Below are 144179 nucleotides of genomic sequence, written 5' to 3'. Positions count from 1 at the left end.
TGTAGCCAATTATAGGCAACCATACGGCCTTCAACAATGAGAAATACCCATACCGTATTGTCGGCTTTAAAAGGCCCCGCCATGAAAAATATGAAACATTTCAATTGAAAACTTAACTGCCTAATTTATAACAAAACAATTTAACAAAAAAAATATGACAGACATGGACCAATTAAAATGAATATGGCGGGGTTAAACATGTTTATGAGCTCTCAAGAAAGGCGAAGGATACCAAAGGGACATTCAAACTCATAAGTTGTTAAAAAAAACTGACAACGCCATGGCTAAAGAAGAAAAAGACAAACAGACAAACAACCGTACACAAAATACTACATAGAAAAACCAAAGACTGAGCAACACGAACCCCACCAAAAACTGGGGGTGATCTCGTGTGCTCCGGAAAGGTAAGCAGATCCTGCTCCACATGTGGCACCCGTCGTGTTAATCGTGTAAGTACAAACCCGGTGATATGTCTAATTCGGTAGATCACATTCGGGGGAACCCTCCCCCTAACCTGGGACAGTGGTGTAACAGAATAACATAAGAACAAACTATAAAAATCAGTTGAAAAAGGCTAAACTCATCAGATCGATACAAAGAAAAACATGAAACAGAAACACAGAACGGACGTGGCAGGGTATTTATCCATCCCTCACCCTAACAACAAAAAAGACACCAAGTACAGATCTGAGAGTACTCGAAGTTACTAACAGCAAGTTCAAAGCCAATAACAACTAGTAAAATAAATCATGTATCTAAGACTAAAATATCAATCAGTACACATCCAACATATAATGGATTTAGTGTAAAGACGTCATTAACAGTCAGAGAAAGACACGACCTAGTGCAATGCCAAAATATAGGTATCGACAGATTGTAGTACCGTGAAAGTACATATGTGTTATATTTAGTATGGTTTTAATTTACTCATAATAAAATCAATATTTATACCAATAAAACCAATATTCACAGGTACAGCCAAACTTGCAAACCAAATCTTTGTATCTATGGAAGAATTTAGTAAAGGTTTAAAGTAATCTGTGGTAACGAACTCCCTTACTTAATAATTTACTAGTAATACATAGATTACGCTCATTGAAATCCAAAACGTTACTACAGACAACGGCATAGCGAACGAATTAGGATATACAAACACTGTAAGACGGTGCCAAAGGAACACCTCCGTCCAAAAAATGAAAATTAGCAATAGAGAAGGAAAAATCATCCCTTTTGTCATAAATTTTGATGTAGAGTTTCTAGTGTAGCACTGAAATATCTAAATCTAGGAAAGAACAGTTATTGCTGTTAATATTTGATTTATTTAAAGTAAGTTCCTTTGGGTAAATCAGCAGCATATTTAGAGAATTCTCGATTATTTAACGAAAAAATATCATCAAGATAACGGTAAGCGTTATTGAATTTATCAATTAAATGGAATTTAGAAGGTTCTTTACTGAGTTGGCTATAAACTGTGATTCATAATAGTTAAGGAACAAGTCTGCTATTAAAGATTCACAAAATTGATGCCCATAGGAATACCTACAACCTGTCGATAAACTTTATTGCCAAAAAGTACATCAATATTGTCAAGGAGAAAATTTAGAGCTTTAATCATTTTATCACACCTCCATTAAGTATATATATCACCCCCAGTTTTTGGTGGGGTTCGTGTTGCTTAGTCTTTAGTTTTCTATGTTGTGTCATCTGTACTATCATTTGTCTGTTTGTCTTTTTATTTTTGGCCATGGCGTTGTCAGTTTGTTTTCGATCTATGAGTTTGACTGTCCCTCTGTTATCTTTCGTCCCTCTTTTACCTTCTTCATTTGAGAAAAAAACTTTATATGAGTTGCAGCAAATAAATTTGCAATCAGATTTATCCAACGACCATTTAATTAGATAGGAAAACTTTTGTTTGATAGGATTGTGTGGAAGTGTAGTATAAAGTATAAAAATCAAAACTGTCAACCAAATCAAACATCCAAAGAATTTAGCACTCCAAAAATGGTTAATTCCACTATTTTCATACGTTCTAATACAAAAATTAAAGATAAGTTCTTTGATAGTAGGTAGGGAACTCGTTGAAAGTACTTTGTTTGGAATGTTGGTTTCCCTTTTTCTTGACTGGTGGTAAACAACCGTACACAAAATACTACATAGAAAAACCAAAGACTGAGCAACACGAACCCCACCAAAAACTGGGGGTGATCTCATGTGCTCCGGAATGGTAAGCAGATCCTGCTCCACATGTGGCACCCGTCGTGTTAATCGTGTAAGTACAAACCCGGTGATATGTCTAATTCGGTAGATCACATTCGGGGGAACCCTCCCCCTAACCTGGGACAGTGGTGTAACAGAACAACATAAGAACAAACTATAAAAATCAGTTGAAAAAGGCTAAACTCATCAGATCGATACAAAGAAAAACATGAAACAGAAACACAGAACGGACGTGGCAGGGTATTTATCCATCCCTCATCCCTAACAACAAAAAAGACACCCAAGTACAGATCTGAGAGTACTCGAAGTTACTGACAGCAAGTTCAAAGCCAATAACAACTAGTAACATAAATCATGTATCTAAGACTAAAATATCAATCAGTACACATCCAACATATAATGGATTTAGTGTAAAGACGTCATTAACAGTCAGAGAAAGACACGACCTAGTGCAATGCCAAAATATAGGTATCGACAGATTGTAGTACCGTGAAAGTACATATGTGTTATATTTAGTATGGTTTTAATTTACTCATAATAAAATCAATATTTATACCAATAAAACCAATATTCACAGGTACAGCCAAACTTGCAAACCAAATCTTTGTATCTATGGAAGAATTTAGTAAAGGTTTTAAGTAATCTGTGGTAACGAACTCCCTTACTTAATAATTTACTAGTAATACATAGATTACGCTCATTGAAATCCAAAACGTTACTACAGACAACGGCATAGCGAACGAATTAGGATATACAAACACTGTAAGACGGTGCCAAAGGAACACCTCCGTCCAAAAAATGAAAATTAGCAATAGAGAAGGAAAAATCATCCCTTTTGTCATAAATTTTGATGTAGAGTTTCTAGTGTAGCACTGAAATATCTAAATCTAGGAAAGAACAGTTATTGCTGTTAATATTTGATTTATTTAAAGTAAGTTCCTTTGGGTAAATCAGCAGCATATTTAGAGAATTCTCGATTATTTAACGAAAAAATATCATCAAGATAACGGTAAGCGTTATTGAATTTATCAATTAAATGGAATTTAGAAGGTTCTTTACTGAGTTGGCTATAAACTGTGATTCATAATAGTTAAGGAACAAGTCTGCTATTAAAGATTCACAAAATTGATGCCCATAGGAATACCTACAACCTGTCGATAAACTTTATTGCCAAAAAGTACATCAATATTGTCAAGGAGAAAATTTAGAGCTTTAATCATTTTATCACACCTCCATTAAGTATATATATCACCCCCAGTTTTTGGTGGGGTTCGTGTTGCTTAGTCTTTAGTTTTCTATGTTGTGTCATCTGTACTATCATTTGTCTGTTTGTCTTTTTATTTTTGGCCATGGCGTTGTCAGTTTGTTTTCGATCTATGTGTTTGACTGTCCCTCTGGTATCTTTCGTCCCTCTTTTACCTTCTTCATTTGAGAAAAAAACTTTATATGAGTTGCAGCAAATAAATTTGCAATCAGATTTATCCAACGACCATTTAATTAGATAGGAAAACTTTTGTTTGATAGGATTGTGTGGAAGTGTAGTATAAAGTATAAAAATCAAAACTGTCAACCAAATCAAACATCCAAAGAATTTAGCACTCCAAAAATGGTTAATTCCACTATTTTCATACGTTCTAATACAAAAATTAAAGATAAGTTCTTTGATAGTAGGTAGGGAACTCGTTGAAAGTACTTTGTTTGGAATGTTGGTTTCCCTTTTTCTTGACTGGTGGTAATGTTTTCTACTTTATCTTTACTTAAAAATTCAATTTTATTTGACACCCCTTAATTCTCAATCTTTAAAATTAAGAAAATGTATAGAAAGAAAGTCTAGGATTCGTAATTATGACGCATAATATATACTATTACAACCTTTTCCGCTTTCAATAGTATTAAAAAATTTGACTGTTCTACCCCTTACAAAAGTATTCCTCGTTCCAAACTAAAAGACAAAATGAAAGAATTGGTCCTGTGTTGTTTCATAAAAAGGTCAACGTAAATACAAATATATTGCCTTAGGGATGGATAAATTGACTTTCTAAAAAATCACTGTGAATTAAACAAAAAATTCTCCGACACTGATATTATCAAGATTTTTTATTTCTTGATTGACAACATATTTGTTACGTTTGAAGGACGTGTTTTTCAACAAACTATCGCCTTTCTCATGGAAACTAGCTGTGCTCCTCTTTTTGCCGACTTGTTCCTTTATTCATATGAGGCTGTGTTATAAAGGAGGAAGAATGAAAACCTTTAACTTCACTTTCCGCTATATAGATGATGTACTATCAGCATCTATCCAACCCAACTTGAAATAAAGCTAGGTCTTCCTCATATCGAGACTTATATCTAGAAATTGACAATTAGGGTCGGGTGAGAACAAAACTTTTCGCGCCTGCATATATATCTCCCAGTTGATACGATATTCCAGAGCTTGTATTCCCTAATTTGCCTTGATAGAGGGCTGCGGACGCATGCCATTTATAAAGTGATGTTTTCATATTTGTTGCTGCTAACAAAAGAGAGGCGAAAGATACCAAAGTGACAAACTCATAAGTACAAAAATAAACTGACAACGCCATGGCAAATAAATAAAAGACCAAAAGACATACAACAGTACACAAAACTAAACAAAGACTGAGCAACAAGAACACCACCAAAAACCAGGGGTCATCTCAGGTGCTCCAGAAATTCACCTACCGAATCAGACTTATCACCGGGTTTTTACTTACATAGGCAACACGACAAGTGGAACTATTTCTGCTTACCCTTCCGGAGCACATGGGATCACTCCCGATGTTTTGTGGAGTGTTGCTGGGTTATTGGTTTTCTATTTTGTGTTTTGTATATTGCTGTTTGTCTTTTGATAGTTTTCTTTTTTTTTTTGCTATGACAGTGTCAGTTAATGAATATGAATATTACAATCCACTTATAAGTCACAAGGATCTGAATTATCTGCATCTAATGTTGTGTATAGTATTGAATTTACTTTTAGGTTGCTATTCTGTGTCGGTGAAACACGACAAAGACTTAACCTAAGAATAAATTATCATCAGTTTAATGTAAATGCGAACGACGCTCTCGTCCCATATGGAATTTACTGAACTCGTATTTATCGTATTAGCACACCGTGTAACGAATTTATCTTACCGACTATCTGATATTGGGAATATCAATATGAGTGAAAGTCTCGAAGACATGTTTTTATCTAAAACCTGGAAAATTATAAATGTTTTTGTAATTTGTTTATTTTGACATTAAGACAGAATACATCAAGCTTGATTAGACGTGTGCAGTTTCATGTATGGTCTTTAAGATATTTCCTACAAAGTCTATTCTATTACATCAACTTCAAGATAACAATAATAAAAATAGATATGACTTCAATTATTGTACAAAGTTATGTCATATTTAAATCACCTAGGACAGATTTTAGTTGCAACCCTTTTATATATATACATATATTCTTGTTGTGTTGGGGATAAATAATTAACCGTATGTTGTTCTATTCTTATACAATAATTTTTAAATGGTCAGTACTACCTTTTACAGAGGGTTTTTTTTCCTGAACTTTTACAACTGTAAATATAAAAATCAACATTATAAGATGAACTGTATTATATATTATATTGTATTGTATTTCAACAATTTGTTTGACATTCCTATTTGAACGAACTGTGTGTCTCTCCTTGTCGACCTCTTCTTATTTTCATATTAGTCGGAGTTCCTTCAAACACTTAAAGACCAAAGAAGCCAGATCATTTAATTTCACATTCAGATATATTGATGATGTTCCATTAACAATCTAAACTTTTCTGATTGGGTTCCATTAATATATCCTCCAGAACTAGAAATTAAAGAAACAATAGACACCGTTTCATCTGCCTGATTTTTAGAATTATGACTCGAATTTGACATAAGCGCCCATAGCAGTACCATAATCTATGATAAACGAGACGATTTTAATTTTGAAGTTATAAATTTCCCCCACCTTAGCAGCAATATACCGACTTCACCTGCATACATTTCCCAACTCATTCGGTATTTAAGAGCTTGCAGCTGCTACTCAAACTTTATAAAACGTCACCAGTGTCTGAGTAGAAAGTTAATGAACAAGGGTTATGTCCAAGAACGCCTCGTCCTTTTTTTAAAGTTCATCGGGAGATACCAAGACTTTGTTGATAAATATTCCGTATCAACTTCACAAATAATACATGATGAATTATGTATAAATTCTAGGCACTGACGTTGTTTATCATCTTAATGATGTGTCATAGTGTTCTTTTTATTTGTCTTTGTATATTTTTAACCTTTACTTTCTGTCCATTTTGTTTGGTAACATCCTTTTTGCGTGGCTCGGTATTTATACATCCCGCCATTGTGTAATTGTGCTATGGTCATTTTTTTAATTATTTAATTCTTGTTTTTCATATTTCTTATGTGCTTTGTCTGTAGAGTCTCTACATGCCGTTTTGTTTTTCGTTGTTTACAAAGTTGTTTGTTTTTATAGTCATTAAAATTAAAACACAATGTTGACTGCTGGGTCCCAATTTCTTACATTTTTACCTATTATGTATGTTTGTTTTTCTCACACATTGTTGTCAATATAATGGAATTTTATGCGACTGTCATACAAGTGAGAGGTTTAGCTAGCTATAAAACCAGGTTTTATTCACCATTTTCTACATAAGGAAGTGCCTGTACCAAGTCGGGAATATGACAGTTGTTTTCAATTCGTTTGATGTGTTTGAGCTTTTGAGTTTGCCAGTTGTTAAGGGACTTTCCGTTTTGAATTTTCCTTGGATTTCGGTTTTTTTTGTTATTTTATATTTTATATAGGTCAAAAATTTCCCTGATACCAAAAAATAACATCCCTTGCATCTATCTGTTTCTGGGTAAATCCACAGTTTGATAATAAATTTTGAAGTACAATCCAAATATTTCTACTATATACACATTCCCAAAAGATATGCAACAAGCTGCCTTTGGTTTCAGTGCAAAAAGTATACATTTCTGTTTCTGTTAAACCACATTTATAACGAAATGAATTTGTATTATTCTGTGTAAATCCACTGACCATTTGTATTGTGATATTGAAGGATTGTCTTTAATGTTTTCGACAATCGATAAAAATATTTACATTTCTTTTTTTTTTAATCATTTTTGAGATTTCTACAATATCATTTTCAATAATATCTAATCTACCGTATTCTGAAATAATTTATTTCCAGCTACCTGGGATTGCTCTAACAAGACAATACATATTCAACAAAATTGGTATATTCTAACTCAAAAAGTGGTGTTCTTCCAGACAGGAACACAATTATACACTACTGTTGCTGGTAAATCATTGCTCAATAGATTCTTTATCTGGTTTTTTTTTTCATTTATATAAATACTTCACTATTGATTTTTAAATCTAATTTTTTTTTCATGTATTCGTGTTCAATGATCTCTTATGGCTTCATTACCAGTTTTTTGTTGTTATTTTTTGTGTTCATGATGTTTTGCGTGTTATTTAGTGTACGCACATTGAACTTCAGTAAAGTATTGAACTTGTAAAATTGATCGCAATAAGCGTTATCGTGTAAGTTAATGCCACTTTGTAAAGTGTTTTCACAGAAATTACATTTAACTGACAATGCTGACGGGTAACTTGATTTGCATGTACATGATAAATCAAAAGATTGTTTCCCTAACCTTTGTTTCTATTGATTCTCACTTTTGAATTTTTGTCATCTTAAAAAAAAGTTTAGTTTTTTTTTAAATCTTCACTAAATACATAGGGTTCCTCAGACAAAAAACAAAGTACTCTAGACCTGATTCCTCTCCCTTTTTACATCTTATAAGCTGCCCCTCTATATAAATTTTAAAAAATAGAAACTTAAAAAAGTACATTTCATTTCACATAAGAAAAGATTACAAAAGGGTCAGTGTTTTCTTACAATAGAGCTAGTATCTTCCCCCTAGGAACTTTATTATGAAATGTAAATAATTGAACGGTCATTTATTGTAGAACAAATGCTAGCGCTAGGTGTAGTATTTGAGTTTTAAAGAAACCTGTATCTATTGCCAGTTACTTTATCTAAACATTAATAATTAGTTCATGTATATCAGCAGAATATGTGAGTAAAGTGACCGGGGGTTTGGTGGTGGTGGTGGTTATTCAGTCTACACGTACGAATGAAAAATGAATGAAAATAAAAATGAAATAAATTTTGTAAGCTTAATAGATACTACACGACTTTACAACGAAAAAATAGAACAATCTGTTTATGTTCAGATATAGGTCAAGTTAACTTCATTTGACCAGGAGTAATTATATTTTTATTATAGGTCTGATAGATCTTCCTACAGTTACATCAACCTACAAACATGTAAGCCTTTATATATGTACAAGTTCACCTCGACATGCCAACATGTACGTGAAAAATCGGACAGATTACGAGGACAACAGAAACAACAGTGGCGATAGCGGATGTCATCCAAAGAAAACAGACACAACCAAACTGTACTACTGTTATTATTCATAGGAGACTGTACACCCATTGTAACTATCCTCCTAACAATGCTTCTACAACGGAGTGATATGATACCTTTTATTCTAGTTTAAAATCTTTCGACGTATTACATAAGCTTGAGTTCCTACTGGACTGTTCTGTTATTTGGTCTGTGTTATTTTAAACTGTGTGTCATTGTAATAAAAGATAAATGATAAATGGCAGGTGTGATCATATCTTTGCCTTGCCTTAACATCCCGTACAATCACCTATTGTTGGCCTTTTTTATGTCATTTGGCCTCTTGTGGAGAATTGTCTCTTTGGCAATCTTACCACATCTTCTTATTTTAATATAATCGTTTTAAAAATTAGTATTTTAGTTACCAGTATTTACGTCTGAATTCGTGTTGTTTATGGAACCACTTATTCATTTTGTCGCTGCAGTTTCATTGTCAAGTATCGTATTGTAATCAGCAAAGACGTGTGGTTCATATAACATCGAATTTGAACCGTAACACCATAGTCTCTTTGTTTACAGCAGATAAATTGCAACTAATTGCCTTTTCGTGGATTATGTTTGAGTGTAAAAAGGGTGATCAGAGCAAGGACTTATGATTTAAGCTTGATGCTTTAAAATTGTTTTACCCATATTATTGAATCGATTTCTTCAAATTTCGCTATTTGTTTACCCTTGAATTTATATTTTACTTAATTTGTACTTTATCGAGAAAGTGTATACAATATATTGTATGCAGGGGAGGGGCAACATTCTGCACACGGCATGTAGATATCACCTGGACATTCGAAATTTGTTGAATAAAATTATAAACAAAAGCAGTAATGTACAGTTGTAATTATTATACAATATACATACATGTATCTTCTTAGCATGTATACATAAAAAACGAATTTGGTAATTGTCGTTATTTGCCGGGAATATACACATGTATCCCCGTATTAAACTGCTTATACCCGGGTGACTATTTCGTACGGCATGGACATTAACTGTATACTCGTGTATTGAATTCGTTTAATTGATTTTCAGCTTTTAATCTGGACAAAGTTTTATTAACTTCAAAATCATTAACATTGGAATTTCTTCATTCATCAGTTAAAAATCCCGAGAATACACAATAGAGAATGCAAGCTGACCGATACACAAATAATACAAAATTAAAAGATAGAAAGCTATTTTACATTGTTTTTTTGGAGAAAATTTTGCATTTCGTCTTGCATATAATTAAAATACACAAAACAATGGTCTGTGTGTCTAAGTTTAACGTATTTACTCACGGATCTGGAAAATATATTTGATAATTTTATTTGAAAATCATCGTTTTTTATCGACTTTCTATGCAGCAACGGATCGAAACCTTTTATGTTTTAGGCTGTATGAACAATATTTTTTTAACTGTTATAAATTTCAAAGTTTTTTTACTTGCAAACTAAGGAAATAAGTGATCGAATAAAAAAATCTTTAATAATGTAATTTACCAAAAAGAAGTACAAATACATAAAATATTTTATGTAAAAGTAATTTTAGATCATCAATAAATCTTTCTATGTGAAAACTTGGTATATTCTATATGAATCCAAGAGAGTAAATTTGATAGTAAACTATGAACAATTGATCCTCCACAATATCTAAACTTGCTAAACGAAAACAGAAATCGTACCACGTGATCTGTATGAGAAGCCTGTCATATTGGTTTTATTGTTATTGTATAAATGATGAAGAAGATACTAAGTGGACATTTAAAACTCATAAGTCGAGGGAGGGAAACATGTCAAAAAAGAGAAAGATGACGAAAAGACAAACTAAGCCAAATGAACACAAAACACTATATAGAAAAGACAAACAAAATCACAAAACACTATATATAAAAGACAAACAAAATCACAAAACACTATATAGAAAAGACAAACAAAATCACAAAACACGATATAGAAAAGACAAACAAAATCACAAAACACTATATAGAAAAGACAAACAAAATCACAAAACACTACTAGTATATAGAAAAGACAAACAAAATCACAAAACACTATATAGAAAAACAAAGCACTAAGCTAAATGAACACAAAACACTATATAGAAAAACAAAGGACTAAGCCAAATGAACACAAAACACTATATAGAAAAACAAAGGACTAAGCCAAATGAACACAAAACACTATGTAGAAAAACAAAGGACTAAACCAAATGAACCCCACCAAAAACTAGGGGTGATCTGCTTTGGAAGGCTATGCCCATCCTGCTCCATTCGTAGCACTTTTAGTGCTACTCATTGTCAGTACAAATTCGGGGATGTAACATTCGAGAAAAAGCAGGACTCATCATGTTTTGTTCTTAACCCTCCCTCATTGTAATTTTTGTATGTATCTTTCGCCTCTCTTATTAATGATACCTCAAGAGTTGTCAAATAACGAAACCGTGGCTGCAATGATTTTCTATACACTCTATCTGACCCTATTTTGTTGTTAATGTAAGTAATGTTTGATATACATATTTTTTGTTATTTTGGAGGATTTGGTGCTGATTTATTCTGTTAAATATATTCACAATTACTAAAGACTCTTTCAAAAGGCAATTTAGAGCTTGCATATTAATAAACCTCTGTTTATTGTTAAAACTTCATGTTGATCTCTAGATGTCGTTGAAATTTTTTTGTCTTTCGGTTGCTACAGCATCCCCTATTATTCATATAAAACGTTCATTGTTTTAAAAACAACACTTTAATTAAATACATTCAATAAAATAAAACGACATGAAATATGACTAAGTATCAGGATGTACAATAAGCGGAAATTAAAAACAATTTGGAACACAATCAAAACAGTAAATAGTAACCCCAAGTTTGAAAATAAAGTCGTTTAACTTTTTCTTTCTAAATATGTAAATGTGCGCAAACAAATCGTTTTTTTTTTTTGTCGTTTGCATGAATACCTTTGAAAACCTTATAACTGTTCAAACAGATCATCTGTCATATGAATTGCCCTTGCATTAACACTGAGACTTCTTATCAACCGTAGAGGCTTAGAAAAAACATCTTCCTTTCTCGTCTTTGAATCAATCTCTTTTGACTCCCTCTGAGCTACTGGTGGTTTATGTGTCCCTTCCTCGTGTTTTAAACGGAACTGGAGAGAAAGGAACAATTCGGTCGATATGATTCCATTGTTTTCACATAAGATGCCATATAACTGGATCAATCTTCGTCAATAGACAAAACTGATGTAAGGTTGAGATAGTATTAACCATTGAATAAAAACATTAAACCTAAATGATATATAAATATATGTAATAGAAAAAAATGTGGTCCATGCTCCAAACGCCTGATTCTAATAAACAGAATACAAATGGATAACATTAAGAAATTATTAAATAAGATCAAACAAAAATAACATTATTTTGATGCGGAATGAATAAAATAATAAAACACCAGCTCTATCCAGCTTTTATCTGAATATATGAAACATATATAACTAACATTTAATCACTAACACAAGACAAGCAACAGATTTAAATCCAAAAAGAAAGAAATATTAAACAACTAAGTTAAACCTTTTAACAACTACAACACAGGTATTAAGTTGAAAAATTAAAACACAATGATGCATAATAAAACAAAAACATAATGAACATAAATAATGAAAATTTCAAGGTAGAGATAAATGTGGATATACTATGGAGTTTGATTATTGCCATGTTTGCAGAAAATTTTATAGCAGTCAATGCAAAAACATAAAAAAAATACCTTCATGCTAATCGGCAACCCTCTAAGCCATTCCAAACTGTATAAGACACTCATAATGTGAAAATGTTCATGCTCCTGGAATGATTTGAAAAATAAACATGTAATCAAATACTGTTTACTTACAAATTTGCGCACAATTAGATATGTTTATGTTTATTATTTTCAAACCAAAATCATCCTTTGGAATATAATTTATTGTCTAGAGATATATATTTCTCCTTCTTTTTAATATGTGTTTTATATATAAAGAATACCTAAAGTAATTGTTGTGTGTATTTTTGTTGCATTAATTTTACGCAGTACATATAATGTCATTTAAACCAAAAGTGTACTTGTAGTTTATACATCGATTTATATAGTCAGTTGTATTTCCGCTGATATATAATTGATTAAAACTTAACATTAAGAAGCATCCTTCTTTCAAGTGAAGTCAGTGGATAGATTGCTAAAGACCAAATTATCTGAAGTATGTATCTTAATGTTTTAAAATGTTAAATAAGATCGTATTGCAAGCTTCAGCTCATAAAGCGTCTTATCTATATCAATTTTAACACTTATCATAGATACCAGGATTAAAATTTGTACTCCAGACGCGCGTTTCGTCTACAAAATACTCATCAGTGACGCTTAAAGTTAAAAAGGCCAAATAAAATAGGGAGTTGTAGAGCATTGAGATATTAAGATATCTGAATTTTTCAACAAACACACTTATTTTTTCCCTTGAGAGATATTCGACTTTAAAAAAAAGAAAGAGGCGGAAGCCATCAGATGAAGAATCAACCTCATAAGTTGAAGACAGACCAACAAAATTACGGCAAAAAAAAAAAGACTGAGCATTGAGAACCGCATCCGATACCTGTGGTGATCTCATGTGCTCCGGAAGGATAGGCAGATTCTGCCCCACGTGTGGCAACCGTCGTGTTGAAACAAAAACTGATTTGCATTTTATACACAAAGAGTAAAATATTTAATAAAGACATTTTACTTTTTACAGATCAGATAGGACAAATCAAGATGGGGAACATGTGTATTCTGTTCTTGATGATTGCATCTGCTTGCGCAGGTATGTTTTGTACATTTCCCCTAATATTAGGAGCTTTATATTGATGCACCTTATTTGATATATGTATATTGTACAATAATTTTCACAGAAAAAAAATCATTTGACAGAATCATAACATTTCACTTTTTATTATATATTGATGATGTCCTTTATCTCAAAAATTTCCCTTTGAAATTACTTATATGCCATTAAAAATGTAAAAGGATATATATAAGTCAAGAATTTAGTGGTTCATTAATAGTTATATCTAGAGTCTATCAAAAAAGAAAAGATTTAGGTAATTCTGTTTTATGTTTTCAATTCTTGTGTTGTAATTTATACACGTCATAAAATTTCACTTTTATATTTTAAGCAAGTAACTAATTCATAAATTAATCAAACAACATAATAATTTGAATGCAATAAACGTGTTTACAAAATAGTTAAAACCTCAGTGAATATCAATTTAGCGATATAATCATGTGGATGAAAAACTCACCACCGATACCAGGCTTATAATTTGATGAAATGTAATTTTACAGTTAGTTGTATATTGCTGCATTTATAACCATCTATACTCATTTTAAGTGAGCTGGCCAAGTGGAAGTTACTCGCTTCCAAAATCGCAATCAGGATGCCCGCTCGGATGGGCAGAAGGATGTAGATATCAGGATAATGAAGACACACATAATGTGAACGATGTCAGATACAACCATCACTTCAATGGTAAGATCAATGTATTAGTTGTTTTGTGGTCTTATAAACTTCTAATCTGTGAAACGATAATAGGTACTGTTCAAGGCATATTCAATAAAATTGAGAATGGAAATGGGGAATGTGTCAAAGAGACAACAACCCGACCATAGAGCAGACAACAGCCGAAGGCCACCAATGGGTCTGCAATGCAGCGAGAAGCTCCCGAACCCGGAGGCGTCCTTCAGCTGGCCCCTAAACAAATATGTATTCTAGTATATATCAATGCATACTTCAATGATATAGCAATCTAACATACAACAACACATACAATAACACATTAAAAAGATCGAAGTATATTTTTTTTTAGAATTGGCATTTGAATGATTTATCGACAATGTGTTTATTTGTACTATTTTAACTGTTCAAACTAACCATATCTTTAGACAAAATGTCCTACAGTCTTTTAAAAAAGCTATCTTTGCTAGTTGTTTATGACAGTATAAGTGCTCTTCGTTTTGTATTTGTGAGCTGGCAAAGTCACATTGAATTCTGCGCATCTGAGTTATTTTGAATCATACAAAAAAGTAAAATAACAAAAATACCAAACTCCAAGGAAAATTCAAATCGGAAAGTCCCTTATCAAATGGAAAAATCAAAATCTCATACACATCAACGAATGGAAAACAACTGTCGTATTCCTGACTTGGTACAGGCATTTCCTTATGTAGAAAATGGTGGATTAAACCTGGTTTTATAGCTAGCTAAACCTCTCAATTGTATGACAGTCGTATAAAATTCCATTATATTGACAACAATAGGTGAACAAAACAAACAGAGATAAAAGGTAACAATTTCAAAAATAGGGGTACAGCAGTCATGGCATATAGACAAGGTACAAAGCAAAAATGAAAGACAAGAATACAAATTTACTTTGTCTATATGAAAAAATGACCACAGACAAACGTCTACAAGAATGCATGAAAAATGGAAGTCTCGGAAAACATAAAAGCATGATATGACTCGAAAGACAGTTGTGAACATACACGTGACACTGCCTAGTTAACTTTAAAATAATGTTATAGATATGCATATACAACTTACTGTTATATACTACCAGGTATTTTTGGCAGAAACACGAAACTGTGTTATTGTACAAAAACAACACACAGTGGATCAGGATCCTGGCCACGTGGAAATTATTGTATTGCCAGAAAAAGTGATGCCTGTCCTTCAGGTAAGTCTGTAGTTTTTATTGGTTTTCGGAAGTGATATTTCATTGATTATTTATGTCCCAGCTAAGTACAGTATTAAAGCGGTAGAAAAATCTTAGTATTTGGAACAATTCAAAGTTAAGTAACCAGTTGATTTATGAATATGACCATATCAGTGAATCAGAAGAGCCAGTGGCGTCGACTCAGGGGTAAAAAACTGTTAATGTGTTGTCTCGTTTCCTTTTTCGATTATATCAGCTCTACAATGTTTCTTTTATGTTTTTGTTTCAAATATTTTGGACATCACTAAAGAGACCATTATTTTCGAAATGCTCATTCAGTTCAGTAAAGTTGGTAAATTTCGATACTATTACCATAAAAGTTATATTCCTGCAGATGTCCTAGAGCTTGAAATGGTATTAAATATTTCTTATTTAATTTTTGATTTGATAACTCGTTATACCAAAAATAAACAGGAATTATCCAATAAAAACCTATAGAAACAGAACATTCGTATCAAAATATAATTGAACAGACAATTCAAAGTTCACACGTGAATTTATCTTTCAGCTTTCTCAGATTCTTTAATATTACCAAATATAATGATTTTGATAAAATCTCTTTGAATAGGATTTAGCACTGGCAGTATATACTGGGATGACGAAGACCACGCCAATGCAAATTCAAAAAATGGTGTTCTTCCAGATGGAACCTTTGATAGGAACACAAGAATATACTTCTGTTGCAGGTACAACATTATTTAAAACATTTTTTTGTAGAAATTTATCTTTATCTTATTTTTTTGACTTTGTGTTAATACTTTATTATTTTTGTTATTTATAAAAGAAATAAGAAGATATGGTATGATTGCCATTGAGATAATTATCCGACAGAGTTCAAATGACGTGCACATCTCAAGTTGTCTTCTTTACCTTTCTTCTTACTTACATTTTAAGGTTTTAACGTATACATCCCTTATTACAAATTGATATCGATATGAAGACATTTTATATGCAGGAGAACATAAAACGATGTTTAATATAAAGTTTAACCGGAAATCTAATTTATCGCTAAATGACAGTAATGTGCATCATCTATAGTGCAGCATCACGACCAAAATTTTGGAAATCTAATATGATTTCACATTATTGTATCTTTGTTAAATAGATCTGATGGCTCTGTCTACAGTAGAATAAGATTACCAACAAGTGAGCCCTTCTATTTGTACCAGTACACATCATCAATATGCCAGCGTGTACGTGGAATGAGTGTCCGTAAAGAATTTGTGAAGACAGATGACGAGGATAGCCATAACAACAGTGCCGATAGTGGGAGACATCCAAAGAAAACTGACACAACCAGAGTACACTTCTGTTATTATTCTTAGTGATTTTACTCATCCAAAGAAAACTGACACAACCAGAGTACACTTCTGTTATTATTTTTAGTGATTTTACTCATCTAAAGAAAACTGACACAACCAGAGTACACTTCTGTTATTATTCTTAGTGATTTTACTCATCTAAAGAAAACTGACACAACCAGAGTACACTTCTGTTATTATTCTTAGTGATTTTACTCATCTAAAGAAAACTGACACAACCAGAGTACACTACGGTTATCATTCTTAGTGATTTTACTCATCTAAAGAAAACTGACACAACCAGAGTACACTTCTGTTATTATTCTTAGTGATTTTACTCATCTAAAGAAAACTGACACAACCAGAGTACACTTCTGTTATTATTCTTAGTGATTTTACTCATCTAAAGAAAACTGACACAACCAGAGTACACTACGGTTATTATTCTTAGTGATTTTACTCATCTAAAGAAAACTGACACAACCAGAGTACACTTCTGTTATTATTCTTAGTGATTTTACTCATTTAAAGAAAACTGACACAACCAGAGTACACTTCTGTTATTATTCTTAGTGATTTTACTAATCTAAAGAAAACTGACACAACCAGAGTACACTACGGTTATTATTCTTAGTGATTTTACTCATCTAAAGAAAACTGACACAACCAGAGTACACTTCTGTTATTATTCTTAGTGATTTTACTCATCTAAAGAAAACTGACACAACCAGAGTACACTTCTGTTATTATTCTTAGTGATTTTACTCATCTAAAGAAAACTGACACAACCAGAGTACACTTCTGTTATTATTCTTAGTGATTTTACTCATCTAAAGAAAACTGACACAACCAGAGTACACTACGGTTATTATTCTTTCCTTTTCCACATTTCCTTTTAGTAGTTTTAAATCTTTACTCTCTTAACCACTTGTTTCTTACAGACTGATCTCTTGTTAGACTTTGTACTTCTATGCAATAAAAGAATCAATATCATGTATGATAATGTTCATTGTTAAAATAGTATTCAAAAACGCATTAAGCACTACTATGCTTATTTGAAAAGCTTTGTCCTCCTACAGAATCAATTGGTTTAAAAAAAAATTCTACTGGCAGTTGAAAATTTGTCAGTATGAAGCTATAAAGTTTTATAGATGATTTAACTATTCAATTTCAATGATTGGCCTTCTCTTTTTCTCAAAAATGTTGGAAGGTTGAACATGTAGTTTTCAGGAATATCTGTTCTGAAAACTTTTACTTTTACATTAAATTTCGGTTAAAATGACATTTATTGGTAATTTACTCTAAACATTGTTTCTATGATTATCAAACAACTGTGTTCTAAACAACAAACATAAATTTATTAGTTAGATGAGTGAACATTTTGTAAAAAATGCTGAAACATGATATGAAAGTCTTTATTGTGCGTTATACAATAATATATTTGGTATCAGTACTTCAGAAATTGACATTGAAAAAACAACCTAAGCCAAAAGATTAAAGCAAATACATTTCAAAGAAAGGCTTTGTCATGCAGTGTATGTATGTAGCGTCCCTGTGATAGTTTACGCTTCGGGTAATGTCTAAACCAATATGGTTTAATCACTTTCGTCAAATTCAATAAACATCCACATTCAAATAAAGGATTTAACAGAAATGTGCCGTTTATAAGAAACCATTTGAGTATTGTTATTGTTAAAATAACTTTTAATCTCCTTTTTGAAATAGTCATAGAGATATTTTATGAGATCCAAGTAACGAACGATAAGTGTGACTGTCAATGTTTTCCATAAAAACGGACTTTTCGTTAGACATGTGAAAAATTTGAAATGCATATCACATAAAAACGGTCATTGTTTTCAGAAACAACACTTTTATTGAATACGTGTAACAAAAAAAAAACGACAAAATATATTCGTTTATGAGGATTTCAGGATGTAAACATGGCGGAAATGTAAAACAATGAAAGTACGACAGATTTTACATTAGTTGATTTAGTGGTAAACATCAGGATAATAAAACAAATATAATCATTTTTTCACCAAAATGCATATCTCTACATTTTTGCAACTTTTTTCTCTTTTGCATAAATACCTTCAATACCATGAACCCTTTCATTATTTATGAACTAAGGTTCTGAATCTTTTTGGCCAAGCTGATCTTAGCTAAATTGTTCCCTTTGATATAAGCTTCTCGCGCATTCAATTAGTTATACAACCTTTGCTTTTAAAGTTTTTGGCAAGAGCGTTCCTGACTGCTAGTCCCCGATAGTGTCACCAGCTTAGTAGTCACTGTTTCGATACTTAAATAATAAGATAAGATACGATAAGAAAACTTTACTTTGATTCGGCATAAGTTAAAAGACATAACACAAGCTCTAAGGAGCTTTTGACCGAATATAAAAACATATACATGACATAAAAACAGTCTAATTTGACATATAAAACAACCTTTAATACAAAGTTAAATCTCACATACATAAAAATTAAGCAACAAATTTAAAATGAAATAAAACATGCTAGACCAGAGCAACCAAAAGCAACATAAATAATAAACATCTCAAGAATTATCTGCAAGCAGAACAGCGACATTCCAAACCGCTCAAGGACTGAACAAGACTTTTAAAATGTGAAAAACTATTGTCAGTCCTGAAATGGTTTGGAAGGCTGTTCCATAAAGTAGCGGCAGCAAATTTGAAAGATTTTTTACCGTAACGGGTTGACTTTACCTGTGGAACATCCAGAATATTTACATACCTGAAAGAATACTTAGATTTTTTGACACTCACCAAATTTTGTAAGCACACAGGAGCTATATTGTTTATAATCTTAAAAGGGCACCTTAGCTTTAAGTAAGAGGTCCTCGTAGGAGCTGGTAAAATCCTCATATACAAAACGGAGTGCTCTTTGCTGCACCTTTTCTATTTTTTTGGAATTTGTCTCAGTGCAAAAATGCCATGCCAAAGGACAAAAATTAAAATTACTCAGAATAAATGTATGAAAAATAGTAAGTTTACTAAGTCTATCCAAAACTGAGCCCAAAAGTTTTAAAACATTTAATTGCTATGATGCCCTCCTACAGATTGAGCTGATATGAACATCAAAATTTAACTGATAGTCAATTTCAATGCCTAATAATTTTACTGTTTTTTTTCACATGTAAGGTTCGAGTTTTGAATATGTATAGATGGGTTTTGTTCAAAGGTCTTCTTGCAAACAGCCAACACTTGAAACTTGTCGGGATGTGCTTGCATTTTATTCACCCGGAACCACTCAATAAGTATTTTTGATTCAGATTCCAAAGTTGAAATTAATAAATCAAAATCTGGAGTACAGAAAGACAAAGTATTGTCATCTGCATAGTTATATAAACTACCATTTTTAACAAAAAGAAAAATATCATTTATGAATATGTAAACCAACAATGGCCCTAATATAGAACCTTGTGGTACGCCTTTATGGATATCAGCCCAACCACTAAGAACATTGTTGACTTTAATTTGTTGTTTACGATTAGATAAATAGGACTTTAAAAGAGCAACTGCATGGGGGGATACACCATATGCTGATAATTTATCTAGCAAGATATTGTGAGGAAGGCAGTCAAAAGCCTTAAAAAGATCCATTAATACCGCTGCAATGTACTGTTTTCATCAAGAGCTTCACGCCAATCTTCTAACACTCTGAGAAGTGTAGTCTGACATCCATGTCCACGTCTAAATGCACACAAAAAAGGATTAAATATTTTATCAAAGTATTCAGTTAGTTGAATTTCATATATTTTTTCAAAGATTTTAGAAAATATGGGTAAGACACTAACTGGTCTATAGTCTGTTTTTAATAATGGGTCACTCTTTTTATGAAGGGGGGTCACTTGGGCTTCTTTAAGTTTATCAGGGAAACAGTTATTTTCAATTGACAAATTTACAAGAGTTGTCAGCTGTGGTGCAATATAAGATTTACAATTTTTTACTATTTTTGATGGAATTACATCAGCTCCTGTAGCCTTCTTGATGTTTATTTTATTCAAGATTTTATTGACATTTTCGTTAGATACTTTCTTAAATTCAAAGTCGGAAACATGCTTCCTGTTACTCAAAATTTCTTTTATACTTGGGTGATTTGAGGGGTCATATACCACATCTGCTCCAATTTTGTCTGCTGCTGTGGAAAAAAATTATTAAAAACATTTGAAACTTCATTTTGACTATTTACAATTTTGTCATTTTCACACAATAAGATTTTTTGTTCTCCACAGTTTCCCTTTTTGAGTAAAATGGTTTGACTGTTTTCCAAAACTCGCATGATTTTGACCCACCAGAGCAACGTTCTAAAAAGTGTACTTTTATTGATTTTCCCTTTGTCTTAGTTACCAAATTTCTTTGTTTTCTAAATTTCTCCCAATTTTTGTCACTCCGGTTTTTAGTTTATTGTGAATAAAGCATTCGTTTTCTATATATGGCCCCTCTCAGTTCTTTATTCATACATGGCAGTGGTTAAATGCATATTTACCTTTCTTAAAATCACTGTTGATAAAATAAGAAATAATTGAGAAACTAAAATTCCAACTCACTCCGACAGAAATGACCTTAAATAGATTTCGCTATTCTTTTTATGGTTTGGTCGTAAGGTCCACACATATTCAAGAAGTTTTGGCCTCCAGTTTTTTGGGGTTTGGGAGTTTCTGATGAAGGTCAATCCGGGAAAGCGCTTCGCGCCGAATTTGTAAAGTGTTATTTTCCTTTTCAGTGAGATTCGGATTTTCATTTCACTTACTGAATACGCACTCTGAACAACTTACACTTTCTGGATACTGTAGATATTCAAGAGACAACACCTTATTTATTATCCTCGCCAATGAGTTAACCTAACTTGGATCCCGTTATTTATTGTGCTCGCCAATGAGTTAACCTAACTTGGATCACGTTATTTATTGTCCTCGCCAATGAGTTAACCTAACTTGGATCCCGTTATTTATTGTCCTCGCCAATGAGTTAACCTAACTTGGATCCCGTTATTTATTGTCCTCGCCAATGAGTTAGCCTCACTTGGATCCCGTTATTTATTGTCCTCGCCAATGAGTTAACCTAACTTGGATCCCGTTATTTATTGTCCTCGCCAATGAGTTAGCCTCACTTGGATCCCGTTATTTATTGTCCTCGCCAATGAGTTAACCTAACTTGGATCCCGTTATTTATTGTCCTCGCCACCTCGCCAATGAGTTAGCCTCACTTGGATCCCGTTATTTATTGTCCTCGCCAATGAGTTAACCTAACTTGGATCCCGTTATTTATTGTCATCGCCAATGAGTTAACCTAACAACACCTTATTTATTGTCCTCGCCAATGAGTTAACCTAACTTGGATCCCGTTATTTATTGTCCTCGCCAATGAGTTAACCTAACAACACCTTATTTATTGTCCTCGTCAATGAGTTAACCTAACTTGGATCCCGTTATTTATTGTCCTCGCCCATGAGTTAACCTAACAACACCTTATTTATTGTCCTCGCCAATGAGTTAACCTAACTTGGATTCCGTTATTTATTGTCCTCGCCAATGAGTTAACCTAACAACACCTTATTTATTGTCCTCGCCAATGAGTTAACCTAACTTGGATCCCGTTATTTATTGTCCTCGCCAATGAGTTAACCTAACAACACCTTATTTATTGTCCTCGCCAATGAGTTAACCTAACTTGGATCCCGTTATTTATTGTCCTCGCCAATGAGTTAACCTAACTTGAATCCCGTTATTTATTGTCCTCGTCAATGAGTTAACCTAACTTGAATCCCGTTATTTATTGTCCTCGCCAATGAGTTTACCTAACTTGGATCCCGTTATTGGTTGTCGGCGTATTTATCCCTATCCTTGTTATAACATGATAAAGATATCATGCCAAATAAATAAACGAACAGAAAACAATAGTAACAGTACAAAAACACTACAAAAAAAATCTGAAATTGAATTGGAAAGCTGTTTAAAAAATTCAGAATATGATCTATTAGGAAACACTATTTGGCCAGTTAGAACAATACCACTAAGGCATAATTGGAACCCAGAGCCAAAACAGCAAAAATCAAAATTCACCAATACTTAGATGAGTCAACATACCTAGGAACAAAAGGCCGCCCAAGTGTCTTTTTAATATGATAATCTTTACTACTATATTCGAATAAAAGTAGAGGAACGGTACATATGAACTACTCCAAATGTAAGATTTTATAGTATACATAAGCCGGCAAGATCACATTCAACAAAGAAAATAAGTAATTCAATTGAAAGTTCTGTAACACAAAAAAAAGGTAGTATTTTCTCCAACCGATTGTGATTTTGCTACACAAAATACAAATTGGATCCAAAATGGATATATCATTGGGCTGGGAAAAGACAACTACGTAGCATATTTGATCTATTCATCCATAACTATTAAATGTCCCCATAAGGCTTTTTCATAATAATATTGTGCTTAAATGGGCACATTTACCACTTTTTAAAAACACAATAGCCGAATAAACTGCCGTAAGTAATATTTGCATAAGTAAATTATCGATTTGCGCGTGTTCTTCAAAGGCACCAGATCAAAGTAACCTAAAATCGGCTAACCGGAAACTGACCGTGTGTTTCACTGACAAACCAAGTGAAATAAACAAATCCAGATTGACGAAATGTATTTAATTTATACTGACGGCTTTCTTTCTTTTTTCAAATTGATTTTACTTAATTTTAGCCTGTTATATTTGGAATAGATTTGTAAAAGTCAGTCTAAATAGCTATACAAACTTATATTTATCAAGCGTAACTTGCCATTTATTTGTGTGAATGCATGTAGGTAGGAGGCAAGCTCGTTTCGTAAATTTCCCGCCAGAAATTAAAATCAAAACACAATTATAAGAAAATTAACACTTTTAACGTGTAGAAAAAGTGTAGAAAACGTTTATTTCTGAACTACCATATTAAAAAATTTCTACGATGGAATATAAACATGTTGATCCTACAATAAGTGTTTTGTTTGTGATACAGAAACAGTTGTCAAAATTTAGTTAAAAGCTTTTACAAAAAATATCTATTTTACAAGCAAATTGCTAGTACTTTTAATAATTACTTTTACCTCTCCGTTCTCTGCTGATATATATTGTCTTATTGTCATCGAGCAAATTGAATACTAAACGTTATAGTACTTAGAAATTAGCAGAAATAATGTCATAGACAAAATATATCATATGCAATGAAAACGTGATTCCAAATATTGGCTGTTCTTTTTTTTTTCATTTTTTTTTTTTTTTGGAAATGGACGACGATGTTAGGGAACATGTGGGTATCACTGAATGATTGATGATTGAATTTTGATGTTTTAATGCCACTTTCAGAACTACTGGCTATATTGTGGCGGTCAGTTTTAATTGCCAGAAGAAGCCGGAGTGCCCAGAGAGAACAACAAACTTTCGGCAGAAAAACTGGCAAGCACAGTCAATTAATTAGATTGGAATTGAACGCACCTGCCACGTGCGAGGCTCGAACTCACAAACTCGGTTTTTGCAGGCTAGTTGAACTACTTAGACAACTCGGCATGCATGCGTGTGATAAGTACATATAAATATTTACAAATTAAGTGCCAAAATGAATACTAAACCTAGCTGAAGATGTGGTAAAAAACAGTTTTCATTACAACTAGAATTTATCTGAATATTCTGAGTGGGGGGAGAGGGGCTTATACATTTGTAGGTAAGTAACAAAAGTTTACTTATGTAATGGTATATGGGAAGAATGAACATTTGTGGCAGTCTTTAGATGCTAGTAGATGTTTATGTATATGGGTGGATTTGACGGTTTCTAGTGTTTGTTGATGATTAGATGTAACGATGAAGGCACTGCGAAAATATGGTGTAAAATTTTGCGTTAATGTAATGTAAAAAGTACTAAGCATGTCCGTAACGCTACTTGTATTATGGTATATATATAGCGATTACAAATATATAGCTGTCCGTAACGCTACTTGTATTATGGTATATATATAGCGATTACAAATATATAGCTGTCCGTAACGCTACTTGTATTATGGTATATCTATAGCGATTACAAATATATAGCTGTCCGTAACGCTACTTGTATTATGGTATATCTATAGCGATTACAAATATATAGCTGTCCGTAACGCTACTTGTATTATGGTTTCTCTAATTCTTCGTCAATTTATCCCTTTCTGCACCCATTGTATAAAAAAAATTTAATCAACGTGTGGTTCGTTTGATCTCAGTTCTTCATTGGTTAAAATCCGATTATGACGTCGAATTTTCTTGCTTTCCTCTGAATTTCCTATTGTGACGGCATGAAAAAAGGCGACCATGCCTCATGACGTCACATAGAAAGAACACATCTTTTTGCAAATCATTCGAAAAGAAGGAATAAATTTGCCTGCGTATTGTTTGAAAATCATTAGAGAAACAGATTCCACCACCAAATCTCGTGTAATACGATATTTATCCACTCTCGACAGTTAAATTTTAAATATTTAAAACGCTCGGCCAGCCTCGCGTTTTAAATTTAAAAATTTAACTGTCTCGAGTGGATAAATATCGTATCACACTCGATGCAGTGGTAGAATCTATATTTCTCTAATTCTTCGTCAATTTATCCCTTTCTGCACCCATTGTATAAAAAAAATTTAATCAACGTGTGGTTCGTTTGATCTCAGTTCTTCATTGGTTAAAATCCGATTATGACGTCGAATTTTCTTGCTTTCCTCTGAATTTCCTATTGTGACGGCATGAAAAAAGGCGACCATGCCTCATGACGTCACATAGAAAGAACACATCTTTTTGCAAATCATTCGAAAAGAAGGAATAAATTTGCCTGCGTATTGTTTGAAAATCATTAGAGAAACAGATTCCACCACCAAATCTCGTGTAATACGATATTTATCCACTCTCGACAGTTAAATTTTAAATATTTAAAACGCTCGGCCAGCCTCGCGTTTTAAATTTAAAAATTTAACTGTCTCGAGTGGATAAATATCGTATCACACTCGATGCAGTGGTAGAATCTATATATATATATAGCGATTACAAATATATAGCTGTCCGTAACGCTACTTGTATTATGGTATATATATAGCGATTACAAATATATAGCTGTCCGTCGTTCAGACCGTGGCCATCTCAAGTGTATGGCAATTTTTGTCAATATGAAGGTTCAAGCGTACTTTAGTTTTGGACGGAGAAGCGATATGTATTAATGTTTATTATAGATATTTTAATGGGGTTTTTTAAGGAAACAAAGGCCTTTGAGGTGGTATTGTTTATGTGTTGAGTCCATTTAAAGTCGGATTGGAGAGTGAAGTCAAGGAATGTTGTTGAGGCAACATACTCTAAGGTATTGTTGTGAAGACTTTTGTTTGATTGGAGTATTTTTGTTTGTGGCAGTGAAAATTGTACATTTGTCAGAAATGAAAACCATCAGCCAGTCTTCTTCCCACTTCGATGCAGCATCAAGATCTTTCCTATGGCTTTTGTATAGGATTCTGTCTGCGAACAGTCTGAGTTTACTGGATTTCACATATCTGAGTTGGTCGTTTGTATATATACCAGAAAAGAACAGGACCCAGAACTGTTGCATATGGGACACTAGAAGTGACTGGGGCAGCATCTGATGACTCTCCATCCAGGACTGCTGTTTGTATGTTGTTTGATAAAAGGGCGGAGATCCAGTTTAGTGTTTCATTTTTTATTCTGTAGTAATTAACTTTGCAGAAGAGTCTCTGGTGTGGGAGTTTAACAAAATAGTGTAGGACTTTAAGACCTTTAACAAAAGATTTGGCAAAGCCCATCATGATCAGGTCTGTTTGAGTGTTTTTGTCTGAAGCATGATCTTGTACAGAAGACAGTGTTTGAACAGTATCTAGCGTGTCTGAAGCTGTGCTTGAGATCATACAAGATACGAGATACAAGATATTTTATAGTGCCAATCACGGCGCCCATTACTGAGCAGAATAACCATCGAAATTTCAAAACACAGTATACAATACAATATAATATAATATTTGAACTAAACAAAATAACAAAATAATTGGTTATTAATGATTAGTATGATTGTTATAAAATAAGGTTTAATACAAATTGAATGTAGAAAAAAATCTAATAATGTAATGATAAAATTGACAAAATTTTGCAAGTAACACACTGCAACCTAGACCAAATTAGTCATGAAACCATGTGTTCTGAATACTATTATTATTATTATTATTATTATTATTGAATATCATTAAGCAGTTCTTGTTCTGTTTTTTTTTTTATTATTAATATCATTATTATTATTTTTTTTTTTTTTATAAACATTATCAATCAGTTCTTGTTTTGTTTTAAATAGTTCTGTAAGCAGCTGCTGAAGGATCTCAATGACATACCTATCCTCATTCATCAGTAACCAGATGAATTTGTTTTCATCATTCATAGTATTAAAATTTTTATATTTGGATTTTATTTTATTTAAGTAATGGTAACGTTTCCCATCATAAGATGGACATTTTAAAAGGAAGTGTAATTCATCCTCAGCAGCATTGTTACGTAACTTACAAATACGTTTGTTTGCCTCTACTCCATAGTATCTACCTGTTTCAATTTCCAATGAATGGTCACTTATCCGAAATGTAGACAATGACTGTTTTTGTTCCCTATTTCCAATCATCAGATAAGGTTCAAATTCAAAATTAAATTAAAATTTTCTATTAGGTTGTCAATTTTTTATTACAGTTTGATTTTTTCTTTCATCATTAAATAAGTTAAGTTTCCATATTTTTAAGAATTTAGAGATAAGGTTTTGTTTAACTTTCCTGACAATATGATAAATTGTTTTTTCTAGATGGTTCATTACGTTTTTGTAATGATATGTTCCATTAAATTATAACTGTTGTGGGAAAAATTTGGTTGATCATATAGGGAATCACTGAAGCATGACTGGAGCCCCCCCCCCCTCCCTTTTAGGTCAGTCAGTGGGCCCCCTTACAAAAAGTTCTGGATCCGCCACTGTTATGTAAAGGTTTATTTATTCCATATGTAGTAATTCTGAATTTTTTCTTTATATACGGAGATATATTACCATAGTTTTCGACTCGGTTATGAAAACTTATTTTCGATGTGACTACATCCATATGTCAATATGACTGAAGAGGATCATATATTATCATGTAGTGACAATATTACTAAAGGAGGGACGAAAGATCATACCAGAGGGACAGTCAAACTCATAGATCGAAAACAAACTGACAACGCCATGGCCAAAAATAAAAAGACAAACAGACAAATAATAGAACAGATGACACAACATAGAAAACTAAAGACTAAGCAACACGAACCCCACCAAAAACTGGGGGTGTTCTCAGGTACTCCGGAAGGGTAAGCAGATCCTGAAATAGAGGACTGCTAAACAATTGTGCTTCTCCCTGCATTATGAAAGAACATTGATTATAAACTCAGAGACATCAAGGGTGTACATAATTTCTTAGGCCCAGATTTTAGATTTGTTTGATTTTTATGAGGGTGGTAAAGGGTTATTTTCGTGCAACGTGTTTTGCCATTTTTATTTCACGTGCAGCCGTGAAAAAGGTTCGTTATTCACCGTGTTTCGTGAAATCGGTAACAAGATCAACGTGCAAGAAATTTGTAATTGTTCGTTCATCGTGAAATGGTGAAATCTATTTGGAGCAAAATAGTCTTGCAAGGAAAACATCATTACATAGGAAGCTGGTATAGACCACCTGATGCCCCTTTGGACCAAATACAACTACTAAAGGACCAATTGGATAAAATCAAGAAATTAGGAAAAGCAAACAAACAACCATGCATTCACGTCTTGGGTGATTTTAATTACCGTAACATAAACTGGCAGACAAAGCTAAATAAAGATACCAACACATGTCTAAACGGTAGTGACGGCCAAGCGTTAATAGATATTCTAAATGAGGCTAGTGCTGAACAACTCATCCTGTTTCCAACCAGGGAAAGTAATACACTAGACCTTATAATTACAACATTACCAGGGCAGTTCACAGATATCCACTCACCTGATCGGTTACGCGACCACGACATTGTCATGGGTACTCTGCGATGCACAATTCCAAGAAGAACGAGACCAGAAAGGACCTTCTTCCAATATTCAAAGGGAAACTACAATCAAATGAGAGATGACTGAAGGGACTTCACCAGAGACAGATACTTCAATGGCCATCAAAACAACAGGAATGTAGAAGAAAACTGGAACATGATAAAAGAATTTATACTAGGAACCACCAAAATAAATGTACCAACTAAAACATCAAAAGGAAAACAGTCAATACCATGGATAAATAATAATATCAAGGCCATGATCAAACGAAAAAACAGAACACACGCTAACTATAAAAGAAACAACAGCATGAGAATAAAACGAAAATGGCAAGAATTAAGGACGCACAATTAACAATGAAATTGAAACAGCCCACAACAACTACGTCAACAACTTAATAGGCGATATAAAACAAGATTCTAAACCATTTTGGAAATATATAAACAACCAGAAGGCAGACAAACAGGGAATAACACCACTTAAGACTCATGATAATAAGACCGCCGATTCAGACCAACAGAAAGCAGAGGCATTGAATACGCAGTTTACAAGCGTTTATACCGAGACAGTATATGAATCTATTCCATACCAAACTCTTCATGTAGACAAAATGAGAAACATCATAGTAACAACCAAAGGAGTGGAGAAGATACTAAAAAATGTAAATGCATCAAAAGCGATGGGCCCTGATGGTATACATCCCAGAGTACTTAAAGAATTGGCACCTAACATATCAGAGGTAATGGCTCACTTTTTCCAACAATCCATCAACAGAGGAACCATCCCAGATGAACGGAAAAGTGCTAACATATGCCCATTATTCAAGAAGAACGACAGAACCATCCCAAGTAATTCAGACCAGTATCCCTAACATGTATCACTTGCAAACTACTAGAACATGTCATTTGCTCGAACCTAATGCAGCACTTTGAAGATCACAACATCCTAAATAGCCGACAACATGCATTTAGAAGAAGACACAGCTGTGAAACCCAACTTATTAACGTAATACATGACTGGGCAACTGCCATTGACAACAGGAAACAAACGGATATATTTATTTTGGATTTTGAAAAAGCATTTGACACCGTATCGCACGAACTATTAAAAAGTAAACTTCACAAATATGGCGTGCCGAAAAACACCTTGAATTGGATTAACGCATTTCTATCTACAAGATCTCAGTGTGTGATAGTGAATGGGACTAAGTCCAAAACATCGACAGTCCTATCAGGTGTACCTCAAGGAACGGTTCTTGGTCCCATCCTATTTCTGGTCCATATCAATGACATAGCAGAAAATGTAACATCAGAAATAAGGCTGTTCGCAGACGACTGTGTATGCTACAGAGGAATTAATAATGAAGATGACTGTGCAGAACTACAGAAAGATATAGATACCCTTGGTAACTGGGCGACTAATTGGGGTATGAGATTTCAACCAATTAAATGCAACATGATGACATTGAGTCGCAAGAAGAAAATTACATCATTTAAATACACTCTCAAAAATACGGAACTCCAATTTTTAACATCTATTATATATCTAGGAGTAAACATCACAAATGATCTACACTGGGGAAAGCACATAGAGGAGATATGCAATAAATCTTATAGGACATTAGGCTTACTAAAAAGAAACCTATCAGCATGTCCACTTGAAGTTAAACTCCAGGCATATAAAGGACTGATACGACCTGTCCTAGAATATGCAAGCACTGCCTGGGACCCACATCAACTATATCTCCAAGACCAACTGGAAAATGTACAGAAAAGAGCGGCTAGGTTTATAACATCAAACTACAACTACGAACCAGGAAGTATGACAGCAATTTTAGACCAACTGCAATTACCATCACTAAAAGACCGCCGTACACAAAACAGACTGATTCTTTTCTGCAAAAGTATACACGGTCAAGCAAACTTACCTTCTGACCAACTGAAAAAACCATCAAGGACAACCAAGAACATGCACAGCCAACATTTCCTTAGACTTCAAACAAAAACAGACACATTAAAATACAGTTTCATTCCAAATACCATTAAAGACTGGAACCAACTACCACCGGATATCTTCATCATAATTCAGACAGCAGAAGAACCAGCTAAAACCTTTAATGAAATTGTAAGGGGGCCCCACTTAAGTAAATTACTTGACGCACGCGCGGTGTATTAATATCCTTGGATGTATCACCGTATTCCTATCAAGATCAAGATCAAATGGCAATTTTATTTCGCGTTCTTCCGCGCGCGTGCAGATACCCCCCTTTACGCCCTCTTTTAAGTACATATTTAGCTATAAACGTATTTACACTTTTGGTATTTAGCTATATTTTGCCTTCGAATGACCTTAGATCTACTCCGAATCACCTTTTGACGTCAGACAACAATCATTTTTTAATTGTGACGTCAAATGTTTTGAATTATGATGTCAAAGTTTACGGGAACCTGTGTGATTTTACGTAATGGCGGACAAATTTGCATACAAGTGTAAATACGTCTATTGATAAGATTACCCCGAACTGTGACTATGCATTGTCCTCGTGAACATTTACCTACTTTTGGGTGCACCAATATAGTGTTGGATACTACTAACTAAGGAAGGCGCTTTTTAAAAGTCAATACATAATGGCTTGTCATTTCTTTCGGAGTTTCCTAAATATATGACATATATCAGATCTGATACTTGAAAAGAATGTGCGTTTTCCGGAATAAATCCGTTTTTTGTTAATATTACAATACCTACAGTATTTCCGGTAAGTAAAAACCAAATAAGAAAGTTTTTTCTGTTTTTATGGCCTTTAAAAGACTTGAGAGTATCTAATGCTTTCCACATTTATTAGTATCGTTCCCATGGTTCTTGTCTTCTAGTCTCAAATTTTTAAATTGGTTGCTTATTCTCAATTTGTATAAAATCTACGTGTTAGAGTCTTTGATTGATACATACATCAAGGATTTGTATAATATTACTATACAAATCCTTGATCTAAAGTCGGATTGCATATATACATAATAACAAGGAACATGAGCTCCTAAAAGCTCTTTAACCGACTGATATTAAATAACAAAACATACATGTAATTACATCAGATACATAATACAACACAAACATACAGACAGCACATACATGTATACACCTTATCGCTATTTGTCCGCCATTACTGGCCATCACACAGGTTCCCGTAAAATTTTGACGTCACAATACAAAATATCTGACGCCACAATAGAAAAGTGATTGTTGTATGACAACAAAAGTTCAAGCGGGACGGATTCTCGGGTCAGCCGGGAATAGCGATAAGGTGTATTAATACATAGATAGCACATGCAAAATAAAAGTTAAGCAAGATATGTATGAAAACAAATGTCAAATATCAGCACATAAGAGCACACATTATCTGGATCCAAGTAGCACATGCAAAATTAAACACTATAATTATAAAGCACAAGCAAAAGACTACAAGCAGCTGCACCACGGTAATACATAAGCAAAACAAAGAAATAATAAAAACAAAAAAATGCAAAAAATAAAAATAAAAAACAAACAGCAGACATCAAAGTTAAGTCATGGGGCAGCAAGGAGTTTAATTATTAACAAGAACTGCAGTGATCATGTATGATGTATGTTTCATCTGTTCATATTGAAATGAATAAAGTTATTTAACGTAGGTGTTAAGTCTTCCTCTGTCATCTCAGACTTATCTTAATATTTTCCATGCTTCCAATAAGTGTTCATGTAGACATATTTTCAAATACACCTTATCTTCAATCTTTGTCTTGATGACAGTGTAATCTCTCATGTAAATTATCTTCTCTTGTAAAATGATAATCACAAATGTAGTTTCTTATTGTACTTAAATATTGAAGATGGGGCTTTAAAAAAAATTAAATTAAAGAAAAAATTTACTAAAAATAAAAAAAAATAATTTATAAGTATTTGTAAATAATAAAAAAATATGAAAAAGATTGCCCATTAAATTATCCACTAAAATGGTTCGTTTCCTCTAAGTACTCAGCTAATACTTGAATATTTTCTGCATTTGGTAGATCGATTGTTAGTAAATTGTCTAAATTTGTTGGAATTTGACCGGTTATGAAGTAAATTTGATGAAATATTTTGTCTCTGGCATCTGATAATAGATCACACTCAAAGAGGTAGTGTTGTACATCTTCTTTTTGTTTGAAGGTTTCACAAATTTCAGAGGTGATGTTTATTATAAACGTATGCATTTAGTTTGGAATAACCTGTTCTTAATCTGTTGATTAAGTTGAACATTTTTTTATGGGAAGCCTTTTTTTACTTTATTTTTAACTTCAGGGTGAAATCTAAAATAATGACGTCCTGAATTGCTGTTTTCCCACCTACGTTGCCATTTTTTTGAATTTATATGAACTAAGATCAAGGTTGGGCAGAAAATATTGATAAATCTAATGATCTGATATCTACAAATTTGCAGAAGATAGTATGCTTAACAATAAAGCAGCTTCCTGCCAATATATAAAGCAAATTGAAAAATGAATACCAATATGAATATGAAAGTTTTATTTTGATTCAGTTAACATATATAATAATACAAACATAAAAATTATGCTCTTAAGAGCTTTTTACCAAACATAAATAACATATACATAAAACAGAAAGCATGCAGATTAAGGATTTAAACAGCATATATTAAAATGTGTGGATACAGCACAGGCAAATAGTGGCCTCCTGTCTGTTTGAGATGAGCTGGCGAGTTAATTACACTCAATTGCAGAGGCTGTCTCTTAACCGTGAATAATAAGAAGAAAAAATACATATAAAGCACTACTAAAATATTTAAGCATGACTAAACATGGTAAAACTGAAGCACAACTAAGCCAAAGTTATTTTAAAGCACAGCTTTGAATTAAGCTGGATTCGTTACTTCAAAGCACAAACGAAGATTTAAAAGTATACTGCAAAATAAATCATAAAGATTAAATGAACAGTGCTTATAACTGATATAATAAATAAATAAAAAAATAATAACATTAAAAGCTGATCTACATTCTGATCCATCCTTGGTAGGATTGTATAAGGCACTTGAATTGTGAAAAAAAACTATTTTCAGTCCTGAAATGGTTGTAGGCTGTTCCATAGAGAAGCATTTGAAAATCTCATTTTTCTTACGAAACTGTGTGAATTTTACTTGGGGAATATCAACATGATCAAGGATATTATTATATCTGAAAGAATCTCTAGAACTTTTTACATTTAATGGATCATGTAAACAGAAAGGTGCTAATTTAACTGTATTTAAAAGTTTCAAATGCTATTGATATCTGTCTTTTAATATGCACAGAAGGCATCTTAGTCTTTTTCAAGCAACTGCTATACTGTTGCTACATAGAAATGGAAAGTTCACAATTGGGAAGCTGAAATCATCTCTTTTGTCATACAATTTTGTTCTCAACTGACCCTCATTGTCAATTTCTATATGTAAATCAAAATATGAGGCAAATACAAATATAGATCTTTATTTTTTGTATCCTTTATGTCAATTTCAATGGGATAGATGTGTTCAACATAGTCACCAAACTTTGAATTATTTCGGGAGAGGAAATCATCTCTGATGGGGAACTTGAAGATAAGGATAATGCTAGCTTTTTTTCATTCTTCCTAAGATTAGGTCCTGTATGAAGTCTGTCTCATGTGAATAAAGTAACAAGTAGGAGCACAGTTGGTTCCCATGGGAATATGGATTATTTGTTGAAAAACACTCCCTCCAATCACAAGAAATATGTTGTCAATCAAGAAATCAAGCATCTTGATATTGTCAGTTCAGATTTTTTTTCAGGGAAACATTTATATTTTTATCGTGTGTATATATACCATTGTTTATATATTTGATGGATGTAAAATAAAAATGTTATATTTTGTAGATGTCTTGACAAATGGATGAAGAATTTGCGGACAGAATTACAAACCTTTGTTATCAAAGATATAAACAACTACCCAAAAAAGGGAAGGGACAACCTGGAAAGGAATGGACAGTTTTAGCAGGAATAGTTATAACCACAAAGAGTACATTCTTTCATTTTAATTTAAGATAGATATTTTATCCCAATTTCTGTTAAATTCAAGTTGACCACCCTAAGTATCTTCACCAATGTATCTATTTCATGTGTACATATATGTTATATACATGTTAATGTGTCTTGCCAGCATATTTCATGTGTACATATATGTTATATACCTGTCAATGTGTCTTGCCAGCATATTTCATGTTTACATATATGTTATATACCTGTCAATGTGTCTTGCCGTAATATTTCATGTGTACATATATGTTATATACCTGTCAATGTGTCTTGCCAACACAACTCCTTCCAAATGGCTTGAAGAACATTGATGAAGCTTTAAACAACTGTAAAACACTACCTGGTGCATACAAGACGAAGTACATGAATATAACTAAGGTTATACATGTTAAATGGGAGATAATCGATTTACTTACTTCAATATTGCAATATGTAATAATAGTAAGTCTCTTGTAAATGCAACTCCTGCTAAACAACTAGATGGAAACTGATCAAACTTTACATGAGGATATGGTTAAAACAATTTAATATAGGTCCCATCTGTTAAAGGAAGATAAGCAAATTTAACTACTTCATTATTGTAAAATTGGTTATAATCTAACTTAAGACATGTAAGACAGGGGTATCTTTTTTGTGAGTTCACTCACAGTTTTAGTTTAATTGCTGCAGATCAGCTTCTAAGCAAAAATGTATGTCATTCTAACATTAATAAATGGCCTTAGATTTTATATGACATTCTTGGTCATGTTTATAATGAGAAGTAAAGGTATACATAAATCAGACAGAAACCCATGACACAGAAAAACAGAACATTTAGAGTGCAAAATATAGTTTTCAAAAATAGACTGTCAAAAGTTTGCCTTCAACAACAAATATCCAACAAGTCAAAGACATTAAGAAATAACAAAAGGCAACCAATGATTTACTGACTTTAAACAGTTACACAACATTTGGTGACGTGTTACTTCTTTCTCTAGATCTCTTATCCAACAGATGACTTATTACAGACTCTCATTTCTTCTTCTTTTATCCTGACCTCTATTAAAAGCAATGCAGGCATATATACATAAAAACATGTATTTATCTTGTTTTTGGATCTATTTCATATTTTGTACATGTACATTTTCATTGTCTTTAACAGGTGATTTTTCTGATCCAGAAGTCATTGCAGTAGGAACTGGAACTAAATGTTTGGGGAAGTCTCAACTTAGTCATTCTGGTAAGGTAAACACTGAATCCTATTGTAAGACGTTTAAGAAATGTTTGTTCAGAGAACTAATATGGAAGGAGAAACAGTATCCTATCATTTTAAGTTAGTAATAAAAATATTGTTAAATTATAAACAGATAAGAAATATGTTGTCATAGCTTCAATGTTCCTCTTCACTGAGCCAATGGTAAAATGTTATTTAAATTTTACAGAAAAATGGTACACACCTTTTACATGTCATTTATGCATCTATAAAATAAACAGTCATACTAAGACTTAAGGATGGACAAGTATTTAAGCAGATTGATAAAATTTTAAGTTTCTTAAAAACTAGTCAATTGGAATTTGAAAATAATGTTTGTATTTATTGATTGGGTGATATTGTAAAAGTGTTTATATTTATTGATCAGGTGATATTGTAAAAGTGTTTATATTTATTGATCGAGTGACATTGTAATAGTGTTTATATTTATTGATCAGGTGATATTGTAAAAGTGTTTATATTTATTGATCGGGTGATATTGTAAAAGTGTTTATATTTATTGATCGGGTGATATTGTAAAAGTGTTTATATTTATTGATCAGGTGACATTGTGAATGACAGTCATGGAGAGGTTTTGGCTAGAAGAGGTTTTATATTGTAAGTATTTGCATGTACAATAAGAAGGATAATAAAGGTATAGACAATGACAAAAAGACGAATTCAGTTAGAATGAACAAATGTGAAGAATTGGCTTCAAATTATAATTGAATCATTTATTAAGAATTGAATGCTTCTTTTTGTAACTTCATTGGGGTGTAAAAGCGTTGACCGAAGTACATTTTGTATTTTATAAAAATGTACGAACGGTCAACACTTTTACAACCCTATGAAGTTACTAAAAGAAGCATTCAATACTTATAATTACATTTTTTAGCTATTATCATGAAAATACGATTACTATCAAGTTTTTTCTTTTATTTACCCGTGCACTTTATTGTAGAAGCACATGTCATCATGAATGTTACAATTCATTTTGAAATGAAGTTGATTAAGGAATAACGCGAGATTGCAGTTAGCCAATCAGAATAACGTATTATAATGAAACATACATCTATATGTAATTATTGACATATAAAACTACTTTAAACCAAACCAACATCAGAAAATCGTTCTCAGATTTTTAAAAGATTCCATGATATAAAACAGTGCATTCACTTCGTTACATCTATGTACTGTAAATTTGTGATATTTATTTGGTAAATTGTGATAAGAGAGGTGTCATAAAAATAAAAACATGCATTTCACAATTTAATAGCATAATTTGTTTACAGTATTTCCTGAAATTTTAATAATTTAAAATCTCACATTTTTGTCTCGCCTGCAATGACAGTCGCGGAAAGCGAGACATAGGGATTGCTTTTCCGGTGACGACAATGACGGTGACGGGCGACAGCGTCAACAATTGTTAAGTTTTCTGCTTAAGTTAGCTTTATAGGAACTACTTGTAATAGATCATTGATATTTAATATAAAGTTGCATTACTATCAGTTCATATCAGTTTGATGACTATTTTGAGGCCCTGCCCCCTAGGACATGGTCCAGTGACTGAATTAATAAGCAATTTTCAATGTTAAGTTTTCTGCTTAAGTTAGTTTGATAAGATCTACTTGTGATAGATCAATGATATTTTGTATGAAGTCGCTTTACTATCAATACATATCAGTTTGACAACTATTTTGAGGCTCTGTCCCCTAGGACATGGTCCAGTGACTGAATTAATTATTTTCAATGTTAAGTATTCTGCTTTAGTTAGTTTGATATGATCTACTTGTGATAGATCAATGATATTTTGTATGAAGTTGCATCATATCAGTTCATATCAGTTTGACTACTATTTTAAGGCCCTGCCCCTTTGTCATGGTCCATTGACTTTGAATTAATTAGCAATTTTCAATGTTAAGTTTTTCTGCTTAAGTTAAATTGATAGGAACTACTTACAATAAACAACGATATTTTTATAAAGTTGCTTTACTGTCTACATCTCAGTTTGTTGACCATTTTCAGGCCCTGCCCACTAGATCATGGTCCAGTGACTGAATTAATGAGCAATGTTGCTGTTCATTTGATTGTCTTTTTCTGAATTTTATGCCAATAGGCAAGACATATCTCTGTGTCAACAGTTTATTTTCCAATGTTCAACAATTTCAATGATAAATGCAAAAAGTTCTGATTTGCATGATGCCTCTTTTTGGTTTTTGTAGCTAATTGACCTTCATTTAAAACAGTTTGATTTTTTATTCAGATATTTATACCAACAGCTAATGATGGTGTATAAAGGGGAGACAAGTCATATTTTCACTTCACCTGATACTCAGACATTGAGATGTCATTTAAAGGAGAATGTACAGTTTCATTTCTTCTGTAGTCACACACCTTGTAAGTAATATCAGGTCTCTATCAAAATCTCACGTATCATTAAAGAAAAGTTTTACAATTTTCTGTTTTGGTAATTAATGAAAATGTTAGGATAGACCATTGATATGTGATGGAATATTGCAATAGTTTCAAGAATCTCAATTGCAGATAGGACAAAAGCATTAAAATAGGTTCAGCTCCTTAGTCATGGTTCAATGACATTTGAAATTTAACATTGTTCATATGTTAAACATTTCTGATTGGATGTGCTTGTGAAGAATAACTTATGAAAGACCTTTCATACTAACAAGGCTGCTATTATTAGCATTTGAATGTCTCATTCTTAAGTAATTCCTTTTCTTTACCATGCAATGTAGACTAAGACATATTTTATGTTTTTGTGCCCTGATTAGAGCAGCTTAATCATTTGAAGCTAAATAAACAAGTTCTTAAAACAAGTTGTTGTATTCTTATTTGCCAAGCTCTCACAAATATAAATTATTAAATAAATAAAACAATTTTGCCTACAAGTGTAGCAGCCTTTAATAGATTTATTTCAACAAGATATATTCTTTAAACTTATGTCAATTCACAAAATTCTGGAATGCACTACCATTCCAGGCATATAAATGGTTTACTTTTATAAATATTTACTTGGATGGAGAGTTGTCTCATTGGCACTCATACCACATCTTCTTATATCTATATAAAGTATATACACAATCAAATCTATCTACTAAAGAGGACAAATTCTTATTATCATATATCAGCTCATTTCAATGAGTGGTGTTGTAGGATACATTGAGAAATATGTAAAACATATAGTTCTTTTGATTTGTCAGATGAATTTACAAAAATATATTTTAAGGAGGTCAGCTGAATTAAATTTTATATCAAATAAAAACATAGGGAGACTTGATACAGCATAAGAGGAAGCATGTCTTTTACTAATCATCATCTTAGAAAGAAAAGGAAAGTTCATCAAGGCTGTATGCAAATCTAGCATGAAAATTTGAGTAAATTATTCTTCTTTTTACTACATATTCTCATTCATTTCATGTTTGAACAACATGTTGATGAATCAAATTATATTGTGTAATATTTGATTAATCTTTAGGTGGCGATGCCTCTATCTTCCCCATAAGAAATGAAGAGAAGGAATTAAATAAAAGGCCCGATTCTCTAGACAATAAAGACATGTTTGGTCAAGATTCTAAAAGTAGTAAGATATGCTGCAAAGACAGACATTGTCCAAGGAAGATACATATAAGGCAACAGGATTTAAGTGAACAGAAAGGTCATAACCTTAGATCAGATGATGAAACAAAGAATTTTATTGGATTAGAGTCATCTAAGACATGCACTTTTAGATCTCAGAACCAATTTTTACAAGATGAATGTAAAAATAGAGTAAAATCTTCACCTATAACTGAGATTAATTTAATTGATGAAAAATGTTTTAAAAGAATACATGACGAGGAGGAACATTTAGCATGTAAACGACGAAAACTGCCAGATAAAACAACACCAAATGATGAAGATGTTAATCAAACAAATAGAATCAATGCAAACTGTGATTGTGCAGGGAACAAGGACATCAGAGAAGGGGATCAGTATAATGATATTAATAGAACAGGAGCTAAATGTGTTGGTACAGGGGAGCAGGACATGAGAGGAGATGGAGACCAGTATCACACATTAGGAGTGTTCCGTATCAAACCAGGCCGTGGTGAGCGTACATTATCCATGTCCTGTAGTGATAAGTTATCTAGATGGAATGTTGTTGGTTGTCAAGGGGCACTACTCAGTCATTTTATACAGACTCCAATATATTTCTCCAGTTTTACAATTGGTAGGTAAGTTCTTTCAGGATTGTGATTGTGGTGAATTATGACAACCTAAAAATGCTAGCTTTGTTCAAAATTTTAATGTGGAAAATGTTTGTAGAAAGACAATATCATGTATGATCGTACTGCAAAAAATGTAAATGTAAAGAAAAATATTATTACCAATTGACCATATAATGTGTATATATATACATAGGTGGATATCAATTACTGAATTTCGTGATTTTAATAAACCTCAAATAAAGTAATCTTATGACAAATTTTCATTTCATTATTTATATCTATTTATTGAATTTCTTTCTTGTAAATTATACTTATCAGCCCAGTATTGATTTAATTGTGTTATATATTTTATAGATGTTTATATAATAAGTCAGCTTTATACAGAGCAATGGTAACCAGATCAGATGAAGTGACTGGTTTACCAGATGGTTATAGAGTTAACTCCCCTGAGCTGCTGCAATCACAACTACAATTTGAAGATTCTAAAGATTTGGTACCTAATGGCAACCCATCTTCAGCAGGTATTAATTTAAGAACAGGTCTTTAAACTAAAGGTGAAAGTACTTATAAATTTTTGTGCTGAAACTGTTATAAGGAATAAAGTTAAATAATGTCAGTTTTTAGTCCATCATAAAAGATATTACAGCAATAAAGCTTTCTTCAGAGCCAGTCCTATTTTTTTTTACATAGAAGATAATCCCTCTTCTTCACAGTATTTTATATGGTGGCATGACTGTGCTACCATACTTTAATTGGACCTTATACAATAGTGTGACAGGTTTGGAGGTTCTTAAAGCCATTGGATGGATTTAATTGAAACTGCATTTTATGAAGATAACTTAGGAGCTATTCAGGAAAACTAGCCAATGGGTGGTAGTTAAACTTCCCACTAAGATAAAACTTCTTTTGACAAATATGTAGATGGAAAACAAATGTAAGGGGAGGTAACTGTCCTCACATTGTAAATGTGGTGATCCAGTGTTATTATTTTGTTAGATGTTCACAGTACCTCTTATTCTCCTTTGCTTACAAAGATATATTTCATATGATGACAACAGCTTGGATGATGTACTTTGATCCTCAGTATGGGATTCTTATTGTCGGGAACACTTTTTTTATTAGGGCCCCACGGAATGCCCTATAGTGATCAGTCCATCCATCAATCCGTCTGTAAAAAATTGTGTCCGCTCTATATATATAGAGAAATGTTATAATTTCATACTTTATACTTGACATGTATATTAACCAACACCAGAGGGTGTGTCATAGTGTTTGTACAACTTCCTAGGTCAAAGGGCAAGGTAAAAAACTTTGGTTTCAGTTGACAACCCCATGTCTTATGGTAAAGATCGTGTACGCTCTATATCTTGAGAACCCTTATGATTTCAAAGTTTAAACTTGACATGTATATTATCCAACACCAGAGGGTGTGTCATAATGTATGTACAACTTCCTAGGTCAAAGGTCAAGGTCAAAAACTTTGGTTTCATTTGACAACCCCATGTCCTATGGTAAAGATCGTGTCCACTCTATATCTTGAGAACCGTTATGATTTCAAAGTTTATACTTGACATGTATATTAACCAACACCAGAGGGTGTGTCATAATGTATGTACAACTTCCTAGGTCAAAGGTCAAGGTCAAAAATTTTGGTTTCAGTTGACAACCCCATATCCTATGGTAAAGATCGTGTCCGCTCTATATCTTGAGAACCATTATGATTTCAAAGTTTATACTTGACATGTATATTAACCAACAACAGAGGGTGTTTCATAATGTATGTACAACTTCCTAGGTCAAAGGTCAAGGTCAAAAACTTTGGTTTCAGTTGACAACCTCATGTCCTATGGTAAAGATAAAAAAAAATTTACCCCACGTTATTCACAGCGTGGACAACAGAGATGGCTCCCATCTCAATGATGTCTAGTTAACATGGAACTAAACAAAGATAGACATACATGTATTGTATTTGCTTTATTTAGATTTAATTCATTTTTATTGATTTCAAATCTTTTAACCCTATTTTTCAAAGCCTTTTTTATGCTGAATGTAATATTAAAATATTATCTGAACCACAGTCCAGTCTATACTTTAATGTTATCGTGACAGCCTCCAGCTATGGTGGCACGTTGAGATCACTTCTGTCTTTGTCTGTGTCAACCTCTATGTCACACCTTGTTAATCTACAACTCCTGGAAAGTGGCTTGTCAAACTTTCATAGATTCATCTACAGGACATAAGTTTAAAGTTATGCACATGTTTTTCTTATTTTTTATCTGTATGATTTTTGGTTTCCATACCAAACCCTGTTAACAGCAAGGCAGAATTCAACCAAACCCTGTTAACAGCAAGGCAGAATTCAACCAAACCCTGTTAACAGCAAGGCAGAATTCAACCAAACCCTGTTAACAGCAAGGCAGAATTCAACCAAACCCTGTTAACAGCAAGGCAGAATTCAACCAAACCCTGTTAACAGCAAGGCAGAATTCAACCAAACCGATTTTTCTACGACATTAAGTTGTGCATTTGCTATTTTGATTCTTTATCTGTTTGACTTTTGGGGTTTCATGTACAATAACAAGGACTTTTTTCTACTTAAAAGATTTGGAGAAGGCAGTTAATCCCACTCTGCCTCGGAAGATTCTCTGATAATATTTTGTTCTATATTACAGCTGTTGTATGGCATGAACCAGACATAACTGACTGTTTAGTGAATGGTAAAAGACAAGGATTTACAAAGAAAAACTGGAGTAGTCCTAAATCTAGGTAACTTTTTATATCAATATGAATAAATGAGGATGTCGAAAATACACATCATTCATATTATGACATAGAAACCAAAAGCATTCAAGGATCAATATAAGGTCTTCAACAATAGACAAGTGTATATTATATGTCAGGTTTTAAATCACTCCAATATAAAATAAGAAGTATGATTGCCAATGTAGTTAATAAATGTAACAGAGGCTATAAAAAATCTTCTACTATCAATACTTAATTCTGTAAAAGACAATAAAATAAAGAATTCAAGATGTAACAAAATACAGACACTCATGAGGTTCCTACCTTGAAACAGGCATCAATACATATAGCAGGACTGAACTGATTCTTTTTAAATCTAAAAATTATTTGACAAATTATATTGATTTCAGAAGTTCATATCATGCTTTTGTGTAGACAAAATTAATCTTTTGTAATTTATATAATTTCAGGTCTATAATCAGTAGCTTTGCATTGTTTGAACGATTTTGGGAACTGGTAGATTTAATACCTGACGAGAAGAGACCACAATCCTTAAGGTAATTGTAAACAATACATCATTGGTTGTTTGGAAGAAAGAGAACATACCAAGTAAGCAATGAATAACCATTAGTCAAATAAAAAAAAAATTTAAAAAATGTGGTAAAAAAAAACCACTAAAGAGACAAACTACTATTACAAAACACTGCACAGAATAACTAATTATTGAGCAACATGAACCCCACTAAAAACCAATGGGGGGGATGGAACTCTGGGACTCTTAAAGGGTCAGCAGTTCCTGCTCCACTATTGGTACCTGTTATATTACTCATAGGAAGTAAACATTTGGTGACAAGCTGAATTTGGTAATGAAACAATCAAGAAAATGAGAATGGAATTTTAGCTAGGACAAGCCGTACATATCCATGGTCATTCACTGTATATGCAACAAATATTCAAGAAGTCAACTATATAAATGGTGTCCATAAAACTTTCTGAGGGAGGACTTCAACTTTACTTTTGTTCAATAGGTCCTGTAAGCAGCAACCCTCTATCAAGTAATTAATGGTACAAAATACAAGCCTTGGAATATTGTCTTAACATACTCCACATATATTTGACTTGTCAAAACATATATCTACCTCCAAGGTGTTTCAAGTTTAGCTGTATTTCATTGAATAGCAAGAAATTACTAACCATACTATCGATATTCATTTACACATCATATTGTAAAATTTTGGCAACATTTTGGTAGTACCCATCTCATTAGGCCCTCTGGCCTTAGTCTATCTTATAAGGTCCTCTAGCCTCAGTCTATCTTGTTAGGTCATCTATCCTCAGTCTATCTTATTAGGTCCTCTAGCTTAAATCTATCTTATTGGTCCTCTAGCCCAAGTCTATCTTTAGCATTATTTGAATTAGTGCAAAATGGGTTACATTATATTATCTTTATTGTAGGTCTGTGATAGAAAATAAAAGCACTTATTTGGAATGTAAAATGGCATCAGTTACCTATCAGTCTGCATGGAGTATACTGCTGAAGACCTATGGGACGTGGGAACACAAGGACAAACAATTACTCATGTTTAATATTGTAAATGATTAAATCTATTTATATGAATAGTGTTTGAATATTTGGGTTTTGATGGGAAGGACAATAAAATCAAGGTTGTTGTGTTAATCAGTCCCTTTAGTTTTTCTCATTTTAATTGTTTTACGTTTGTCATTTCAGGGTCTTTTATAGCTTGTTAATCAGTCCCTTTAGTTTTTCTCATTTTAATTGTTTTACGTTTGTCATTTCAGGGCCTTTTATAGCTTGCTAAGCTGTAATGGTTTTGCTCATTGTTGAAGGCTGTACTGTGACCTATAGTTGCTTACATCTATGTTATTTGGTCTCTGACGAATAGTTACATCATTGGCAATCATACCACATCTTATTTTATAGAAGTTATTTATGTTGTTAACCCCTGTCAAACAAACACATACATCTTATAGAGTACAGAATGCCAGTTCTTATTGTTGGGATACTCAAGTACCCAGTCGCTTTATTCGCATTTAAAAAAAAATCAATAATTAACAGTACTTGACTTGACCAATGTTTGAGCCATTGTCTGACAACAGTAGTATGTTTTCCTGACCAGCCTATATGTGGAGCAGGATATGCTTACCCTTCCGGAGCACCTGAGATCACCCCCAGTTTTTGGTGGGGTTCGTGTTGCTTAACTTTAGTTTTCTCATGTTGTGTCATCTGTACTATTATTTGTCTGTTTGTCTTTTTATTTTGGCCATGGCGTTGTCAGTTTGTTTTCGATCTGTGAGTTTGAATGTCCCTCTGGTGTTTTCCGTCCCTACTCTATAAAAGCTTTGTCAGGTGGGAATTTTATAAGTTGTCTATTTAAATGGGTTTTATTGATTATTTTTTTATTTGGTGTTAATTGCAGATTTTGAAAGTTTCTGTCTGTTTAATTTAGTCACAACTTTAATAGACTGTGATTATTTCTAGCTTGACATACTGTATGTTTCCCTCTATATGTCGCTAGGTGATGTATGTCTCATTGATGTGTACCCTATATCTCCTTTCATATAGTTCTTCATATTTATTAAATAGCATTGATCAATAAAATAGTTCACTGTTTCTAAAGAACAGTCTGAGTTAAATTAGGATTAGTGACAACTTGTCAAAGTGAGATTACATGTAATCTAGTTTATACTGGTTTATCTGTATTTTTGTGGTTGTATATAAAAATCAAAAACACAAATTCTATAGAAAAGTTTATTCTATTTTCCATATTGTTATAAAAAAATGAAGTAATTCACAAAAATATGGCAGGATTTTTAGCAAATAGAGCCACACTGTTACACTCCGTCAGAAATGATATGTTAAATGTACAAATGTCATGGATTGTGGCTTGACTAGGTTTTAATGACAAAGTGGAGACAACTCTATAAATGCCATGTAAACAGATTGTATCTGGATTTACCTCCTTAAAAACGAATGATGATTTATACATCAAACTGAAAGACTATGAAATATATGCTTATTATTCAAATTATAATACATTGTATCTCATTTATAATTAACTTATTGTGTAGTATAAATTTGTTAATTAATCACCTCTATATCCTCAAAGATTATTATTTCAAAAGTTTAATTCAATTTAGATAACCTGCATATTCCAATCTTATACACATTTGAACACATTCTACGTAAAACCCTGTTGACCATGGATTGTCAGAGTTATTTTCCTTCTAACAAAGAGTTACCTCCCTGCTAAAAATGAGTTATCTCCCATGAGTAATACTGAAAGCATGTTTCTATGTAAAACAAACAAAAATAAATTAAAAGTTCTCAAAAATGTACATGTAAAAAACAAAACAGTGCAGAATGGAAATGAGACAAATAAAAAACAACTAACAAGTAAAAAATTAAAACATTTAGTTTTAAACACCAACTCCACAATATATTGCAAAATCACCATAAACAAATTAATTCCCAATCCCATGGTGGTGATGCATTTTCTGGCAAGATATAAACTTTTAATTGAATTCTAAAATTATTTTTTTATCTCCAAACTTTATTTTAACCAAAAACTATATTTTGGCCCAACTTTTTTCAAATTCATTCTTTAAATAAAGAAATCTGCTTCATCCACAGTATATCTCATTTCTTTATATGTATAAATTATTAGTTACATCTATAACTAATTTTTCAAGGATTAATATTCATATTTTGTATTCATATTTTTATTATATTTTGTTCTTTTAAATAAGCGAAAAAATGTCATCTGCTAATATTTTTCTTCTAAATCATCAATTAATTTTGATAAATTAAAATAAAATTAATTCTGTAACATTTTTAGAACCTTTTTTTTCAAAATGATATTAACATTATAAAAACAGAATTCCTAAATCTCATCTCACTAAAAATAATTTGTTTAAAATACTAAACAACAAACAAACATTTAACTATCACAGATTTCTATTAGGAAGACATATGTTTGTGGTTTGATCAAATGGTCTAATCAGACAAATCTTCTTCTTCATTTAAACTTTCAGAAGTGACCTCACCATACTACCAGTTGGTTATCATAAGGGCTATTGATTGAATGGCCTATTCCAACAGACTATTTCATTGAAACCATCAGTTTAGACCACACAAGAACATTAAGCTTATACATTTGGCCGTTTACCACACCTAACTCTTAGTAGATATAACCAAATTTGTATTAAAAGAGTACATACAAACAGAACACATAAAATATAACATTAAAAATTCTTAACATTTTTTACAGCAACTGTACATTCTATAATTAAAGCACTAAATATTTTTTTTTTGTATAAGTTAATAATCATTATGTTCAATTTATAAGTTACAACATCAACACACATTTTTAGAATAATTTGACTTTGTTATATATGTCAGTTTCTGTTTTTAAGTGCCAGCCTTAAAGAAACTTGAAACATATGATCTTCTTTTATCAATTTGATTAGAAGTTTGTCAATTGAAAGTAAGAACTAGTAGATAACGTTCTATGTTCTTGCCATAGACATATTGGTGAACTCAGGAAAATCCTGTTTGGATTTATCATGGGCACCAATGAAACATTTTGGTTTTTTTTTCAATTTCTCTTTTTCTCTTCTTTTCATTTCCTCTTAAATTTCTCATATTTTAATATATACCCAGCTCAAAATATCTTTTGCTTATATTTTGTAGGGAATAAAAGGTATAAATTTAATCCTTACAATATTAATATCACATGTTCCCCTAAATAAAGAGTACTCCAAACTTTAATATCTAAAACTACCATAGAGCAACAAAATTGCATTTCATAACTTAAATTTTTCAGCAGTTGCAAAAGACTAATCTCATGAATATGTAAATGAGCGGACATTATATGTCATGGGATTATGGACTATGAATGATTATATGGGGACATTGAAATTGTTATCTGAAAGACTGATGTAGTCATTTGTGTACATATTGCATCAGGTTGCCATGACAGCAATGAGACAGAGCTAGCTTCATTCTCTTCCTCCACCACGATCTGGATCTCTGTTCCTTAGACAGCATCTGAATACGAAGCCACAGTTTCCCACTCTTCAGCTGTTAATCCTCCCTTCAGTGTCCTTCTCACTGGAAATGGAAGAAAACAGATACATTTTTGTTGAGTAAAGTTTTAAGTTTCTAGTTAATATTTTTTTTCAAATATATATACATAAATGTACAAAAACACGATAAATAGACGATACTGGTCTAAACACAAATCTACTTTCCTATCAATCAACAAATCATTTAAAACGTCTACACAAATCTATATCTGTTAGTATTGAACACATTAAACGTTACATTTTCTAGATGAAAAAATTAATTTCCTAAATGGATCAATTTATACAAGAATATATATTTTGTGTCATATTTGAAATTGTTCAATCTTTTCATACAGTGCAACCTATCTATCAAATTGGTTAAAATGCCTAAGCTGTTAATTGCATAACATGTTATCTCTACTTTTTTAATGTAAAATTCAATGCTTTTTCTATACTCTACTTCACAAACTCCCATCGTTTCACTTTTAAATGTTATTGCCAACCACACCCTATTGTTTTCAAAAAAGAATTCCCTCCTTAATTTAAATGCATAATAAAATTCTTAATATTTCCATGCAATACAGAATTACAACTTCATAAGAATAAATAACTGATTTAAGATAATTACATGCTAACTTCATGCCTTTTAACCTTGTTTTGGTTTGAAACCATTTTGACAAGTATTTCATTCAGACATGAAACTATATAATATGTATTGCAATTTATTTCATGAGTAAAGTTCAGAAAATCACCTTAAACTCTATTGGTAGATTTATTTAGAGAACAACATTGATTTAACTGGGACGAGTGACAAACATTTATTACAGAGGATAGGCGAGCTTCCTGCACATATACATTATCAAAGGACAAACATTTATTACAGAGGATAGGTGAGCTTCTTGCACATATACATTATCAAAAGACAGACATTAAGCCCACTTATTGCAATATACATTACAACGGAACTGACGAGACATTTTACACAAACAGACATTAACCACTTGTGCATGTTACAATAAGCATCACAGATGCATAATTAAGCTCCGTTGTCACAATTTTAAACAGTTAAATGGATAAAGCACTTTGATCCAATCTCATCTGACTCATTAAATGTGATGGCCGTTAACTCAATAATTAACTGTGAAAGCTACTAGCTTTTAATTAGACATTTAGATGCAAGAGTAAGATCTGATGAATCTGTATCACAAAGAATGGACACGGTTTAACGGAACAAATTTCTTCAGTTACAAAGATTTTTTACATACTCTGCATACAAGCTGTCTGATTTACTTGCAACTGCATTTAATCCAACAATTTTTTCTTTTAACTTTCTTTTATTGTGTGAAAAAAAGATATCCTGTCAAACTGTCATAAGCAAAATGGACATGTTTGTTAACTTGTGATGGTGCAACACACCAAATGTCAGGGATCATCTCAAAACTTCTTTTTTCTTTTCTAAGCAAAATTTATTTTATACAACTAATTAATAAGAGAATCGATGATTCCTATAATTTTTTCTTGCGTTATTAAAGAGAAATTGTTGAGGACAAAGTGAATTTTCTTGTCCAAATTCTAATATTCATAAGGGTCAAATTTAAATGAAGGGATATATTTACGATTTTATCTTCATAATGAAGTTAATTGTTTTTCTATTCATCTGCGTTCTATACAAATCACTGTTTTTATACCATATTGACATAGTCAGTGAAGACAATTATATAGAGAATATATTTAATGTAATAGGCATAATATTATTATCAAGTGGTTCATTTTTCACCATGTATAAATTTCAAGATTTTTATCCAATTTATATTTTTCTTGTTCATTATTCTAATATTCCTTAAAGGTCAAATCTAAAAGATACTTTTGGAAAGAAATTTATAACCATTCACACATATATTACAAGATAACTTTTGACTAGATTTTGACAAAAGAAGTTTAGAGATGACTGCGAAGTATAGCAGAAATTTGTGTGACTGTGTCTAAGAGAAATTATCTGTCCATATTGCTTATGACTTTGAAAATATGTTGGATTAAACGCTTATTCCTTTTTCATTTTTCTTAAAATATCTAGCTACAAGTTAAAGCCAGTGTATGTAAATATAGAACTCCCTTCTACTAATACAAGTGATGTCTACAAAAACAACAAAATGTTTTTCCCGTAGTTTAATTTTCACACAAGAACTAGTAAAGTTTTAGTTTCCCGTATTTTAATTTTCACAAGGTTTTAATGCTTTTATTGATTAGTATACTGATAAAAATTACATCACAAAAAAAAAATCAAAAAGAGAAATCATGCTTAACAAAAGAATTAAATTTCAATGAACGAAAAATGAAATTAAAATGGAATTATTAATGGGAGAATTATTGGTAAAGATGTGTACAACAACCAACACATGTGTCTTGGGCATTAGTGATCTGTGTTCACAATCAACATACACTGAGGGAGAAATAAAAAGTGGCAAAAAAACATTCAAATAAAAATTGTCTAACAAACAATGAGCAATTTCTGGTTACCTAATAATGATCAGTGTCACTATCCCGAACTGAAACATAATTAAATAGTGCCTTTAAAGCAAGGTCAATAGTGCTGAAATAACTAAATATTACCCTGACCACAGGTCAATATCAAATAAATATATAACCGGACCACAAGTCAATAGTAAGATCAATGTGTAGAAACTAAATGATTTCAAACCTCAAGATAGTATAAGGCGTATATCTAGCTAAATGATATAGTTGCGTGTGACAGAAAGTGAAAACTTGTTAACCAATGAATGAAAGCAAATTAATTTGAAACCTCACTTAAAACATTTATTCTGAAATAAAAGTAATTTTTTAATTTGAAAAAATCTGATATTGCACAACATTTATCATGATCATGTATTAAAGTTTGTTTTTTCGTGTAAGTAACAGTGCAAACTTCTGAACTATTACAATGGACATGGTCTATGAGTTCATGACATCAAATCCCTACACGCACAAAACCCAAAGCAAAGATACTATGCTTTTATTGCTGTTCGTTTGTTACAGTGAGTTCTTCATAAAGTGAAAGCTCACACAGCAGTTCAACTTTTCTTACAGCTTTATTCTAGGTAATAATTTTGATATTAGAAAATATGATGCTATTTATCAGACACTGATCTCCTCGATGAATAATTGTTATGCACACAGAAACAGCAATCATACATCAATGTCATGAAGACAAACTTCTTAAAAAGCTTGGTAGCATATTTTAAAGTGTGTCCGGTACTGGTCAGCCTAAATACCTTTTGCTCCTGTACATACATAAGATACCAGGTAGATGATGTATAATATCAGGATTTTTCTGGAATGGATCAGATGTGTTTACATGTGTTTAAAGACACCAAAATACTCTTTTATATTAAGAATTAAAATTAAATTTACTTTTTGTTCCTTAAATTCAGAGAAAATTTAAATCAAATAACATCTATCTTAAAAAACAATGTCTCTATGATCATGCAATACTACCACATGTAATTTCCCATGCATACAATTTATACAATTTTACATTTTAATGTCTTTTATAAAAACTTGACAAATACATCTTTCCAACACATACCAGTAACTTCTCAATTCTGTTAATAATAAACATAAAAGAAATCTTATAAACAAGATTTACTATAATATCTCCAGTCTTCTTTTTGTATCAGATACCATACTACTCCAAGGAAACATTCTTTTTTGGTCAGTATTCTTGAAGATATAGCTTGCTGTTTTTAATTTTAAATAGTGTTCAACAAATATTTAAAACTTATTTTTTTTCATCTTCTTATACTTCAAAAATAAAAAGTTAATTCAAACTGACTATAGACAGTGTCCAATATGGAAAGAACCCAACAAATTTCCAAAGTTAGTGATTTAATGGGACAAACAAGATATTCTCTGGTAAGTCTCAAGACAAGAGCTTATTTATAGGAAAAGTTATTTGCATATTCAAAAGTTCATAGGTCAAACGAGGTATTCTGGGAGATTTTAGTAAACTAAATCAGGACATGCTACATAAACAGCCAAATAATTTTGAAAGCATTATTCAAAATTCTTCAAATAAAGTTGGCCAAAAAAAATCAAATTCATTGAAAAATCAAATATTTCTGCTCCCTCAATACTAACATGTAGTAACAAATTTATTTTCCAGAACTTCTATGGAATTCAATATTTTTTGGGAGTTACAGGAAATAAGTTTTGAGAGAGCAAAAATAAATAAAAAATTCTAATGCAATAGAATTGGCTCGTATCCACGGTGGACAATCTGATTTATTGGCTACAATTTATGCAGAGTTGCAGTTGACATTTCCAGGAATTTTTAAATGTTTCATTTGAACATTTCACAAGTATTGCATTAGAATAGAGGTAACAGCACTGTGTTGGAAGCATTGCCGATGTCAATTGGGATAAGATGGCCATAAATATCTGTCTTAATGGCTCAACTATGCAATGCCTGTAAAACTTCATTGACAACTGTCAAATCTGCAATTGACGACGGTATTAATTCCTACAGAGTACTGTTATTTCTTGAAATTTCACACCAAACTTGGGACCTACCAACAACTACCACAGGAATGATGTTCTACGTTCGGCTGCAAAAGTAATGTTGTGTTACTGTATTATTGTATTATTTTAATATGGAACCATTGGTTTAGGGCATTAAAACAATTATCTTTTATTGGTCAAACACCATTTACTTTACTTGACTAAATAGGACCATTGTGTAGGATGAAGAAACATGTTTTCATACTCTGTTTTATTTTAGTAACCAGATTAAATCATGACAAACAATAAAACAATATGTATCCCATATTTACATTTTCAACAACAAAATCCCAAAGTTTGATAATTTTAGTACTTATAATTATTTTTTTATTTTGTACCTTGGTTTCATTACTGGGAATACCTGTTTCTTACATAGTATTAAGTGATCGAATGTACAACACCAGTAATATACATGTTCTTATAATATAGGGTATTCCCAACTTGCAAACAATATCAGCATAATCTCCTAATAACCACCCTCCAAAAATACTGGCTTATCTATACTTCAACACAGGAAGATTCTGCAAATCAGTCATATAGATTCTTTTGATGACCTATGTCTACTTCCGTAAGCCCTTTATTACAATTGTCAATGTAGAAGTGTTTAAGTGAGAACCATTCTATGATTATCTAAGGATGTATAGTTCCTGTTGATTTATAAATAAGCCAATTATAAAAATACGATGTTTTGTAGTATTATTGCTTATTAACATATAACCATATACATACAGGATTTTCTGTGATTTTTGGCACGTTTCCTCTCCCTCGGAGCACTTCTGGTTGGTGCTGCCGTTGCGGTACGAACACATGCCTCTAATAAATCATCATCACCCGTATCATACATTTCAGAATCTGTTGTTACACAGCTACGAGAACTTTTATTACTCATTGAGTCCACTGAAAAAAAGGTTTGATCTTTTTTACAAACTGCTAATAAAATCTTATTATATCTATTGACTGATGAATGTTTAGAAACCAGTGGCAAATATTACAACGAAAACAGGATGATACATGACTATGTGATATGAATATGAACCCTGCTTAATAATAAACCAAAACCTGAGCAAGATTTTTAACATGCTATGTCACAAAGTAATACCACTGGAAGAAAGTCCCCTCACCAGGGCTAATTATTCCAACTACCAGGTGACCAGTCTTTCCTGTTACGACAGTGCATATTCACAACAAATAATTATCTATAAAGGCAGACATCGATTTGCAAAGGTAAATATTAACAGACATTTTGCTTTTCTTTTGGTTTTATTTCCTCTTCATCAAAACCTTATTCAAAGGGACCATATACTTACATGGTCGTCTACTTCTGTGTTTCTGACCAGGGAAGCCTCTATCATCACAACTAACATAACCATTAGATAATATTTTCTGTAGTTCATCATCTTTGTGTGTTTCCTTTGGATTTGTCATAGAGAATCTATCAGTCTGGGAAAAAGATGAATACATAGTTTAACCAAAGGAATTAACTTAGAAGGTTATGCAGTTAAACTAGATCTTGCAAAGGTTATTATCATTTGAAGTATAAGAATACAGGGTAAATATCAGTTTATTAAGGACTGAGAGTCAGTTGCTTATAGTTTGTTGCTGTAATCAGTAGCCATAATTTCTTTGTGAATTTAATCATTTTTAATTTCTTATTTCTCTAGACTTTACAATTTTCTAGTCATTAATTTTTGGAGTCATTTCTTAATTCCTTATCTTAAGGTTATTTTATAAAACCATATGATATCAATCAGTATCAAGTATGATTACTTTAATTTGTTTAGTTGTAAAAACAAAAAGACCATTGAACAAATTTCAAAACAAATGATATTTGAAACTATCAACTGAAACTTCAAAATGTTTTCATTACATCAGAAATGACTAAAGAGTGATTCCTCTTCTGTATAAACTGTGAAAAATAAAATTTGTGAGTTATTCTTTTTACATATAATCATATATTTTATTATAAACGTACATCTACAATCATTTTTCCTCTTGTTTTCTTTCGCTCTCTCTGATTGGCTCGTTTCTGTAACTGCTGTATAACTTTCTCCCTTGTTGTACGATACTCCAGAGAAAATTCACTGACAATCTTACAGAAAGCATTAACTTTGAGATCTTTGGCTGTATGTGTAGGTAATCCCATGTACAATAATAACTTTGTGTACCTAAATAGAAATAATTAGTGTGTGTAGGTAATCCCATGTACAATAATAACTTAGTGTACCTAAATATAAACCATTAGTGTGTGTAGGTAATCCCATGTGCAATAATAACTTGGTGTACCTAAATATAAATAATTAGTGTGTGTAGGTAATCCCATGTACAATAATAACTTAGTGTACCTAAATATAAATCATTAGTGTGTGTAGGTAATCCCATGTACAATAATAACTTAGTGTACCTAAATATAAACCATTAGTGTGTGTAGGTAATCCCATGTACAATAATAACTTAGTGTACCTAAATATAAACCATTAGTGTGTGTAGGTAATCCCATGTACAATAATAACTTAGTGTACCTAAATATAAATCATTAGTGTGTGTAGGTCATCTCATTTATAATAATAATTTAGTGTACTTAAACATAAATCAAGTGTGAGTAGCTAATCACAATGTACAAAAAAAATTCTTATTAATATAAATCATCAGTCTTGCTCAAACTGTACGGTGTATTGTAGAATAATAATTGTAATACAGTGTGACATGCATAAATAAATGATGAACATCTTCATAAAAATATTTTGTCCCCTTTGGTTTTAAATCATCGATCTTATTTGTAACCTTTGTCCTTATTTCCAAGCCTCTCTCTTAGGACTCTGCAATGGGAATCTTTTCTCAATTATGTATACCACCCCTTAAAAGCACAGTGTTTCCAAGAACACACAGATAAAAGGATATTTTCTTTGACATTGGTAGTATTATATTCTTAGAGAAGCTTAGAGACAATGGGAATGTTTTATTCTAATTTAAAATTCATCATTCTGCAAATGTGTCTTTGTTTTTCCACTCATCTGAACATAAAATAATGAAAACCAACCTTCTACATGTTCTTACTTTAGATCACTTACCTGTGACAAACTCTTCTATGTACAATTTTTAATATCATAATTCTTTCTGCAGCATCTGCTAAAAATTCTGATAATCTGTAAAGAAAAACACAGACATCAACAAAATTTTTTTTAGATATGCTTAGCATTCATTTTTAACACACCTCTTGTTTTCAAATTATTTGAAAAATAAATTTAAAGCGACCTTTTTTTTGATTGAATTAATCCTGCAAGTTGTTTCATTAAAATTCATTAGAGTACAAATAGTTGAATGAACATTTTAATTTAACTTGCAATAAATTTTTACCTTAATTTTTATTTGGTGTAAAAAGCTGTTGTTTTTTTAATGAAAACAGCTCATCGTCAACTAAGGTTTTTTTCTACAAATAATTCTGACCAAAACACTTGGAAATTATAGAAATTTGTTTCAACAATTTCTCATAAAATGTATGCTATTCCTTTGGTGATCAGTAAAAGACACAAAACAATTTACCATAACCAAACACAGTAAAACGTCTGCCACATCAAACAAATAATCAACTGTATAATGAATTGGGTTTTTTTCTTTTTCTTCATGTCATCATGATTTAAAATTGCATTTAAGTATGTTGTTAGCTTTTTCAGATAGACTGAAATCCAAACACACTATATTTTTTTTAATAAGATGAAATATGATTCTTTATTCCAGTCAATTCTGATTGATGAAGATGATGACAGTTCGAAATGTTTCATACAACAATGGCCAGTTGATTAACAATTTCTTTCATTTTCATTTTTTGAATATATTAAAGGGTGTACATAATCTTTGTAGCAAACTGCTATTTAATCAATGTATAATATATTCTTTTGCAAGAAGCCTGGGATTGTGATTTCATTTCAATTACTTAAATTTTTCTCTTTTTCTCAAGAGCCACAGCAATTTTTATATGGGAAAGATGTGTAAAATGTGCATGTAAACATGAATGGAAATTCTATATGTGCCAATGTAACATAATTCAACACAGAACTTGATTTATACAAACCTTGGAGTACTAAACCTAAACAGAAATCATTATCTTGTGTAACACCACACATAATTTTACGCTTTTCATTTTGGTCAATATATTTTATACTTTGTCTTATTTTATGTGTCAATTCTGCTTTTTAATTGATTCTGCTCATATTTATGCTATTTTGTCATACAAGTTCATATTTTTAACTAAAATTAGACTGTATATCTAATATACAATTTACTTACATGAAATGATGTTTTTGTTTGTTTCTTTAAAATAAACACGAAAAAGAACTTAAGGATGTTCCCTCCTCTTGTTTTAGAAATTTTGCCAGATATTCGGAATCCTCAGGTTTTTTCCATGTAGTGCCATATAACATTTTGCCCGCTAACCCCCTCTTTTCTTTCCATAATTTGATTACATATAGTTTAAAATGCCATCTTTGAAAATCTTATAAAATCCTTATTTTTTATAGTTTTTGAAATAAAAAATGTGCCACTGTAAAATGTATGAAAAATCTGGAGAGAATTATTTCACGCCAAATTTTCAATGGCATATATCTCAAAAACAAGCACATTTTTTTCTGCTTTTTTAGTTCCTTTATTTATAAACTATCAATCTATAACAGTCTTTTTAAAAGCTTGTTATTTTGAAACAGAGTAGCAAACATCCTTAAAGACCAGAAAATGTAATTGTAGTCTGATAACTCATATCAACTAATTGGTTTGTTAACCTATATCTAATGTTTTTGAATCAGTCTGCCACACGAATCTTAATTTTCATAAACCAATCTGAGATATTGACAAAAAAAAAACAAGTTTTAATTTTATTGTATAGACAGATTATTATTAACTCACTTGGACTTTATACTAGAACTTGAGCTTCCATCATGTTTAGCAATTGCACGTAAATGATCCCATGAGGCTTTACAATCTAATTCTAATCTGTTCAGTTTATTGGCAAGTTCATCCCAATCAACCTGAAATAAGAATACATATTTTACTATACAAGTACATTTTTGTCCTTTATGTAGAATATATACTTTCAGAAAAACCTTCATTTTTCAGTTTTGTTTCAGAAATAATACATAGTGATTCTCTTTGATTTTTTAAGTTATATGTTAAACCTTTTAAATTGCAAAGATCAGAAAAAACTCCTGGTAAAAATTCATAGACTAACAAGAAAATATGTGTCCATAGCACACCATGCCCAATTCATATGTTTTTGGATTTCCATCATTGTCCATGTTGAGTGAACCACGAAATTTTGGCGGAAACCCTTCGTTAGCATACACATCAAAGGATTACCTAACTATGAACATATGTACATGTTCCGAGATTCAAAATATGACTTCAAACTATCTTAAACCAAATTTTAAACTGATACAAGACGGACAGACAGATTGGAAAAAATGATGACCTTCTATTGTTGTTAGTTGGGTATAAAAATTGATACATTGAATCTGGAACTTCCCCCTCTTAACATCTAGATAATGTTCCAATAACTGAATATGAATAAAACAAGTATTCTGAAATTTTAAAATAAAACAATGAAGTGACACTTACCCGTGAACATCTAGCTAATGTTCCTATATCTGAATATAAATCTGTCGTGTCTGGGAATTGTTCGTTGATGATGCTACACAAATGATGAAGTAATGAATGTTTATGTACAGTGTCTTTAACTTCAGGTATTTTGGTTAAATAATCGATACTGAAGCCTCGCGCCTGAAAAAAAAAAACAAGTTGAATCAAATCTGGGAAATCTGCTTGATGAAAAGTAATTCATACAATATTGTTGGATTAAGAATGAATTTATTGAAGAATATAATAGCAAACTTACAAAAGTAACATCATAAGAAAGCAGATTGATTGTTCTTTGGTTTCTAAAGACTGAAGAATGTCCTGTTAGGAATTTGTTCTAGCCATTTGCCTTGAATCCATTTAAAATATTTACCGCTAGAGATTAAGCAACTTATAATTAATCTACCTGCCAATATCACGTCAATTAGATTTTTATGGTTCTGAATATTCAATTTCCAACTTATATAAATAGTAAAAGCCATATCTTTCTTTCAGTTGCATTTAAATTTCCCATTATTATTCCTAGTCAACAAACTTTGCAATATCAACCTAATTTATTTATCATAAATTTTGTTCTCGTCCTGAATATGCATGTAATATTTGCCACTGGACATTAGGCATACAACAATCAAACAATACTTACTGAGGCTCCATTTAAAAAGTTTCCAATGGTTAATACAACTGATAAAATACATTTAAATGTTTTATTGTTCCGTAATTCATCTATTCCTTTCTTCAGGTCAGACAATGGTTCAGCTACTTCCTGTAATCAAATATTATAATCTGTGTTTAACTAAATACATTGTAGGACTATACTTTATACTGTAGATTGTTTTGTTTTTGTGAATATCAATATGTATTGACGAATGATAATTGTAATTTGTGGATACTTGCATTGATTGCCTGGTACATACAAGCTTTAAGGAAAGTTGAATTTTGTTGAAAATTTGTTATTTGTTCTTCAATCATATCCATAAGATACACAAAAGTTACCACTCCACAAAGAAAATGAATCCACAATTACGTCAATAATACAAATGATTTCTTTCAGTTTTTAGTGTCTTGCATTTCTTTTTTAATACAAATTCTTTTTCACCAATTTCTATTTCCTTTAGTATTTCCTGAATGAGTCAATATGCTCAATTCAATGCAGCAGGTAGGGGTAATAATAACATTTCATAAATGTCTTTGTCCATATAGTTATACCTTGAATACCATTGTTTGATATATACCTTGAGAAATATATCTTATCCGTTGCTTTTTAGAAACTGTGAAATTACATGTACATTATTTCATACAGTACCTGACAAGAAAAAATTCTCAATATGATTGATTCTAGTTTCAAAATATAACTTGAATAGATAAGTTGTCACTGAAGAACTTCCAATCAAGATCATAGTCTGGTTCCTTTCATGTAATTACTAATGTTATTTTCTTTATTTCATTATTGTTTGATCCACACCCTCCCCATATCATTCCCTTTGCAACCACAGAGGCTGTTGTCACTAAATTTCACTTAAACTCTCAAAATGAAAGACTTACTGATTCAATAACTTCATAATCTAACTTAAATAACCAGAGAGACAGTCGAGCCTGTAGTTCACTAATAGATGACAATGTGAGGAGAAACTGTTCGGCTGTTCCAAGTGGGATATCTGGATTAGCCATCTGAGCTTCTAAAATCTTCCCCTTTTCTTCTTCAGTTGGAATCATAGATGTTAAGATTTTCTGTAAAAGTTAATTTATAATTATTTTATTTGTATATTTTTAAGTTAATTTAAAGTTTTATGTTCAATCAAATCAAATCTATCAATCAATCATTGTTCTATCAAATTCAATGTTTATCATTCAATCAGATTAAATATAATTTGCCTATACATCTATAAACAGAGCGAGTTTATTTAAATGTGGTTAAGTTTTTAAATAAAAGTAAGACTTAAAGTCACTACTTGGTAAGAGATTTATTCATGTCATATTTACTGACATCTTCATTTATTAAAGTTATAAAAACTTTAAATTCATATCAAATGTATATGTCTTTTTCACCCAGAAAGATAAACACAAATGTCATTTTTTTTTTAGTTTGTGTAAGTGAAGTTGATAAAAAAATTTAGAGAAAAATGGTACAGTATAGATATTCAATTATTTTCATTATACATGATGTTTGCAAGACAGAGATGCTGCTACTTATTCTAATGAAATACCACTGAAATACTGTCATGGTTTTCTGAAGAATGGACTGAAACAAACAATACCAATCTAGTTGGGTAAACAGTTACACAAGTAAATGTATATATATGCTCTAGTCATTTTCATGGCAGAACAATAACTTGCCTCAATACCCTCTTTGTTCATAATGGAGTTATCCATCTTTAAAATTCCAGCTTTGATGGTCCTTGGTGGAGGTAGAACTGTTAAACCAATGTTGATGGCATTTGATCTTTTGGGGTCAAGGACATTGATTTCTTTCTTACCAGCAGCTTCAGCTTTCTGGAAACAACAGTTAAATTGACAATGAAATACACTTACAATTAATCTGGGAAAAACAAAACCTTGATGAATAAACAATATGAACATACAGTACATGGCCATAAGTATTACTCACTTAGAATTTTTTTGGTTATCATGGTAGGATTTTAGCCAACAAGGTGTCGAAAGATGCAGAAATGTCTGAAGATTTTAGGATTTAATATTCGGTCATAATTTTGTCAGTTGTTTTTATTTTCTTCAGATGTGAACATGAATATTTTTTTACCAATTCCATTTGGTTGAAATATATAGCAAATATTCTGACAAAAAATTATACTTGTGTGTGTGTATCATGGTAATAAAAATAAAACCAATGTTTATAAACCTGTAACACGTCTGCTTCTATTGCTACCAAGTTGATTAAAATCCCACCAGAAATGATCCCACAATATTTAAAAAAAAATTGTAAGCAACAAATAATTATGCTCATGCACTTTAAATTCATTCCATATTATCACCTTGTTTTACGTTTGTGTTTGTATGTCTGTTTTTTTGGAGGAGTGATTTGTTGGTGATTGGTGTAGTCTATTCCAATGACAAATATTGTAATAATTTCTCTTATCCTTTTATTTATCATTCATTTAAATTGTGATTTAAACTTTTTAAAGTATTTTTTAAAGTTTGTATCTGATAAGCTCAAATTCCAAGCAAGTATCTATGAATAAATTTTTTTTTTTATATTTTGATTATCAATTTTGAATTTAATTCAAATTTGACCAAAGTTCACACTAGGTTTACACTATTAAAGTTACAGTCATTTAACAGTTTTTGAGTATGATTTTCAAACTCAGAATAAAAAATCCACCAATCAAAATATTGAATTAGGTGTTTTGAGTAAAAATTTTGTACCCTTTGAATACTGTGTAAAGTTTTAGGGCAGAAAGTCCTGGTTTAATAATGTTGAGGACTGAAGATGATGTCAAAAGAATAAATGTGTATAGCATATTTTTTTTTGGACTGGAAACTTTTCTTTGTAGTTGTACGGTCTAGATGAATATTTGCTTTCTGTATATCAAGGGATATGATTTATATGTCAATTGAATATCTATGCCAATGGTTCTTTATCATCTGTTTTTAACTCCAATGTCATAATGTACTTAATGTCTAATGATTGTAAGCAAACAAGCAAAACAAAACATTTCTTGAGTAAGTAAGGGGATCGGGAAGTAGAATTAAGGGAAAAAATCATGCAAGAGTGGACTAACATGCTTTTATAGTACACACTCAACTATTCTAACCATTAGATCACGCTATATTTGAAACAGTGTCCTTGTGAGGAAGTGAATTTGAAAAAAAAAAAAAAAAAACAGAAATGGGCCATCTAGTGTAATGGGCTGGGACAAACTTTCTAATTAGATATACCAACTGTTAGTTCACTTTTTATATTTTGAATTCATCATTGTAAAATCTTCAACAACAGATGATAATGGCAGATTAATAAATGAGCTTCTTCTATGTTTTGTGGTTGATAAAGAAAATGTGAGTATCTATCATTGTGATATGCATCCTGTCACATTTTTCAAACTGCTCCTAATTGCACTTCAATCATATTAAACTAGTTCAGTTTAGGAAATTTTTCTTTAGGTACTGTATCTAAATAAGAGTTTTCTGTTGAAATTAAACTAGAAAGATAGCAGAAAATCAAAGAACTTTTTATAGTGGAGATTTTTAGACATAACTACAGAAAATTGTCCCATGTATCCTGTGATAGTATATAGCTGCTGCTGGTTCCTACATTCTGAGATTATTGCTTTACAGAATTTCAATAAATTTATGAAATATCTGTAGGTTTCAAACAAAATTTTCTCCAGGATTTGGAGATAAATAATTAGCATGCAACTAAACTCTTGGAAAAAGATGCCTTTCAAAGGATAAAAATGAGAAACAAAATAAAGTTCCTTTAACTGTTTCTCAGGACAAGAATTCTAATTTGGTGTGAAGGAAAACAACAAATTCAGAGAAAGAACATAAATAAATTTATAACTCTATCTGATATACTTTATTTAATAGATTAATTATGATGGTGGTGTGTTTTTCTACGGGAATGATATGGGTAAAAAATAAAAATGAAAGGGCAAACTGGCATAAATAGAAAGCTATCCCATCATCCTTACCACATCCTGTTGTTGTTAAATTATATACATGCAATAGCCAATCACAGAATTTTATGCAAATTAGGCACCATGACCAAATAGAGACAGCAACACACAGTATGAAATAGAAAAATGGTGAAATTATTAACATGATAATGATGATACAATGATTTCCTGAAATAAAGTTTGAGAATTAGTTGACGATCATGCATTCTTATTTCTACCACTTTAATACTAAAAACATCAATTTATTAGACATTATTTTTTATCATAACAACATTTCCAACAACAACAAGAGAACAGAAATTCCTTATATTATGTCATGTATATTATAAGTTTACAGCGAAAAGAAAATACTTTTATTTTCTTTTTTATTGTTGTTAATACAAATAATGTATTTTACAACTCAAGATTGCCTTTATAAACTATTCCGTCTTTTCCTCCAACAAAGATTTACATTGTAGTAAGTACTTGTGTTTTGATCAATAAAAGATCAGCTTTTCTTTAGAATTCCTCTTTTAAGTTACAATGTAATCATATGAATGATGAAAGACACAGCATATTTATACATTTTTCCTCAGTTGCAAAAGTAAAAACATTTTTTTTTTCAAAATTTTATGACAATCAAAGAAAGTAGCAAGAACAATGCACTTCTAAGAAAACTTAAAATATTTTCTTCAAATGTCTGGACAGTCTACCATAATTGCAGATGAACTAAAGCAACACTGACCTTTTGTTTAATTTCACTCATTCGAGTCTCAAACAAGTGTTCCAGTTTATCAGGGTCTACTTTAACATCAATGAGGTCTTTCCATACAGTTTCTCCCTTAGTTACAGGGTGTGGCTGTTCTGGTTTGACCTCTTTCCAATGAAGTTTTAATGTCTTCTTTTTCTTTTTTAATGTTGACCCAGGTGCAGGTGGCAAATTTAATGTATTTTGTGGTGTTCCACCAAACATTGGTGGTGGTGGGGGAATTCCTCCTGGTAGTGATGGGGGTGGAGGAATTCCCATTCCTGGGGGAGGAGGAGCTGGAGGGGGACCACCTATACCAAAGGGTGGTGGAGGAGGAGGTATTCCACCAATGCCAGGAGGCCCTCCAGCGAATGGCACTGGAGCAAAAACGTCTATATCTTCATCGTCACATAAATCGGTAAAATCCAAGTCTTTTATTTTTAATGGCCGGTGTAATCTTTTCTTAAGTTTGTCCCATTGTAAATCACTTTCTGTTAGAACAATTTCCGGAGAAGTTGGTTTAGGTTTAGGAGGTTCATTAGGTTTTACAACAAGTCCCTCTTTCGCTTTAGATATAAGTCCACTAAGGTCACCTTTCGGTGCTTGCTTTTCTCTACCATTTTGAATTTCCGGTTTTTGTTGAAATCTATCAATATTTGACTGAATTCTATTGTCATCATAATTTTCTTGAGGTTTCATCATAGGAATTCCACCATTGTTTTGTGATAAAGCATCTTTAAGATGTGACACACTCTCACCACGATTTTTAAGGACGTCCACATCAGGATGTTGTTGTGATTGTAATTTTTCTGTTAATTCTCGTTCCTTCGCTTTGTCTTCTTCCTCTTTTGTTTTTTGCATGTACTGTAACCATCGACTATTACTACTATTAGGACTAAGTTCGTTATTATTTTGTTCCAAAGTGTTCTGAGATTCATTATATTTATTATTACGCATTTCAATGTCATTTTGTTGTTTTATTGAGTATCCATGAGACTTCTGTCTTCCATCGTCTGCAATTAAAAGGTTTAAAAACTCATCTGATTACAAGTAAGAATTGAAGCTGTTTATATATTAACAACAACATGGCTTTTTTCATTTGGTAAAATGCTTTCATATGAAGATTTCATAACAACATAATACATTCCTTATATCAATCTGTAAAATATGTTACAAATTTTACATTATTCAACATTTTCTAATATCAGTTTCCATGGAAACAATAATTTAAACAAAACCAAAGTATAATATTGATCAAATAATAAGTTTTATAAATATTATCCTTCTACTAAAGTATAAAGTTTTTAACTTATGGTTGTGAATAAAACCAGCAGAATATTAAACTGTAAAACACTATATCTTCAACTACGCATTAAGCTAGAAAAAGTTTTAAGCCACACTAAAGTATAAACAATTCTGGTAACTAGTTTTCTATAACACGTTTACTCTAATCATATGTTGTTATGCTCGCTCTGCTAGTGCGCTAAATGAAAATTTTTACGGTTTTCTCTATATTTTTTTTGTACTGTCATGACTGCTTTAATTACAAGTTTTGTATTGAGCGAGGTAGTATTTTTCTTCCACTGTCATATTTTTCATGTATGTAATAAATCGTGTAGAATTTATTTACTAATTTACATTATATTTTGAATTTTAATCCAAATATACCTTCCTATAAATCATACGACTTTAATTAAAAAGTGCAGGATTAGTAACAGTGGAAACATTAGTCAGAACCTTACCACCCAGTCTCTCATTTTCACCCAGAGGTGGTGAATAGTTAGTTGTTGCAGTCTCCCGCGGTATATCCACCGCAGGAGGCATATTATTATCACTACTACATGTGTCTGTTGATGAATTGCTGGCAACAGATGACCTATCTCCATTTCTATTGACAACTCGCTGACGAATATTTTCGTGCTCCTGATCTTTAAGAAATGAGCGCTGTCTTTCTCTGCGATCTCTGCGTGTTCTAGTCATATCTGTGGGATCAGACCATGCCTTGTTAGTGTTTCACACAATAAAAGTGACAAAAAAAGCCAAACACATCCAAGAATATCTAACAACTCTGCAACTTATAATTCTAATAGCAAATTTTTTCCAAACTTTTAGACACCTAATTTTTCTGTCCGTGCAGTTGTTGTGATTCATTTCTTTAAGACAAAGTATATATAATTGGAAGATATTTCTGATTTTTATGAAATTTGTATGCATTTAAAACTAGTTCAAATGCATCTTAATACAAAAGAAATGATATAGGTAGCTATTAAACTTCCAGAGATAAACAGTTAACAATATAAGATACAGGTCTATGATGTATAGAATATATATGTTGAAAGTTGTTTATGTCAAATCTGAAGCCTATGGGAAATTAACTGGTTGATGAATTTTAGAATCACAAAAAGTTGAAACAAAATCTCCACTAATTTCTTTTCATATTTTATGAGATTTCATATTTATTGTTATTCTTATCATAAGTTGCATTGCTGTCTTGCTTTTTAAGGTAACAAAATCATGAAATTCATATTTAAAAAAAATAATGATATCAAGAAAAAATGTAGAGAAAACTGAAAATGCAAAAACTATCTTGCAAATATAATCTGTGCAACTTGTATGGATTAGATGCATTGAATTTATTCCCTTTTTTCAAAAAATTTATGAAATTCATTCTAAAAAAAGTCAATTTAGTATAATAAAAAAAAATTGAGTATTAAAATGCTGATCTAATTCCTACAAGATACACAAAGTAAAACCATAGCAAAAAGCCACAAAATGTTAACAGACTTGAAAATCTGGTAAAACATGATCTAAAATGTAAAAATAGGATCAGTCACAAAATTGTGATTCAAAAGTGTAAGGAAAAGTAATGTGATCAAGGAGGATGTGTGTCTACTTAGGAGGAGACAACTCCTTACCACTGGAATCAAAGAGAGACGATTTGTCATCCTCATCCTTAGCACTCTCTTCAACCGAAAACATGTCATCTTCCTTATTTTCATCAACCGAAAATAAATCGTCTCTACTTTCTGCTATAGAAACTAAATCATTGTCTCTACTCTCTAATAGCGAAACTAAATCATCAGCCTTACTTTCTGCCAATGAAAGAAGATCATCGTCCCCTTTCATGCTTTCATCAATCAAACCTAAATCTGTCTTTTCTCCATCAGAACCTAAACATATCATATGATTCTTGTATACTCTACAACTTGATATCTAAGACATTCTCACTTAATTCTGTAGACCTTATGAATTAATGTTTGACCAAACCATAGTGTTTCACCAATATTTTCTCATTAAATACTGTAAACCAATTAACTTTTGTGAGAGTTCTGTTTTTTTTACTTTCCTGGGTATAAATCGTCACTATTAGGCAAACCATATGGATAAACCAAAAAGTTAGAAAATCGTGAAAATAAATCTTTGCAAAGTTAGCTAAAGAGGGCTGAATGCCAAAAAAGTATCCATGTAAACAAGTTGTTTTACAGTACTCATAATTTGAAAATAAAACGGATTGAAAACATCAAGATAATAATTGTCATTAACAATATACATGCTTAAAATACAATAGGTATTTATAATGGTCACTGAATTTGTCCCAATTTCCATCCCATAAGTGCTCAGTAGTGAAGTGACCACTATAAATAAGCTATTACTTTCAAACGATGTTAGCACCAAATTTCATCCAGAAGATTTGTCAGGTTTGAATATATGAAGAAATTTCTGATGTTATCTAGATTATCGTAAAGTAAGATTAGCCCATTGTGTAGCTACTAAATCTCCTGAAATTGGTGCACAACAAATCATAAATAAACTCAAAGAAGATACAAACCAATTCATAACACTCATATATAGAAACATTCTCTTTTCATATCTTACTTTTGCAAACTCAAAATAAAAGCAATAGGTTATTATATTTATACAGCCACAATGCTGAAATTGACAAATTTCTTGTTAATTTGCTTAAATTTTAATTACCATTTATAAATTAAGCAGTTAAAAATAAGCCATTTATTTACTCCAATTAAAAGCAATGCAATCATTTCAACAGCCACAGAAACATATACCTATGCCTCAAGTTTGCAAATTATGGTCCATCCAAGAACAGTATATACATGTTGTAGTTCATAATTCTGATGAAAGTGTATTGACTCTGATTTTCTAATTTTGAATGAGAAACAATGATTGTTTTCATGTTTAAATCCATTTTGTTCTTGAATGAATGATGTCAATAAGTTCATGGCCAACAAGTGTATAAATTCAATTTTGCTAATAATCTGAATACTAATGAATGCCTGAACTTACTGTTTTGTGACTTAGGACTAAGTTCTGCTGTACCATTAACTTGGATATTTTTAGGCATTTCTGCCACTTTGTCTGGCGGCTCAACATCTTGAATCATCTCATCTAACCTTGTCCGTCTTTTTCTGTTAGGGTCAGGCATTTGATCCTGGATGTTTTCTGGTGGCAATGAGGCATTCCTAATGGGAGAATTAAATAATTATTTAGCAATACTCAAATAAGGCATTAAGTTGTCTATTAAGAATTGATTCAACTGTTGACAGCAGATTACAGTAGAGGTCATTGATGAAAACCAAATGTACCAGTACAATATAATCTCCTTTTCTAAAGATTGTTTAACAATCTTCAATTTCAATACAGACTTACTTGATCTGGTTATCTCCATTGTCAAACAGTTATAAATTTATCTCCCTTGTCAGACAACTCATAAACTCATACTGCCTATGTTGTCTTTTCAGAAGCATGTTTAGTCAAGAATCGGACATAAACATTTGTGTTTACATTGGGTGCATAGATTTCAAAGAGATTCTGACAAATGATTATGACTACAACAACCCATGGAACAGGAAAATTGATATTCACAAAATAAAATACCACACATATATATGTCCTTAATAAAAACTGACTTTACTGGGGAGTTAAAACAAAATAAACAGGACCTAGTCACAGTTCACTTAAAATCTTGTAGCCTAATTTGTTCAATTTTTATTCCTGTTGATTTGCTATGTACATTTGAATAATTGGTTATTTCTGCATTACATTGATATTATTAAGAGGACCCAAAGTTCAGGTTGCTTTATTTTATGAAAGTTCAGCTGTAGTAGATAATGATCTTATAATAAATTAATAACTTACTGTATGGATTGATTTCTCAGTTCAGCATAGCGTTCTGCTGCTGGTTTCTTCTCATCTTGTAATGTCAACAATGAAGGAACACTTCTATTTTTTCCCTGTAATTTCTTTTGTTGAATTCCTGTAGAATAACGTCTGCTCTTCCTAACACCATCTGCATCACTCTTAGTCCTTGGAGTACGTCTAAAATATATATACTTTGTTAAAACAATATTGTTAAAAAAAAACAATAATTTTTTTACTGTTATCTGTACGAGTTAACTTCAATATTAAGAATTAAAACTGACAAAGAGAGATAATTATCATTCAGTAATATATAAATACCCTGCCTTGTACTAGATTGATACACTGAGTCAAGATTTTTACCATACTAGCTCACAGGGTGATGCCTTACTCTGAACCAACCAGTATTTGCTATCACTCTAAAATGCCAAATGCTTGGTGGAGACGCAGTAAGTACCAATTTTAAAGTATCTGGTTTGACCAAACCTCCCAACAAGGGGAAGATCAAGCTAACATGAGCCTACAGAAACAGCTCAATTGGTGACATGCATAGACTTTGTTTGACTAATTGATGTGAAAATGTGTAGAACTTTATATATATGATTTCAATATAGAAATAGAAGCAGAAATTCTTTATTTGACCAATCATAAAGCCTTGCAGGTTTCAAATTTCAAACAATGATTAGTTATTTTTTAATGACAATACAATATATGTAAATCAGTTTTATTGAACAGTTTTTTTTTCACCTGAGATGTTCTCCCTGTACCTCCTCCTCCTCTTCTACTTGATCTTCATGTTTAAGTGCTGATTCGTATAACTGAAACTGACCAATCAAATCTAAGTCTGCTCCGTTCCTCATAATATGTCGTTGTGTAACACGCTCCATTTCTAACTCTTCTAAAGCATCTGTTACATCATAAAATGTGTCCTGATCTGGGATTGCACTCAAAACCTTTAATTGTAAAATCAAAAACATTATTTGATAATTTCATGATTTCATGAGAAACACAAGATAATATATTCAGATATTCATGGTTTTTTTTCAATCAAGTATTATCAGACACTACTTTATGTTTCGTTAGAACTACAAAATTCTGAATCATATTAACAAATGGGTAGTGAGTAGGATGAGTTATGGTAAAATCTTTAGTCAACATGCTATGTGGTATGGGTTTTGCTCATTGTTGAAGGCCGTACAGTGACCTATAGTTGCTAACTACAACAATGATATGATTTGATCATTTTACATAAAGATATTTGAGGTCATATGAAGTTAACTGTGGCAAAATAGTATTGTTTGACAAAACACAGAAAAATCAATCATCACTCATCAATAAAAGGATTAAAATTAGGAATAAAGTCAAATTCTGAATGATGCCTTTTGCAAACTTTTTCTTCCTTGTTCTTTTTAATTAATTCAGAGAAAAGCAAGGTGCTTGATGTTGGATTGAATGATTGATTGTTGGTGTTTAACCCCACTTTCAGCATTGTTGGCTTTATAGTGGCAGTCAGCTTTTATTGTTGGTAGAAGCTTGAATGCCGAGAGAGAACCATGACCTTTGGCAGAAAAACTGACAATCCTAGTCAATTAAGATTGGAATAGAATGCACCTGCCACGTGCGAGGTTCAAACTCACAACCTCAGGGTTGACAGGCTAGTGATACAGCAGATGAACTACTTATAGCACTCGGCCACCCATGTCCCAACTTGATGATGGAATCTGTATTTTATGAATATTCAAGTTGGTAAACAAACAATAATTTCTACACCGTCTCCTCACCTTGTTTACTAATGTCATGGAGTATATAAGGAGTTCTGTGTCACCTCCATCTTTCTCATCTAAAATACTCATAATATTTGTCCAAGGACTCAAACCTGTAAAATAATACAAGCATGTAATACATGAGAAGCAAACTATTTTGATACATCTAATTGTACAAGATAAAAGTTGTTAGTGACAATGGTAGAAACTAATTGTTTTAGCAAATCTTCAAGTCTTTAAATTGTTGAAGGCTGTACGGTGACCTATAGTTGTAAAACTTCTATGTCATTTGGTCTCTGGTGGAGAGTTGTCTCTTTGGCAATTATACCACAACTTCTTATTTTCAAATTTAAGTATATTTATTATGTTTATAAAATCTCAATGTCTTTAAGTATTTTAGAAAATCTTTATATCTATAAGTATTTTAGCAAATTTTGAAGTTTTTCAGTATATTAGCTAATCTGCATTCCTGTATGGTTTATGAATTAAATGTTAAAATCTGGCATACAAAAACTTGATAACTTGATGGGACTTAAAAGACTGTGTCTGGAAATATAATTGTCTTTCCTTTTACTACTAATGTGGGCATTGACAGGATTAACCTAGAGTCAATATCTTACTTCTTTTCTTTCACAGGAGGTGGTGTTTTACAGGTATGGATCAATGATTTCAGGGTCACCTAGATGGTGGGGGTGTTTCACAAAATATAAACCAATACCAGGCAGTACTTTATTCAAATTTGTGCTCAAATTCATGTCTGTTGTAATTTTAATAATATTATTGCATTAATCAAGCAATAGGGTGTCTGTTGTAAGGGTGGGGCAGCATATGCTGTGCTCATCCCCTCTCTGATCCCTCGACTTATATCAGACTATATGTATAAATATGTGTATGTTCTTTTATAAGAAAAAGTTAAAACATATATTTGTCCTCATCTTCTTGCAGGTTTTCAGTGTTCAGTTAATCTTTATTTCAATCAGATACTACGAAAACTGAACACAAACAAGCAAATTACAACCACCTTATTACCTACAAATAAACAGACCTAGTTTTGCTATTATCTTTAGGATCAAATAGATTTGAGATTTGATATAATTAAACAGGTCTACTAGGGTGATTATTTAAATCTGATTGTAAAAATGATAAACTTTATCCATGTGTATGGTTATTATATATGTCACATTCTAGCAGTATGTCCCCCATCTTCAGTTATCAATCAACAAAATGTCAACCAACTTAAAATTAGGCCAAGAAAAACAAAAATGTGTGCTTCTCATTCAAATATTTCTGTTTTTATAAGATATTACTGTATTTATCCACCACATTGACAAAGGAAAACACAGGTGGTCAGGAATTTAGAAATTAATAAGTTTGTATCATTTTCAAATTTAATTTTATCTACTGAATGAAAATTTGGGAAGCAAAAGTTATAATGAAAAGCAGATGTGGGCTACACCCAATGAGACAACCCCCCAAAATTTAACATACTTTCATTTTTTAGACAATTTAGAACATGTTAAAGATATTTTATAGGCAATTGTTCATTGTTTAAGACTGTACTTCTACACTATCATGTCTTTTAATTCCTTGTGTTGTTGGGCTACTGTCATATTGACGTGTATCCCAACATCTCCTTTAACTCCTTTTATTCATGTATATTGTAAGTGCTAATGTAAAGATAAGATGCTAGCACTTTTTAAGGTGTGACAGAGAGAAATTCACATGAACTGTATTTCTGTCCCAACTTTATTTTCTGAGGTAACAGGCCGAAGATTATTCTAATTCACTACTTTTTTTCTCTCAGCACAAATTTGAATGATATAACAGTAAATGACGTCAGCCAAGCTTGACTTGCCTGCAGCCATTGCTTTTATCTGTATTTTTTATTGACCATTTGATATACTAGGTTAAACTTCTGTCACAAAATTTACACCTATATTCACGGCTACTTTAAGATCCGAGTTTTGTTTGTTATTTTTGCCTCCAGTGAAGGAAATGACAATACAAACTATTAGTTTTCACAGAGATACAATCATGAAAACATTTGGATTTTAAAAAATAATTGTACTTGAAGTTTAACAATAATACTATTAGTCCCGTCTGTTGTTAAATTACATGACATTTTAGAAGTGTAATTATCTTCTTTTAAACCCGAGAGAATACAATGTACAATAGCTGTAACTATAATTATCAAGGTTTTAAACTTGTACATCCTGGACAAAATGAGTATGTGTCAATGTGCTATCCAGAATAAATCTGTCAGCAGAATTGTTTCCTTTCAATAAATTGTCTACTGTTTATTTAAAGTACAGCATTGTAATGATGGAATGGTAATATGACCAGTCAATGTTCAAAATTACTCTTTGATGTCAAGGTTTACATTAACATGATTAAGAGGTCAATATTATTGAAAAATGTTTCACTGCTAATTTCAACTGTGTAAACACATTAGAATTGTTGCATTTCTGCTTAAACAGATGCAAGTGTATATTTCATGTGTAGTCCAGTTTAAAATGTAAGGTGTACGTGCATGTATTTTCTTATTTTTTAATCAATCAAGTCATTTTATGTTGAATCATTCAGATGGTTCTGGGGTGGGTTGTTTTTGTCATCTTACTGACATGTATCTCATTCTATTAATAACTATCATAAAAGTTATAGAAATTGTTATATCAATAACATTTTATACCTAAAATTTTACTATTTTTGTATATTTATTATTGAAGTAAAGTTAAAATGTACTTTTGCAAATCTAGCCTCTAAAGTGATGACCAGTTGACAACACTAATTCTCCTTGTTACACAAATTTGCAAACACCAGAAATCAGAGGTACTCTATCTACATCATGCATTTCCTTGTTGTGAAAGTGATTTCCCTTGTAAAGTCACAAATATGTCATGTATACTATTTACCTCTACGTTTATCTACAGAATTAATGGCTTGGAGAAGTAACATCGTGTTCGTCTCTGTGTACTCAACAAATACCAGTAATAACTTCAGTGATGTCTTCACTACCAAACGAAACTGAAATATAAACAAAAACGTCATATCATCATTGAACTCCTCAAATACAAATACTAGTAATAATTTATGTGATGTCTTCACATCCAAATATATATTACACAGAAATAGAAATAGCTACATTAAGAGAAACATATGTTATAAAATTCATTTGGTATACATGTGTACAAGAATATGGCTTCTTGGCCTTCACATGTCCAGCAGTAGGACACATGCTTAGAATAATTATTTTTGTGCATCTGAGCCTTGTTTCTTAATGTGGTCAAACAAGCCCCCTGGTTAAGTAAGAGAATGTGCCCTGACCATGAACGTATACAATTTTTTTTAACACCTGACCTGTTCTGACCATAAAATCTACATTAATCCTAACCAAATGATATAAATAGCTGTGAGAAAATTTATACAGATGTTTATCCTGAATAGGGTCCACATAGAAATCTAATTTTATTTTTATTTATACAAATATCTTCACTTTATATTTAACTGAACAGAATAGCTATTAGTAGCTTTTAAAGTATATATAGATATGAAATGCATAAAAAGGCTTAGCATGATTTGGGTACATAAATATTTCATAACGTGAAAACCCAAAAAAGACATACACATATGAATATCATTTATAATTAAAGTTTGGTCAGTACAAACGCTCATTAAATCCAGATGTGGTATCTATGTGCTCTGGAAGGGTGTGCACTTCCTTTCCCACAGGAGCATCAATTGTTTGTAATATTAAAGGTCAACATTTTCACATAACTGAATGCCAACAACTGATTTCCTGTCATTCAAATAATATTACACTCATTTATAGAAATATGATTTACTTGAGCTTATTTAGCTAAAGGGTGAATTTAAGTTCTTCCTGTGTTTATCACAAAGGGAATTTTATATTATAAACAAAGCCACAACAGGGTCACAGTCAGTCACAGGAACTTTCCCTGTTGTTTGAGGGCTCATCAAAGTTAGGATAAATGTGAGCCCTTCTGGTCAGTTTCCTGTTTTATGTCTGAGGTTCAGTCTGGCAAGTAAACAAAGAGTTTTCTTAAAACAAATGATATAGTTGTCAAATGTTTCTACGTTTTGTGAATTTCTTTCTATTGTGCTATCAGGTGTAACAGAATTCAACCAGGAAATATCTGAACAGTGATTGAAATTATGATTGGTCTATCATATCAATCCATATTATCTAGAGATGGACTCCTAATAGTGAGCAAAGGTACACACATGTACATTGTACCCTTCAAAAATAGGACCTCAGATAACAGAACACAAGTTGGGAGAATAGAAAATTGATTAGACAACAAACATTCTGATATTTAATAGAACAGAAAATACAGTTATCTATAAAAGTAATAAATCTTTTACTTTAATGTTTTAACACTGCCGAATAAAGATTAACAAAATTTCTCTAATTCTTCGTCAATTTATCCCTTTCTGCACCCATTGTATAAAAAAAATTTAATCAACGTGTGGTTCGTTTGATCTCAGTTCTTCATTGGTTAAAATCCGATTATGACGTAGAATTTTCTTGCTTTCCTCTGAATTTCCTATTGTGACGGCATGAAAAAAGGCGACCATGCCTGATGACGTCACATAGAAAGAACACATCTTTTTGCAGATCATTCAAAAAGAAGGAAGAAGTTTGCCTGCATATTGTTTGAAAATCATTAGAGAAACAGATTCCACCACCAAATCTCGTGTAATACGATATTTATCCACTCTCGACAGTTAAATTTTAAATATTTAAAACACTCGGCAAGCCTCGCGTTTTAAATTTGAAAATTTAACTGTCTCGAGTGGATAAATATCGTATCACACTCGATGCAGTGGTAGAATCTATATAGAACAGTGATATTTCCGTGATCTTGACTAAGGACAGCAGTTATTTGTGGCTGTCAAACATAATACAACTTGTCATAGAACACATAATATTGATGTGAACCACATTAATTTGTCATCTAACATATGTTTGGGGGGTTATCAACCTTTAAGCTTTGTCACTAATTAATAAACCACAATGTCTTTACCCTGGTTTAAATCTTATAAAGATTCAACAATAATCTTGCACTGACTTTTCAGAAAACCTCATTTATTTCATACTTAGATACCTCAAAAACCGTCTTAAGATTTGATAAATATTTTCTCTACCTTTAATTCAATTTTTTTTCTTCAGTATGTTAGTTTGAGTGGGATAGTATGTGGTTATTCATAATGGGTGTTGTATCCATGTCATAACACAATTAATTGATTTACATGATATTCATTTATAAAATTGTTAGAATTTATTATAAAAGTCAAGTGTTAAGGGTGGGAAAAAAATCCCAATAAATTCTTTAATATAAATATGGAACAAAATCATTCAATTACATTTAACATTTTTCCAACAACAATCTGGGACACAAATCTGTCACCATGATTATAAAATAATTTTCGATATTTGGAAAACATTTTTCAATTTCAAATTCATTGAATTTTCTGTTTGATAATCCTATTGAAAGTTGTGATTATCAAACTGTCGTCAATTTTCTGAGTTGGTGATCACTTATACCTGAAGTGTTGCGTCACAAATACTTTTAACGTTACAAGTAGAGATTACGATGTAATATCAATTAGGATAACAAGTCGACCCTATGTAAATACATTTTTTCTAAATCCCCTTAAGTGAAAACGTTTTTTCAAGTAAATGTCACTCCCATGTATTTCTTTGTAGTTACACATAGTAAACATAAATAAAGAGAAGTGAAAGTACACAACAACCTCCGTGTGTATCACTGGACAGAAAATAATGAAATGTTAAAACATATACAATTTTATTTGAAAACAGTTTTGATAAAATTGAATTTGTGTCTTGTCTCTTTAAGAAATATATAAGACCAAAGATTTGTTCTTTTAACTGAACATTTTTCTAGAAGGAAGTCATCTTACATCAAAAAACATGGAGACCTAAATGAGAAAACATGAGATTCCTTTGACAACCCTTTTGTCATCCCTTATTACATAAGACCTTATAAATACAGTTATTTGATGGTTTCTTCTGAGGATCATTACCAAGGTTTGAAACCTGATGAAATTCATGACTCTACAGTCCATAAAATAGATGTCCCCTACTGAAACCATAACAGTTGATGTCTATGGTAGGTCTCGCTTTGATTAGGATACCTACCATTGAGGATAATAGTGAATACAGCCATTGGACGGTCTCATTCTGATTAGGATACCTACCTTTGAGGATAATAGTGAATACAGCCATTGGATGGTCTCATTATGGTTGATAACTCCATTCATACCATCTACATACAGCATTACTTGACCCAAGGCTGAAAAATAACGATAATAGAAGTATGGGTATGAATTTATTCAAAGTGAACCAAATATTCCATTGAATAATTTGCAGTTATTGCTTTTGGAATTAAACAGAAAAGTTTGTAGGAGTTTAGAGCTTCATGTATCAGTGAATACATCAACAGTATGGGTCATTAGAATATGTTTCAACAAAAAACATTCACTTTAAAGAATTAGATGACTCAAAATGCCATGATTTAAGGGTAAATAGTTTTACACATGCATTTTTTATAACAAAAGTTTTATATTTTTTTAACTTTACAGATAATAAAAAAAACTCTACTGATTTTAAACACTACAAGAGGAAAAATTAGAAGTTTATTCCAAAACATCATCATGACTATACTAGGGTCAATTGGTGGAAACTACAAAATCAGGGTTTAAAAAATGTGTATGCTATTCTGCTTTCTTCTGATTCACAACATGAGTTAAATGTCTTTTAATTTGTGGAGTTTATATATAGTAAAGGCTGTACTTATTGGGTTTATTGTTGAGAAATGTAAACATCTGTCTGGAGTTTGACAATACTATTTTCCTCAACTAGATATATTTCTTTTCCCAAGGACAGTGAGGGGTCAATGATTGCATGTATTTAAAATTTACTTTAAGATTTAGTATCTTCACAAAATTGAAAATAAAGCAGACAAAAGAAGTCTTATTTACTTTTTAAACACACCTTTGATTACTGAAGCCTAAATGCAGTAATGAAAGCTTAAAATGCATATTACCTGATTATTGATAATATTTAAATGGCTTTATAATTCTGTTAGTCACGATTACCAATAAGAAAATTAAATTGGTAGCAAAGTTTTATTCCATGTAAAGGTATCTATAATTGAATTATAATTACAAGAAGATTGACTAATCTCTGAGTTGATATTATACCACAAGAAACCAGGTGTACATTAATATTATTTTCACAATATTATTGTTTTTCTTTTTAGAATAATTTTCATAGATGTAGGTTAATACTTCTTAATTTTGTATAGTAAAATCATTCAGGTCAGGGGATTTATATGAAAAGGACTAATCTATTTCTTTTGACCATTTCATATGAATATAAGGTGATATGAGGAAAATATCAGTGAGACAGCACCCAAACAACACAGAAAAAATTCAGCAACCAACATTATCAAAAGCTCATCTAACTTAAGCATAAAGACATATGGGAAATAGCTTCTTCAGGGATAACAACTCAGAACAGATATATCTATTACGTAATATGTCCCACGCTAAGAGGATGAGATTACTTCAGTGCAAACTAATATACAGTAACTTTAATAGCTTACTAATGTAACAGCTATCCAAGAAGATATTGGTAAAAATAAAGCACTGAATAAGATGTTTATCACAAAGCAGAGATTGAGAGTTGGGTTGGAATTTGACTATACACCTGTAGTTGACAATTTTTTGCAGGGTCTTGCAATCACAAATGGACTATAGACAACATGTACGAGACTATATGACTCAATGCATTGACAATAGGAATACCACTATCAGCTATAGTAAAATTTACTTATATGCCACCATTAAAATCACCATGGCTTGCCAGTTTACAAAACAGTGGAAACTTAACTACTACCCCTTTAAGCTTCCAATGCCAGTAATTGGCTTACGTTATGATGGCATGACACTTAACCCCTAACGAGAGGAATTGTGCTTGATTTTCATATGAAGGAGACATGTTATTTTTTATCAGTATAATCTGGAGCTGGCATGTCAGTAACTGCTAGTAGTCCTTTGTTATTTTATGTTGATTATTGTCATTTTGCTCAGTTTCTTCTGGTACCTATTAAAACATCAGACTCGAACTTCTTTAAAACTGAGTTTTATTGTGCGTATTGCTGTGTGTTTGTTTATTCAATATTGGCTAGAGGTATAGGGGATGGTTGAGATCTCAAAAAACATGTTTAACCCTGTCACCTTTATGCGCCTGTCCCAAGTCAGGAACCTCTAGCCTTTGTTAGTATTGTGTGTTTTATAATTTTAGTTCATTTATATGTTTCGGAGTTATCATTTAGGGGCCAGCTGAAGCCCACCTCCTGGTGTGGGATTTTCTTGCTGCATTGAAGACCCATTGGTGGCCTTCGGCTGTTGTCTGCTCTATGGTCGGGTTGTTGTCTCTTTGACACATTCCTCGTTTCCATTCTAAATTCTATTATGCTAATTAACCTGCTGTCTTTCTGATAAATACACTTGTAACAGTTGAAACATTATTTCATTACATTATATTCTTTTTTTAAATGTGCAGTGAAGTACTTTATGTAATGCACATATATAGCCATTTATTACATAATGTACATCATTGCACACGAAGGAAAATTAAAATAAAATGACAACAAAGGGACACTGTTTAACACATTTGCATTAAAATGTTATTTATCAAATAGACAAACAACAAACACCTAGAATAAATCCTTATATAAGAATTTTTCCTCTGAAATAGTGTCAAGATACCTTTATCATGTATTATTTTGACTTCTGATTAAACAAATTGAAATAGTGATTGAATTACATTTGACAGGACAAAACTGCAGTTGTTTACATCTGTTATTGCACTTCAAGAGCCGTTAACTTACTCTACCCACAAGTTGTGCTTAACCCTGCATTTCATTGCAGAAAAAAAAATTCCGAGTCATTAACATTTATCTTGGATGTTTAAAAGCACCATTCTTTTTTTATTTGCTGTTTCTATAAAATATTTTGGAAACTTCAGGTGACATGGTTACTAATGCTTGTTAACAGGGAAAAAAGGGGTGAAAATGTGATTGGTTTACTTCCGGTGATGGTTTATTTTTATTTGAAACAAAGATAAATTCTGCACAATTTTTTGAAAAGTGCCAATTTAACAAAGACTAATAGGGGAAAATCAATGGTGGTACTACTCCTTAACTTGAGTTGTTGGTTGTCGTTTACCCATACCAGTAAAACAGTCTTACAACAATAACAATGTTCTCATTCCCACCCCCTCCCATTCATACTACATTAAGTTCTATTTAACCTCCCACTTAGTACTCTATTAAGGTACATTATATTTAATTGAAGTGTAATAAAAGGCCATAATGTAGTGACCAGCCTACCATTACAACTTACACTTAACGTTCTGACTAGGTGACGTCAAGAAACTCAAGATCTCACCTAAAGACAAGACGATCATCACTTAACCACAAGAATATTTGTTTTTATTGTGCATATATTCTTTACCCAGAGCTAATTGTGGTTAGCATGACTAAGCATTTTGGTTTTATTTTATTTGCTATTATATATTTATAAAATGGTGTTATTAAGTGTGTTGATTCTTAGACTATTCCTTACTGTATATTACGGACATAAAGTTCTTCACATGGAATGACCAGTGAGACTTAAATGTCTAGGACTAGGTTTTTAACTTCTCAACTATCAATTAGCTATATTCATCTTTGTAAAATAAAATAAAGTTGTATCAGACATTTTTAACAAAGAACTAGCCAATTAAAATAAAACTGATTAGGAAGAGTGTTATAAGAGTTCTAATTCTACAAACAGGAATTTGTATGAATTATTTATAGGAAAAAAAACATAGTAAGCAAAAGATGACAGGTCTTTCTTAAGTTGTATGTGTTATACATAGTTTCTAAAGAGGTCAATGGATTGTCAACAATGATCCTTTTAAGCCCACTACAAAATTGAAGTGGATGAGGAAATGAATTATGTTACTAATCTTAAAACAAACAAATCCTTAGGAGGTCAATTAAAATTTTATAAACAGTGACTCAAACCATCATTCCCTCATTAAAAGTATGGCAACCTTTCAGTCTCCAAGAGGATAACAGACAATGAGATCAGTCATATCTGTCTTTTGAAGTTACCAACCTTAAGACACAATATTTAGATATACATTTGTATTTATTTTTATACTTAAAATCCTTTAAACAAAAGTCTGCATTCAAATCTTAAAAATGATCATCAGCCAACATCTTCAAATAAACAAAACAAAAATCATGAGAAATGACCAGGCCTTGCAGTAATAAGAATTTCAATCATAATTACTGTACTACCTCAGAAACCAACTAATCAAAATACTCGATTTAATGTTTGGAGTACAAATTTAGTAATCTGAGTACTGATTTAAGTTTTATGACCAAGGGCCCTGGTGCCATTGTATTCGAGTATATTTTGGAAAAGAATGAATGCTGTTGCACTTTTTCATAATGATGCTGTTTAATTTCAAAATTAAATGCAAGCTTTTATTGTGAATCTTCCACAAATTGCCATAATACAGGATAAATTAATGCAGATTCTTTACATTTTGAAGGGGAAAACTAATTGTATGAGTTATGGTCCCTGAACAAGATGGGCTTTACATAGTTCAAAAGTAATTTTGATTTTTCTGAAGATTTTCACTAGAACATATGATATAATAGTGGTTTGTGTTGAAGACAAAATATGGTTTGTCTTTAAGCAGTTTTGATTCAAATTCCAAGACTATTTCAAGTAATTTTTTATAAGCATGTATATCATTTTTTTTTTTTTGGGGGTGGGTGGGGAACAGCTACCTCATATGTTGGATCAGCTAAGAAGGAGAAAAAAACAATCAAATGACGATCATAAAATGAGAACAGTTAAGTCCTTCTAATAATTAGTCCATGAATATCAGGAACATATATTAGGAAACTTGGCATAACAAAAGAGCTGCATTGGATCGAAATCTACCTTATGCAAGTGGTGATAGTTACATATACATGCATTTCATTATGATTGATTAGGTAATAAAATTCTGACGTTTAAGGTAACTTGTTGGTCTGAATTTAAAGATTCTTACATAATATCCAAATTTAGAAACGGTTCAAGAACTTCACCCGCAAAATTGTAAAAAGTGAACCTACACTTCAATTTATCTTAAGCAAAATAAACCCCAACAAAAAACCATGGTATAACTGAATTTTTACAGCATTTTAAGTATATAACAACAATTTAATTATACATTTTATAGGTTTAAATTGACTTTGTTATTTTTAACTTCATGATTTAGAAAAAAATATTTATGACACCAAAGAAAGTGTTGACATAACAGGCTTAAACTATTTATCAGGTGCTATGTAAAGCACACTTCAACACATAATCCAAATACCACTGATGATCAGGTGTAAAAATAAACACTCGCCATAAATTTCTCTGTTATACGATTTATTGTTTGAACATTACCATAAAGTTTTGTCCATATAGGTATTGTTATAAGTTTTATATCCGTCCATATTTTTACAATATAAAGCTGTATATAAGTACGAAATTAAATATGTATAAACACTTAGTAGGAAAACATCACTAAATCAATATTACGGTTTCTCTTTATTATTCAGGGGGTCAATGTCTTCTCATAGATTTGATTTACCAATAATTATTAATGGGACATTAAATATTACAGTGTTGGTCCTTATTCTTGGTTTTATTTTCAGTGACTACTTTTACTTTCTGGCTATAAAACGATCTATATAGAAATGAATTGTCTTTTTACTACTTTTTTACAAACAAACAAAGACTGTTTTATTAAGTGTGTAGATTACAAGAATTGTGATTATTGTATTCTTGTTTTCTTTAAATGATCCCTTATTCAACAGAGGCTTCAGAAATACTCAGACTGATACTCATAATCCTTGAAAATCATCTTCACAGATGTACTTCTTTATAAATTTCTATGTGTATAATATATTGACAATGCATTTGAAAACATTTGTCTCAGAATCAGCAAGCTTTACACCCTTAACAAAAACAGTCCAATAAATATCTCATCATATATTAAACTTCTTAATTCTTTGAAGTATATGAATTATATGCATGAAAATGAAATATTAGTTACTAAGTAAACATTTTTAAAAATTCCTACTTAAGATGAAATATTTATAATATGAATCAATACCTGTGTAGTCAGGTAACAGTTAGATACTATTGACATTCTTGATCAATTTGCAGGAAATAAAAACTGATACTATCGGGATAAATATATGACTATTTATTTGTGATTTCTAATTTATCAACATTTTTGTTTATTTAAAATGGGCAGAGTACAACTTAACTAAATTTAATTTATAAGATGTCATGAAGATCCCACCTGTTACTTTTGCAAAATCATTTTCAAATGCAGGAACTTGTTTATTTAAAATGGGTAGAGTGCAAAACTTAACTAAATTTAATTTATAAGAGTTCAAGACGACCCCCACCTCCCATCGTTTTGCAATATCATTTTCAAATGCAGAAATAGTCCCTATCATATTTAAATTAACCAGGATGTTCTCAACAAATAATTAATTGATGTAAAATTGTACCCTAAAGGTATCCAATAAAGTACATAAATTGATATTCCATTACCACAAAATATGTCCATTATACACAAACAATGGAAAGAATACACCATTCACAAAAAAAATGCAAAACAAAAGTAATTATATACAACACAGATGTATAAAGAAAAGAATGCTTTTGTGTAGGTTTGCATTTTTAAAAAATATGCAGTTTTAGTTATATTTATTTTGTTTCAGTCTAACCAAATGAAAATATATGGATTACACATATATAAATAATATGAATCCAGACAAATTAGAAATTTTGTAATCTGTTTAAGTAATGAAAATAAATGCCATTTCAGCTGTTACCAATACATGTATGAATGTGATTTAAATTAGAAAGATTTTGGAATCTGCTAAACTAAAGGTAACAAAAATATCACAAATACTTGCATTTATAATGATAACATTATCAAGCTTGATTTAAGAACCTGTTAAAGGAAAGCTGACACTGTTCCTGACTTTTAATTAACACTCAAGGAAGCAAAATAAAATTCTACCTCTTAAAAACAGTCAACTGATTTTCCTTGTTGCCTTCAATGTTTCTAGGCTTTGCCAATTGGGCCTAATAAGCAGGCAATATATATCCATGGGCAAATCATAACATATAAAACTTACCACGAAGTATATAGTTCTGATAATTCTGGTCAGCCTCAGATCCAACTTTGATAAGACAATCCAATCCATCATTGTTAACAAACTCATGAACCAAATCTTTATCATCCTGAACAAGATATAATGAAGAATTTCTAAAGTTAGTCAAATTGTCATTTCTATTATACGGTATGATCAGTACCATGTTTTAAGGAAAACTAAATTTCAGCAATTTAATCTGTGCATTGTTTAGACATGCATTAAATGTGTAGGATAAATTCATCAAGGTTTTTGACCAACAGAGTTATTTTGAAAAGGAAGTGCATTTATGAATGACTTAGAGAAGGAATTTCTAAAACTGTTACAAACATGTACTTGTGAATGAATATTTCAAACTGAATCATATACTTTTTTTTCAATTTGATGTGGTTTAACTAAAAACCTCATTCTGAGGAGTTATAACTATAAAAAGATTTTTCAAACATGTCTGTGGTTTGCTTGAAGTGTCCTACATGCAGAAGTCGAGTCCCCATTCAATATCACAAGAACAGCCATTGTTTGAAGAGGCATGATCACAGCATCTGTACATATCAACCTGAAGACTTTGAGTCTCCTTGCTCTGAATTCATCCATTCACCTCAGGTGGTCTTCAAGTCCTTAAGGTAGATTACTATTTTGTTTCATGTCATATAATAAATGCTAAACACTAGTCTAAAGTCTGGGACTTCGTGTCAACCACTGGAATGCATGTAATAATGTCTTCATAAGATATATGTTAATTATACCTGAAATATCTGCTTGAGTGAAAATAAAGCTCTTCTAAGTTCTCTTCCATGTGAATTCAGAAGTTTTTCTGAAATAAAGAGAAAAATTGAAAAATAAACTGTTTCAAAAAAAATTTTTAAACTTTAAAATTCATATAAAGTGAATGGAGCAGGATAAGATCATATACACTAGATGTCTTTCCATCTATATTATGGCAGTCAGTTTTTATTTGTGAATGAACTTAAACTGTAAAGCTGGAGTGGTGGGATAGAACCTGACAGACCTTAAGCAGAATAACTGACAACCGTAGTCAATTTAAACCAGAGTAGCATCTTATTTTCATCTTACTTTAGACAGCAGAAGTAAACATGTTTACTGTTGTCCAGTAATTTCACTGAATATACCTAGACAGTCTCAAGAACAGGTTAAAGGTCAATACAGATAATCAAATGACAGATTATCTTCACAGGACTCTTTACCCCCTAGCTTGACTTGGTCTTTGTCTTCAGATAGAACATCTTTCTGAACATCCTTATCTTATTGTTTTGAGTCAATGACATCAATACACCTATTACACAGTTGAATAGATGTGACAATCATTTTATTTCCTACTGACCATTTTTATAAGAATATTCATCTTACAACTAGTATAGCATTGGACAAGGGTATTTACTTATCATAAAATATTTAACATTCTTAAGGAGACAATTTAACAACAATTATCAGTGACCTGGGTAAAATTATCAATACTAGCTATAGATTTAAAACTTCAAAACCAAAATGAACAATAAAAGGAAATGTAAACTTCAGCTTGATTAAGGTTGAAATGTCGTTAAGATTGCCCTCAAGTGTGGTATGTGTCAACACTTTACTGCAATAATCACTGTAGTCTAAAGATGTTAGTAAATAAATTGTAATACTTATCTACATATATATATTTGATTTAAGGACCAAGGACCTAGGTATTGGATAATTAGGTACACTGTTAGGCCAATTATCTGCTGTATTGAACCAAACCCATAATGTTTCACTCTTACTTGACACTTCTATTGTAGTCCAAAAATGTTGTTAGCAAACAATTTTGTTGAAATGATATTGACTTTTTACAGAAAATGTCATGATAAAGCAAAATATTTTCCTTTTCTAAACTTAGAAATGTTTTCAAAATAAAAAGCTGACACATTCCATAAAATGATTATGACCTGAGAGAATAACTTGAACAAAACAAAGTCTCTCCCCATTTCATTTTTTTTTTTCTTTTTGGTTCTCAGATATATACAAAGGGTACAACAACAGTCATATTATAATATATAATCTTATTAAATGTGCATTTCAACATCAATTTCTGTACTGTACACTTGTAAAGTGCAAGAAAGCACATGTAGCTCAAAAATCAATAAAGGTAAATTTACAGATAAAATTATTCAAATTCTCATAAAAGTATGGATCAAGGAAAAAGTTGTTAGATGTTTTGATAAATATGATGTAATATATGTTATAATTCTGACATGGGATTTGACAAATTATGTTGTAAAACAGTCTGGTCTGTTTAACAATTAAAAGTTATGGTTGACTTGTAAAACAGCTCTTTACTAAAGTAACCATGAAATTCAAAGTTCTGTTGCAATTGTTCAAATCTAATTAGTACACTTAGTAGTATTTCTTAAAGAGAATAATCTAATACAGAATCATACTACATGATCTTGTCCTGTATACCAGAATTTTTTTATTATTTTTTGGGGGGGGGGGGGGAGAGAGAGGTGGGGGACAAAATTAGTTTCACTTGCAGAATTGTGAATAATGACCAAATCAGGTATTTAATTTTAATGTTGCCATTGGGATATCTTTTAAAATTGTAAATTTTTGAATAAATTAGATAAATAAATAAATATACATTCATACATGTATTCAAATCATGTTACAGATCTTTATTTAAATGTAAATTTCATATGCAGTCGTCTAGTTTTCAAAAGCTGACAACATAAAATTTCTATTCCTTTTGATACTAATACAGTACTGTCAAGACTATTATGAGTCATCCACTCCATAAAATACAACAACACGAAAAATCAACAAAAAGTATGTATATAAAGAAATTAAATATATATCTATTCAATATATTTAATACTACACCTTTGTTGACAAAGAAATCTAGTATACATGATTTATCATTTTTTATTGACTTTCAAATATTTATTACACCTTAAATGCAGTAACTATTTAACTAGTAGACACAATAAGAAATTCCAATTATCTAAATAAGGTATGATTGGGTTAATATTTATACTTAGATTAGGGTTTAAAGACCACCATAAGACAGTTATACACTCAGATACCTTTTATGATCAGTGACAATGAAAGCGGAATACCACAGGGGGTTATGTCATAATCAAATAAGCTTTAAAAACACAGTTAGATAACATTAAAAAGGATTATATCATTTGTTTACTTGTTGACAAACATTGGAATGAGGATTTAATGGAGAAAGAATTCAATAAATTACTTCATAGATATCAGATACATCATTAAATAACAAGTTGACAATATTATAAGTAGAAATACAGCAATATTCACCAAGGATGATGTTATGAAAAATCATGTATATACTATCTACACAGTTTTCAATATTAAATGGCATTCTTAAAAAAAAGTAGTAGTTTTGTTCATGAGATCCGGTCCCCCTAAAGTCAGTTTATCTATTTTACATCCCGCACTAGTAAGTCAAAAAAGTTTGGGATGCTTGACTTTGAATAGGACTTCACTTTAAACCAGTAGGATTTTTTTTACACTACATGTAATATTTTGTCATCAGATGTATGTTTAAATATCAAATAGACCCTCTAGCAAAAACTATCATATTCCTCTTTTTATATACGTGTATATCAATAAAAGTTAACTTAAAAAATATTACGCTGATTTCAGCATTTTGTTTATATCAATATTTGCACATTGAACATGTTGATCATTATTACAAACTGAAATTAGTTTTATATATGAGTCATTCTGAATCATTTTGGAAACATTTTATAATATACTATATGTACATGTAGCAGATTGTCTTCACAGGGAAAATGGAGTTAAAGAAAAAGTATGTGTATAATCAATCAAATTTCTTTTACAAGGTCATCAAGTCCTCAGTATATACTAATGGATATGATTATTTACCTATAACTGCATGTACTCTTACTGTCAGCTGTGTTCTTAAAATCAAAGCATTCTTCCTTCTAAAAATAGAAATTAAACATAGATTTAGGTACATGTGCTAGAATATTGCTACGGCATAGCCAAGTGCTTATGAAGTTGTGATGAGGGCCTGACTTATAAAATTTCAAGTTTGACAGTACATGTATCAAATATAAGTCAAATAGGTCATTTATAATACATAAGATTCCTGATATTCAATTACCATGATTACAGTGTGACTAAAAAAAATATCAAACTAAGGCTTACACAGAAAGTCTGAAGAAAAATCATTTGCTGATTAAATTCTAATACTGCAGACAAAATTTTGAATGAAATTATCTTTTTAATCTTATCATGTCATATTTTCAAACAAGTTTCAAAAAGATAATATATGTAAGATTTTTTTTTTCAAATTGTACATGTACAAATGTATAAATTGAGTTTTTATTAAAATAAAGACAATGAGCTATAGATGTAAATCTAAATTAACTTCTAACCAATATTGTATACATTAAACGGTAATTGCAATATTGGCTAGAATATAAAACGGAAGGATACAGGAAATACAGGTTGTATTTAGTAACATGTCTGATAACATGAGATAAACTTTACATGAATTTGTTGATAAAACCACATGCTGCTTAAGATTTGTACCAGCCTTTTAACATTCTTCAACAAAACATGCATTTCTGATCAAAGTTTGGATTCACTCAAAAACAAACCAGAGGCTTATAGTGGTCGATGTACAATTTCATCTCTTATCTGATTAATAATATTACTAAAAGCTATGATGTCGCCTAACATTTGTCTTCTGATAACTTTTAAGAGCTAAAGATAGCTTACTGCTTTTTGATGCAAATATCATAAATCTGTCAGTGTGGGACATTTCATATTAACTATCAATATTTTTGGATAAAAACACACATGTATATCATACATGTCATACAGCTTGAATGTGGAACAAACAGCAACTAATCTTAACAATAAAAAATAACCTAAATGAACTAAAGTATTAATTGGACACCAGTGACTGCAAGAAACTAAAACATCACTACCAATACTACCAACTCGTTGGACAGTTAACACACATAAATTTACAATTGATGTAAATAAAATATTGGCTAGAATATATGTACAGGAACAAAATGTGGATGGGTTAAGCTACTTTTATCTGCATGAAAGTTTTTCTATCTCATTCCCTTCATTTATGACCATGATAATAGAATTCCAATTTCAACTGCATTATCTTGGAAAAGCTTGTTATGTTATACATGTTATATCCTGCAAGACATTCAGCACCTTAAATGCAAAATGAGTTTAGGACAAAATGGGTGTCTTGGTTTTACTATAGACTAGTTTTAATCAGGTTAGAAATTGTCAAAATGTTTGTTAGTTGATTGAAGCATTAAATCACACTCTGTATGAAACTAAATGAAATCTATACCTAAATTAAAAAAAGTTATTAAAAATTTCTATAATTTATATGTACTAATCATTGTGCAAACTTCACTCGGTTCCCATTCTTTTGATTGCTACAAACACCATTTGTAAATCCTTCAACTGATTCAAACCTCAGAAAAATTTCACACCATTCAAAATTGTAACAAATTTTAAGTTGCTGCCTTTTTAAGGAGAAACAAAAAATCTCCAAGGCAACAAAAACATAACATACCTTTCTTCACTTTGTTTTTTGCTACAATAAAATTATATTACAGTATACATTGTAGACTGGTACTGAGAATAACTTCAGGGGAAATAATCTATATCTTAACTGAGCTTACTACATGTACCAGAATTACACAAATTTATGTTTTTGTAAAAAAGGAACACAAATTGAAATAATTCTGATATCCTTAAAACCAATTGTTCTAGAGAGAGATGGACAGTTAAAAAGGAGTTCAAAAATGAATATTCAACTTTAAAGGTTAACCTACATAAACATGAACATGTATTTTTATCTAGGGAAAAAACAACACAACCATAAACCCTGAAACAATGTGTCAGTGTCTTGCTTAAACATGCAGCAAACTCTACTGTGAATAACGTTGTATTTTGCCACAAATAAATAACAGTGGAATATGAATAAAACATATCACTGTATTGAAACACACGTAAATGCCATGTTACAGCATTGTAAGTTATTTCTTTAGTTTCTTTCAGCAATTTTGAATGAAAGTTAAGCACAAAATGTATACTAGACAAAGACAAGTACTAACATTATAGTATACAAACTAGATATGTACATTTATACAACAAAATAATGTCAGCTTTAAATTTATTTCTTAATTAATCTAAAATTTCTAACATTGCATGACGACGACAAACACTTATTGTTAATCTCATGACATCAATGACAGACATTTTGGGCAAATTGATGAAATTTAAAAACTTACTGGTCTTGAAATCCTTCTAACTCTTCTCCTTGTTCATCTAAATTAGTTTCAAGATCTAAATAAGTTCCGTAATCTCCCTGAGTTCCATTGTGATAGCGGTAAATTTGTAATGCACAGTCTTCAAGCTGCAAAAAAAACAAGCTCATATAGTTTCAAGAAAAAAACAAAATAAAGTATTATGTACACCACCAAGTGGTACAGTTTACCAGAAACTTTAATGCCATCCTATTCATTAAAAGTAACAATTTTCAAGAATCATCAAAAGACTTTTCTATATATATATAAACCAATTTTAATTTTAGGAATATTAATACAAAGGACCTTCCATTTGTCAATGTACATGAATACATGATGTATGTAATTTATGTATGAAAAAAAATTTGAATAATTGTCACATGCATCACGTGCATATACAGTTACATGTAACATGTGTAATGGCATGTTCCTTCATTGTTGCAATGGAACAAAACCAAGGAAAATATAAATGTTATTAAAGGTGTACAATTTGTTTTTCCTTGAAATTTGTCTAGACTGGCAGGTTCTCTCTAAACTTTGCTGTAAGACCAAATGCAAAAGACTCATTGGAAAAAAACTTTATTTTTTATCGTTGCTAATTGTTGATTGACATTTCACAAAATGTATATATATTAAAACTAAATACCCAACACCCATGAAAGATTGCTGTTTCATATCTTATTTAGACAAATAAAAGAATAAATTAACTAATCAATAAACATGAAAAATGTCAATGAAAATATTCGCCCACCCTTCCTTCATTAAATATCCTGATTATGTGCATACAATCCAAGTCTTCACTGCATTAAATGTAAAAAAAAACTGTGTCTGCACCATTGATTACTTGAACTGTTCTTAAAACTTTCAAATAAATCTTCAATAAATTGTTCAGTAAAGACATCTACATGTACTTTGCACATTGTACATACTGTGGCAAGATAATGATTTTAAGTTTTTTCATCTTAGCTACGGAACTGCTGTTTACTGGTACAGTCTGTATACAAGATACATAGTGAAGATGAGAACAGTTGGCCTCTTGACATGGACACACATAAAATGGCCAAAATTGGCAAAAATTTAAAAAACAATATAATACATAAATGCATTTACATTTTTTGTGTTCATAAAAAGACATCAAGAGTTGATGATTATGATGCATGATTTTTTTAACATCCAGTGGCAAGTTAAATGTATATGCTATATGAATATACATCCTGTTAGACTGACACACTGGAACCGATTTTTAAGGTGCTAGCTCTCAAGGTATTCAACTGTCACTGCATTCATTTTGCATAAAGTTTATATAATTACTTCTTATATACATAATTGTACATATATAAATAAAGATATTAGAAATATAAAATCCCCATTATGAGCATGATGAAGTATAAAATACACATTAAACAATTTTTATAAGAGGGTCCTAAATTAGGACAAAAGGGAAATAAAATGACAATTTCAACAGGAAATTTTTTTTTTTTTAAAGCTTACACATTGCCTTTTTACCAATTTGCACAAAACTAATTTAAAAATAATAGTAATTAACGAGCTTCAAGCATAAAAACATGTGAAATAAAAATTGCAATCAAGTTGTATGATCCTTTACCACCCCTGATAAGATTCACATGAAAATCCAGCAACATACATGTATATAAATTTGTATGAGCATTTTTATCTTTAATTGTTGTACAAGCTTCCTTGACTAAGTTGATTTAAAAGGCTGCCACTATGTATGCATGTACATAAATCCCTTCGTTATTCAGAGCACCCCTCGGCTTGAGAGCTGCGACAGAATAGTGGAATCCATGTACATGCCCTATCAGGATTAATGGAGATGTATCACTAACATATTTATAACAATACATTGTGTAGTTACAAGGACAATCCCCATCCCAACACAAAGGGAGTGCTAGACACTGGAAGTCTGTTATTATGGTGGAGGAAGCCAAAGTACTGAGAGAGAACCACTAGGTTGTTTGGAGGGAACAGACAAACCGAAGAGATATCAGCAGATTGATCTCCAGGTCAAGGTCAGGGGCTACTTTGACCAACGGAGGCCACCAAATTACCCATTCTAGTTCATAAACTCCGGTCTGGGATCCAGAGATGTGTGTGGGAGGGTGAAAATCACCCTTCTGATGTATTGAATTATTCTGTGTTTTCATATTTCAAGTGAAGAAAATGTTGTTTGCATTATAATTATTTAGTACTTTTATTATCATTGTAATCCTTATAATAAAGCCAACTTATGGTTGTTGTTTTTTTTGTCAATATATACCCCAACTTAAGTTCTAGAGCTCAACAAAATGTTAAATTAAGAATAAGATGTGGTATGACAATTTCCTAATTAGTAATTCCGAATAATTTCACTTATTTGACCTTCAAATCAGCTGTTAGCAGAAACATTGAATGTTGTTGCCGAGTTTGAAATAAATTGATGCGTGTTGCACTTCGGTATCATATGTAAACATTTTTTACCTGAAATCAAGTTCACATAAAAGCTTTACACTTACTTTGTGAGGAGCTCCTAGCAATTTATGAACCCCTCCAATCTGATTTTGTAAAGGAACAGTCCTGTGAAATATGAATGAAGGCGGTCGAGTCGGTTCTGGAAAGTTAGTACTTGAAAATGGATCTGTATCATCCAAATATTGCACTCGACACTCGAAGGTCGCCATGTTTGATCTTATTGATTCCTCATGTTTGACCTCTGAACTCGATTGGTACTGTATTCCTGCGCCGAAACGCATTTTTTTTTAATTCCAAATGTTGAAACAACAGATTTTTTTAAAACAAGCTTATATGCGGTCTGTTTCACAAGAGATATTTCCAATTAATGACCAGTTATCAAATGTTGTATCATATGTCGGTGTGTTTTCATGGATTGTTTTGATGATTCATTTTTTCACCTGTGCGGAAGAACAGGTGTTTAGCAGACGACATTTACCTGGACCACATTACCTGTGATTTTTTTATAACATGTTAATGTGTTACAGTGTGTGTTATTAACTAATTAACACATTGCATGTTAAGCTAATGACGGTTATTAACCCACTTTTCCGAGTACATCTATAGAAATTCAACTTATTTAAAATAGGCTATTATATTTTCAACGTAGGGTACTAGAAAAAAAAGTGCTGAGACCACTAATGATGTTCTTTACCCTATTGTTTTCTTCTCTCTTTCACAAAATTGGTCGTAGATCAAACAAGGGTATAATTAGAAGATACCTATTATGATCTATTATTGCTTTTATTTATTCGGGTGGATCAGCAATACGATTTTGTGATTTTTAAAGCTATGATTACTCTGAATAGACTTAACCTGAGGTAATATGATTTTGTTTCAGATATTTTAGAATCTGTTTCTATTACAATATTTTCAACACTTACCACTTAATGTCTGTATGGTAAAAGTACAGATAAACAAGTTTCCAACAGATCTTAATCTGTTTTTAAATGTGAAATGTGAAAGCCAAGGATTTGTATAGTTAGACTTTTACTATACAAATCCTTGTGAAAGCTAAACTTGCAAATAAAAAATATGAGCATAAAAAGGCGTTACGAAAATTTTGGGATGGGTAAACAATCGTGTTATTAAATGATCTGAAAAAATCCTAGGATGTTTTCAAATAACTATTTGTCAATAAATCGAACATAATTTTAAAGTAAAAAATATCAATAAGAACGCTAGAATTACCTCCCTTACAATACTAAACTAGATGATCGTTTCTCCAAAATATATGATATTGCAAAAAAGATTTGTATGAAATACCAAAAGTATGAAAATTCAATGAAAACCATGCATTTTATTCAGAGATGTTTTTTTTTCTCTCCCCTCCCCTCCCCTTATCTCACATCCTCCCTTCCATCTTCTTTCTCAGCCACACACATTTGTGAGCAAGTAGAAATATACTAAGATGTATGGAAATCTCAAAATATCATTTACAAATAAGACAGAAATTTAATTTTTATAATAATACGTTCCATATTGAGAATGGGGAAACCCTTACAGCTATGAAAAGTGTGCTAAGAAAAATCGAATTAAAGATTTGCTGAAACCACCAAAATCATTTGCCAGAATAGGACAAGCAAAACTCCATTAGTTACGGTGGCTGCATATTTGGAAGTTCTATACAAAACCACTTACTATAGTTCGAGAGATTTTTGTATGGAGATACTAAACATTATCATTTGTAATGACAAAATTCATGTTTTTCGATTGACAGCTTTAACTTTACTTCGGTAATAAATAAGAGACGTAAAATGCCGTTAAGTAATTTAAAAATACTAGTATATTTTTATAAACAATAAATAAGATTTAAAAGGAGATACGTGCCGTGGTTTTCGATTTTCTAACGGGAGATGAGGGTGGACGAACGGACAGACGTATAGCAGCCACTCAAAGGGTGTAAATTAAAACCTCATTTTTTTGTAGTTACCTTTTTAACATCGACTCCACTGTTCTCCAACATCTCATTGGCGTTTGGGAAACCTTTAAAGTTGACATCGCTGAAACCTTCTGTTACCCCTGGTACACGTATGACTTTTGAAGTTGGTTTCTCACACAGTCGTAAGATATCTGTTATTGTAACTGATCCCTTATTCTTCTTTAACGTATCCCACATCTGCTGTCCAGTCTCGGAAATTGTTCTTCTCATCCTGGCATCTGGACCCCTGTTTGGTGGAGCATTAGTGATGGCAGCCTTCTTGGGGGTGATTGGTGAATCAATATCAATCAACTTCTCTTCTGCATTAAAATCACAAATTTCGCATAAGTTATAATTTGTGGCTGAAAAACTTACTTCCGCAAACCATTCTAAGCATTCACTTTCTGAATAGGACATATCGCTCTAAACTAAACATTCTCAAGAAGTTTTTGATTTATTTAGTTTAATATACATTTAGCGATTGAATCCAATTTAAAGTTAATAAAAAATGCACATTTTGCCATTTAAACTTAGAACGAAAAATGCGTTTTATCTCGCATTTCTGAAATTCGAGTATCGTCATATCTAGTCAAAGTTCGCAACGAAACATTTTGAATTTTATCTGTCAGCGAAAGATGAAAATCATATAATTTTGCATATCCTTGTAATAAATTATTGAAAAGAATCAACACAAAATTATGCTTATCCTTGACAAAATTCCACACATAAAAAGAAGAAAAAAGTGTAGGTATAACCTTGGCTAGCATAGAATACTGCAATAAAATGACGGGTTCACTTATTTCTTTTCTTGTTTCTGGTTATAACTTGTCAAGATTTATCATACACGTATATATAGCACTGCACTGAGAAAGCCCTTACTAATCATAATAAATATATCATTCTACTTACTTAAAATACAATTATACTCATAACATACATTTCTTTTTTCCAGTGCTTGGTTTTGTTTTGTGTGTTTTTGTCTTACTATTACATTGTTTAAAAATGCGCATATCTCACACAACTTATCCGACTACATTGAAAGAAAGATACAGGATTGGCACTTGCAGTTTATTAAGAAAGTATTTTTAAATTTATTTCAGTCAATTCGAAAAAGCATCTTTTACCACAAATGCGAATTTTAACAACGAAGAACCAGGCTACATGTATGTCTGTATATTTTTTTACTCTACACAAAAATTTCGCAACTAGCTGCTCGATATAAAGGATATATATATAAAATATGCCACCTATATTTTATTTTAACCCCTTTTAATTCATGCAAATGAAGAAGGGATCAATATTCTCTTTATTGTGAAACTTTATACCTATGAAAGTCTAAGGAATCTAATTCTTTGGAGCCTTTATGCATCGTAACCGCGCAAGAGCTAGACCTTGTGGTTTGTAAACGTCCTGTATCTTTCTCCCATGATGCTTTCACACGATAGAATGAAATTATCATTAATACTTTTTATCAAATAAAACAATACATAAACTCAAAAGCACTTAAAACAAGCTGAAATTAACGAGAAACTTCCACTTAAAAGATAGTTAGCGGAAAGATCTGGATGATGGTCATTGTGCTGTTTAATCATCCGCTAATCGCGTCGCGTTTCCTAAGAATTGGAGATCACAAATCTCTGTTTCAAGAAGGACAGAGTGGAAACATTCTATTTCAAATGTCGGTTCATGAAGGATAAACTGATCAATTCTATGTATAAATGATAAATTATAATTTAAAAAAAACACAAAAACAAAAAGATATTATTTGTGTAAAAAGATCAGTTTATCCTTTGAAGTATAGACGTTACAAGACTGGGGCTAATAGAAAGGAAGTGCGTTAGTGAGGAGATACTGCGTTATCAATAATTCAAGATAACTTGGTCCAGGTGAGCCTCTATTTGAAAATTCCCATATCATAGTATACATTAACCCGAATAATTCAGTCCCTCCCCGTGATCGACTCTCCCACTCGCGTTAATGTAGCCATCGCAGAGCAGTGGAATATAACGACTGGATTATTCGGGTTAAGTATACATTAGATTTCCCTATATTTACATTAATAAAACTGCAACGGATCAAAATTTAAAAAAACAATATATATATTGTTCATATAAATGTGTCTACAAATAAACCATCTTAGCTAGTTTTCTAAAGCTTTTGATTTTAGTCCTTTTGGGTAACTTGGTGTTTGTTTGTGTCTTAGCTAGATAATTTCTGTGCGTTACAGCGCTTTTCGAATTGTAAAGACATTTACCTCCCTTTGAAGATAAGCTGCAGAGGAACAACTGGACCAAATTATTATCTAGTCTTTGAATTAAAGAGTGTGCCTACAAAGTTGATTAAGTGGAAATTCCCCACCATTGCAGACAAAAATAGTCTGCCTTTCATGATGCCCAACAAAAAGCGATTGTACATTGAAAAGACGGACCCAAACTCTGATTCACATGAGATGTACTAGAACAATAACAATGGGAAACTTTGTGAAACTTCAACTGAAACACAAACCCAGAATTTCTTGTCAGCACATGCATATTTCAATCTTTCAATTCTACATCTTGTCACTGTCGATGCGAAATAGAGACTGGGTCCGTCTTGTTCGTCATATAAAAAATGCACACATTGTAGCGTTTTATAGCAACCAACAATAATGAATTTAACAATTTCGATTTCAAGAAAATACCTTTACTACTCATGCATAACCATTGCAGTGCTAGCACGCAGAATTGTTCAAAGATTTTATATCAAGCTTCTGCTGTTGGCAGCAATTTTGAAAGACATTGCACACTTAACGGATTTTTGCTTTGTGTGGTAAATATTTTGATGGAAACTCAAACCAAACCCAAGTTATTTGCAACTGAAAAGTACACTTATAATTTAGCTAGAATAAAAGAAAAATAATGCTGTTCTTAAAAAAAAAACAATTTGGAGGAATTACGCAAAAGGTAAGAAGACCACGTGAAGAAGACTTCAAAATCTATGATATATCCGTCAGACTAATGTCTTGTAAACATCTGATGATATAATTTGAGGTTAAATTATTTTTGAAATTTTCGAAATGAAGGAGTTTTAAGCACTTTACGAAATTTGAACATCGCTACTGCCGTCTTAATGTATAGCACTTGTTCTATGATAAATAGAAGGTGAAATGCTGATTTCTTATTGGACGAGAAGTTGTGAGTATATGTTTATTTATAGTGTGTATTCAAAATGACAAAAACAACCGAAGAAGCATTACCATTATCGTTAATAATTTGCAGTTATCACTTAAATGATTAAAGTTAAGAGGAAAAAAAACGTGCATAACACAACCACGGACCCACAAAAGCGGAATAGATACACCTTTTACGCTCACAACACACTATACTAGTATCGTAATTATAAAATAGAGTATACAGAAATTTAGAAAAGATGGACAAATAAAAGTCAGAAAATGAAAACTAAAAACTATGTTCATGCCGGGAAATCAAAGTGTTGCACAATATCTAAAGTGAAGCCGTCCTCAAGATATGAATTCCGACGGGAAGTTAACAATATTATAGAAATCAAATTAGATTTAGAATAATATTTTTGAAAGCATATTTTGGTGACGCCATCACTTCCTGAGTAATATTTACCTAGGACTTTAGGAGATGGCTTTAAGGGGGTTGGGATTTTAGGTACAGGTGTATCCATCAGATTTTGTGACCTCCTATTCAAAACTTCATCAATATTCTTACTATCCATATAATATCCATCAGCAGACGATGGCCTTGGTCCACGATTTCCGATACGACGGGATAAATCGGAAGGTGCTCCATGAACTTCATCTAACACGTGATCTATGTCTTGCTTTTGGTTTATGTAACCACTTTTGTCTTTTCTGGGAGACAGTTTCCCGCCATTCACAATGTCCGGGAGTGCCTGATTTTCGTTGGAATATGCAGACGATGGTGATTTTTTAACAGTGCCGTCATCGGTTACGACTGAATTTATAGAACGAAGGGATCCTTCATTACTTAAGTGTGCGAGACTTTCGTTTGATACTGCAAGACTATGAGGTCTATCTCTAGCAGAAAATCGTTTGCCCCTATCATCTAATACGTCTTCGCGAGAGTTATGGCGACTATTCGATCTACTTGACATATTTGACCTACGATCATCTATCATACCTTCTCTAGAACTAGGCCTTGAGTGTTTCCTGTCGTCCAGCATGTCTTCTCGGGAATTTTGTCTGCTTCGAACACGTCTGCCTTGATTCCTGTTCGGCGAACCTTCTCTATTAAAACCGAAATTTGAGCTATCACTGGTATGACCCGGACGTCTGTCGTCAATCATATCTTCTCTGGACCCTTCCCTTCTCATCCTCCTTGCTCTGTTTGGAGAATCGTCTCTAGAAAATGCATCGGAAGAACTTCCTGATTTTCGATTACCCTTTATTAGTACGCCATCTTGATGACGATACCGTACACCGTCCGGATCGCCTTTTTCGAAATAATTAGATTCAGATTTGTTGAGCGCAGATTTACGGAAATCTTTGTTCGGAAGTCTTGGATCTTTATCATCATCAAAAACATTATCGATTGAGTGTTCTCGACTAAGATTTCGTCTTTGACGTGACCTTAATCTATTTGGCGACGTATCGCGTGAATAAGATGGTGAATTCTCTCTTGTTGATCGCACGGAATCTGCACGAGAATCAGTTCGGTAATAACCTCCAGATTGACGCTGCTCACGGCCGGTACGCCCTCTATCCGGTGAAACATCTCTGCTTGTTTTCTGAGGCGGAGGCGGAGGATAATCGTGTGCAGAAAAGTACTCTTCAGAATGGTCGCTTGGAGCCTTTCCGTCTAACCGTCTTCCTTTCAATGGTTTAGCTGTTAGACGGTCACCATAATAAGAATCGGGTTCTGGAAGCTGTTGTTTCCACTCGTGAACTTTAGCAATACTGTCTCTCAATGATATTGTTTCTGGTGTAAGAGGTGCTTCAGATTCGGGCGCATCAAGCATTTCCCTACTTCGTAAGCGTCTTGGAGGTAATGGCGGAGGTTGTTCGTCATGAACTCCAACTACATCCAATATTTCTCTGCTGTTCGTGCGCCTGCGCCTACTTTGGTTATCATCCAAAATGCTTTCTCTGGATGAAGATCTATTGTAATCTGGTCTCGACTCGCGATCAGATATCTGTGAGTTTCTGCTTGATCGTTTTTCTGTTGCAGACATTGGTGTACTTGTGCGCGGATTTGGTCTACCTCGTTTTTCTTCTGCTTCATCACCATAAACAGATTGTCTCCAAGACTTTTCTCCAGGAACGTCATGCAAGGATTCATTTTTGTCTCTGTGAGAGAATCGTTTTGTATTTGGTTCAGATGAGGTATAACTAGGAGAGGCAGGAACGGAAGGATCGTTAAATTTATCACGAGTTTTATAAAAAGAATCATTCGGACCATTTGCCCCACCTGATTCTTCCTCCATAGCCATGGCTGCAAGAGCTGCTTTATCTCTGATTTCATCGCTTTCGCTGACCTGGCGTCGACCTCGTCTCCTTGGTGCTACGTCGTTTGTTTGTACCGCTGCATCGGCCATTTCTTTGAATTCTTTGTAAATATTTTCTCGTCTTATTTCTCTTGTTGTATTTCGTATTCTTTTTGTTCTAGCAATAGCTTTTCTATCTCTTATTTTATTTTTTTTCTGTTCTCTCCTAGGAGTTTCGCCTTCATGCATAGGAGAGGTACCTCGGGATATCTTAAATCGGCCTTTCGAGCCGTCTTTTTCAGCCTCGGGTGCGCTATCGTCAGTATCAGTTTCGTCCGAAGTTATTTTCTCCCTTCGTTTCGAGGGAGGAGGCTTTATATATTCATTTACAGAATCTCTTCTTCTATGAGATTCATCTGGTTCCCGCCTTGGGGAATAATCGACAGATTGTTGCCGGTCGTATCGACGCGATACTGACGGTGAGCTTTCGTATGTAGAATATGGTGATGCACTGGTGTAGTCTCCGTAACGTGATGATCTACTGCTTATCGGAGAACTCTCCCTACTTGGAGGCCCTCCGTAGCTGCGACCTGAACGGGAAGATCCTCTGTCGTAAGATGCTAAAGAACGATTGCTTCCACCGTAGTCTGATAAATAACCGGATCGATTAGCATAAGGGTCTGAACTCGTAGTTCTTGTTGAATATTTGTCCCAACCTGGGCCGTCTCTTGATTGGGATGTTCCTCTTACACTATGTAAAGGTGTATACATTTCTTTGTTCCCTCGGCTTTCGCCTCCGGCAAATTTTTGAATTCGGTCCCTCACACCAATGCTTCCGACGCTATATCCTGAGTATCTGTTAGTTGGAGTATAGGCTTTGTCTCTTTGACCTTGACTGTATGATTTATCTCTGGAACTTGGTGTATATGATTTAGGAGGGGATCCGTATGAGGGTGTTAGATAACTATTAGTTTTTCCTGTTCCGCCGTATTTTGAAGCATAACTCGTTCCTACGTTATCGTAAAGCTGAAAATTAAAAAAAAAAGTTTATGATTTTTTCCGCTATATCTTTGTACATGGAATATAAATCGAACTAATGGTGTGCTTTCAGATGTGTTTAAACGTTTTTGGTTTAATTTTAATAGCTTAAATTAGGCCGTTGGTTTTCTCTAATATATTTTGCATATTTTGTTGTACTGGACCATTTCCGATTTTCTCCAATCTCCAGGTTTAGCTAACCAAAGAAATATGTCGGTTGTTAACTTTTTTCTGAGTCTTTGACGGTTGCTGTATCATTAACGCATACCGAGCATCTCTTTTATTTATATTGCAAGGACCTTAATTTTTATCTTAATTTCATGCAATAAATTGGATTGAGAAAAAAAAAATATTAGGGCAATAAATTAAACAATATTAGGATAATATGAAAAAAAAGAGACGTGGGCCGTAAATATGCAGTTCCCCGGAACCGAGGAAGCAGTTTCGGTGGACCCATAACTGCTCTCATTGATCATTTTGACATTGATCTCTATTAAAGGTTTCGATTTTTTTCTAGTTTGAATTGTATTATATATACTGTTCTATATATTGTTGGACATCGTATGGATAACTCTTCCTTTGTTTTGTGTTGTTGTGTTGCTATCTAACTGACGTCTTCGTTTATTCATTTAATTATTTCATAATGATTATACTATATAGCTATATTTCAAAACTGAAAGATTACGTGTTTGTCTAAAAAAACTTATGAACATAATGAACGTCGGCTAGTATTTTTATTTATATGCAGAAACGTTTCAAATAATTGAGGTAATGAAGCAATAATTGTACATTATATCCATTACGTTCATCAATGTTATCTCATCCAATTACAAATGTTGGTTCTTTTATTGCCATAGCAACCACTTATACCAGTTATATATCAAGTTAATTGAACCAAAACTTAACAAAACTATCAAGGATGAATTGTTCCCGTGTACATTAAAATAAAAATGCAAGGAGGGTTAACAGAAAAAACACTTTTAAATGTTTAAAACAATGATTAATTCAATTTGTTATAATTGATTTCCCTTTAAGGTACCTCCCAATCTTATGTCTCAGACATCATCTGTTCAATCAGCTGTTATCTGTAAAGGGTTAATACCAGAGCATCACCCGAGATAGAACAGCCCTATGGATTCCACCCAATATAAATCAATCACCATCAACACTGATTATATTGGCATGTAAATATTAATCTTTCGAAGGGCAAATGATAAATGGATGATGTCCAAAATATGCAATGATATTCTTTCACTTCACATAGGAAAAGGCAACATGGAGCGAAACAACTATTTAAAGCAGGAATTTTCGAACTGGATGAAACTTGTAACGAATTAGACGAATATAAATTATATATAAAGTTATCATGGATCATAGTCATCATGAAAACCAAACAATATTGAAAAGTCCTCGAAAACGTAAGGCATAAATCCAGAACAAAGTCCCACGTAAAATTTCTTCAAGAAACAACCTTAAGAAAGATAACTGTTTAATGTGCCATAAACGACCTTGTAGTTACTGGACTAACAGAATAAAGAGAAAACAACTTGTAGTTACTAGACCAATAAAGAGAAAATAAAAGGTGGATTTCAGTATAACAAAACCACGAATCACGAAACGGTCATAAGTCTTCAAGAAATGAAAACCAAGGGGTTCGTTACTTACAAGATTTTATTAATACAGTTTATATGTCTGAAATTTCCGTTTCACATATTATGCAAATGCTCTTAAACTGTGATTGCAACACCCCAAGCAAAATTGACATGAGACATTTTTTACAGAAACCCGTAGCGCATTTTTTAAGTGGGATTTTAAAATTTACATAAACTATTTCCTATTCAAACTAAGATAATAAAACTGTTTGGTTTCCAGTTTAAGATATTGCATGTCTACATAAATTGAAAAGGTTATAAGTTTAAATGGACAATGATAAAAGAACTAGGGAATGTTTTCAGGTATATAACGAAGCAATAGTTAAACAGAGTATAGAATTGATATTATCATCCTTCTGTAACCTGAATTAATAGGACCAATTCCTGTGTTACAACATTATCCTGAAATAGTTGTTCATATTTTTGGTCTTTGGTAGATAACTCTCATTGGCAATCATATCAAACGGAAAGTATTTGATTAATGTACAAGGTAATATGAAAAAATACGGCGTTTTCATAAATACAGAAATAATATACGATTCTTCTGTGATGCAAAACCTTATAACAGAAGACTCTTACGATATATTTTGTTATGTAAAAAAGCCCATTTCCTATGTATGATGTATCGATTGGAGAATTCGACACAAATTGACTGCCAGTGTAGCATTACATTAAACCAACACATATGAATACTTGCCCTGTTTAAGTTGTGTGTCGTTAAAAGTAAAACAAAGAATGAATATTGAACCTGCGCAGTTTATTATTACTCTGCATGCATGTACATACGACTGCTATTTGAAATGTTAGTGATCGTTAATGATGTCATAGTGTGTCGGTGTGTTTGGCAGGTAAACAGTCTTTGCTCAACAGGTTGTTGTTTGCTAAACAGAACATATCGTCCTTGACAATTTTCCAAAATATTACAAATATCTAATTATGCTGCTTATAATTAACTTTTTGTTGATAGATTCTGTATACTGCAGGCCAAAATCATTCGTCAAAAGTAAAGTGACGTCATTGGGTCGATTTCAAAGAAGGAAAAGAACATTCTTTGTTGTCGTGATTGATTAGTTAGATGGTAATGTCGTTGCTCTTTTCTGTATGTAACAGAGGATGTTAAAGCTATAAACGTTTCAAGCATTTGAAGATGATACCACGAGTGCCACCTTGAAAATCGATTATGTCTCTTTTTCAGAAGTCAAAATAATCTCTGCTTAGCTTTCACAGACTTGTCCGAGGCAACGATTTAGTGTAACCCCACTCCCCCTTTTCCCTTTTATTCCCGGTAATTCACAAAAATGATGTATGAGAAGCTTTTTTTACAGGATTGAATGACTGGAAAATTGTAAAAACAAAAAAAGAGGAATAGCAAGAAATTTAATTTCTGGCGTTGAGTTCACGTCGTTTAGATTTTATGAATTCCAATTGAATTGCCACAGATTTTAAAACTAATAATATAATAAAAGAAGAGTGTGTCCACGGGACACAGATGATGCCCCACTTTCATATAACGTTATAAAGGGACATAACTCAAAAACGGTAAAAGTGACACTACCCAAATTCTTTGGTTTTCATGTTTGAATGATTTTACGCTAGTCATTTTTGGGGCCCTTTATAGCTTGCTGTTCGGTGTGAGCCAAGGCTCCGTGTTGAAGGCCGTACTTTGGCCTATAATAGTTTACTTTTACAAATTGTGACTTGGATGGAGAGTTGTCTCATTGGCACTCATACCACATCTTCTTATATCTATTGATATGTGTTTTGTGGTAATAAGCATTGTGTATAAGTTTCATAACATTTGGTTGAGGCAAACTTAAGTTAGAGAACGGAAAACAATTTTGGGGCGTACGGACGGACGTACAGACGGACAAGGGTAAAACTTAATTCCCCCCTTCGCTATGGCAGGGGCATAAAAATCCGTCTTTATGGTGCCATCTTACTAGCTATATTTTTGTGAAAGTCATTGAAATCAAAACGAGGATATATCCTACTATAGACGACTACAAATACGGAATGCGATGTTTATCGACCGCCTCATAATTGGTTATTTCGAAAGACAGTTTTATAAGAATAATATTATTTTAATTTTTCTCATTGTTGAAGGCCGTTCGGTACCCTATCTATAATTGGTTACATCAACTTCATTTGAACTTTGGTGGATATAGTTGTCTCATTGGCACATCTCCTTATTTTTATTTTACTGATTTTCATCCCAAGGTTTCCACAATTTGCTTTAAACATGACAGGAAGTTATAATAACTGAGGTTTGCATTCACTAAAGTCATTACGAGTTAATTCGTTTTGACTAGAACGTTTGGTTGTTCAATGGTCTGGGACATTTCTCGTTTTTACGTACATTTATGCCATGTTGTTCTTATTTTCACTCTTCATGTATTTTGTCCGGATTTAAACTGGGTGAAATGATTGACTATTGTAAGGCATAATTTAGAATAAAGAGTGTCTTTTTCCATATTTCTCCATTTTACACATGTCACTTTATATCAATATATTTCAATTTATTGAAAATAGAATCATGTCATTGTTTGTCAACTTTTGTCAACGCGATGGGTGCCACATTTGGAGCAGGATCTGCTTACCCTTAAAAAGCTCATGAGATTACCCCCGGTTTTTGGTGGGGTTCGTATTGCTCAGTCTTGAGTTTTCTATATTTTGTTTTGTATACTGTCTTTTTCTTTTTTACCATGGCGTTGTCAGTTTATTTTCTACTATGAGTTTGAATGTCCCTTTGGTATCTTTCGCCTCTCTTTTAAATCAAAAGTGATAGCATTTGGAGAATAAGAAAAACAACGTACAAAAGACCTCTCAAACTGTTATCTTCTCGTTAAAAACAATGACAATATCGATTATAAAAAGATCAAAATTAAATTCAGATTTATTTTTATAAATTTAGAATTAATGAATGAGCTATTAATAAGCAAATTTTTAGAAGTTCTTTTCGTACACAAATCTCATAATTACTCATTTACGTCCAAGCGGTTTTTTTCTTTAATTTTCTTCTACATGGCCCATTATCATGGTTTATATTCATAATAATTGATTACGAACATGTGGAGAATATAAGAGGTAGAAATTATTAGAAACAAATTACGGATGAAAATCCTATTAACTGCCTCCTTCGCATTTTTTTCTGTGGTTTCGTAAGGCACGTGCTTGGACAGGTGCGGCGCCGATTTGTAATACAGTTTTTAAGCCACCACTAAGATCATAAGGAAAGTAAATACATTGCTTTCGTTCTTTTTTGTTTAAAAAACTCTGTTTCGATGGCAACGGGTTTATTTTTTACGCATCTCAAGAAAAAGTTGTATGTATTCCCTATAAAACTGGTTGCCATGACAAAATACAAGTTTGTTTCAATAACGCTTGCTTTCACAATCAATTTATAAATTGCAAGAGTAATTTCCCAATTTGACAACATTATAATATATATATGTTTTTTACTTCAAAAATCGTATTCAATCTCAAATTTTATTTTGTTTTGTATGAATTGTTTTTTTTACATTTGTTCGTAAAAGAAGTCTATATACTTAAATATATTAGGATAATAAATCTGACATAACCAACATATTTCCGTAATGACCTTCAATAAGCTTCGCTTGACAGTGTGAAGGAAAAACCATGGGGTTTAAGAATAACTGACAAAAGAGACCGACAATCCTTAAATATATTAACTAAGAAATGTGATGAAAAGAGAAAAAACTTACTATCAATTAGAGTAGCATTAAAAGAAAAACACCGGTGATCGGTTGTTATTAGTTATAACTACAAACAGGAAAGCAATATTATCTATTGCAAAAGAAATAAAGAAATACATGTAATCAGCTTTAAGATCATCAAATGATGTCATCGGTTTCAAAGCATACTACAGATTATAGTAAAACACTGCATGCTATTCTTGAGTCAGCCTTCATGTGTGTTTAGAAGTTTAGGTGCTCGTTCAATGTAAAAGCATTACATACAGCAAAATGAGAATAAGGTACATTATAGATGCAATGGACTGGTTTGGATATAGTCATTTACTACTCGGAGAACACGAAGTTCACAATAGGAAACTTCAATTGTGTCATAAACCCTGGATTGAATAGTTATTTACTACTCGGAGAAGTTCACAATAGGACACTTCAATCGTGTCATAAACCCTATAATTCTGACTTGTCCCTCAGTGCCAATTTTAAGAAAAAGAGAAAACTATTAAAATCGGTCGTAAACAACCAAAGAGATTATGTTTATGATAGGATAACTGTAATCTGTTTCAATAAAACAAGAATAGGAAACCCTATAAACACTCAACATTTGTAATAGCAACAAGGAGAAAATATGTTTAGCAAATAGAGGTTATATCAGTAAAAGGTTGTTATAGAAAAGCATAAATGTATTTTCTTAAAGAATAGTACATGTACTTCTAAAAAGAGGCGGAAGATATAAAGGGGTATTCACAACTCATAAGACAAAGAATAACTGACAACGCCAGAGGTGAACTCAAAGTCTGAACGACTCTTTAAACCAAGAAGAAAAGAGTGAATATCTGTTTTCAAATTTAAAAAAAAGGAAAGAATCATCGATAGCCCCAAACACAGAAGCTAAAAGACATTCTCTTAGAAACATAGGTGGTCAACGTCCCACAATTTGAACCCCTTCAGCTGAACCATGAACCATATCTGTAATAACATTCTAACTTATTGTGTAACAAAACAGTATGCGATTGAGGTACTAATTATCACAATATATTAACATTTTGTTGTTTCTAGACAACCTTATGCTTGATTCTAACATACCATCTAGTTGACTGAATGAAGTTCCGGAGTGTCCTTGTTCAGTCATGACTATGACGATATGACCATGTTCTACTTGTTACAATGATGGTGTTGGCAAGTTTGTAATGTATCTATATACATTGTATATTGATTTGTAGCCATCGTGTAAATATTGAGAATGGAAATGGGGAATGTGTATTCAAATTAAAACCATACCATTATACGGCCGCAAATTTATAAAAATAAATGGGGAATGTGTCCATGGGACAAAGATGCCATGGACACAGATGATGCCCCCGCTTGTCTATCATATAAAGTTATCAAGGGACATAACTGAAAAGGTAATAGTGACGCTACCCAAATTTGTACTTGATCTGAGTTTTGTGGTAATAACAATTGTGTATAAGTTTCATAACATTTGGTTAAGGCAAACTTTCAGCAAGTTTTCCATTTGTAAAGGGGCATAACTCTAGAACAATAAGAGTGACACCCAAAGAAACAAACTTGATCTGTATTTTGTAGTAATCAGCATTGTGTATAAGTTTCATAACATTTGGTTGAGGCAAACTTAAGTTAGAGAACGAAAAAACAAAAAATTCAGCATTTTTTCCATTTGAAAAGGAGCATAACTCTAGAACGGTTAAAGTGACACCACCAAAATTCCAACTTGGTCTGTATTCTGTGGTAATAAGCATTGTGTATAAGTTTCTTAGCATTTGGTTGAGGCAAACTTAAGTTAGAGAACGGAAACAAAAAATTCAACAATTTTTCCATTTGTAAAGGGTCATAAGTCTAGAACAAGAAAAGTGACACCCCAAAATTCATACTTGATCTGTATTCTGTGGTAATAAGCATTGCGTATAAGTTTCAAAGCATTTGGTAGAGGCAAACTTAAGTTAGAGAACGGAAACGAAAAATTCAGCAATTTTTCCATTTGTAAAGGGGCACAACTCTAGAACGGTTAAAGTGACGCTACCAAAATTCAAACTTGATCTGTATTTTGTGGTATTAAGCATTGTGTATAAGTTTCATAACATTTGGTTGAGGCAATCTAAAGTTCGAGAACGGAAACCAACTTTGGGACATACGGACGGACGGACGGACGGACAAGTGTAAAACTTAATACATCCTCCGCTACGGCAGGGGCATGAAAATTATAATATAGCAAATTAGTGTTAAGCACTTTCAAAATTGCTGTTTTTGGTAAGTTTAACTTCGCAAAATCTAATTTTCCAGCGATATATGTTTGATTACGCTAGATTGGGAAGAACAATAAGTATATCGCTATGAAAATCCTGGAAAGTTGCCTTTTAGTGATGTTTGACTTTAAACAGAATGTCATATTACAAAGTAACACAAAACGAAAGTGACAGACATATGGCACCGACGAGATGCTCCCACTTCTTAGTATTTAACGGTTTATAAGAAAAGTGCACATCAAAATGCTGAAATAATGACTAATTAATTAATGAATTACTAATACCTACGACCACGTAATGTTGACTCATGTACAACAGCAAAAAACTTGAATATAATAACATAATTTGATACTTTGATAATAAAATTATTAAATAATATTTAAAGCTTATTATTATATAATGCGGAACTACTGGAAGTCCATTTTGTGACAAACGCTTAACAGAACAAGACTACACTCTACTAGTCAACTTGTATCTAAAATCAACTTAACAGTAAGATCTGTCCTCCTTGACATAAAATCAGAAAATGATGACACTAGATGGGTGAGATTGTATTCATTTGTCTTTCATTCGCTAAAACCAGATTACAAGTCCCCTAAATATCGTGTACCGTCTATATAAAAACTTGATATTTGGTGTTTTGTATAAATTTAAACTCGAAGTCTAGCGAATGTGAAAGTGATAAGTTAAACCAAAGACAGTGTGCTTGATTTATCCAATTATATTAAAAGGTTTGCAAAATATTGAAAATTTACACAAAATTTGGTTACAACTTAATTTATACAAAATCACAATTGGAACGATGATATATTTTCTATCCATTTACTGGACTCAAGTATTAAGGACCATGTAACTGTGCACAAAGAAATTATGGAAAACAGAAGTACGTTCAGTCTGACCGTGAGAATGAGAAGTAAAATTAACAACATTTATCAGTACTCAGATAATGCAATTACAATGGTATTTGTAAACGCGGTTTAACACAGTACTATTTCTATCTTTTTGGTATGAAAAGTTTACAAATTTCGCAAAAGCCACGGATACATATATCAGTTTTATTCTAATTATTTATTGGCAAAACTTTTTTCTCAAATGTTCTTCTATATTTAAAAGCTATGATTACCATAACGATAGGAATTATGATAGAAAATCTGCAAAATTGTCACTCCGACACAGACAATTTCCTGAAAACCGCATTTTTCTAAGCTACCCTTATCATCTCATGGTGTTTTCTTATATTTTATGATATCGTATTACTAGCAGCATTAATTCTTTTTATTTTGATACTTTTGAAATGTGTTTCATAGTAACCGACTTTTTATCTCTTGTATCGTCTTCAGAATAGTTTATTTGTAAACGATTAACAATGAATCATCAAGAACACATGTTTATAATTTCGTTATATCAACAAGCAATAAAAACGAAATTTCCAAAGATTAAAACAAATTGAGGGTAACATCTGTTCGGAATTTTTACTCAAGTAACAGTTTAATTTTTCACTTACCGATCCGTGACTGCGACTGCTACTTAGACTTCCGTATCCTCTATCGAATGAAGGCTGAAATGATAAAAAAAAACGCACCTCAGAGAAACTGCTCAAACAATTTTATATTAACATATTCCATCACAAAACAATAAATAATGAGATATATTCGTATAATTTAAGAAGACAGAATTGAGTTCTCTTGCCATGAAAGTTTGGCATAATTGCAATAGTAAATCACGTGACAAAGGTTATGATGATTATAATGAACGTGTAAACAATAGAAGTAGATATAGCACACTGGTGGCAGGTACGTGTGGTAGTTTTGATGATTTCTCTGTATTATATCAATCTCTTTTGATCAGAGGTAATCTCATTATAACTTTCAGTCGAACCACAGGTGAATGGTTCCCGTCTGTAATTATCAGCTGTGCCATTGGGGATCAGTGGAATTATAATGCAATCTTATCTCTAATTATGTGTATTTAGAAAACTAACTTGGAAAACAAATGATGTGCTATCCAACAAGACAAAATAAAACTATTGCCAAAAAAAAAAAAAAAAATCAAAATTAAAAAAAATATCAACAACATTATTTTTTTCTTTGATATTGTTAAAGAATGGTTCAGTAGTAACATGTGTTGATAACATCAATTTCAAACACTGAAAATGTTTACTTTTTTCAAATTAATACTATAAATTTACAATAACTGTCCGACTCCGAGTCCGAGAACGACTACAAATCATACAGGTAAGTTATTGGGATGATCTCAAAATATAATTTGTACACTAATTAATTTTACCGTGTTAAACTTTGCGTTGCAATGTGATAGGACAAAACCATTCATCAAATTGAATTTTTTTACTGAAGGGGTGAAGACAGCGCTTTTTCATTCGCTCTTTCTAACAGATTTTTTTCATAATATTAATACTTTCACAACAATCATGTGCTCGTGTTATCTTATCACTTATATCGGCGTATGTTCTATATACTATTGAGAGAAAAAAACATTTTCAAGTTAAATGATTCAACCAACATGTACATTCCTTATTTTCCTTAGTTAATATATCATATACACCCATCGTTTTTGAACGCGAGAGAGAGAGAGAGAGAGAGAGAGAGAGAGAGAGAGAGAGAGAGAGAGAGAGTATGATTCTACTTTTCCCCCGTTGAGAGAGAGAGGTTATGATTCCCTCCTTCCCCGTTGAAAGAAAGAGAGTATGATTCCCCCCTTCTCTCGTTCTTTTCCCCGACTTTTTTTTATTCTAACACTAGCGATCTAGATATAAACGAGGATTCTATTTCGGAGTAAGAAAATTATTTTTGAAAACGACGTCAATCCCCAGTTTTGGAGCTTATTGTATAGGCCGTAATTTCAAAATGAATCTAAAACAAATAGTATTTCAGAAACTATTTTCAACTAAGAGTAAGGATTTCCCCCCAAAAAAGTGACACAAAGATGTGGTGGTGTTTTATTAAATCTTTATTTTGTTGGAAGAAATACAGCTATACACAGTAGGGCTATTTTTTATTCAAGTACGGAATAAAGGGGGTGGAGATACATTGATATAAAGATATAAGAAGATGTGGTATGAGTGCCAATGAGACAACTCTCCATCCAAGTCAAAATTTATAAAAGTAAACCATTATAGGTCAAAGTACGGTCTTCAACACGGAGCCTTGGCTCACACCGAACAGCAAGCGATAAAGGGCCCCAAAAATTACAAGTGTTAAACCATTCAAACGGGAAAACCAACGGTCTAATCTATATAAAAAACGAAAAACGAGATACAACACCTCATCAACAAACGACAACAAATGAACATCAGATTCCTGACTTAGGACAGGTGCAAACAATTGCAGCGGGTTTAAATGACACCAAAACTTCACCCTTATCTGAAACAATAGTGTAACATCACAACATAGAAAGACACACTATAAAATATCAATTGAAATGGCTTAACTCAATCAAAAGACATATTAACACCAGTGAACATACACTGTACAAATAAATTTGATCTATGATACTATGAAAATACAAAATAAATAAACTAAGTGAAGAATAATTAAAGTATACCGCTGTGAAATGTTAAACAATTTAAGAAAAACAATATGCTTGAACAAAAATATCAGCCATGCATATTCATATATTTATGTATTTTGTGTATTTACAGGACATGGTTGATGATCAACGTCGTCTATTCATTGGCACGTTGACTGTTATTTTGCAGTGTGATTCGGTCGAAATCACATTCATCAAACAATTGATAATGATTCTACTAGTAATTCTGAAACCTCCTCCAGATCCCCCCTTTTTGCACTTTGCATTAAAAAGTTATGGGAAACAGTTTGAATTGTTGGGCAGGAAGAAACGTATTTGCAATATTTTCAAGGAGCAGGTATGGTTTTTTCGAGTCAACGGGAGAGACACCTGAAACTATGTTAGATATTTTGAGGGATGTAGGAGCGCAGTTCAGTCAATGGTGCGGCCGACCTCATGAACAGAGTCATGCTTTTTGTTCTTTGGCTCCGCTTTTATCCGTCGTACCATTTTCTCTCTATGTTATTTGATGTCAGCGTATCAACGGTGATGAACAAAACAACGGTTTCTCTGGCAATTTTTTAGTACACCCCTTTATTTCACTGGCCAACATCAAAAGAGTGGGGAAGTCGGGAGGGTGCCTGGCATAAATTACCATCCGCACTAGAACATCAACAGAAATATATCGTCCTCAGACAAATCCACAAAAACACGATTTTTCTGGCCACATACACTTTCACTGTATTCACACACAGGTTGTTATCAACAATCAATGTAACATAGTTTTATTAAAGTCAGGTTTTCTGGGACATCAGAACGATGCCAACAGTTTAGATTAATGCGTCAAATCGGGACAGACGAACACCTTCCTTTCCCATTGAATAAGTATATACTTGGTGACAAAATATATCCAAACCGCTATCCTGTTGTGACGCCTTACATCAGACAGCAGATAACCAGATAGCCGAAACATTTTAAGAGAAAGTGTAGAAAGTTAAACAGACTTATAAAAGAATACAGAGTTTCCGTTGAACATGTTATTGGCGAGTTGAAATGCTATAAAGTCATGGGAACTCTTTGGAGGCATCCTCGTCACAAACAAAAGCCATTATTGAAGTTTGTGAGAGTTTTGTAAATCGCCGAAAACAACATTTCAATTAGTATTATAATAATTAAAGTACAATGTTTACAATATTTTTATTGTTTGAGATCGCCCCCGTCATTTAAACTGTCTTACTATGACTCGTAGTCGGACTCGGGTCGGAGTCAGATACTTATTGTTAATCTCTAATAGAACTTCTCTTTTTTTACCAGATCAAAAATATCACTGAGATACCTAATGGTGGTATTCTGAATTAATTTCTAAATTCTACGGTAAGTCAAAGCTCCTCTTGGTATCCTATGACTGAAAATCGTTAAAATAGCTTATACATAATTCATGGTTCACTAAACAAACAAGAAAATAAACTTTGATGTACGAAGAACACATTCAAACTATTCCGCTTTAACAGGAATGGCATAAAACCCCAACGAAGCATTGTATGGAAGAAAAGGCACAATCTTGAATTATCGGCGACAGGTGTAATTATATAACCTCAAACAATGTATACTAAGCAACAATAAAAGTCCCATCGCTTACAAGTGTTCTATGATCATCGGAACATATATTTTGTGCTTGGATTTACGACCGGAACACTAAAACGAAGTATATTCGTCAAGACCTTGACCAATGTAAATAAATACATTGAAAGTAAATGTATTATAACAACAATACTGATTATCAAATTAAAAGTGAAATTAACCGAAACCCACTAAAAGTGTGTGGAAAAAGGGGGGTCGTGTACTTCGGAAGGGTAAGCTGTTCTTTCTTCCTTAGTGGCGTTTTTATAATGCAGCAAATTAGATACATTTGATTTGAGTCACATATCATATCAGACACATATCTTTGGTGAGGTAATATAGCGTATATATAGTCATGTCAAAGGCAAGTTAACACACTTAAAATTTCGTTTACGTTTTAATTTTTTCTTCTTCTTTTTCTTTGTAAGTTTGGAGGTAATTGTCAGAAATATTGGTATCAAAAGGTTATCAATTTTTAAATCTTGTTTGCTATGTCATATATGTTGTTTTTTTCTTTCTTTTTTTTTCTGTTAAAACGTATCGCGTTTTTACGAATTTTTTTTTGCAATGAAATAAAGTATGGCCGCTTTTAAAATGTTCTTGCACGAATAATCTTGATTTAGGAACTTTTTCTATTTTAAGAGATAATGACGTAGCTATATCCATAAACAAAATAAATGATATAACAGTTAACAGCACATTCTCATAAACATCAAATTTTATGTGCATAAAAGTTTTCAATTGACATTAATGTCTACATATATTTTCATAAAACCAAACAGAAAATCACGAAATAATCAAATGTATCTCATCTAAAAGCATGTAAATAAATGTTTCAACAAAGTCCTGCTGTTGATGATGAGTATTTTTATGTTTCAGCATTAGTTTAGCTCTGTTTCTGATTTACAAGGATTTTCAAACAAACATTAACGGTATCACTCTGTGTTCTACAGGAGTGCATCAGTGTTATTATAACTGGAGACTCAAGAAGTGGTAAAACCAACAATAGTAAGTAGACCATGTCTGCAATTAATATGAAAATTAAAAAGATCCCTTCCCCTAAAAAAAAAAAAAAAAAAAAAAAAAAAAAATACAAAAAAGGAGAACAACCCACCTAATATAAAACAATAAAAAAATATAAAGAAAATCCAAAAAAAAAACCAAATCAAACAATTCAAATCAAAAACATTTACACATGTGTTTTATTTGACTGCATCATTGTAGTTAGCATACACAATCTTTTTTATTCAGACAAACACAAAACTAATCAAAACAAAACAAATACACCCATCCCACCTACAAAACGAAAATAACTATTTAACAAAAATAAATAAATGAACTTAAGGATACAAAGAAAAAAAAGATTTTATTTTTACTTAATTTTTAGGGTGCCCTAGTTTGGTTGACCATATCTACTTCATTTTAAAGTGAAAACGTGTGGAAAAACCGATTTTGGGGAAAAAATACGACATTAAAGGTATTAGCTGGCAAGAAATCGGAAAAGAACAAATAAACAGATACGCATAAGCCAAACAAGAGGCATAGCTCATTCATCGATATTTAAATTCCAGTTAACTTATATTGGTTATTAATATTTTGAGACAAATGTATTGTGTTGCTTTAATTTTTTAGGGCAAATAAAATGCAGAGTAGCTCTTTGGTTGAGTTGTAAAGATAAGAAACCATCCTATGATAAGGGGTATCTTTAGCTACAATAATATAAACATCAATCTCAAAATATCTCGATTTCTGTTTTTCATTCATATATTTTCGATCTGATAATTGAAGCTATTATATTTTTAGCAATTGTAAATTTAGATAAGAACTTCCGTTTTTTTAAATAACTTTTTCTAACTACAGACATATATCTAAAAAAAATTTCATTTCAGCTATTGAATTTATTATGTAAGATTCTTATGACGTAAGATGTATTGCTTTCTGCTATTTAAAATGAATTGTATTATTTGCTTTTAAGTTTTGCAAATGACTCATTCACAAGAAGATTTGAAAGATTGTTTGATAAACCGATAAAACACTTTTCATAAGTATTTTTAATCTGTAATATAGGAATATCGTTATTACAAAATGGTATTTTGATTAATATTAAACCCATCATTTGAGTGGATGTAAAAACCCATCAAAGACTTATAATAAAGTACGTCGAACGCGCAATTCGTCTACAGAAGACACATTGCAAACAAAGAAATCAAGAGAGAAAAAAAAACCCGTGCCATTTTCAAGCTATAAAGGTAATCTATGCCTGGATTTGGGGGGGGGGGGGGGGGGGGAGGGGGGGAGGGGGGGGGGGGGGGGGTGTTGATAAATCTTTAGTGTTTCAAATAATAAACGAAGACAACAGTAGTATGCTGCTGTTCAATAGTCATAAATCGTTTAAGCGAAAACAAATCCGGGTCACAAACCAAAACCGAGGGAAACACATCAACTATAATAATAAGAGGAAAACAACGGAACAACAGTTCCTTTACAGTAAATTACATCATCAATGATTATTTTTGCTGTAAGCAGAGGAGTGCTGGCTTCTTGGCTGGTAATACACTTGTGGGACGAAACGTCCATCAGCAACTGTCATCGACCAATAGGCTCAATAAAGATACCAGACTTATATTAAAGTACGCCAGACGTGCGTCTCGTTTTAATAAGACTTATCTGTGCAATCGAATCAAAACATTTGATAGTCCAAATCAATTAAGAAGTTAAAGAGCACTGAAAAAAAATATCCCAAATGTAGTGCCAATTGATAACCATTGATAAGCGGATGACAACACCATTGTAAACAATCATCAAATGTATCTCAGGCTTTAACGACAATCTAACACATGGAACACAACACGCCAGGAAACAGCACGCAAAAAACGACTCTTTCGTCATAGCTGAATGAATGGTTTAAATACTAGATAAAACAAAACAAAAAACTTGTGAAAAACATATAACAAATTCTGACAGTAATTCGATATTTTAAATCTTTGCACATACATTGTTTAAGTCTTTTTAACCTTAGTATAAAGATAGGGAAACTTGGTATGATTGCAGGTGAAACAACTATTAAGACCAAAAAGACAAAGATGCAAATAATCACAGGTCATCCGTGCGGCCAACAACAATGAGCAAAACCTGCACCTTATAGTAAGTTTTACAGTTCCAGGACAAAATGTAAAACAATTCAAAAGAGAATAAAAACGTTATGATTTATACTAGGCGACACCTCAATATCACGGATTTCTGGAATACTTAACAAGCACATACATTATGTGTTTGCAGACAATTTAAGGCATTTTTGTTAGTAATCCTCCTCCCTTTATATGTTTACACTTTTCTTTTGGTCATATCTCCTGACCCATTCATTTAAGGGAAAAAAATGGAAGTACTATCTCACTGTTCTATGAAATTTTTCTTATCTGACTTATGAATAAAGACTTGGAAGTATATCATGTACTATCCATGAACTTGTTTGGTCTGACTTATGAAAAAAGAATTGGAAGTCCTTTGTGCTATGAACTTGCTAGTTCTGACTTGTGAATAAAGAATGGGAAGTACTTTGTATTGTGAACCTTGTTTTTTATGTAAATTAGACCGTTGGTTTTCCTGTTTGAATGGTTTTACACTAGTCATTTTGGGGTCCTTTATAGCTTGCTGTTTGGTGTGAGCCAAGGCTCGGTGTTGAAGGCCGTACTTTGACCTACTTTTTACACATTGTGACTTGGATGGAATGTTGTCTCATTGGCACTCATACCACATCTTCTTATTTCTATTGTTTGTTCTGACTTACGAATAAAGAATTGGAAGTAATATGTAAAAGCTATGAACTTGTTTACTCTGACTTATGAATACATACTTGAAGTATTTTGTATTGTGATCATGCGTTTTCCGACTTGTGAATAAAGACTTGGAAGAACTATGTACTATAAATTTGCTTGTTCTGAATTTGACTTATGAATAAAGAATTGGAAGTACTCTGTATACTATGAACTTGCTTGTTCTGACTTGTGAATAAAGAATTGGAAGTACTCTGTATACTATGAACTTGCTTGTTCTGACTTGTGAATAAAGAATTGGAAGTACTATGTATACTATGAACTTGCTTGTTCTGACTTGTGAATAAAGAATTGGAAGTACTCTGTATACTATGAACTTGCTTGTTCTGACTTGTGAATAAAGAATGGTTGTACTCTGTATACTATGAACTTGCTTGTTCTGACTTGTGAATAAAGAATGGTTGTACTCTGTATTATTATCTTGCTTAACAGATTCAATGATAACTTAATGGTATGATATAAAATCCTGACCTTTGACCTTAACAGATTAATGTACAGTGGTAGATAACTACAGTATGGTAAATCTGTGTATATATGGTAAATGACCATGATTGGAATAATAAAAAAAAATATTTTGTATATAATTTAATCTTGACTTTTAACCTTGACAGATGTAGTGATAACTTCATGACATGATATTAAGTCCTAGCTTTTGACATTGATATATGCAATGATAATATTTCGTCCTGACTTTGACCAATGCAGTAATAATAACTTTACGGTATGATATTATATCCTGTCACAGATGCAGTGATAACTTTATATTATGATATTTAGTCCTGACTTCTGACCTTGACAGACGTAGTGGTGATAACTATATGTTATGATATTTAGTTGTGACTTTTGACCTTGACAGATGTAATGATAACATTACAATACTGTACAATGTCTTCATCTTATATGAGAAAGGTTTCATAAAAGCTAGAAATGGTAATTGCTCGTAGTAATATAGATATGATAAAAACTTCATATAACATTTATTATCCAACATATCCTTCATTTCTTTTTCTGGTATTGTAATTCTTGTATTTGTAGTAACTGAAGACGTATGGAAGGCTTTTCTTAATCACATAATAAATCCACGAACACATGAACAAATAGAAGAGAAAATAGTTAAAAGAATTCAAGAGTTATTGTGTGAAAGTGCGCTATGTTAGATGTTGCATGCATGAAAATTGTGAGATATTGTGACAAAGGTGCTTTGGTGATCAGATATAGGACGTGAACGCATGGTGTGTTCCATCATTGATCGGAATGAAAATAAAAGAAAAAAGAAGACAACATGAAAGTTACTTTACCGTTCGTTCTCGTCTCATTTTTGTTTTTCTTTAATGAACCTGTAAGTGAAAGTGAAATATGTTTAAATGAGTTTAACAATGACATTCATTCAAATAAATGATAAAGAAGGTAAAAACATATCATACTATGAATTCATAATTAATATGTTCAATTCAAGTTTCGAATGCTCTGATACTGAAAAAAAACAAAGGTTACATGAATGAGGACACAGTGGCTGATCCAACAATTACAACAAAATACGCGCGAAGCTTCATACGACCGCATAGATCGAACTCTGAACAGTTGGGGCAAGTATTGCGCGGACACTACATTCAAGCTTGATACAGTTCTGAATTTGAGTTGTGACTAAATATTTGACATAGCATAGGTTCCTGACACAGAATGAATGTGGTCTAAGAACTTAAAAATTATAAATCATACATTCACCTATTATGGACCAATCATGATCCAAAATGTAAATACATGGTAAGATTAAGCATATAAAAAAAACCCAAGAATTCAATTTTTGTTGAAATCAAACGGAGTTTAATTGTGGACCATTTGGACCTCAATGTGGACAAATTCGATAACGGGGCCCAAAATCCAAAATCTTAATACAGGTTAGACTAAGCATATAAAAAAAACCCAAGACTTTGAATTAAACCCTATTGAAACTGGTCCAGAAATAAGTAATTTATACGAAGTAATAGGAAAATATTGTTTTTGGCTCCTTTTCCTACACGGTTACGGCCATAACCCCCAAAATCAATCCCAATCTTCCATTTATGGTACGGAACCTTAAGGTATAATTTCATAGAGATCCATACACTTATACTCTAGTTATTATCTGGAAACCAAATGTCTTCAGACGATGACGACGAAGACGACGACAACATCATATCATTATACAACCGCAAACATTTAGAGATCGTATAAAAAAGGACTGATCGGGGCCCAAAGAAAATTAGATGGTCAAACCGTAAAAATCCGGCCATAAGGAGGCTAGCAATAAAAAAATTATACGGAAAATTGCACGCAAATCACTATTAAGGTGTGGGGCGTATAATAATCATACGGAAAATTGCTCTAAAAGGACAAATTATCGCACCATAATGATGGGCTCCACCCTCACCCCTGGATCCACTCATTGGAATAGGCATTAGAAAATGGTCATATCATAGTTGAATCTGCACTCTTGCGAGGATTGCTTTTTACTCTGTTTAAATCTTTACCACTGATAATTAATTAAGATATAATTGATAGTGTCTGTAGAAGATGCTTATAGGATAATTGTACGTATGCAATCTAAATAAAATACCGATGTATGTAATCATTTCAGATGCGTTTTACATCTCATGTAAAACGAGGGCAGAAAGAATTTATCAACTGAAAACATTATTTGACGGTAGCTCAATATAAAGGTATCTGATGAGGTCATCCTCAACACTGACGTTGGCAATATGCCAATTATAAAGGGAAAATACAGTATCATCATTATACAAACTAACTGTATACAAATATTATGATTTCACCACAAAAGATGACAATTCTTTGATAACGACTATGATTTAAATTCAGGACTGTAAGGCCACGTTGTCGACCTCTTCGTTTGTTTTTTATCCAAAAAATCTAATCATGTCAGTTTGGAATGTAGTAAAGTTAGAAAACTAAAATTATCACAGAGTTGTCTTCCTTAGTACAATATAGTAAGCGTGGGAAATAAAATTAACCCCAAGAAATTGAGGATAAATTTTCATAAACTTTTCTAAATTGCCTCACTGAAAATTATAACAAGCAAAGTGATAATATTTTTCTCTTCTTCGGGTTTACGCATATCAATCAAGGTGCTGTCTACATACTGAAAGATGTTTAAAGTTTTACAAACAAGATTTTCTTTTGACCTTTTCGTAACAAGATTATAAACTATAATCATTTGATAATACCGGTCAAGATTTCAGTGCTCCGAGTCTGTGAAAATATCAGGATTTTTGTTATGTTACTTAAAACATTTTTTGGTGATTTAGACTTCAAGTTCTATGCAGAAAATTATAAATATTTGTCCATTTTAGAAATATCAAAGATCATCTATATTTTATGAAAATACTAAAAACCACATAGAAAATATATTACAAGGTAAAATCACGTAATTCTATACATTTGATTGGTTTATATTTGAAGAAGGATGAAACATATGTCTATTAAACCAGCCTATTAAAAAGTGTTAGAGTATATATTATTTTACTTCCTCCCCAACCCGCAATTTTTCTAACAGCATGATAACAGAAAGTAATAAAATGCTGCTTTTCCCCATAACTAGAAAGTAATAAACTATTTATGATTGAAGTCACAATTGTTCAAAGTGGATAGCACACAATTTACTTGTATAATGGTTTTAGACGATATGTAAGATAGACTGACATTCTTTTCTCATGAGCTGCACAAATATTTATTGACTGCATTAGGCATGGTCGCTTGTTTTCATATCGATACAATAGCAAAACAATGTAATGACAAGTAATGTTAACATAATTATAACAGTAAGAAAAAAATCACTTCAGAACACTAAAAACCATACTAGTATAGAAAATTTTCAATGTAAAACAAAATAAAATTGAAAGTAAAAGCACATGTCTATAAAACAGTCTAACAATATACGGGATCGCTTGTGGAGCAGAAACTGGTCGCTTACCCTTGGACAGAGTACCTTGTCTATATTGACAGGAGTAACACGACAGATGTCACTAGTGGAGAATGAACTGCAGATCCTTCCGAACCACCTTAGTACATATAAAAATAAAGAGAGTAAGGTATGATTACCAATAAGACAAGTATCCACCAAAGTTCAAATACACCCTTTTTTTTATTTACTGGTGTTTTAATATTTTTGTTTTCTGTGTGGAGTGTTTTGTTGACTATTGTCTTTATTTTCGACGTTTCTATAGTATTTGATTGTTCTCATGGTATCTTATATCCATTTTTAACCCAATCAAGCAAAGCACTGTTTGATTTTAAAAAAGTAAATAAAAAAGTAACGGTAGACAAAATGTTGATTGCTTGCTAATAGAAAAAAATAAAATGCCAACATTTTGGCTTACTCCAAATTAATTTGTCACACATAATTGTTTCCTGTTTGAACACTATTTGTACCCATCACAAATCGTCAAAAATGTTATGTCCTTTACTTTTCATTTTTCTACCTTTTGACAATAAAATGTCTAGAGCCTTACCAATTCTTATTCAAGCCTTTTTCTTTTAAATTCTTATAAACGTTTAAGGAAAACATGAATTTGAAAGAAAGTTGTGGCTATGCATAAAGTGATGCGTTTCTTTTATGTTCTTTGTATATGTATATAAAAGGACGAGAGAATCTTCAAATTTTTCTAATATACGATAAATCGTGCAACATGTTTAAGGATTCTTTGAATTATGAGACATCTGTAAAAATATTGGCACGCTTTTCATCTACCAGGAACCCTTAAGGATCCTCTGATTTTAAAGAGCCAGTTTGATGCAGTTATGCAAGTACAAAAACAGGTGCGTGTGCCAGGTAGACAAAACGTTTAATTATAAAAACATATGATACATATTAAATATATAGAGTTGTTTTAAAAGATGTTTCCTGCAAAGATATTTCGTGAACTTTACAACCAAGTGTTATTCACAAAATAAACTGAGTTTTGAAAAACATTATGACGTGATCAAAGTTATCTATAAAAGTATACTTTCATTCATAAACCTGTTATTTCTTGAAATTTAGAATTGTATCGACCATATTGACCGAAACTTCAAACCACCACACGGGACTTAAAGTAATTTCATGTAATTCTAAATATATATAACACATGACAACTTGTCAACAACGCTGCAATATTTATTACAGATGATAATGACCAAAATACATATACAAATTTGTACTTGGTGCCACTAAATATGCTTCTAATATTGCCAGTATGGCAGAACTTGGTCGTTATCCAATCTCTATATTTGTTATTTTGCAATCTCTTAAATACTGGATATATTTGTATATATAAAGACCATCGTTTGAATTTTTCAAAATTAGCACACAAGTCAATCGAAGATGTTGATTGTTCCTTTCCATGTACATTCATTAAACACATTTTTCAGTTTTTAAAATTCATTGGTTTTGACCATGTCTGGAATAATAAAGGAACTCTGTCAGAAGGAAAACTCATATCTGCAGTGAAAAAGATATTACAAGAAAGATATGGAAAATATTTTTTCTCATGTTTGTCAGGCGAAAACCAAAACAAATTACGCACATCTTACAAGTTAAAAAAGGAATATAAACCTGAGACTTATACAAAGTTGAATATCTCAAAACAATATATTAGACAGTTATGTAAATTAAGAATTTCTAACCACAATTTACACATTGAAAAAGGCAGATATAATAATACGCCTTTGGATCAAAGAATATGTAAACATTGTATTGATAACAAAATTGAAGATGAGTTTCATTTTATATGTGAATGTTACCTCTATCAAGACGAGAGGAAAAAGTTTAATGATGACATTGTTAATATTATACCATGTCAGCTTGTATTCCAAGTATTGATACTGCAATTCATTTATATGATCACACAATAAAACCAATTTTATTATATTGTAGTGAAATTTGGGGTTCTTTTAAGATTAACTCTGCTGCTTGCAAGAAAAAAAGTAATTATCTATTTGAATTAATTTACATAAATGATTATTTGGAAAAATCACATTTATGGGGTCGGTTTCACAAAAAAACTTACGACTAAAATTGATCGTAAGTCATGAACAATTCAGTATACTTACGATCAATCTTAGTCGTAAGTTTTTTTGTGAAACCGACTCCAGATATCTAAAGTATATTCTTGGTGTAAATAAAAAAGCCTCAAATTTGGCAGTGTTATCAGAGGTTGCAAGATTTACTCTTTATTTTTCTGTCATTACATCTATGGTAAAATATGTACACAGGCTTAACAAATTGGACGATGTGTTACTTTATGATGCTTATGTTTGTAATAAAATTTTAGATGCAGGAAACATTAATTGTTGGTATTCATCTATGAGATATGTACTTCAATCACTTAATATACTAAATTTGAATACAAAGCTCAATAAATTAATTAAATTTGTAAAATGTAAACTTTGTAACAGTTTTAAAACATTTTGGGTGGTCAAAAGATCTGATACCTTATCACAAGGTAATAGTAAATTAGAAAATTATTTCAACCTCAAGACTGACTTCGTAAAGGAGGCTTACTTATCAATTAAAGATTTTAATATAAGAAGAGCTATATGTAAAATGAGAATAAGTGCATATGATCTTAAAATTGAGAAAGATAGATCTAGTAAAAAATACATAGAGAGAACTCAGCGTCTATGTCATCACTGCCTATCACATGGTTCAAATTCTATCGGAGATGAGACCCATTTTACAGTAAGTTGTCCTTTATATAACGAACAGAGAAAATTATTATGGGATAAAGTAAACAGTTTTTGTACTAATTTTAAAGAATTACCCAAGGATAAAAAATATTTCTGGCTGTTCACAAATGAGCATTTACCAACTCGTATGCATGTGCCTAGGCAATCATATTATCAAGTGTTTAGAAATAAGATCCAGGTGGATACAAAATATATAAAATAATATTTAATTATTATGAAATTATTGTAATAGTTATGTAAGACACATGATGTGTTAGGCTCTGATACTGGCCATAACATGATAGTATTATATTAGGATCTAGTTTTTCTTTTTTCCAATCATATTGTGCATAATATTGTTGTAAATGATGCCCTTTATGGGTTCTTGATTAGATTAATAAAATTCTTATCTTCTTATCTTATCGTATTCCCAAAAACCGATATTACAAAACCTTCCCTTAATTTTGCTTTTGCATTGTATTTTACGTGAGTATTCTTGTACGTATTTTACAAAGTAAGGTATAGCTCAAGCACTTATCATTATGAATATTTTAAGTCATAAAAATTCACGGTTTTCTATATAAACATGATAGACTGCTTATATACGTCTTCAATAATTGTATCTTTATAATCTTAATTCAAACATTGATTGATGTTTTAACAACGTCCAGTGGCAAGTATTTCACTCTTATCAACGACACCATCTTACGTAAAGATTGTCGCCATCAAATTATACTCAAACCAAAAACTGTAGTTAAGTTAAATCTTAACCTTAACCTACGTCTAGATGTAAATATGACTAAATGGAGATGTGGAGTAAAAAATGTTGCATCGTGCATAGGGTGATACTAAAAGGGGAGGGGTTGTAAGAAAACATACTAAAGTCGAAGAAAAATAGACAAGATCACGGTGAAAAAGACAAATAGATAAACAACAGTTCACAAAAAAGACTAAGGAAGAAACTTGAGGTTGTTGAACACGAAACAAACTAATATCAACGTATATGTGTTCATCTGAACAGAAATTCCTTAAATTGTTATAAATAATGATCCTGCTGGAACAAATATGATATAACTGTTATCCCAGTGGAAATAATAGACCAGAATATTTCTTTCAATTGGAACTTCTATCATAAAGGATCCCCTATTCCATGATAACCTCGGGGGTGAACAAAAGATCAGCATGATCCACTAGGGAAACGTTGTAATGGATATCAACAGAAAAGTTTGATTACCAAAGTCTATTAATAAATATTTGCCTTATTCGCAAAGGATTAATGTTCCCCAATATCATCTACATCTATATAAAAACATTGTCACCAGTTAAAAATAAACTCCATTTTTCTCGAAAATAAGAACGGGGATGTAAGTATCCAAAATTGAATGTTTACCAATTTTTTCTTCTTCATGGAAAATATATAAATATTAAATTTATTGTCAATTTCACCCTTAAATACGACTCAGTTTGTCATTTAGTTAAATTAAAGTTTTCTTTCCAGTAACTGTGCAATTTTAATTTTGATAAGTGACACAAATCTGTGTATGTTTTCTTTATGGTTTGTACTTGGAAGGAAATCAAGAAAAACAAAAGTACAATTAAGTGCAACAAGGGTGTATAATGCATTCTTAAAAAGAATATAAATTACTCATATATTTTTATAAGAAATATAAAAGAATATACACGATTAAGTCTTTTAAATAGCTAAAAGAAAGGCGTTTTTCTCAAATGGCACAAAAACAAGATATGATTTCGACTTGAACAAGGCGACAACGAACATGAGAGGAGCCCAGACGCCCAAGATAATTAAGATGTTCAGATTGTTATAAAGTTCATGGAATCTTCTTTGAACATAAATATAAACAAATTAACCGAAATGTAAGTAGATATAAGAAGATGCGGTATGAGTGGCAATCAGACAACTCTCCATCCAAGTAACAATCTGTAAAAAAATAAACCATTATAGGTAAAAGTACGGCCTTCAACACGGAGCCTTAGTTCATACCGAACAGCAAGCTAAAGGGACCCAAAAATGACTAGTGTAAAACCATTCTAACAGGAAAACCAATCTTGAAGGAATTCAGCCATTTGACACATAGACTGACAATTTCAAAATAGATCTACTAGTATTATATAACTGCAGTGGAACGATTGACGAGTAACAGTCATAGTGGTGTAGACACTTCGCGCGATACATAGAAACTTACGATAGCATCAGTGGAATAAAGTTTTTCGTCCTGTGAGCGAGTCCCGGTCCGTCTCGTATTAGGTTTAATGTAGAATATCATAACGATGTGACCACATCAACTTGAAACTTAGCATACATATTCATAAAAATAAGGAGATGTGATATATTGCCAATGAGACAACTATCCACCAGAGACCAAATGACGTGAAAGTAATCAACTATAGGTCACCAAGCGGCCTTCAACAATGAGCAAAACCCATTCCACATGTTCCGTAAATAGTCAACATTAAATCCCAGGTCTACATACATGTATATTTTTTCATAACTAATATTCAGACCCAAACAACTTTAGCTGTACTATATTTCTAGTTTACAGGGCGCTTGGTCTTCTATGAAGGCCATGATAGGATTTTAAATAAAGGAGATGCAGGGAAGACATCAAAACAGCCACCCAACATGCATTGAAAAGATGTAAGGCATATGTCAATGAGACAGCCATTTCCAAGGTTATCATACACGTACTCGTATGTAGCTGATATTTACTTGTTATTCCACAACTCTTATATATATTATTTAATTCCTCTTCACAGGGATTTGTACCCAACTGTTTTACACTACAGCAAACGCTCATGCATGGAAACAGCAATGCCAACAGAACCAAAATATATTTGTTAAGCACATACAAGTGTTTCGCTGATTCGATTAGGATACTAGTAAAGATAAAAATTTAAATATTATATGTATAGATTTGAAATAACACGTTTAGGAAATCAGGCGAAACATTGCTTCGTATAGAATAATTCTAATTTACCACAACATTAAATCAAACATCCCAGACATAACAATCCATCCTTTCTTTTTCAGCTGTTATTTACAAGAAGTTTAACAGACCCTGCAATCTCAAGATTCTTTTTCGACTGTAATTTACAGAAAGTTTAACAGACTCTGCAATATTAAGATAATTACTGGATATAGGAATTGACTAGAATTACGAGTGAGAACTTGTTTTGGAATATTTTTGTTTATGGTTTATTTCTGTTTCATTGTTGGACTCTAAATGCTATCGCCTCGTTTTACCTTTCGTGATTAGCTGCTTGATTTACTTTATTTTAATTAATTGAGAAATCACATCATACGTCAAATGTATGGATGTCTAACTTGCAGCCTCTTATAAAAAAAATGAGTAGATGCGTTGGGGTTGCTAACGAGGCAACTCTCCACCAGAGATCAAATGACGTGGATGTAACCAAATTATAGGTTACCGTACGGCCTTTTACAATAAGAAAAACCCATACCATATAGTCAACTTTAAAAGGCACCAACATGAAAAATGTAAAAACAATTTAAACGAGAAAACTAACGGTCTAATAATTTACACTACAACTTACGAAAAACAAATATTAAGACATGAACCAACGGAAACCACCGAATTGCAGGTTCCGGACTAAACATGCTTATACATTTGGTCTCTGGTGGATAGTTGTCTAATTTACAACAATACCACATCTCCCTGTTTTATATTAATCAGGACAATTTTGAAATCAAACAAATGACTTAAACGGCAGATACTTCTGAACCGTAGCTCGTATGGACTTTCACGGAGAGCACAAATCAACCAAAACTCTACTACTTATTTGACATGGAAAAAAATCTTTAATACAAGTTACATGAACCAACTAATTTGTAAAAATTGATCACACAATAAAATTAACGGGAACAACTGATTTTACAACTCGCACAAACTGATGGTACTACTATCGCCATAAATACATGACCATTTCTTTAATCCACCTCCCGCCATAGAAACATGACCATTTCTTTAATCCACCTCCCGCCATAGAGACATGACCATTTCTTTAGTCCACCTCCCGCCATAGAAACATGACCATTTCTTTAATCCTTCTCCCGCCGCAGAAACATGACCATTTTTCTAATCCACCTCCCACAACACTATTTCTTATCTTTTTAACGTATTTGCTGTTTTGATAAGTAAAAGATAATATTATCAGTGTGATCACACAATTTGGCACTCAATCGAACAAACTCCAGTAAGAGCCAATTTTGATTTCCATCCAAACAATCTGATTTTTAGATAAAGTAAGAAATAATACAGTATTTTCACATACTTGTTTCAAATACCAGACCCCAGTCGGACTAAGTCTCCCCTTTTAAATGTAAAAATTACTGAAATAAATTGGAACAATGTATGATTCTTTGAACTGCAAAACAAAGGGTTTAGTGTATTACTTTCAATTTTAATTTTGGCTTTCAACACTGATTTGTGTTTTAATTGTCTCACATGAAACATTCTGTCTACCAGCCCTAAATACACGATACGAAATGACTCAAGTACACACAATATGTGTGAAGTAAGAGAACGATATGTGTGAAATAAGAGAACGATATGTGTAAAGTAGGAGAACAATATGTGTTAAGTATGAGAACAATATGTGTAAAGTAATAAGAGAACAATATGTGTAAAGTAATAAGAGAACAATATGTGTAATGTAAGAGAACAATATGTGTAAAGTAATAAGAGAACAATATGTGTAAAGTAAGAGAACAATATGTGTAAAGTAGAAAAAATATGACCCGGCTTGTTCTTTTGCTTATGTTGATCATTCAATGAGCAACATGATTCATAATCAGCATTATTGCAACTTTTATCCATTTATACCCCCAACAAACACAAACACACACGCACACATACTCATTTTTCAAATTTGCAATTGATATTAAAATTGCTGTATATTTTAAAAAAGGGAAAAATATATACCATGATTTACGTTGTTAAATGGGATAGAAGTTTGCCGTTCTCTTATATGAATAATGCATGAATTTAAAGATAAGTATAGAACAGATAGGAGATATGTAAGAGAAGTATGTTACACGTGTTTTTACTCAGGAACATGTAACACATGCCAAATGCACTACATGGAATCTATCACAGCTATTACGTGTATCATACATACACATATACACAGGTTAATTAGATGATCTGGTCACTGATAATCTCCAGATGGGAAGATATTACATACAATGTTACACCTTAATGTCAATCTAGTTACCCCTTAAATTAACTAGATAATTCTATAATTTATCATTAATCTTAACTTGAGAAGATGTTTTATCCAGTACCTCTTTGAGAGAATATTACCCTGATTATAATCTTCATACTGTAAAATACATCCATGGTCCAATCTGCAGACGCCGAAGAAATACCATTATGAAAATATTACAAGAAATTTTGAAGTTTTAAATTGCTCCTAAACAAGCAGGAATCCCTTTTATATAATTATTTTTAATAAAACTACAAGAAAGGGTTAGACTGTCCTTACGCGTGTCTGTTTTGTTTATAAATAAGACGGAAATAGAAAGTTATACCAACAGATAAAGTGTCAAACTGACATTTCTCACGTCTCAGAGAAACTTTTAGCTTAACCCGTTTTTTTTTACATGACAGTAAGGGGCTGCTTGGTTCTTTCTAGGAAACAGATATTTGACAAAAAGTAAATTCTAAGTTTTTTCATTGTTGATTCATGATGTTAAGAATAAAAAAGTTACCGTTAAAACTTGTGTTGATAATGTCCAACAGTTGTAGGTTGGAATGTGAAACCGACTACCAAAAATCAAGCAAGCTAAAATAATCAAATTTAAAAACTTACAGTTTTCTTTAAAGTATCCCTTGGAAAGTTTAATCGGCTACGATACATAATATATAAAAAATTGGTCCGCTGGTTGAATAGAAAAGTTAAAAGTCACACGACTACATTCCTAATGTTGTGTTGTTGTCTCCCAATGCATTTTCCGTGTTGAGCCGAGCGCTCGGCCGAAAGTGATGACGACTGTCTAGGATTACCCCAGCCTCATCACTCATACTCTACTAGATAACAAATCTTCAACATGAAAATAGAATATTTTGATAAGAAATGTAAATATCTTTAGAAACGGAATATAAAATCACGTGGTTTATGAATTTCACTGCACTAAAGATTCCACAGTTGTTAGTTTTCAAACTGTCAGTATCTGTTGGGTTGTCTGGTGATATTGGTTAGCGATGTTCGGGGAAGGGAACTGAAGCAAGCTAATCCCTCATCAAGTTAAGATCTCCCGCTAATCAGCACGTGCGGATAATTATTAAGATAATTAAAGAACATATGTTCTCTACAACAGTTATACTTTTTTTCTCTCAGATGATATATAAATGTGAGTCACACTGTATAATTCTTAGATATAACAATAATAATAAATCAAAAGGGTCACGGGGTCATCTTCGTCTACCTCAAAACACATAAGACATATGACGTAACTACAACACAATGTAATTCTACTTCATCTTTGAAATTTTAAAATGAAAATTCCTGGTTAATACAAATGTAACACTACTGACCATTTAGCTTTCCCACGGTTCAATGAGGTTCCATCCTTGTTCCATATTGTTTAAATTTTGAATAACATTTCCTCTAATAGGTTTGATGCTAATCTACGTAGAAAAGTTGTCTAAAGTTTTTCTAATTGATGCATATCTATTGTCATAATTGCATAATCATTATTAACTCAATAGTCCCAATCATCTTAGGAAAACTTCAGCAATGTACATCGTTTTCTTTTATCCTATTGGGAGCCATGGTAAGCAAAAAACACGGATTTATATATAGACAATAATGTTTTAATGTTTTAGTCGCTAAACTTTAGGACAAAAATGGTCCAGAAACTCTTAAGACATACATTAAGACACACAGACAAATGATATAAATTTATCAAAATTGCCATTTTGTCTCAATTTGTCAAATTGTTAAAATGGAGCTTAAGATGTTTTTACAAACGTTCTAAAGTAATATTATTATTAGTAATTAATCAGATTATAACGCATATTTGTTTATATTACAATAATCAGCCTTTCCAGCTCTGGAAGTTTAGGTGACATGTCCCCTTAGAGTGTTTAGTTTAGCAATATGATTGTACAGCAATACAATTTTAGAATACATTTTTTCAAACTTTTGATTGGTTCAAACAAAGTTAAGTAATAAACAAGGTATCGAGAAATGTGCAAATATCTACTGTATTCTGTCGATTTAATATTATTGAAAGAAATTGAATGTTTTTATCCTCTTAAAATGACTCAAAGATTAAATTGAAAAAAAATGTATAAACTAGTATTGAGCTATCATATATCTATGAAACTACAATATTTCTATATTAATTTGTGAAAAATAAGCTTTAAAGATCATATTGCCCATTATTGTCCAATATTATCCATTTCTGTGAGATTTGACCTGCCCCGGGAAATCACGAACTTGGGTTTTCTCGTCTGGGTAATACTTTGCCAAGCCTGCTGGTAACTGCATATTTTTAATATAACTTTTACTGCATAGATTAAACATTTATAATTTGAAATAATAAATCATTACAAACCCACAAATAAATTATTCCTTTTGTTTTTATTTCAGTATTAACTTTCCAAATAACAACCACTGGACGTTAAGCAACCAACAATCAATCAATCAATCCAAATAACTGGGGTGAAGCATCTCACTACCGACTTAAAACTAAGTCAATATAAAAATAAGAAGATGTGGTATGATTGCCAATTAGACACATATATAAACCCATCGTTTGAACTGGTAACATCAGGTTTTCTGTTGGTAATTCAAAGACGTGCAACCAATCACTTTACAAGTTGGGTTGATCCGTTTCAGACATATATAGTTGTTATCTGTAGATCGTTGGGTAGTTTGTATCATATACTTGTTTGATACTATCTTAATGTTTATTTATCAAGTATGTTGTTTTTGTACATCAAAACGATAAAAAAAGTATATTTCAACATATCCTGACCTATATGAAATAATTCAAGTTCAAAGTTCTCTCAAGATATTAAGATGGCCAAGATTTTGTTCAAGGTTGTGTCTGACTTTTTTTTATGTTTATATTACAATTTTGCATGACAAATCCAGTTTCCATGATGTTTTATCGACAAAGAGAAAACTGAATTGCCTACCCAGATGTTCGAACTCAATGTTGCTGTATTTGCCAGAACAGGATATATTGCCATGAAAAGATTCAGACGATAGTATGTAGTGTGCGAAAATCCTTCACCGTTCATGATTTGTCTTACCAAGTTTGATTGGGAAAGTCCATACGTCCATACGTCCGTAAGCCCAAGGTTGACTTGGGTATAGGAACTTGTCTTACCAAATGTGATGGGGAAAGTCCATACGTCCGTAAGCCCAAGGATTGACTTGGGTATAGGAACTTTTCCCGTTCCGCCGGTAGTAAAACCTTAACTTGCTAAATTGGGGCTATCTGTTATCTGGAAACATTTGTGCGCGATGTATACATTCCCAGTCAAGTCCGGTGGAAATGGGATCGTTACATCTTATGCCTCGTGTATAAGGAGGGTGCACGTTAAAGAACCATTACAACAGCCTCGTGGGGAATCCGTAGATGACCTGATGAAAGGCAACACATTTGCCCCTATCCAACATACCCTTATTTTCCAATGGAGATCAACATTTCCTGCTACTTCATTCCGGTCGTCCCACCTTGCAGAATCGACCGATTGTTTTAATTCTTAGCAGTTCTCGTCCAGAATGTGCATGCAATACTAGCCAATGTACAGCACAATAACTCAATCAATCATACGTCCATACTACATGTAATTAAACCAAATTTGCTACACGTGCATTATTTTATATAAATGTACAAAGTGGAAAAGAATGGATATCAATGTGTATCAATTCTTGACACAAAATCCTTACAAGCACATGAAAATAAAAAAACAAAAGAACAGCGTTTTTATTGCTGTTCTTCGTCTTAAATTCACATAGAGGCTCGTTCAACATAGAGCAAAAAGTCTCTCATCACATGTTAAAGACGACACCATTCACCGATTTGAACATAATCATTAGCTAGATTTTCATCACGCATATAAACTCAAATGGCACACAATAAACAACTAACAAATAAGCTTAATATACATCATCTAAAGTGTTTTACTCAGTAGAGAGTTAATTTACGAAAATTGCTTGTAAATTAACAAGAGAAACTCAAATACGGTCCCAGATTTAAAAAAAAGAGGGGCCCCTAAACTAGGCAACGTTAGTAGAACATGTAAAAAGTCTATACATTAACTATATATGTATATATGTAGCTCCAAAAAGGGGGCCCGGCCCCTATCCCCTAAGTCCGCCTCTAAGACTAGACATTTAACTAGAAAGACGAGTAAATTGTATTAACTGGAAATAAGAGTAAATTGTATTCTTTCATTTTTTGGTGAATTGGTTCAGTTACACATCAAATTAAGCAGGTATATATAGATATGTTTAATGGTATAGTAACAAATCAACAATAATCCAAAAAGAACTAGGCAATGCAAAATAACCAAGACTTTACCAATTAACAATCATTAGTTAAAATGTTGTGTTTAGTTTTCAATATTTAAGTATATACCTGTTGTAAAATAATACAAAATAATTTATATAAAATGCCACTCACCATTACACTATCTTGTGGTACATTTCGTTGCTAGCTTCTGCAAATATCCACATCCTTACTGACCAAAACATGTAAAACAGGGTGAGCGAACAGATACAAATTTTAAAATGATGGTCTATCAATCACACTAAACATTTTGTCCATGAAAAATTGCCTAGAAACCAGCATCTCTAAACAGTTCTGACAGGAACTAAAGATAATTAGGGGCAGCACTGTCAATGACTTTACCAGACACTTCTGATTTTTACATTATAACAAACAATTAAGTCTCATATAGACAACGAAGATGTACACTTTCCGTTTCTGATGAATAATTAGATAGAAAATCTAAAAAGATGTGGTTCGTAAAAATAGAAAACAAATTGTACAAATTAATTTGTAGCATTCTAGATTATGTAATTGTTTTGCGCACTTTTTGGGGCCCAGTATTTCTATTTTAAATTGCATCTGCATTACTGTGTAGGTATAAAGTTATATATTAGTGTAATAGATAAAGCCTTACATACAAAAGCTATTGTTCAATTTACCGCTGAAGTATACAGAGTAATATCAAGTTCTTAATCGCCGTGTAGAACGCAAGTTCTCATAAGTCACAGATCTGGCGTCAACGTGCACCAAATACTTTAAATTACAAACAATTCAATTAATGATAAAGAGATAATGTACTTGGGACAGACACGTGAAGTTTACATAAAACATAGGGTAATGCTTGTTTATTGAGAACTATATGTCGTCCCGGTATATGAAATAACAAAAGGTATACCCAGAATAACGTAAAACAAAACATAATCGCTATAATCTGTGACATCGGTATTATAGCATAGAAACACTTGAACACCACGGGGACCTAATAGGTCCAAGAACACCACTGGGACCTAATAGGTCCAAGAACACCACTGGAACCTGATAGGTACAAGAACACCAGGGGAACCTAATAGGTCCAAGAACACCAGGGGAATCTAATAGGTCCAAGAACACCACTGGGACCTAATAGGTCCAAGAACACCAGTGGGACCTAATAGGCCCAAGAACACCACTGGGACCTAATAGGTCCAAGAACACTACTGGGACCTAATAGGTCAAAGAACACCACGGGGACCTAATAGGTCCAGAAACACCACTGGAACCTGATAGGTACAAGAACACCTCTGGGACCTAATAGGTCCAAGAACACCGTTGGGACCTAATAGGTCCAAGAACACCACTGGGACCTAATAGGTCCAAGAACACCACTGGAACCTGATAGGTACAAGAACACCTCTGGGACCTAATAGGCTCAAGAACACCACGTAGACTTAATAGGTAAAAGAACACCACGGGGACCTAATAGGTCGAAGAACATCACGGTGATCTAATAAGTCCAACACCACGGGGACCTATTAGGCCCAAGAACACAACGGGGATATAATAGGTTCAAGAACATCACGGGGACCTAATAGGTCCATAACAACACGGGGACTTACTAGGTCCAAGAACACCATTAAACTCTTAACACTATCAAAGAATGCTAGCAGACAAACTCAAATTGTACCTCATTTGCTGACGGAAAAAAGTGTTTTTTTATATATAAATACTCCTTGAGATACATATAAATCAACATGCAGTCATCTCATACGTTCAGGTATTTCATATCCAATCTTTTATGGTAATATTCTTTACAAAGCACAAAAATGTCGGCATTCACCTCAAAAGCTAACCAAACCTTTAAACAGACTTATTAAAAAGGGATATAGTTACGATATTGTTGTCAGGTCATTAAAGATGGCATATTTTGGTTTTAATATTGATTCACTCATACTCATAGGGTCTTTGCATCAGAAATAAAAACATTTATTCTAAAACCAGTTGTTGGCATGATACGGGTTATGTTCTTCTTATATATTTTATGATGGTATGATACTAAACCCCTAACGGGAGGGATTATGCTTGATTTTTATATGATGAAGACATAATCTTTCAATCAGTTTAATTGAGGTCTGGAGCTGGCATGTCAGTAACTGCTAGTAGTCCTTTGTTAATTTATGTATCATTGTCATTTTGTTTAGTTTCTTTTGTTACCTATTCTGACATCGGACTCGGACTTCTTTTAAACTGAGTTTTACTGTGTATATTGCTGTGTGTGTGTGTTTTTTCTACATTGGCTAGAGGTATAGGGGGAGGGTTGACATCTCACAAAACATGTTTAACCCCGCCGCATTTTTGCGCCTGTCCCAAGTCAGGAGCCTCTGGCCTTTGTTAGCCTTGTATGATTTTTAATTTTAGCTCATTTATATGTTTTGGAGTTTAGTATGACGTCCATTATCACTGAACTAGAACACATTTTTGTTTACGGGCCAGCTGAAGCACGCCTCCGGGTGCGGGATTTTCTCGCTGTGTTGAAGACCCATTGGTGGCCTTCGGCTGTTTTCTGCTCTTTGGTCGAGTTGTTGTCTCTTTGACACATTCCCCATTTCCATTCTCAATTTTATCCTTGAGAATCAAGGTCAGGAGCAATATCCGGGGACATTTTGTGAACAGAATTTATATACAGAAAAAAAAGAATGTTTTTGTTGTTTTTCAAACTGTAAATAAGCAAATTGATATAAAGCCAAAAAGAGAAAATGAAATGATTTCAAAACAGAAATTTAAGAACAGCTTTCATCATTCAACTAATCTATTAAGTCAAAATGAAAGATTTTTATGATTGAAATCTTTTAAAAAAAACCTAATAAAACTTTTTCTTCAAATGCTTGTGAATGTTTGCGACCGTGTGATATTTTTAATCGCACAGAATTTTATACTTAAGCCGACCTCTCTCTCAAAATATGTGTAGGAAGATTGACTTGTAAACACTATATCAGTACCATGATTTATGGATAAAACAAAGTATATTAATCTCGAAATATTAATTTCATAAACTTCAACCTTGATGGTTATGAACAGATCGACAGTATAGATAATTTTATCTTCTGAAACAATATTGATACCTTTAGCACTAAATGTAAGTAATAAAACAAACCACAACACTTCAGGTAGCATATTCCTATACAAAACTTCAAACAGCATTATCTTATTCATTACTCACACAGGGTTTACAAGATGTTTTTGTGTTATGGCCAATAAGCAACTGTCTCAAGTATTTTCAAAACATAGATCAAAAGTGAAGAGAACCCTGGCTTTGATGGTTTAGGGGCAACTAAAATTTCTGCAAACTGAGTTTACCTACGATCCAAACCCGTCATTCTGTAAACTGCTAATCATAAAATACAATACCTAAAACCAAATAACACAATACTTTTAGTACACCTGGAGTATTATCAAAGCAACATTAAGGTACTTTAAATTCACTTTTTGATTTTTAGAATTGTTATTATTATTATATTCAGCAAAGCAAGAATACGTAGTAACTTGTTTATATATTGCCTGTTCAGTGCATTAATGTCAGTGAAATAATTAGAAATTCTTAATTTTTTAATTGAACACGTCTTTTCTTCTTTGCGATTTGTTTTCACCAAAATAAATATAATTGGTTTCCCAAAGCAAAACATACAGCCAATTCATCACATAAAATTAATTCTCCAAAGATATTCATATTTACGCTGTCTCCATTTCTCTTTAAAAAGTGACGGAATATACCACAGGTACAATATACAATAATAAGTCGAAGAAAAGAAGAAAAATAGACCTGTAATTGAGTGGTTGTCGTTTATTGCTGTTTACCATATTTGTTTTTCGTTTATTGTTTTGTAGGATGAAATTTGAATAAAATAGGCAGGACAGGAGTTTTGAGTAAGAAAAAAAAAAGGCAGGATGAGACACTTTGCAAAAAAAAAAAAAAGGCAGGATGACAATTTATGTAAAAAAAAGTCAGGATAAACAAAAACAAAAAGAGGCAGGACCGAATAGAGTGAAAACTAAAAAGGCAGGACAGAGATTACAACTAAAAAAAAATGCAGGACAACATTTTTCATCCTAGCCCCCATAAAAATCAAATGGCAGCTCCCTTAGGCCGTTAGTTTTCTCAATTTAATTGTTTCATATTTTTCATGTCAGGGCCTTTTATAAACGACTATACGGAATGGGTTTTTTTCATTGTTGAAGGCCGTACGGTTGCCTATTAGGTTCATATATATACTTAGAGCTACAGCAGCGTGGCTTGGTCATCTCATGCCTTCTGATCCACACCAAATATACTGTATGTTTTTGTTTTTGTCTAATGCCAACAATCTGTCCAGATTTGAGTAGAGAATTCAGCGAGCCAAGCTTTGGCTAATATAGGCTATGATGTATCCCATCAAGGTAAAGCTGATAATTAATATACTGCTTGCGCGGTTTGTCTTTGCCTCTTTTTACTTTTTTACTTGCTTTTAAGTGTAGGTTAAGAAGTGGTGATCGTACTTTGAGGGAGGCATTCAGTTCTTGAATTTCTGATTTATTTCTACCATTTCTTCATGTAAATCGTGGTCTTGATTGATGTGGTCTTCAGTAGGGTTTTTTTTTATCACAAGCATTCCATTTGGTTATTGAATAGTGTGGAATTTCGACGAATGTTAATCTCGGATATTGTTGAATTAGTATTTGATTTTTTTTAAGTTCTTCGAATATATTGTTAGCTGCATCAGAATGTTGTCGTCTGTTTATGTAGTTCATACGTGTTTCTCGTTTCTCGTTTTTATATAGATTAGACCGTTGGTTTTTCCGTTTGAATGGTTTTACACTAGTATTTTTTGGGGCCCTTTATAGCTTGCTGTTCGGTGTGAGCCAATGCTCCGTGTTGAAGGCCGTACCTTGACCTATAATGGTTTACTTTTATAAATTGTAACTTGGATGGAGAGTTGTCTCATTGGCACTCATACCACATCTTCCTATATCTATTTCCAAGGATATGTTCCAAGCCAGATCATGGTATAAATGTATGTTTCCTAATTCTTTTATTTTATTTTTGATGTTTCTCTCCAGCCAGTGCAGGGAGTTTTTGATGTTTGCTGCACTTTTGTTCCACCAAACAATTTGTTTGTCTTCACTGACGGAAGCTTTCTCAAAAAGGGGAACAAAAGAAAAGATAAAGAACAGTCCAAAAAACATTAGACAGAAAACTTCAGACTGAGCGACAACAACCCCTAAAAACCGGGAATTCTGGAAAGATAAGCAGATTCTACTCCACTATTGGCACAAATTAACCAGTTCTACATACAAAACTTGTTAAAACATTTAGTATTTGTGTTAACATAGATTAACCCTTTACTGTAGATACTGCATTAAGTATAGAGCAAACCGCCTCGGTGGTCTCGTGGTAACGTGTTCGCCTCGAGTGCTGGAGGTCGTGGGTTCGAACCCGACTGGGTCAAACCAAAGGCTTTCAAATTGGTATTTGCTGCATCACCGCTAAGCACGCGGCATTAAAGAGAAATAGCAAAGACTGGTCGGCTAGGAGTCAGAATAATGTGTCCGGGTAAGGTGATATGTCTTCCTGCGGATTGTTACCTTGTTAACTAGCATGTTAAAAATCCGGCTCAGAGTGTCAGTCTAGTACACAGCAGGGTTAATATTCATATTTCATTAACATGTTCTCGTCTTAAATATACATATTAATTAGCAGCTAGACGTTAAGAAGCCATCCATCATTATCATCATCATCATCATCATCATCATCATCAAGTATACAACATTAACTATAAACTATACAAATGTCTGCCATTTTATCCTTAAATAGTTGGCTGTAACTGCAGCAATACCAATAAAAGGTGATAATCTGAACATGGTAATTTTTGCATATCCTGATAGTCTATACTACAAATTTTGAAGTGAATCAAACAAAGGATACAGCCGTTGGTCTTGACAGACAGACGGACAGACATGCTGATTCTGATATATCCCCCAAACTTGGTTTGCAGGGGGTATAATGAGATGCATAAACTTCAGTGAAACAACATACCTAATACCATTAACCACCGTCATTATAAGACACCATTAGAACAAATTAATTAATTTCAGTCACTTGAGGATGAGGGTAATGTATAATTCAATATATGGATGATAATATTGTTAATTTCAGCAGTATATTACTAAAAATTTGATTATTTAAAACAAAAAGATCATCAAGATGATAATAAGTGTGACTTTATTTTGTATTAGATGGAAAAGAGGGATGAAAGATACCAGAGGGACAGTCAAACTCATAGATCGAACACAAACTGACAACGTCATGGCCAAAAATAAAAAGACAAACAGACAAATGATAGTACAGATGACACAACATAGAAAACTAAAGACTAAGCAACACGAACCCCACCAAAAACTGGGGGTGATCTCAGGTGCTCCGGAAGGGTAAGCAGATCCTGCTCCACATGTGGCACCCGTCGAGTTGCTTATGTTATTACAAATCCGGTAAATAGTCTAGACCTATCTTTACTGAGTTTGGCCATATTTTGTGATTCATAACAATACAGAAACAAGTCTATCAATGGGGTGCAATTGGTACCCATAGGAATACCTACAACCTGTCAAAAAACTTTATTGTAGAAATGTACCCAAGTGTTGTTGTCAAGGCAAACACTAACAGCTTTAATTATCTCATTACAGTTCATCAAGTATATCTAGCATATTTATATTTTTCATTACAGAAGGCTTTATAACGGTTGAAGCAAAAATTTGGAGAGATTTATAAGGACCATTTAATCAAATAAGGATTAAAAAGGAAAAATTCTATTTGATTAAATTGTGTGGAAGTTTATTATAGAGAGTTGAAAAGTCATAACTGAGAACTGAATCAAAAGGATAAATAAGAGCATGTAATTTTAGCGTTTTTGGCACAAAAAATAATTAATTCTGTTATTCACTTTGTTACAAAATTTAACAATAAGTGATTAGATATTTATTTAGGATTTATTTAGAAGGATAGAAAGATTAGTTTTTTTATCACTTACTAAAAGTGGAGACAAAACGATGTTTTCGTGTAGTTTTGGTTTCCAAAACACAGTAGGCACTTTTAAATGTTCAGAGGATGCCTTAAGCTTTGACACAGTAAGGATATGATTGCCTATAATTTGAGCCAGTGAACATTAAACAAACAACAATCAATCAATCTACTATATGGCTCTGTGGAGAGTACAGCCTTGAATGTAGAATTAATATACATACTTAAGAACTTCCATGTTGTATCTATGTCATACCATACCACTACCATATTGTGGGCTCCTTTTTTTAGATGGCAGTTCATCTGAAAAGGTACTTATATAAAAATCTTGATTAAAAAGAAAAAAGAACATGAACCTGATGATCCCTCAACCTATAAGAACCTATGATTACAAAAAAAGATGTGTTCAGGTTGAAGAGAAATTTACTTTCTATTAAAGGAAGATACTGTCATTTGTTGCATGAAAGGCAGCATTCAATAAACAATGTTCAATAATATAAACCAACATAATCAGAAGGTAACTTCATCATTTTTATTTGCAAATCAACAAGAACAAAATAAATAACATTATATAGAAAATAAACCAGCAATGTTAGTGATCCACACACATTTCAGACATACATGACCTATGTATATAATGTAGTATTTTATATTAATATAATAACATCCTTTAGAAGACCACATTACAAATGATTGTCAAATAGCACTATTAAAATGTTTTCTTACTTTTCTATATACTCTGTAATAAAATTTGAAAATCTAGGAGCAGCAAATCTTGGCTACAAGTCTGGGGACCTACATTTGATTTTAATTAATAAATAAACAAGTAAAAAACAATCTTTCTATATATATTTTGAATGAAAAATGCATTATCGGTTTTTGGCATACTTATCAACCAAAGGTACAAGAATTTGATATCAAAAGTTAAGATACATGCATCACTTTTTATACTTTCTAATTTATATAATAATCATTAAAGAGATCCTAACATAAATACAATGATCTACAATATTTCTGATGATTATAATGATATATTCACACTGTACATGAAAAGTATCAATTCTTTCCAAAATGAAATTAACTTGTATTTATGTCTCCTTTATATCATGTAATTTATTATAAACACATCAAACAGCAGGTATCTAATATTTGATAAAAGTAAGTTTTTGGCAAACAAACTATTTACCATTCCCTTCATTTAGTTCAATGTTCCATTTAAGAAATGCATGATATAAGGTGACAAACATTTCAATACAAGTGTAATGATCAATTAAGACCAGAATAATGGACATTTACCTTGACACTTAACTTTTAAATATCCCATATCGAATTAATTATTCAATATACATGTAGATCTAACACATTTAATGAAGTTTGTTGTATCATAATAAACAGCTGTGCCAGGAAGACATGGTATGCCTGTCACATGCATATTGAAATTTAAGCAAGAATATAGAAGGAATATTGTAGAAGGCTTTAAATAGTGGTCAGTAGAATTCCTATGCAAATTTTGCAGGAGGATATCCTTAAGCATGGAAAGTGGGTCTCATTGAGGTCTAAGCATGATGTGGGATTGGCTGATTTTTTGGAAGCATGACACGTGAAAGTCACATTATTATGGTGTAGAAGCGAAGTCGGGCGGGACATGTGAAATTACAAGCGCTATTATTACAACTATAAGCGGGATACGAAATTCTTACAAAACAATAAGCGGGATCCAGGATCAGAGCCCCCAAGTGAGACCCCCTATAAAATTGCTGATGTGGATTCATTTATCTTTGTGGATTTCAATTTTTGTGGATTGAGGAAAACTTGCCTTTATGTGGATATTTAATTACATGGTTTTGCTAAAGTCCTCATACATTGATATAGAAAACTAGTTATTTGTTGGAATAATTTATTTCGTGATTTCCCTGTACCCAAAAAATCCACGAAAAATCAGTCTCAAAAGAATAATAATGAATCTACAGTATTTAAATAGATAAAAATAAACCAACATTCAATTGGTGGTGTTGGCTTCAAGAAAATAGTCCTTATTAAATGAAATAACATATAAGTAAGAGGTTTGACAAGCTGTGAAACCTGGTTCAGTCAATCACTTTCATTTGAAAGTACCTGTACCAAGTCAGAACTATAACAGTCAATTACCAACGGTATACATGAAGATCCTGTGAAGAGGTTTTCCCTAATTGTATATATGGACACTTTAATGGCTTTGCAGTCCAGATAAGTTGTTAAGAATTCAACAGAAAACATAAGATTGAACATCAACAATGAATACATATTAAATTCAGATGAAATAAATGTCAGCATACACAAAAAAAAGTAAAATTATCACAAATGAATATTAAGTGGTATTCAATATCTCATGGTCATGAAATGTTAACAAAAGGAATCCCTAAATAAATTGTTGTATTTCATATACCAAAGAAACAAATTACTACATTTTGCTTCTAAAAAATATGGAAGAACAAATTACTCCTCACCAAGCTAAATAAATAATATCACATCCAAAAGAGAAAAAAGATACAATATCATTAAAGCCTTTTCACAAGATTAGTTATAAATGCATTTAAAATATAATCCCCTATGTGAATGCTTACTACAAAAAAATTACTAAAATTAATGCTGAAATACATTTCCTGAGATAATGACTATATTTGTTCTGAGGAAATATTTACAATATCAAACTAAATCTACTTTGAACAATTTATATCTTTCAGTCTACAAAATACATTTGTTTTAAGACTATGTGCTAGCCATGTTTGTTCTAATACAGTATTGCACACCTTCTAAACTAGTGCATTACAAAGACAAAAATAATACTGTTTATGTCAAAACTATAGTTTAAATAATTTGATACAAAAAAAGTTTTTTAAGTCATCATATAAACTAAATCCTATGTATTAAAAAAGAACTAAAATAATTTGATTATCTATTTCAAGTTCAAACATATTAGACAAGATTATTACAAAAACAAATTATAGAACCACTTCTCATTCAACAAACACAAAATTGTCTACTAAGTTGAAGATCAAAGTTAAACAAAATTGCATTGTAATTGCTCAATATATCTGAAGATTTAC

The 144179-nt window shown here is 32.1% G+C and overlaps 3 protein-coding genes across 10 annotated transcripts; 2 read left to right on the top strand and 1 right to left on the bottom strand.

Annotated features, from left to right (window-relative positions):
- The first annotated feature begins 12803 nt into the window (after positions 1–12803).
- Positions 12804–17781, top strand: LOC127700292 (uncharacterized). The gene is made up of 6 exons (XM_052203709.1): positions 12804–12938; positions 13467–13535; positions 14103–14240; positions 15328–15444; positions 16052–16169; positions 16589–17781. Exons 2-6 carry the CDS (start codon positions 13487–13489, stop codon positions 16806–16808), a joined length of 642 nt encoding a protein of 213 aa, XP_052059669.1. The 5' UTR covers positions 12804–12938; positions 13467–13486; the 3' UTR covers positions 16809–17781.
- Positions 17782–31583: 13802 nt separating this feature from the next.
- On the top strand, positions 31584–44753 carry LOC127700950 (tRNA-specific adenosine deaminase 1-like). The gene is made up of 10 exons (XM_052204687.1): positions 31584–31632; positions 34778–34919; positions 36078–36155; positions 36731–36785; positions 38431–38564; positions 39661–40399; positions 40748–40914; positions 43066–43159; positions 43606–43692; positions 44591–44753. The coding sequence occupies exons 2-10, from the start codon at positions 34790–34792 to the stop codon at positions 44736–44738; spliced, it is 1632 nt and encodes a 543-aa protein (XP_052060647.1). The 5' UTR covers positions 31584–31632; positions 34778–34789; the 3' UTR covers positions 44739–44753.
- Positions 44754–45891: 1138 nt separating this feature from the next.
- Positions 45892–134378, bottom strand: LOC127702477 (FH1/FH2 domain-containing protein 3-like). Of its 8 annotated transcripts, XM_052206686.1 has the most exons (28): positions 130367–130810; positions 119116–119154; positions 110344–110397; positions 98342–101204; positions 94740–95047; positions 90284–90408; positions 89563–89583; positions 87873–87931; positions 84728–84795; positions 83967–84072; positions 76909–77003; positions 73581–73692; positions 70687–70781; positions 69653–69858; positions 68906–69085; positions 68054–68229; positions 66667–66921; positions 63749–64764; positions 60731–60886; positions 59939–60124; positions 59040–59159; positions 58379–58540; positions 57671–57792; positions 55843–55917; positions 54747–54939; positions 54082–54214; positions 53504–53671; positions 45892–48266 (listed from the first exon to the last, which is right to left on the bottom strand). In XM_052206686.1, the coding sequence occupies exons 2-28, from the start codon at positions 119131–119133 to the stop codon at positions 48193–48195; spliced, it is 7146 nt and encodes a 2381-aa protein (XP_052062646.1). In that variant the 5' UTR covers positions 119134–119154; positions 130367–130810; the 3' UTR covers positions 45892–48192. The 8 variants fall into 8 exon arrangements, with proteins under 8 accessions (XP_052062646.1, XP_052062647.1, XP_052062645.1 ...); XM_052206687.1 differs by lacking the exons at positions 119116–119154; positions 130367–130810 and adding an exon at positions 134199–134378; XM_052206685.1 differs by lacking the exons at positions 66667–66921; positions 119116–119154 and adding an exon at positions 65494–65733 and having other exon boundaries at positions 130367–130914.
- Positions 134379–144179: the final 9801 nt, after the last annotated feature.

This window comes from Mytilus californianus, unplaced genomic scaffold (genome assembly GCF_021869535.1).
Source record: "Mytilus californianus isolate M0D057914Y unplaced genomic scaffold, xbMytCali1.0.p SCAF_5, whole genome shotgun sequence".
Classification (NCBI taxonomy): domain Eukaryota; kingdom Metazoa; phylum Mollusca; class Bivalvia; order Mytilida; family Mytilidae; genus Mytilus; species Mytilus californianus.
This window is presented reverse-complemented; position numbering and strand designations above follow the sequence as displayed.

Coding starts and splice junctions, on each gene's coding strand:
- LOC127700292 (XM_052203709.1), top strand. CDS start 13,487: ATGGGGAACATGTGTATTCTGTTCTTGATGATTGCATCTGCTTGCGCA. Junction 14,241..15,327: donor ATACAACCATCACTTCAATG/GTAAGATCAATG, acceptor ATATACTACCAG/GTATTTTTGGCAGAAACACG. Junction 15,445..16,051: donor AAGTGATGCCTGTCCTTCAG/GTAAGTCTGTAG, acceptor CTCTTTGAATAG/GATTTAGCACTGGCAGTATA.
- LOC127700950 (XM_052204687.1), top strand. CDS start 34,790: ATGGATGAAGAATTTGCGGACAGAATTACAAACCTTTGTTATCAAAGA. Junction 36,786..38,430: donor GCTAGAAGAGGTTTTATATT/GTAAGTATTTGC, acceptor TTTTTTATTCAG/ATATTTATACCAACAGCTAA. Junction 38,565..39,660: donor CTTCTGTAGTCACACACCTT/GTAAGTAATATC, acceptor ATTAATCTTTAG/GTGGCGATGCCTCTATCTTC.
- LOC127702477 (XM_052206685.1), bottom strand. CDS start 130,414: ATGTATCGTAGCCGATTAAACTTTCCAAGGGATACTTTAAAGAAAACT. Junction 84,796..87,872: donor AAGAGTACATGCAGTTATAG/GTAAATAATCAT, acceptor TCTTTATTTCAG/AAAAACTTCTGAATTCACAT. Junction 60,125..60,730: donor TGAACAAAGAGGGTATTGAG/GCAAGTTATTGT, acceptor TAACTTTTACAG/AAAATCTTAACATCTATGAT.